General features: G+C 46.7%; 5 protein-coding genes and 3 long non-coding RNA genes across 42 annotated transcripts; 2 read left to right on the top strand and 6 right to left on the bottom strand.

The window, feature by feature from the left end:
- Positions 1-454: 454 nt before the first annotated feature.
- On the bottom strand, positions 455-2,453 carry LOC133161148 (uncharacterized). Its single transcript, XR_009716018.1, has 3 exons — positions 2,167-2,453; positions 1,262-1,876; positions 455-805 (listed from the first exon to the last, which is right to left on the bottom strand). It is a non-coding gene; the product is annotated as an uncharacterized LOC133161148 (long non-coding RNA).
- A 12,886-nt stretch (positions 2,454-15,339) lies between these two features.
- Positions 15,340-18,027, bottom strand: LOC133160964 (gonadotropin-releasing hormone II receptor-like). Its single transcript, XM_061289092.1, has 3 exons — positions 17,539-18,027; positions 16,796-16,994; positions 15,340-15,857 (listed from the first exon to the last, which is right to left on the bottom strand). Exons 1-3 carry the CDS (start codon positions 18,025-18,027, stop codon positions 15,340-15,342), a joined length of 1,206 nt encoding a protein of 401 aa, XP_061145076.1.
- A 722-nt stretch (positions 18,028-18,749) lies between these two features.
- On the bottom strand, positions 18,750-35,098 carry LOC133161308 (uncharacterized). Of its 2 annotated transcripts, none has more exons than XR_009716053.1 (3): positions 34,645-35,098; positions 22,715-23,953; positions 18,750-22,638 (listed from the first exon to the last, which is right to left on the bottom strand). It is a non-coding gene; the product is annotated as an uncharacterized LOC133161308 (long non-coding RNA). The 2 variants fall into 2 exon arrangements; XR_009716054.1 differs by having other exon boundaries at positions 18,750-22,852; positions 23,797-23,953.
- On the top strand, positions 33,124-41,075 carry LOC133161306 (uncharacterized). Its single transcript, XR_009716052.1, has 2 exons — positions 33,124-33,856; positions 40,233-41,075. It is a non-coding gene; the product is annotated as an uncharacterized LOC133161306 (long non-coding RNA).
- A 1,161-nt stretch (positions 41,076-42,236) lies between these two features.
- Positions 42,237-68,926, top strand: LOC133161304 (DNA-directed RNA polymerase III subunit RPC7-like). 20 transcript variants are annotated; one of them, XM_061289722.1, is made up of 10 exons: positions 42,298-42,384; positions 42,466-42,574; positions 42,646-42,842; positions 44,114-44,242; positions 44,312-44,450; positions 44,517-44,588; positions 49,088-49,144; positions 51,464-51,558; positions 51,760-51,861; positions 68,776-68,926. In XM_061289722.1, the coding sequence occupies exons 3-10, from the start codon at positions 42,786-42,788 to the stop codon at positions 68,788-68,790; spliced, it is 666 nt and encodes a 221-aa protein (XP_061145706.1). In that variant the 5' UTR covers positions 42,298-42,384; positions 42,466-42,574; positions 42,646-42,785; the 3' UTR covers positions 68,791-68,926. The 20 variants fall into 20 exon arrangements, 18 of the variants coding, with proteins under 18 accessions (XP_061145696.1, XP_061145700.1, XP_061145706.1 ...); XM_061289723.1 differs by having other exon boundaries at positions 42,303-42,384; positions 51,464-51,555; positions 51,772-51,861; XM_061289720.1 differs by lacking the exon at positions 68,776-68,926 and adding an exon at positions 51,918-52,128 and having other exon boundaries at positions 42,325-42,384.
- Positions 53,112-76,239, bottom strand: prune (prune exopolyphosphatase). 8 transcript variants are annotated; one of them, XM_061289698.1, is made up of 10 exons: positions 75,964-76,237; positions 75,426-75,536; positions 75,151-75,356; positions 57,918-58,102; positions 57,696-57,854; positions 57,534-57,625; positions 55,425-55,583; positions 55,187-55,277; positions 53,460-53,522; positions 53,112-53,394 (listed from the first exon to the last, which is right to left on the bottom strand). In XM_061289698.1, exons 1-10 carry the CDS (start codon positions 76,000-76,002, stop codon positions 53,174-53,176), a joined length of 1,326 nt encoding a protein of 441 aa, XP_061145682.1. In that variant the 5' UTR covers positions 76,003-76,237; the 3' UTR covers positions 53,112-53,173. The 8 variants fall into 8 exon arrangements, with proteins under 8 accessions (XP_061145682.1, XP_061145686.1, XP_061145679.1 ...); XM_061289702.1 differs by lacking the exon at positions 75,964-76,237 and adding an exon at positions 75,627-75,843; XM_061289695.1 differs by having other exon boundaries at positions 75,151-75,536; positions 75,964-76,239.
- Positions 76,240-77,319: 1,080 nt separating this feature from the next.
- myo1eb (myosin IEb) lies at positions 77,320-89,392 on the bottom strand. 7 transcript variants are annotated; one of them, XM_061289687.1, is made up of 28 exons: positions 89,228-89,392; positions 84,611-84,796; positions 83,524-83,661; positions 83,355-83,444; positions 82,874-82,968; positions 82,709-82,796; positions 82,550-82,639; positions 82,346-82,477; positions 82,035-82,169; positions 81,806-81,938; positions 81,550-81,746; positions 81,402-81,482; positions 81,219-81,305; positions 81,058-81,144; positions 80,693-80,860; positions 80,539-80,624; positions 80,381-80,462; positions 80,117-80,322; positions 79,881-80,052; positions 79,685-79,799; positions 79,452-79,621; positions 79,216-79,361; positions 78,890-79,036; positions 78,638-78,795; positions 78,505-78,579; positions 78,247-78,430; positions 77,850-78,025; positions 77,320-77,750 (listed from the first exon to the last, which is right to left on the bottom strand). In XM_061289687.1, exons 1-28 carry the CDS (start codon positions 89,375-89,377, stop codon positions 77,638-77,640), a joined length of 3,687 nt encoding a protein of 1,228 aa, XP_061145671.1. In that variant the 5' UTR covers positions 89,378-89,392; the 3' UTR covers positions 77,320-77,637. The 7 variants fall into 7 exon arrangements, 6 of the variants coding, with proteins under 6 accessions (XP_061145671.1, XP_061145673.1, XP_061145672.1 ...); XM_061289689.1 differs by having other exon boundaries at positions 77,320-77,737; XM_061289688.1 differs by having other exon boundaries at positions 79,908-80,052.
- Positions 89,393-93,944: 4,552 nt separating this feature from the next.
- Positions 93,945-106,800, bottom strand: pi4kb (phosphatidylinositol 4-kinase, catalytic, beta). Of its 2 annotated transcripts, none has more exons than XM_061289693.1 (17): positions 106,674-106,800; positions 103,916-104,500; positions 102,516-102,851; positions 102,147-102,374; positions 99,737-99,964; positions 99,565-99,671; positions 98,927-99,031; positions 98,739-98,862; positions 98,408-98,673; positions 98,047-98,179; positions 97,850-97,970; positions 97,143-97,769; positions 96,875-96,985; positions 96,736-96,800; positions 95,946-96,036; positions 95,159-95,315; positions 93,945-94,798 (listed from the first exon to the last, which is right to left on the bottom strand). In XM_061289693.1, exons 2-12 carry the CDS (start codon positions 104,459-104,461, stop codon positions 97,588-97,590), a joined length of 2,376 nt encoding a protein of 791 aa, XP_061145677.1. In that variant the 5' UTR covers positions 104,462-104,500; positions 106,674-106,800; the 3' UTR covers positions 93,945-94,798; positions 95,159-95,315; positions 95,946-96,036; positions 96,736-96,800; positions 96,875-96,985; positions 97,143-97,587. The 2 variants fall into 2 exon arrangements, with proteins under 2 accessions (XP_061145677.1, XP_061145678.1); XM_061289694.1 differs by having other exon boundaries at positions 99,743-99,964.
- Between the last annotated feature and the right edge of the window lie 24,291 nt (positions 106,801-131,091).

The raw sequence follows: 131,091 nt of genomic DNA, 5'->3' as shown, positions 1-131,091 counted from the left end.
CTCATACCACAAGGCCACTGAGCTGGAGGGGGTGGGGCTAAAAAGTGGGCAGTCCCCTGCTAGGTTAAAATATTTTCTATAACTTAGAACACTAGACAAGGTAGGTTTATTGTTCCTTTGCTGACAATCTATTGATTTTTCGCTCGTTTGGTCAATCGATTGATTTACTTCCCAAGGTGGCACGACAAGTGACTGAAGGCTTATTATGCTTCTACTTCAGCTGAAAAGACGTTTCTTCGGCCAGGCACGTTTTTCGATGCTGACTTGTCTTCGGCATGGGTTTCTATTGATGAGCTTGTCGCCTGAGCGCACATTGGTATTCGCAAGGAGCACACGCGAGTGCCACATGGCCACATGCATGTTGTACTGTCCACACGTGCTTGTCAAAGAACACTTCCATGTTTTGTCTCGCACAGGACAGTTCTTAACAAATGCGAAAGATACAAATATGTACACAGTACAAAAGTGATGGTGGTTATCTGTGGATCAATTGAAAGATGAAAACAAAGTAAGCTCCCCAAGGTTTATTTTTCATTTGTTGAAGAACTTTTTTTTGAGGAGGAATATGAGCAAGTTGACTTTGGCTTTGTCAAACATCTTCATCACCGCCACACCGTCGTACTGCACCTGGAGGGGTCCTTGAGGCACACGAGCAATTGATTGACGGCTGGCTCTGACACACGCGCTTAGTGTTATCTGGTATTTGATGTGGAATTCTTCCATGTCCACGCCAAGGAAGCGAGCTTTGACAAGGAAGCTTCCTTTTTCTGCGCCGTTGGTGATATTGAAGACCACATTCTTGAACCTTCAGCCAAAAGAGAGAAGACAGCGGCGTTATGAGAAGGCTCAACTCTTCTGGTTGGATTTGGCGATGACTCAATTGTGCATATTCACTCAAAAAGCAATCTATTTGTATTTATTTATTTATTTAGAATAGTCATACTATCCAACTCGTGGTGACATTTCAATGTCATTATCTATGAATATGATATTTGAGGAGCGTTACTTGCTGGCGATCGTCTCCAACCAGTAGGGTCCCACATGCTAACGTGTAAGAAAAGTACGATTAGACGCAGCAGCTTTCTTTTTGAAAAGGGGCCAAAGCGCCACCAGGCGTTGCAATTTGGTGGCATCTGGCCGGATGATGAGCACCATCTTTTGAGTCAGTCTTTGATTTTCTTTATGAAAGCTAAGGCCAAATTGCTCCTCTTAGCGCTGACCAGTTTTATTTCTTCAAACCAACCACCGCGTGCACACTCACTGAGTGGGGGGCAGGTCCTGGATCTCCAGCAGAACGCCTTTCTCGTGCAGGCGCGTGGCCGTGTAGCTCACAAGCGGAATTTTCTTTTTGGCTCGCGCGCCATTTTCTTATCACCGGGTCGCCTGCAAGGCGACAAAGGCCAGTGGGTGCCAAGGAGCGGCTGACGAGCGCCTTACCCGACGGCCGTCAGCCGGTCCAAACAGGAATTAATGTAATGTCCATAGTAGTCCACCTGCTGGCCCAGGAAGCCGCTTTTGGTGAGTAGGCAGCACAGAGTCTGGCCCAGTTTCGTGAGCTCCACCCCCCGGCGCCGCACACGCTGGCCGCGGATATCGTGATGGGTGGGAAGCGCCGTCGGCGACAGGAAGCAGGCGGGGCGGCGTCAGGCGCCTTACCTGCACGATCATGTCAAGGATGCCCCCGATGGGCCCGCATGGCGCGAGGACGCCCAACGCCTCGAGACGGCGAATGTTTCGGCCGATCTTGCACTTCTTCTCCTCCAGGCTCAGAGCTGCGGCCACGCTGGACGCCCTTCATCTTGTCCGGCATGTGCGCGTCCTGAATTGCGCGGCGCCACATCAGTTCCCGGTGCAGCAGAGGAGCCTTGCAACACATCTGCCGCACACAGCATGAACAACGACATGCACAAGAGAGGCGCAGGAACGCGCGAGGACACAAGGCAAAAATATGGCGAACTGGGACATGAGAAAGCCCTGCAAAATAATGTGAAGGACAACGCATGAGACTAGACCGATTTGCGGTCAGATGAGGACGACCCGCGACTGCCATCGCACTCCAAGCGACTCCTTTAAAGTTGTTTGGCCCAAGCGAACGAAGATTACATAACACTCAGAGCTGCTGTCCACCGAGTGAGGAGTCGGTAGTAGTGCGAGAACCCGACTGACCTGGTTAGGCGAGGCAGCATGCTCCCAGTAAATCGACGGCTGTGTCCGGATCACGTCTACCACCAGTTGTTTGGTGCTGAACACAAAGCGCAGTGATGCCGCCCGCCGCTAATTTGGGGCGACCCGGTGGGCAGGAGTACGACAGCAGTAGCCCACCCACATCGTCCTGAAAATGGGGGGAGGGGGAACATATTCTCACGGGGCACCCGTGAGGATGTGTTTCCCCCCCCCTGCAACTTGGGCTAGAAATGAGGCTGTCACGTCTCGTCCACACCCGTTCCACTACGTGTCTGTTGTCATGGTTTCTGTCTGTGTGCTCGCTCCTCCCCTCCTGTGTGCCCATGATTAGTTTGATTATTCTCACCTGCCTCTTGTTACCTGTCGTGTATATAAGTCCTGTCTGCCCCTCACGCCCCGTCGGATCATTGTTGTTGTCCTGATGTATTTTTGGTTCTTGTTGTTGTTTAATGTCTTCACGTCCTTTGTGTCACGCCCCTGTCGGTTAGTCCCCTAGTTGTTTTGTTAAGTCATGTCAGTTTGCCGAGTCTGATTTTCTTTTCTCCAATAAACCCTGGTCCAAGCTGCATTTGGTCGCCCTGCTCCATCCGATCCGTGACAGAGATGTTCAAATTTGCCACACCACCTGAACAGACCCCCAGGATGACAGAAAAAAAGCCAGTGTAGGTCCAGGTCTCACCTTTCTCAAAATGGGGGGGTGGACATATTCTCACGAGGCTGCTGTGAGGATCTGTTTCCCCCCCTGTAATTTGGCCTAGGAATGAGGGAACTTATTCAAATTTGCCACACTACCTGAACAGACCCCCAGGAAGACAGAAAAAAAACAGTTGGAGGTCAGGACTCACCGTTCTCAAAATGAGGGGGGGGGGGGGGGAACATTTCCTCACGGGGCCGCCGTGAGGTTAAGTTCCCCCCCCTGTAATTTGGCCTAGGAATGAGGGAACCTGTTCAAATGTATCACACAACCTGAACAGACAGAAGACAGAAAAAGAAACAGTTGGCGTCCAGGACTCACCATTCTCGAAATGAGGGGGGAACTAACCCTAACCCTAACTAACCCTAGTTGGAGTCCAGGACTCACCGTTCTCAAAATGGGTGGTGGGTGGGGGGGTTCATAGCCTCACGGGGCCACCGTGAGGATGTGTTCACCCCCTGTCATTTGGCCTAGGAATGAGGGAATCTGTTCAACTTTGCCACATAACCTGAACAGACCCCCAGAAAGACAGAAAAAAGCCAGTCGATGTCCAGGACTCACCGTTCTCAAAATGGGAGGGGAGCACAAATTCTTACTGGTTGACATTTTTTATAGAGTTCCTGTTACAATTTGTATCCCCCCTCCCCACCACCTGTCACTTTGCTTGGGACAAAAGGAGGCTTCAGAACTGAAATTTCTCATCAATTATTCATTGAAATCAATTCACTCAAATCATTCTCGTTATGAAAGATTTGATCACAAAACGTGTGTGGCTTTTTCTTAAATGAACACGTTAGACATTGCTATAGTGTCATTTTAGTCATTTCAAAGCAAATTGATGAATGCAACAATATTAATTTGGTTTGAAAATACCTGAGTAATAAAATGGATGGATGAATGATGATCACAATTAAGTATAACGTCTCCTTTGTAATACATACTCCTTGTAGCATGTAATGGTACCCAAAAAGAGGAGTTTCTTTGCATCGAGGTTTATGCAAAGAGCTCACGTAATTATATCGTTGCTTTTTGGTGAAGTGTATGAGTGTTCTGTCTGCCCGACTGGTCTTTGAATGCACCCCGCTTCAACAGCAGAACGCGAATGAATTTAAAGACATCAAATGAGAATAATCCTTTCTAAAAATTAAAATTGACTGACGCAAACGTGAGTTCTTCATGTTTTTATTGAAAAAATCTTAGTGCTGACGCCGTACGTTATCGGTTTTTCGCTTTCCAAACGAGGCGTGCGCACTCCCGCGGCAGGGGGAACAAAATCTCACGGGGAACCAAATCGAGCACAACACCTGTTTACCCGTTCGACAGACCAACTGACGGATGAAGTTGCCAACTTCCGCTTTAGGTTTGAAAGCTCGTGCCTGGGTCTAATTGGTGGACAGATTGAAAACGTTAACTATCGGCTGACCGGACCGTGGCGCGTGGAATTACAGTGGAGCCTCGGTTTTCGACCACAATCCGTTCCAGAAGGCTGTTCGAGAAGTGAATCGTTCGAATTCCAAAGCATGTTTTCTCATTACAAATAATGGAAAAAATGTAATCCGTTCCAAGCAAAAAAAAACACGCCTTTTTTAAGCATTTTTTCATTTCATTTCCTGCGGAAACTCAGGCGAGCGTGTGCTCCTCCGGTCGTCATGACTACATTTTACCGTGGCACCATTGAGAGCGTCCTAGCTGCACTGACTACAACATGAAGGCCCTCCAGCGCATAGTGAACACGGCTGGTAAGATTATTGGTGCTTCACTCCCCTCCTCGAAAGACATTTACACCTCCCATCTCACCCGCAAGGCGACCACGATTGTGAGTGATGTGAGTCACCCCGCTCACTCTTTGTTCGATCTTCTGCCCTCTGGGAAAAGGTACAGGAGCCTGCGAGCGCACCACCAGATTCACCAACAGCTTCATACTCCAGGCTGTTAGGGTCCTGAACTCTCTCCCCCCTTCTGCGTAGCGTCCTGTACTTTTGCGCTATATTCTGACTGTCTGCTGTATGCACACTTGCTCCGTTTTGCTCCTCTTATTTATTGTGTTATTGTTTATTTATTATTTATTCATCACTCTTATTATTCATTGTTTGTGCCTTCTTGTTTTTATTTTGTGTTGTTTGCTTGTATGTAGGTCGTGTACTATGTCTTGTCACCGTGGGATAGTGAAAACGTAATTTCGATTTTTTTGTGTGTCTTGGCATGTGAAGAGATTGACAAAAAAGCAGACTTTGACTTTTGACTTTGATTTGCGCATTTTTGTCTCATCACGCAACTGCAGCGCACCACCAACCGTAGGGCGTCGCCGACCGCGCAACTGCACCGGGCTGGTCGCATTATTGTGACAGAGCCGTCGCTAAAATTTAGAAAATATTTTTAAAGTCCTGATGTACTTTCCAAAAATTAAATGGACATCAGTGCACAGGGAGCTTAATTTTGTCCGATCGCTCAACCGCAGCGCACCGCCGAACGCGCAACCGTAGCGCGTCGCCGACCGTGCAACTACACCGCGCTGGTCGCATTATTGTGAAAGAGCCGTCGCTGAAATTTAGAACATAGTTTTAATGTCCTGATGTACTTTCCAAAAGTTAAGTGAACCTCAGTGCGCAGGGAGCTTAATTTGGTCCGATCGCTCAACCGCAGCGCGCCGGGCGCTCACTGTCACATTGCTTCAAGAGCGTCTTTGTGTTTTAGGATTCAAGATTCAAGAGTTTTTATTCACCATGTTTGAGCCAAACAAGGAATTTGACTTCGGTACATCACAGCCTCTGTTCAACATTTAGGTGAAACCATTCAATCATTTAGGAAATGAGAAACCTTGAGAAGAGACCACAGATGGGAGGGTCCCTCTTCCAGGATGACCAGGCTGCAATGGATGCAGAGAGGACACATAGTACAAACAGTGTAGACAATTCAAAAAAGGTGTGGAGAGCAGGATGTAATTGCACAGCAATGACTCTGAGACTCTAACAGTGGTGTGAGTTCATCAGAGCAACAGCCTGGGGGAAGAAGCTGTCTCTGTGTCTGCTGGTTTTGGCGTACAGAGCTCTATAACGCCGTCCGGAGCGAAGTAGTTAGAACAGACTGCAACCTGGGTGAGAAGGGTCTGTAGAGATGTTACTTGCACGTTTCCTGGTCCTGGACAGGTACAAGTCTTGGATAGATTGGAGGTTGATTCCAATTATCTTTTCTGCAGTCCTGATTGTCCGTTGCAGTCTGTGCTTGTCTTGTTTGGAGGCCGATCCAAATCAGACAGTGATGAAGGTGCAGAGGACAGAATGGATGATGGCAGTGTAGAAGGACTTCAGCAGCTCCCGCGGCAGGTTGAACTTCTTGAGCAGTCTCAGGAAGTACAGCCTCTGCTGGGCCTTCTTTCGGACAGAGTCTATGTGGCCGGTCCATTTCAGGTCCCGAGAGATTGTGGTTCCCAGGAACTTGAAGGTGTCTGTGGAGAGAATAGTATTACTGCGGATAGTGAAGGGTGAAAGTGGTGAAGGGTCTCGCCTGAAGTCCACTGTCATTTCATGGTCTTGAGCGGGTTCAGCTCCAGATGGTTTTGGCTGCACCAGTGGACCAGCCGCTCCACCTCCTGTCTGTACGCAGTCTCGTCACCGTCCCGGATCAGTCCGATGAGAGTGGTGTCGTCTGCATACGTCAGGAGCTTCACAGGAGAGTCACCTGAGCAGAAATCGTTGGTGTAGAGAGAGAAGAGCAGTGGGGAGAGGACGCACCGCTGAGGGGCGCCAGTATTGGTGGTTCGGGTGTCAGATGTGATGCTCCCCAGCCTCACACGCTGTCTTCTGTTTGTCAGGAAGCTGGTGATCCACTGACAGGTGGAGGCAGGCACTGCGAGCTAGATGAGTTTCTGTTGGAGGATGTCAAGAGCGATGGTGTTGAACGCCGAGCTGAAGTCCGCAAACAGGATCCTGGCGTACGTTCCTGGGGTGTAGTGCAGTCCCATGTTGACCGCATCATCCACCGACCTGTTTGCCCGGTAGGAAAACTGGAGGGGGTCAAGTAGGTGGCCCGTGACATCCTTCAGGTGGTTCAACACTAACCTCTCGAAAGATTTTATGACCACAGATGTCAGAGCGACAGGTCTATAGTCATTCAAACCTGTGATGGCGGGCTTCTTGGCCACCGGTACGATGGTGGAGCTCTTGAAGCACGAGGGCACCTCACACAGCTCCAGGGAACGGTTGAAGATCCGTGCAAAGGTAGGTGCCAGCTGTTCAGCACAGACTCTCAAGCAGGAAGGTCACACGCCGTCTGGGCCCGGTGCCTTCCTGATCTTTTGTCTCCGGAACATCTGACGCACTTCCTCCTTGCGGATCTGGAGTGCGGGCGCAGCCTCTGCAAGAGAGAGAGTACCGTTTTTTTCCATGTATAATGCGCCCCCATGTATAAGCCTAAAAATGGCATGTTGATGCTGGAAAAAAGCCTGTACCCATGTATAATACGCACCCAAATTTTGACTTCTACTTAAGTCCCTAAACGTAAAATTATTCCAGAAAAAAGATCATCTTTGGGAACAACCGGATGTTATTCTACCGGTCAGTATCACTGCGCATGCGCTAGCAAACTCGATAGCGAAGAAATGTTTCGGATTTGTGTAGGGTACATTGTGACAGCAAACGAGCAGGTGATCGAGCAAGCGTCTGATACAAGAGCATTGTGTTCGTATGGAGCGTGTTTGAAGTGAACAGCAAAGAAAGCGCACCTGTAATGGCGGCCTCCGTATCATATCCGGATTTAAAAAAAAATAAAAAATAAAAATATATATTTTTTTTGTACCCATGTATAATGCGCACCCCAGATTTTAGGACAATAAATTAGTTAGATTTTGCGCATTATACATGGGAAAAAACGGTAGGTGACAACGGTGATGGAGGTGTGGACACAGCGGTTGTGGGGGGAGGTGAGTATGTTGATTGTGCTGCAGGAGGTCCTGTTGTGTGGGAGGACCGATCAAACCTGCAGTAGAACCTGTTTAGCTGGTTTGCAAGCCTTGGGCTCTCCACAGGACGGGGGGTTAGTTTCTTGAAGCCCGTGATGCTCTGCAGACCTTTCCACACTGTCGAGTGATCAGGGTTGGCAGAGAGTTGTCTCTTCAGGCTCTCCCCCGTAACACCTCCTGGCTTTCCTGACCTCTCGGTTCAGTGTGTTTCTGGTCTGCTTGAACAGGTCCCGGTTGCCGCTCCTGTAGGCCTCCTCCTTGACTTTGCACAGCCTCCTGAGGTTCGGTGTAAACCAATGTTTGCTGTTGTTGTACGTGCAGGTCTTAGTCTGCACACACAGATCCTCACAAAAACTATGTATGATGTGACAGTGTCAGTGAGTTCATGCAGGTCTGAAGTTGCAGCTTCAAAAACTCCCCAAAACTCGGTGCAGTCAAAGCAGGCATGGAGGTCCTGGCTTGACTCCACTGTCCACTTCCTCAAAGTCCTCACCACAGGCTTAGAAGTTTTTAGTTTATGCCTGTAGGCCGGGATCAACTACATGAACTAGACAGTGGTCCGAGAGTCCTAAAGCTGCACGAGCCACAGAGTGGTATGCATTCTTAATTATGGTGTAGCAGTGGTCCAGTGTCTGTGCCCCCTGTGGGGAGTTCGTGTGCGAGGTTCGCCCTGTTAAGATCACCCAGAACAATGATTAGTGAATTTGGTAGAAGTTTCTCCATGTCTGTCACCTGGTAAGCCAGCATCTGCGTGGCTTCACTCGCACGTGCGTGTGGTGGTGGAATGTAAACAGCCGCCATGACGATCGAGGAGAACTCCCGTGGTGAATAGAACGGCCGGTGTTAGGGTTTGCAGAATATCTTCATCGTATGATTATGTTGGAATATAACCTGTAATAATTTAACTAGTTTGTCCTGTCTAGACAAAATTAGTTTACCAAAGTGCTAAGATCATTTCAACTTATTGACTAGCTGCAGAGGAAGCAATCAAAGTTGCTTTGTTTACAGAACGTCGTAAAAGGTCTCCTGCTATGCTTTGATCAGCAGGGGACCGTCTTCACCTTATCCTGGGTGTTCACACACCCCCACTTTCAACCCCACTCTGTTTCTCTCAATAAATAAGCGCCTGACGAGGCCTGAGTCAGACTTCATTCGACCATCGCTGTAAGCACAGCGACGAGTGAACTCTCCGCCTGCAGGTGTCTAAAATGACTTGCTTGACTCCAGTGTGGTTCTTGCAAAATAAGTTAGAGTGAGCACCACCCTAACAGCCGGCAGTTTATGAAAAGTGTTTTTAGGAGAGGGCTGCAAGACTCTTTCAACACCGTGACATCAGTACACCAACGTTCATTAATGTAGAAACAGAGACTACCTCCCTTTGATTTTCCGGTGAGCTCCGCGCTGCGATCTGCACGCATTAGCCGAAACTCCACGGCGTGGTGGGGGGTGCGTCCGTTAAGCCACGTTTAAACAAAACACAGAGCGGCGGATCTGCTGAAGTCCGTGTTCCTTGAAGTGAGGAGCAGCAGTTCGGCCATCTTGTTTGCCAGGGAGCGGACATTCGCCAGATAAATTGATGGTAGGGCATAACGGAACCCTCTCTGCCTCAGCTTTACGAGGGTTCCGGCTCGTTTTCTACGTCGTCTTCGTCGTGCTAGCTTGTATAGCACCGCCGCTCTGGCTAAAATCTCCATCAAACAGTCTGGATCAGAGAGAACAGGAGATAAAATACCAGAAGAAGACTGTCCGATGTTTAACAGCGCTTCTCTAGTAAAAGTAAAAGGACTTTTGAATGTCAACATTGTGCAAAGAGTGCTCTGATGTCAAACTTAACAGAACAATAAACCATCCTTGGCTGGGGGGCTACGCAAGTGTACCACCTTTTCAGCGGCAAACCTTTGTACAGGACTGTCTCAGAAAATTAGAATATTGTGATAAAGTTCTTTATTTTCTGTAATGCAACTAAAAAAACCAAAAATGTCATACATTCTGGATTCATTACAAATCAACTGAAATATTGCAACCCTTTTATTATTTTATAATTGCTGAGTATGGTTTACAGCTTAAGAAAACTAAAAAATCCTATTGTTGTGAATTTTTATTCTGGTATCATGCAATGTATATCTCACTAGTAAGCCTAAGTGTGACTGGGTCATGTTCGGGTCAGGTTCGTGTGGATTGTTTGGGGGCTTGGTCCAGGAATGTAGGCTCATTGGCACCAGACACATCTGGTTTCCATTAACAACTGCTAAGATATGCACCGTGTAGAGTTAGGGAGGCGGACTGCGGGGTCATAGGTCACCCAACAGCCCCATGTGCGCGCTCCCGCGTAAAGGGAAGCGCAAGAGTATAAGTTTTACGGCGGTGTAGAATGGGCCTCCCTCTTTTTCCCCGTCATTAGATTGGCGAGGTTTTTTCGACGGCGGTCCGGCAACTTTTTGGGGCTTCTAACGGGCCACAGCAAACCTTTCCTCTCCAAATTGATGGCGTTGGTGATATATTACCGAAGGGGGGGGTGCGGACGGCGTCAATCAGTTAATGGGGTCGGGGGATTCAATCTTGGTCAAATGTGGTTCCTGAGAGGCCTCAGATTGCTGTCAGGGAGGAATTCGATATTAAATTAGGTTGAGCTTTCTTAGTTAATGTAACCTTAAGTAGCATACCCTGAGCATGATTTAGGACGAGACAAATAGGTCCAAATTGTAGACGAAAACCATAAAATGGTTGGGGGAAGGTTTTTGGATGTACCGATGTCATTTCTTGTCGGGTTGTTGCCGGGGCACTTACTGTGCCCCGTGAGGGGGGAATGTTGTGAATTTTTATTCTGGTCTCATGCAATGTATATCTCACTAGTAAGCCTAAGTGTGACCGGGTCATGTTCGGGTCAGGTTCGTGTGGGATTGTTTGGGGGCTTGGTCCAGGAATGTAGGCTTATTGGCACCAGAAACATCTGGTTTCCATTAACAACTGCTAAGATATGCACCGTGTAGAGTTAGGGAGGCGGACTGCGGGGTCATAGGTCACCCAACAGCCCCATGTGCGCGCTCCCGCGTAAAGGGAAGTTTTACGGCGAGAGTAGACAAAGAGGCTCGACATCTTGGCTAGGGCGCGAGACACTTCTCTCTGACATCGGTTGAATAAAATCTTTCCCCAATCAGCCGTGTGTGACTGAAGTTTTCCTTCCCCGAGCCAGCCACTTTTTCACCGTTTTGTTTGGAAGACCAGCTGACCATCGAAGAGAATTCACCACACTATCTCAAAAAATTTGAATCTTTCCTCAGACCAAATAAAAAAAAATATATTTAAAACAGCTAAACAAAATCAAACATTTGAAAATGTCCATTAATGCCCTCAGTACTTGGTTGGGAATCCTTTTGCACGGATTACTGCATCAATGCGGCGTGGCATGGAGGCAATCAGCCTGTGGCATTGCTGAGGTGTTATGGATGCCCAGGATGCTTCAATAACGGCCTTTAGCTCATTTGCATTGTTTGGTCTGGTGTCTTTCAGCTTCTTCTTCACAATACTCCACAAATTGGTTCAGGTCAGGGGAATTGGCAGGCCAATCGAGGACAGTAATGCCATGGTCAGTACACCATTTACTGGTGGTTTTGGCACTGTGGGCAGGTGCCAGATCATGCTGGAAAATGAAATCATCATCTCCATAGAGCTTTTCAGTAGCTTCTCAGTTGTCTTGAGTTCAGAAGTGGCTTGACCATGGGAATAAGGCGATTGTAGCCCTTTTCCCGGACACGTCTGTGAACAGTGGCTTTTGATACCTGGACTCCAGCGTTTTGTGGATGTGCTTTGAAACTGCTCTCTGTGAACAGCTTGCTCTTTGAGAAATTTATTTTTGTGTCTTACCCTCCTGATGGAGGAGGTCAATGATAGTCCTATGGACAGCGGTCTGATCAGCAGTTTTCCCCATACTTGTGGTTTAGTATACTGAACCAAGCTGAGTGTTTTTCAAGGCTCAGGAAACCCTTGCAAGAGTTAATTAGACCATTGTGATTAGTTGAATACCCAACTAGTATACTTTTTCATGATATTCTAATATTTTGAGATAGAATATTTGAGTTTTCTTAAGCAGTATGCCATAATCAGCAATATTAAAATACCATTTTTCTCCATGTATAATGCGCGAAATGTAACTAATTTATTGTCCTAAAATCTGGGGTGTGCATTATACATGGGTACAAAAACAAAAAGATATTATTATTATTTTTTTTTTATCCGGATATGATACGGAGGCCGCCATTACAGATGCGCTTTCTTCTCTGCTGTTCACTTCAAACACGCTCCATACGAACTCAATGCTCTCGTATCAGATGCTTGCTCGATTACCTGCTCGTTTGCTGTCACAATGTACCCTACACAAATCCGAAACATCTCTTTGCTATCGAGTTTGCTAGAGCATGCGCAGTGATACTGACCGGCAGAATAACATCCGGTTGTTCCCAAAGATGATCTTTTTTCTGAAATAATTTCACGTTTACGGACTTAAGTAGGAGTCAAAATTTGGGTGCGTATTATACATGGGTACAGGCTTTTTTCCAGCATCGACATGTCATTTTTAGGGTGCGTATTATACATGGGGGCGCATAGTGAAGTTTGCTGAGGACACGACTCTGGTGGGTCTCATCACCAAGGGAGACGAGACTCAATACAGGCTGGAGGTTGACCTTCTGACCACGTGGTGCAGGGACAACAACCTCCTGCTCAACGTCGACAAGACCAAGGAGATTGTTGTTGACTTCGGGAAGGGTCACACCCAACACCTGCCGCTGACCATCGACGGTGCTGTGGTGGAGAGAGTGAGCAGCGCCAAGTTCCTCGCGGTGCACATCAGTGAGGATCTCTCCTGGTCCACCAACACCGCATCACTGGCAAAGAAGGCCCAGCGCCGCCTGTACTTCCTGCGGAAACTCAGGCGAGCGAGCGCTCCTCCGGCTGTCATGACTACATTTTACCGCGGCACCATTGAGAGCGTCCTCTCCAGCTGTATTGCTGTTTGGGGTGGCGGCTGCACTGACTACAACTTGAAGGCCCTGCAGCGCATAGTGAACACCGCTGGTAAGATTATTGGTGCTTCACTCCCACCTTGAAGGACATTTACACCTCCCATCTCCCCGCAAGGCGACCATGATTGTGAGTGATGTGAGTCTCCCCGCTCACTCCTTGTTTGATCTTCTGCTCTCTGGGAAGAGGTACAGGAGCCTGCGCTCCCGCACCACCAGACTCTCCAACAGCTTCATACGCCAGGCTGTTAGGATCCTGAACTCGCTCCCCCTTTCTGCGGAGCATCCTGTACTTTGCGCTATGCTTACTGTCTGCTGTATGCACACTGGCTCAGTTTTGCTCCTCTTATTTATTGGGTTATTTGTTTATTATTTATTCATCACTCATATTATTTATTTATTATTTATTGTTTGTGCCTTCTTGTTTTTATTTTGTGTCGTCTACTTGTATGTCTATCGTGTACTATGTCTCGTCACCGTGGGATAGAGGAAACGGAATTTCGGTTTCTTTGTGTGTCTTGACATATGAAGGGATTGACAATAAAGCTGACTTTGACTTTATACATGGAAAAAAATGGTAATAAAAGGCTTGCAATATTTCAGTTGGGTTGTAATGAATCCAGAATGTATGACTTTTTTTTTAATTGCATTACAGAAAATAAAGAACTATCAAAATATTTTAATTTTCTGAGACAGTCCTGTATGTCCCACCGCTCACCCTTCGCGCGTCGCATGACAGACAACCATTCGTGAAATTCTGTTCTCTCCACACTCTTATTAATATGCAAAGCCGATCAATATAACATTGGTGACTTTAGTGCTTGGACCCATTCCTTATGTGTCTAGAAAGTTGATCATGTCATACATGCAAAATGCTCTACCGCAAAGTTGGCGTGAAGCCTGGGAATGCGACCATGTCAAGTTGGTTCCGAGGAGCCAGTTAACATGGGTGGGTATACACTAGGCATCAGATCAACTTGTACCCTCACCGTGTCATGATTCGTCCCCGGTCACGTCCATGTTGTCATTGTTTTGTCCGTCTGTGTGCTAATGTCCGTGGATCATGTGTGCTTCTGTCATGTCTTGTCCCCAGTTTTGCTAGGTTGCCATGGTTTCTGTTCGCGTCGTCCCTCCCTTCCTGTGTCACCTCAATCAATGTAACCGCGTTCACCTGCCTCGTGTTTTGTGTTTTGTATTTAAGTCCTGTCTGCCCCTCGTTCACTGTCGGATCATTGCTTGTCGGTTGTTGCATGCAATCGCTGCTGTCACGGTAACATGTCTTTCTGTTTCACGTCTTGTTAGGTCAGTCCTGTTGTTAGTGTGGTAGTTAAGTTATGTCAGTCTACCAAGTTCGTGTTTTGAGTTTGTGCCAATAAACCCTGGTCCAAGCTGCACATGGTCGCCCTACTCCATTCCATTTCCAACTCCTTCCGAAGCCTGACACACCGGGTAATTTGGTTTTGGCTATGTCCAAGATAATTTGCTCTGGTTGCAGTGGGTGTACGATAATGTTAAGCCAATGGCCAGTGAGCTATTCTTTATTACTTTGCGTCATGGGTTCAAATCCCGACGTGACTGTTCTATTTTTTTTATTTTATTTGTGTTTGCTATTTCTTGCGACCAGTCTGAAATTAAACGAGACGTTTCGTTCAACGTTTTTGATGAGAATTTGAACAGTTTTGCAGTCCGCAAGTTCCATGTTGCTTGTGACGAATCTGCAGTCACGAAACACAACATTGCGCAACTCGCTTTACCCTAACACGCGCAACCGGAGACGGGGTGCAAGATAACATGGGAGCAAGTTAACCTGTAACACCGGTGCTGAAGTGATGGAAACTGTTATTCATAATAACAGTGTTGTATTTAATGAGAACTAGTGACAGTAGTTTTTTGGTGAAATATTTTTTTTAATGCTGTTGATAGATGCATTTGTTTTCAAACACCTTTTTTTGAATATCCTTGCTTTACTACCGACTAAAGGCCAAAACTGTTTATGCAATGACCTTTACATGTTTATACATGTCTACACGTTTATATTAGTATATATATATATAACACAAACACTACATCCATCTACTCTTGGTTCGGTCCCCCGGTCAAAATTTAGTACCCAATTCGGCCCGCAAGTCAAAAAGTTTGCCACCCCTGGTTTAGCTTGTCAGGCTAACCACTTGCACTAACTTATCCATTCTGAGTATAGTGGTGCAGACGCGCAAAAGCAAACAAATAAATACAAATAAAGGGTGCTGGCCGGCACAGACAGTTGCAGACAGTTCACAACAATTACCTCAAGAAAAATTACTTTTCTGGAGTAAAAAGAAAAGCCTTTTTTTCCTGGAGTAGATGAATGGCATTTGAGCTAATTTCAGTCAGATGAGATGAATATTATATCTGCGTGTTGTGGCGAGGTCACAGAGCCGAGCCCGGTATATTAAGGCACGGCGCAAATGATGTTCATATTGATGGATGGTTTATGATTGCGCCACCTAGAGGACACTTGCTGGAAGGAAATCGCCAGGCGTATTCCCATCGTTCATTTTGTCACGCACTGGCTTCTTTTCGGATGTGTTCACGCTTGGCGATTTTCGGCAAATTGTCGGTAAAAGGCTAAGACCCATTCCTTCCTGTTGGGCATGGGAACTCGGCAGCCTTACTCGTCCTTCTGACTCGTTCCGGGCACGGGGGACAGGGAGCCCAAAATCGGTGGTGGCCGGTCCCTGCCGGTTGGGGCAGCAGCAAGCGGCCAGGTCAGCCCGGAAGGAGGGTGTGTAGAAACCGTAGATGAGTGGGTCGCAGCAAGTGTTGAGGTTCCCGAAGAGGAAGAGGCCATGGTGGATGTATTCGGGAGTGAAGTGGACCACTTCGGGCTGGAACCAGTACCATACTCCCAGAAGGTAGTACGGCGTCCAGCACACTATGAACGAGAGCACGATGACCACGGTCATCTTCAGAGTCTTCATCCTGGCCTTGGAGATGCCGTCGCTGCTGCTACGACGCAGTTGGCCTGAGGACACACGGTCAGGTGCTGCATTTAAAACCCATCCTTCTTGGCACTTGAAGCTAACCTTCTGCCATGTCGCTTGTCATGTTCTGCCCTAGGAAGTAAGATGGCGGCGCGTGCACACGCAGCGGCCTCTCTCTGTCCCGAACGGTGTTTTGTTTTATCGTTTAACGTGGGTTTGTCCGACAGTTTTGTGTGTTCGTCTCGTCGTACCGGGTTGTGCTACAAGTAGAGCGGGCTGGTTCTGCTCAACATCGGCGAAAGCGAGTTTTGTGGTGATCTGGACTTTGAAGCGGGGACATTAAAGGCGCTCGGTCTGCTCCGTCCTGAAGCGTCGGAAGCGGTGTGCGAGGAGGCTGAAGAGGGGCGAGAGCGGGGGCGTCCTGGCCAGGCTGGCGGCCAACCCAGCTCGCCCGGCCGTGCCTTTCTTTCTTCTGGCGAACGTTCGATTGCTGGGCATCAACATGTCTGCTAAGATCTACGAACCGGACAGTGCGTAACTGCTGTGCATCTGGAGCGGCTAGCGTGCGATCAGGCGGACCGGGCCATTGTACGAGGGGGAACATCGCGAGGAGGTAGAATGCGCGTCTACATCCGTGACAAATGGTGCCGGGACTCTGTGGTGGGATGCAAGCACTGCTCGCCTCTGGCGAAGTTTGTGATCTCCAGGCTGTTGGGGTCCTGAACTCTCTCCCCCGTTGTTTACTTGTATGTTACTCGTGTACTGTGTCTCGTCACCATGGGATGGAGGAAACGTAATTTCGATTTCTTCGTGTGTCTTGGCATGAAGGAATTGACAATAAAGCTGACTCTGACTCTGACTTCACCCAGTCTTGTATACGTACATCGCCCCCCCCCAACAAAAAAAAATCTCGAAGAAGCAAAATGAAAATTGGATGGCGGGCGCATTTCACGGGAGCTGGACGTATTGTTCGGCTTACCTTTATTCCTCAGGTGGGTGTTGTTGATGTGCAGCATAATGCGGCCGTAACAGCAGCTCATCACCAGCAGGGGGAGCGCGAACAAGGTGCTGAAGTGGAACATGTTGTAGAGGGTTTCCTGCCAGTGGACACTGAATGTGGCGTGCGTTGCACACTGCGTAAAGTCGACGCCCGCGTCCACCGTGCCGAACACAAACAGCTACAAGTGATACCAGAGCACGGTGACGTCACCAAAACTTGATACAATGAAAGCGGGACATCACGACATGACGAAAATGTGTCTCGAGTGTTGCTAGCTCTCTGCAGGGAGCCTCTTAGCATTGTAAGCATTGTGAGCATTCCTCGTGGCGTTAGCCCGAGCTAGAAGCAGGTGGTCCTCATCATTAAATTTCCGAAACATTCCAGACGGGATTTACCGCTCACTGCTGCGGCCTCCGCTGAGCACAAACACTCGGATGGGCAACCTTCCAGGCAAGTTGCCAATCTTGTCGTCCACCATTTTAATGACAATCTAGCGTCTTCCATGTTAACTGCTCTTAAAAATTAATTGTTTCACCAACATCGCTATCCGGGGGTCACGATCGCCCAAGAACACCGGCGACCCAATTCCCGCTCGTCCGCTACATGAACCGCAACATTTTCATTTCACGAGAGTGGCGCCGCCGGCGGTGCGCAACAACCACTCATGGCCATCGTAGTGCCTAAGCAACCCCTCACGCCCATCGTGACGCCAAAGCACGCACCTGTGGTCCGGCGAGCAACAGGCTGAGGCTCCAGGCCAGCACCAACATGCGTCTGTTCCTGCGCCGGGCACTCAGAACGCGCAGAGGTCGCACAATGGCGCAATGGCGGTCCAGGCCGATGACAACCAGCGCCGCAGCCGAGGCGTACATGGCCAACAACTTCAGGAAGCTGAGCAACTTGCACAAGGCGTCGCCCCCGTACCACTGCACCGTGGCGTTCCACGCTGCGTCAAGAGGCATCACCACAAAGGTCATCATCAGATCGGCTGACCCCAGGCTGACCATGAGCGGTCGCAGGCGAGAGGCTGAGTGACGTCGGTTGCGCCCGCCCCACACGCTGGCCATCAGTGTCAGGTTGCCGGCGGCTGCTACGGCAAACAGTATCGCCGTGGCCCCCACGCGGAAACGAGCCGCCGCCCCAAACGTGGGAGCCTCCCACCGGGTCGCATTAGCGGTGGGCCATGCCGATAGTGACCACTGACCAGACATCCTTGTAGTCAGCGCCGCTGCACTGGTGAGGTTGGAAGTGGACGGAGGGCAGGAGAGAGAAAGAGAGAAGCCCAGTCCCATTCCTTTCTCTTAACCCCAAATCTTTGTTTCGCCCCTTCCCCTAACTCTTCTTTGGCGTGATGGAGAACAAATGGTATTTGGATTGAGAGTCTCACTCTCTCTCTCTTTCTCTCTTTCTCTCTTTCTCTCTCTCTCTCTCTCTCTCTCTCTCTCTCTCTCTCTCTCTCTCTCTCTCTCTCTCTCTCTCTCTCTCTCTCTCTCTCTCTCTCTCTCTCTCTCTCTCTCTCTCTCTCTCTCTCTCTCTCTCTCTCTCTCTCTCTCTCTCTCTCTCTCTCTCTCTCTCTCTCTCTCTCTCTCTCTCTCTCTCTCTCTCTCTCTCTCATCTCCAGAGTCTCCCTAGCAGTTAGACAAAGACAACAACAATCCATGTTTTACTGCTGATTAATATAATACGGTGTATGTAATTTGGTGTAATAAAATTTAACCTTGGCTGCCAGTCTTGATAATTGGTTCCCAAAGTAGTAAGGAAAGAACGTAAAACGACTTCATAATGGATCGAAACTTCATATTGCACAAATAAGACACTCATGAAAGGTCATTTTTTATTATTTTTTATTAAAAATAGAATATGATTAAACATCGGAATTTAATTTTTTTTTTTAAATTGTAACAATCATTTTCGAAAAGGATTGTGAGTAGAATGTTCCCCCGTTTATCGTTGGGTTACGTAAAAAAAATGCCCGCCATAGGCAAAATCTGTTAAATTAGCCTTTTTTTTAACATTCAAATTCGTTTTTTCGGTTCGGGGTTCACACTAAAAGTTTGAAGTGTTTGCATGACTGCTCGCACGTGCTCAATGAAGGAGGACGACGACAGGTCAAAACGTGCTCAATGAAGGAGGGCGACTACAGATCAAAGCTAGAAATATGAAAAACCTGGCACATCAATTTACCGTTTTTCATTCAGTTTTATTTAAGATAGACACTTAAGTTGTGTATTGAAAGAGGACATAAGAGAGTGGATAACAACAGGGAACGTTGTAGCGTGTTATATTGTTTTCCTCAAGAAAGAAGGAGCATTTGTGACATATGTTGATTTCTTATCATCCACTTATGTTAATATTGGTTTGAAGATCGAGAGCCCAATTCATTTAGTTTTGGGTAAAGTTGACATTTAAAGTTTAATTCATCAGTCAAGTGTAAAAATGTCAGTGTAGATCAGACAGAGCTGCTTTTAGAGGTAGATGGGTCTAAGCAGCTACCACCACGTAGAAGCAAAAGAGGGCGCGCTCTTTTGCAACTGACAGATAAAGAACTTCACAGTGTAAAAATAAACGAGTTTCTACGTCGCTTTCAGAGAAGTTATGAGTGGTAGAAGGCCCTAATCAAGGTGGCCAAAAAATCAGTATTTCAGCAGGATTCTAGTGATACGCTTCAGAGGCACATTAGTAATATTCAACTAGAACTCTCTGAACTGAATCAAGTGTATGATGAATACCAAAAGATTGGCAGCACCACACATGAAGTGCGCCACAAAATGGACAACCTGTATTTGGCCTGATGCACCCTCTGTATTTGCAATTACAGTCAGCGGTAGGTTAAAATATAGTACTAGGGGTGATAGTGTTTGCAGAGGTCAATCAGCAGTTAAAAGACAAGAAGCTGCTGCTGAGTATGCAGCCACACAAGCTGTACTACAGATAATGTCTGAACAAGAACAACAGCAAGAGAGAATGTTAGCACTTGAAACTGAAAATAATCTGATAGTTGCAGCAGAAGAAGAAGACGCAAAAGCCCGTCTTCTGCAAGCCCAAAAGGAAGATGCAGAAGGTAAGATAGAGAAAGAGAACTGTGAGGCGCTCTCAGAAAGAAACAGCAAGAGGAGCACGCTGCAAGGCAGAAGTCGCTTGATGGCTTAAAAAGAGAACTAACACGTTTAGAAGAGCTAAAACGGCTACATGCAGCTAAGACAAGACTTTAAGGCAGAGTTCAACCCAACCTAAGGATTCAAGGGCTTAAACGCTGAAGGGCCTAAACAGAAGCAAGTAGTTAAGTATGAGCCCGCTGTGTATAACACCCAACTTTCAAATGTTCATGTTTAGTCTACCTATTCCACAACTTCCCCCTTACCAAAAATTCAAAATTTTGAAATTCACACCAAACTTTCCCAAATTTCGTTTTTCCCTTTAAATTTCTACATTTTTCAACTAATTCAACCTGTTACGACTTTAAACATCATTCTATAGCAGGGGTCACCAACACGGTGCCCGCGGGCACCAGGTCGCCCGTGAGGACCGCATGAGTCGCCCGCAGAACTCTTCTAAAATAAGCTCAAACAGCGGCACTTGTCAGTGAGCTGCATCTATTTGTTTTACAGTCAAACCTCGGTTTTCGAACGTCCCGGTTCTCGAAATAATTGGAATTCGAACACAAAAGTAGAGATTTTTTTTCTTCGGTTGTTGAACAAAATTCGGAGGTCGAGCCTCGCGAGATGAGCCGGGAGGACCCGAGAAAACCCGACCGCGCGGCCAGGATGCCGACTGACTCCGTTGTTATTGTATTTTTGTTACTTTGAGGATTGTATTAACCCCTAATCATGCCTCCAAAGAAAGCAAGTGGGAGCAGTAAAGCCATCCTAAAACACAAAGACGCTCTTTAAGCAATGCTACAGTGAGTTATCTGAAAAGAATCTCACAGAGGCAGGAGGTGTCTTCGATGGCGAGCGACTTCTTCTGCAGAAGGGCGCAAATCAGACACACAGCAAGTGTGGCTGAGATTCGGGCTCTTCTTCCAGTTTGGTAATGCCTTTTATCGAGGAACAACAATGGGGCAAGTGTACATGAATGCATAGTTTCTTTAGACAGGAAGGACATTCCACAATTATATCTCATGATCACAGAACAACAGGGATACTATTACGGACAGAGCAGTATGGTTGTCTCATGACTTTAGCTTAACAAAGGTGTAGTCTTAGTGCCCCTGGGATGCATACCTCTGTGGCGTACTCATGACTTCTACTTAAATAAGACGTTTGTCTGCTTCAGCCATCCCATAACAACCTCATTATCTGTTCATGTATAGCTAACTATGGGGCTTATTGTATAGCGCGACTCCTGACTCCAGTCATGAGCTCCTTCGCCAGCCATCTGCTCCCAAGTAATTATCACGAGCTCAAACTGTCACATCCTGTGGAAGGTCTTTCACATATAAGTAGATACATAGAATCCAATGATAAAAAATATATTTTTCCCAACATTCCCCCCTGTTTAACATTGGAATTCATGGGAAAACAAAACATCAACTAATAACTACATATGCGTATAAATGAGTATATGCCTACACAATATAGTATAGTAACATCAAAAAGTATGAAAGTTTACATTCCAGAGTTCATCAGAACTACAGTTCTCCATTCGGCTTTGGCCATGTTCGTTATGATGGAATGTATTTTGTTCTGGATCATCAAAAAGAAAAAAACAAACAGGTAGGCGATTTATGCAAGGTGGTCCCACTCATCTTGTTCACGCTGGACCAACATGATATTCTGGACAGCAAACGCTGATGTTGACATCATGTGACGAATACAAGGTATGATGCATGATGTAAAAATACATAGAAATAATAGTATGGCAACTAAAAGAACTGCAACTTTCAAGAGAAGTTGCCTCCAATTGCTGTAAAACAGCCACCAAAAGGGATGGACATCCGTGGCCGGAGTTTCGTCCTGGGACATTGTTAGAAAAATGTATATATATGTTATCATGCGTTCTCTAAACAATGCTTTACCGCAATATTACTGCAATATATGCTTGCTGTTTTTATGATGTACCACAGAAGGACAGTTCCTTTCTAACAAAGACCACTTTGTTAGACAACATGCCTCATTGCTGTCCTGCACCCCAGATGAACCTCCAAGTGACCATTAAAGTCAGGGTTTCCTAACTGTCTTGATCGTAGGATTAGGTTGGAATGTATATAACCAGTAATAAATAACTTAGCTTGTTGCATCCTACACAATGTCGTAAAACTCCCCTTGCTATGTTTTAACTAGAGGTCAAAGGTTTTCTCTTCTGTATCCAGTCCACTCAAACTCCTCTTCCCAGATGTTTTCATTAGTATGTAAACACCTAGTGATTTTTCCTTTCGAGGCAAAGCCCACATGCTTTCCCCCTCCTTCCTTTAGGGGCTTGTCTCACAAATTGTGGGTAGGGCAAATCCAAATAAAAAGAGCGGGAGTGCATACAGAGATTTAGTGTGTGTAGAGATTGTTGTAAGCTATCTGTACTGCACTCCTCGCGAGAAAAGACTTAATATTCTGTCTCACTTGTGGTTTGTTTGCTGTTGCTCTTCTCTTAATAGTTATTCAGTCATCGAAATAAACCTGACAGACATAGCCCTACGGAGGTTCCGAAGTCCTTGTAGAGCATACTCGATGTGGGTGTCATTTTCTCCTGGGATGTAGGTACAACAGGAGGTACCAACAATTTCACACACACCTCCTTTTCGGCTGTCAGAAGGTCCAAAACCATTCGGGACTGTAGTGCCATTAGTCTCAGAGCGTGCAGTTCCGTCTGATAACCTGTAAGGGCCTCTAGAGTAAAATTGGCAAAGGTCTTCAACCTGTAGCCCATAGTTTCTATTCGGAGAATAGTCTTAGCCACACCCACCTGTGGGAAGAGTTTGAGTGCCACCTTTTGTCCTGTGCTCCAAAGCTTGTATTCATCTGGTACGTCTGAGCCCCAGACACTGTTGTAGGGACGGAAGGTGGGAGCAACAGCTGCACGTGTCTTTCGCCGATGATGTTCCTGAAAATGTGTCAGAATGAGGAACACAGTGTGATCTGACACATATACGACGGCACATGTGCCATCCCATTGTCCTGGAAGGACTGCGTAGCCTCGGTGACCACAGAGCTACCATCCCCCTTCGATGATAGAGTGGGGATTTTTGCCTCCTGTTAGGATTTGTCTGATTGCTACTGTGGTATTCATCGAGGTCTCGCTGGAAGGTTCTAGACGTGCGGTGTTGATGCAACGTTTTGTATCTCCCACCTTTATTCCATCAACACGTCTTCATCGGAAGCACAGGGGATGTGAGATGGTTTCACTCACTTCAAGAGTCACTGGTGCGGGTGTGACGACAGAACCTTTTGACACTATTGTGAATGGCCTAGAGATTTTGTAACAGGGATGGGCGGCTAGTTGTGCCTCAGTAATTCCCGACCGTCTCAGTCCTTTGAGGGGATTAAACCCAAAAGCCCTTAGTATTGCGAAACACCATCCATTTTTCTCTGGCATGGGTCGGGCATGTAGGACGGGCTGTTGACTTGATCGTGGCATTATGGAACATACATAACATTCAGTTTGAGTGTATGTTTCGGCCAACATTGACACATACTGGTACCACATGTTGTCTGCATGTGGTATATCTGGGTTTATCTTTATATACTTCGTCAACAGTTCGGTCGTCATTCTCTTGATTCGAGAGGAAGTTCCACTTTCCCGTTGGGGACCCTGGACACTCCATGTCATTGGCAAGCATGCTACAGCCACAGCACAGACAAGCACTCGTCTGAGTGCCATTTTCCGTTCAGTTCCACAGAGCCACCTAAACCCCTAGGGAGCTAAATGGCCAGGGTTCTTAGTTCTTCGCCGGTTTGAGACTGATGCCAAACTATAATTGACACCCTCTTCGTAGCCAGACTTCCTCCTGACCGGGGCCTAGGAGCTAAGCACTCTCTGCAGCTTACAGTGGCTGAGATGTATCCAGCTGGGTCTTTCTGCAATCTTGACAGCTCTGGGTGTGGCGAATAGGACTTGGAATGGTTCCTCCCACCGGGGTGAAGACCACGTCTTTCTTTTGATTACTTTGATGAAGACCTAGTCACCTGGTTTCGCTGAGTCATCCTGTGGAGATAAAGGAGTGGAGGGCAGTAAATTCGCATTTGAGACTTCTTTCGTTTGCATGGTTTTGATCATGTAGTCAGCTAGAGTTAGCTCTTCTGTGGCTTTGTCCAAATCATGTGAGAACAGAGGGAGCCTGTATGCTCTGCCATGAATGATCTCATAAGGGGTTAAACCCTTGCTACAGGGCGTAATCCTCATATAGAGTTTTACCAAATCTAGACATTCGGGCCATGGTCTTCCCGTTTCTGCCATGCATTTGGTTACCGTTTTTTTCCATGTATAATGCGCAAAATTTAACTAATTTATTGTCCTAAAATCTGGGGCGCGCATTATACATGGGTACAAAAACAAATATATATATATATATATATATATACATATATCCGTTTTAAATCCGGATATCATACGGAGGCCGCCATTACAGATGCGCTTCTTCTCTGCTGTTCACTTCAAACACGCTCCATACGAAAACAATGCTCTCGTATCAGACGCTTGCTAGATCACCTGCTCGTTTGCTGTCACAATGTACCCTACACAAATCCGAAACATTTCTTCGCTATCGAGTATGCTAGCGCATGCGCAGTGATACTGACCGGCAGAATAATATCCGGTTGTTCCCAAAGATGATATTTTTTCTGAATTAATTTTATGTTCACGGACTTAAGTAGGAGTCAAAATTTGGGTGCGTATTATACATGGGTAGAGGCTTTTTTCCAGCATCAACATGCCATTTTAAGGGTGCGTATTATACATGGGGGCGCATTATACATGGAAAGAAACGGTAGGAGAAAATTTTGTGTAGGGAGGGTTCCTTTTATAAATTTATATTGTATGGGGTTTTATGTGTGTGTTGTGGGATGACAGTTTGTCTGTAATGGTATATGAATGTCAAGTCTGTGCTTGTGGTGTGGTGTTTGTGTATTGTGAATGGTTGACATGATTCAAAGTTGGGGTGATGTGATCACAGCAGAGGATAACATTCCTCTCACCTGAAAAATATAATGATACTACAGATTTGAAAAAGCACGATTGATCAGGACTAGTTTTGGACTAAATATGGGCTTAGGATTACTCAGGGGCAACATCGACAACAAAACAGTGCGATGGAGAAGGCCCATTTCAGTAATATAGTCAGACAAGACAGAATTAGTATCGAACATCAAGACTCAGGGCCCAGGTGGGAGCTAGAGGTTCCGCGGGCCTGGCTACAATGAGTGTGGTGATGAGAGGGGACGCTTTGCAGGTTCCTTTTGATACATAATGACACATTGGGTGAATGTGTCAAAAGTAGTAAAATAGAAATGGGTGAGTAGGTTTCAATTTGTAATTGTGATATACAAAGTTTTTTTCCAAATTCACTTGTTTTTAAGCTTTAACAGGACATGCCAGAATTCAACTAGCAGTGATGGAAGGAGCAGAGGAAGACCAGTGACATCTGGTTGTGGTGTGGTGACAACAAATTATATGATCGCTTGCCGAACGATGCATCAGGTATCTGTGCCCTCGCGTCTTTGATAATCCCTGTGGTGGTTGTCCGCATTGAAATACAGAATCTCAATTGGAATATGGAGTCCCCACTGGCGGGGCTCCTGAAGCGAGCCAAAAGAGATGTTTTGCCCCCATGGTTGAGCGACAACGATCCAACATATATTGACGCCATAGGAGTGCCCCGGGGTGTCCCAGATAAGTATAAACTCGTTAATCAAGTGTCCTCGGGATTGGAAAGCATTTTCCTATGGATCACCCCCAATAAAAATGTTGACCGTATTAATTACGTTCCGAATGACCCAGGCGTTGGAAGGACTAAGGACACTGAATAAAAAGATGAAAGATCATTCAGGTGTATATTTGGTCTGATTGGATGAAAACGTTCGGAAGCTGGAAAGGCCTCATCATGTCTGTGCTCGTTGCTGTGGCTATTTTTACTGCAGTGATGATTTTATGTGGTTGTTGTTGTATTCCATGTATTAGATCACTCACTGGTTGATCGAGAAAACCGTTGGCCCGTTGTCACCCAATGGCCAATATACCCTGGTGACTCAGCATGAGCCACGGGGGGAAGAAAGGACCGACTGGTCGCTGCTTGCTAGAGTAACGGGTGATGACCTCATAAATGAGGTCATGAGAGGGAATAAAGGGAAATGTACTTTCGGCAGTTTGCAAACATATTTGATTAAGGCTGCGTTAGACATATATAATCATATCAATATAATTTCTAGTAGTAGTGTGGTCGCATATTAAGTGGGAAGGAATGTGGAGGCAACTGCATAAACTTATTTTCTACAAAGTATTGTGGAACAGGATGTCCAGACAGGGAGGACATCTCAAGGCCGGTGAGGAATGCGAATAACAACTCGCCATTGTTGTCCAGACCCAACCGCCCACAACTGAGACCAGACACCTGCGCTGAGCGGAAAACCCAAACGAGGAGGAGATGACCATCAACCAATCACCACACAATATTTTGCATGCTTGAATATTCATATTGTGTTTCTTTTTAAAGAAAACTGGGCAACCCGGAAGAATGTGTTGTCTTTTAGTGGTCACAGAAGGCACACGAGTTTTTGTGTTAAGGACCCGAGACCCAGGCGCCTGTATTAGCTTGCTTTGTCAGGATTAAACAATTGGTAAATTTGGCCTAATTGACCTACTGGTCTTCTCTTTGACAGAACGAACTAGCAAAATTGTTAGGTGCAACAGTGTGTGGATTTGGACATAACAACTCTTGTGTTAAGTGTTGATCACAATTTGGAGTCAGATCAAAAACTAAAATCCGTAGCCTAACACCACTTACCAAAAATTCAAAACTTTCAAATTTAAAATTCAACCAAATTCTCCAAAATTTCGTTTTTCTACTCTAATTTCTACATTTCCCCACCGATTCAACCCATTCTAACTTTCAACTGTTCATCTTTTGCCTACCTATTCCACAACTTCCCACTTACCAAAAATTCCAAACTTTAAAATTTGAAATTCAACCAAATTCTCAAATATTTCGTTTTTTTACTCTAGTTTCTACATTTTTCGACCGATTCAACCCATTCCAAATTTATTCACTTTGTTCACTTTATGCTTACCATATTCACTCCCATTCACCCCCACTTCCACTACACTTACACAATTCAACCCTTGACCCCCAATTCCAGTGTGGCGGCCATCTTGGATTGACCCTGAAGTGCCCCCAATGAACCCAGAATGAATCGGAAGTGCCCCAAATCAAACCGGAAGTGACACCAAATAGACCAGAAGTGACCTCAGGTAAACCGGAAGTGAACCCATATCAAACCGGAAGTGACCTCACGTAAACCGTAAGTGCCCGAATCAAACCGGAAGTGACCTCTGCTAAACCGGAAGTGACCACAAATAAACCGGAAGTGATCGCTGCTAAACCGGACGGGACCTCTGCTAAACCGGAAGTGACCTAAATTAGACCAGAAGTGCCCCAAATAAACCGGAAATCACCTTATTTCAACAATAAGTGCCTTAAATGGAACCAAAAGTGGCCTAACTATAACGTTTACTCTCTTTTACAATTTTTGCCCAATTTTACCCGTTTCAACTTTTGAACTCCAAATTGAACCTCTTGAACCTGTAGTTTTCGTTTTGTTACAAGTTTAAAAAAAATATGGCGCAATTTTTTTTACAATTCCCATTCATGGTCTTCGCCTTCACACGCAATTTCTCCAGAAATTGCATTTTCTAGTTGTCAAATATTGTTTGTTTTTTAATCTCCATCGCAGACCGGATATCATACGGAGGCAGTATCACTGCGCATGCGCACTATAGATCCGATGCGCAGAACGGATGCGCAAGACACGTCAGCTATATAAAGAGCGAGAGCTCAGTTCTCTACCTATGTTTGTTGTCAATCGCGCATCGCATTCAGCCATCCTGCCCAACACAGTCAGTAGAATTCATAATTTATGACACATCGTTTAATGCGATGGTGCAATCCTTGATGGTGTGTTATTGTCAAATATTGTTTGGTTTTTTATCTCCATCACAGACCGGATATCATACGGAGGCCGCCATGACAGTATGCGCAGAACGGATGCGCAAGACACGTCAGCTATATAAAGAGCGAGAGTTCAGTTCTCTACCTATTAGTTTCAATTCACAGTTTAATTAGCAGTTTCAATCAGCAAATAACAATGCGTATTACAGGTAATATTTTATTTCACAACACTTTGCCTTGTTCCTTTCTTCTCTGCTGTTCGCTTCAAACACGCTCCATACGAACACAATGCTCTCGTATCAGACGCTTGCTCGATCACCTGCTCGTTTGCTGTCACAATGTACCCTACACAAATCCGAAACATTTCTTCGCTATCGAGTTTGCTAGCGCATGCTCAGTGATACTGACCGGCAGAATAACATCCGGTTATTCCCAAAGATGATCTTTTTTCTGAAATAATTTTATGTTTACGGACTTAAGTAAGAGTCAAAATTTGGGTGCGTATTATACATAGGTACAGGCTTTTTTCCAGCATCAACATACCAGTTTTAGGGTGCGTATTATGCACGGGGGTGTATTTTACATGGAAAATCACGGTATGTAATGATGTAAAAATGGGTTGTGGCTCCGGGTGCTTTCTTTTCATTGGGGGGCGGTCCCAAATGGCTCTGAGTAAAAAAGGTTGCCGACCCCTGGTCTAGAAGGTCCGTCGCTTCCTTGACAATCATCCCTGTCACTACTTCACAGGTGTCAGCTGTACGACGTGTTTCATTGTCAGGAACATCAATGCGTCTCCACTCATAATACACATCATTCAGCCTCTTAGATGCATTGCATACTTGAGTGATATATTCATTCAGCTGCTCATCTACCATCAGACATTAATTTACACGCTAGAAACAAAGAGGAGAAGACAACCAGTATTCCCTTTGCTCGCGAGGAGAATTAGGTAGAAGGCCCAGTTACAGTCCTCCACCAATTCTGGACTCCTCTTCCGCTATCTCCTCTTTTTATTTTGGGTTGCCCTGGTTACAAGAGGCGTTGCTACACTAAAGGGGGGGGAGATTATGGCAGTAGCAATGCTGATTAGCTAGCTAACAATGTTGTGTGGTGCGAGGCCGCATGGCCTTGGCCGATTCATGACCCCAGCCATGCAGAGTCTGTTCTTAGGTGGTTGGCAGCCTCGTCCTTGGCTGCGATCGCCAAATGTGCTGGATCCTGTGTCCCTGTAAAACAATGCTCTAGACCAGGGGTCCTCAAACTTTTTCCTGTGAGGGCCACATAACTTTTCCCTTCTCTGATGGGGGGCCGGTGTCAGTTTGTAACAGAAAAAGTGTGACGATCGTAGGGGAGCTTAAATTTTTTATTGATTTCCAGAAAGCCACACATAACCAAATAACGGTTATTTAATAACCCTTTCCAGGTTCTTTACAGAAAAAGTCAGGAAACAAATAATAACACTATTAATGAAATAAATAATAACTGAATAACCCTCTCTGAGTTCTTCACAGAAAAAACAGGAAATAAATAATAACTAAATAACTCTCTCTGGGTTCTTCATAGAAACAAAAGCCATAGAACATTAACTTTCTGTTGTGCCATGCAACAGATAAAAGTTCAGCTCAGTTGTCAGAGCAGAATCTCTATGAAACATATGAGCAGTCTCTTAAAGTTCTTGTGTTCCTTCTTTATAATCCTTTTGTAGGTTCCAGTAGGCTTGTAGACACCACTGTCTTTTTTGTTAAAGTTTGCTAGTGCGTCATAGTCTGGAGTAAAATTTGTTGTGGCAATTCTTAGGCGAGATCCGAGGTGTTGGTCCGTTTACCTCGATCTGTGACGGGTTGATGTTGACGTTCATGTGGCTGAACGTCACGTCGCGTACGTCGAGCCAAATTGGCCACTCTCTTTTAAACGCTGGCACTGTGTCCACCTTGCTTTTCCTTGGGCGACTCATTTTAATGGAAGGATTCCAGGGGAAGGTTTGTGGGTGGCTTTAGCGCAAAACTGCATCTGAAAGCTCAGCGCGCGAATTACAAGAATGCTGTCGTCACAGCCCACGCTCTAAATTCGGGACTGATACAAATAAAGCGCGAGTGCGCCATGTCCCTACTACTGAGTACGTACACGCACTTGTGAGTGTGCACCGAGCTTTCTGACAAGGCTTCCGGTAGTAAATGCGCAGGCGAGCGCTTCCCCATCTACTGGGGAAACGCAGTCATTGCAGGCAAAATGACCCAAAAAAAAAAGTTTAATAATACAATTTGTTCAGGGTTGGCGGGCCGGATTAAACGGTCCCGTGGGCCGTATCTGGCCCGCGGGCCGTAGTTTGGTGACCACTGCTCTAGACTTTCTTGCAACATTTCACACAATAATTATAATGAGTAAATAATCAGATACCTCTCGTGCATACACTCCAACAAACGTTAAGTAAATGTGAGATAACTTGCATGAAGTTCACTTCAACAAACATTGAGTAAATATGGGCTAACTTATGTACAACTACTTCAATATATACGTATGTGTGTCTTCTCTATAACACTTTATCTCAAAGAAAACTATAATCGGTCAACAACTATTTATGAATAAAAACTACAAGGTTTATAAAGAGAAAGAACTTCTCTTGAACTAAACAGAGAACAAAGGTGTTCTGTTCATAACTAGTGAGGGCCTCTCACAGGTAGGAAAAGGAAGGGAGTATAAGAACTCCCTAGAGCTAGACAGATATGTTGGCTTGAGCGAAGATATGAGACCTCCGATTCAGGCCGACCAGCGCTTCAGCAAAACTACCGGGTTTTTTCCATGTATAATGCGCCCCGTGTATAATACGCACCCTAAAAATGGCATGTCGATGCTGGAAAAAAGCCTGTACCCATGTATAATACGCACCCAAATTTTGACTTTTTAAATTTTTATTTATTTATTTATTTAAAGTCCCAATGATCGTCACACACGCATCTGAGTGTGGTGAAATTTGTCCTCTGCATTTGACCCATCCCTGTGTGATTTTGATTCATCCCCTGGGGGAGAGGGGAGCAGTGAGCAGCAGCGGTGCCGCGCTCGGGAATCATTTGGTGATCTAACCCCCCAATTCCAACCCTTAATGCTGAGTGCCAAGCAGGGAGGCAATGGGTCCCATTTTTATAGTCTTTGGTATGACCCGGCCGGGTTACTTAAGTCCGTAAACGTAAAATTATTTCAGAAAAAAAATCATCTTTGGGAAAAAACAGATGTTATTTTGCCGGTCAGTATCACTGCGCATGCAGTAGCAAACTCGATAACGAAGAAATATGTGAGACTCTCAACGGGATCACCAATATTTGAGTGGTGTTCCAGTTATTTATCACAATTATTTATTATTATAATAATAATAATATATATAATATATATAATACTTATCTTATTCCATATTTATATAGTAATGTCACTATTTATTCAGCCGAAATATCATTTCATTGTTGAGAGCCGTGTGCAACGAAATTTTGTTTGTGTGCACCAAGTGTCAAGTCTGTCTAAGTCTAAGTCTAATAATTATTTATTTATTATTCACAATTGTCATGGTGATCTTTCTGGTGATTTCTTAACTAGGCTGGATGTATTTTCTTTTAACAAATAAACTTGACTTTTGTTGGCGTTGATTTCTCCGACTGCCCAGAAAGGCACCTGTCAAGTGACATGGTGGTACGAGATGGTGTAAAATTAGGTATTGAATTTGGCCCAGGCACATTGGCTCTCCCAAAACATGTAGCAGTTCAAAGTTTCACCAGGAGATGGTGTTAAAGCTTGACATAGGGGTGACCTGATGGAAATTAACAACTCTAATACCGTTTTTTTCCGTGTATAATGCGCCCCCATGTATAATACGCACCCTAAGAATGGCATGTTGATGCTGGAAAAAAGCCTGTACCCATGTACAATACGCACCCAATTTTTGTTTTTGTTTTTTTAAGTCCCAATGATCGTCACACACGCAGGGAGGCAATGGGTCCCATTTTTATAGTCTTTGGTATGGTCTTAACTAGGCTGGATGTATTTTTTTTTGTTGGCGTTGATTTCTCCAACTGCCCGTAAAGGCACCACCGCGATCAGTGCGGACATGTGAAAAAGGCGTGCGGACATGTGAAAAAGGCGGCTCTGTTTGGGAGAGAAGTTGAAGAGGAATAGAAACACCCTTGGAAACCAAAACTTGCCCCTCGTCGTGACTCGGAGCCGCAACAAATGTTTCGGATTTGTGTAGGGTACATTGTGACAGCAAACGAGCAGGTCATCGAGCAAGCGTCTGATACGAGAGCATTGCGTTCGTATGGAGCGTGTTTGAAGTGAACAGCAGAGACGAAAGGAACAAGGCAAAGTGTTGTGAAATAAAATATTACCTGTAATACGCATTTAGGTAGAGAACTGAACTCTCGCTCTTTATATAGCTGACGTGTCTTGCGCATCCGCACATCTGTAATGGCGGCCTCCGTATGATCTCCGGTTTGCGATGGAGATTAAAAAACAAACAATATTTGACAATAACACACCATCAAGGATTGCACCATTGCATCAAACGATGTGTCGTCAATTATGAATTTTACTGACTAAGTGTGTTGGGCAGGATGGCTGAATGCGATGCGCGATTGACAACAAACAAGAAGAAAGGTGATTTCAAGTTTTATTTCGAGGGAGATTTGTCATGTCTCGTCCCCAGTTTTGCTATGTGTCTAGGTTGCCATAGTTTCTGTTCGCGTCACCCCTCCCTTCCTGTGTCACCTCAATCAATGTAACGTGTTTTGTATTTAAGTCCTGTCTGCCCCTCGCTCAACGTCGGATCATTGCATGTGTTACTGTCATGATGTCTGTTTGGTTTCTGTTCCTGTCTTTGGTAATGTCACCCTGTCTTTTTGTTCCACGACTTTGTCGGTCAGTCCTGTTGTTGGTTTTGTTGTACCATGATTTTCTTAAAAAAAAAGAATTAAAACTTTTTTTTTTTTTTTAATTTGTACCCATGTATAATGCGCACCCCAGATTTTAGGACAATAAATTAGTTAAATTTTGCGCATTATACACGGAAAAAAACGGTAAATTAAACTGTTAGCAATTGGGAGGATACGACCTGCTCAAACACGTAGCAACGCACAATTTTGGAATATGAGTTTGCTATGCCATAATTTTAAGATGCAACAGCTTGAGCAAAATCAATATATGTGTTTAAGTTGGAGGAACCCATTATTGTAAGTACTATTATGTGTTGAGAGATTGATCTTTGTTAGACAAGATATATGTGATTCATGTTGCAATGCTTTGTCCAACCTGTATTTAACATTGGTGTTCCATCCATACCTGAATGTATTAAGTTGAGAGGAGACATTAAGGGCTAATACAAAAAAACAACAACGAACGAGCAAAACAGGAAACATCGGCATCCGGTGATTGCAGGTGTTTCCTGCTTGAAGCAAGGTTGCCAAGACAACCAGTGGTTTCCAGCTGGCCTGGCCAGGGATCAGCTAAGGAACATTCTCGAAGCTTCCAGAAACTTCCAGAAAGGCCACCTCACGTGCCGGTGAGGTAATTACGATAAGGTAATGCCAGAAGCAAATATGTTGCCCGGACACAGAGCGGGCGCGCTTCTTCCTAGTCAGGGCGATGGCCGTGACGCTGCCCGGAGTAAAAGAACGAAGATGGATTTTGCATTATTTTTGAGATTGAACCAAAATCTACTAAGATGAATTCCCAGAGTCTTCGAATTGGACTTTGTCAAATTTTAAGCTTCGAGGAAGGCAGAGGAGCAAGCCGCCACCGGGCAGAAAGGAGAAGTCGCCACTTTTACTTTTTTGGCTACGCTCCTCACGGCCAGACCTTTCCTCTTTTTTAAACAGAATTCGGATTTTGGAACAAAGGAGAGCCGATCACTCGACCTGTTCAACCAAATAGGATTTTAGACCTTTAGTCTCCTCTCTTGTTCTGTGTGGGTGAGTCTTGTTATTTTGGTTTTTCGACCTGTAATTCTTTTTCTGGCTTATTCATTAAATCTCTTAAACCTTAATTCGTTATCGATTATTTCGTATTAACTATGTCGAGCATGGTTTTATATGCGGTAATTACAACTTTAAAATGTCTTTATTTCCCTATTATAGTCATGCTTTAAATCCGTTCAATTCTTTTTAAAGTGAAGACAGTTTTAATCCTTAACATCAGGAATTGTCAGATCTGGTTCGAAGTAGTTATCTTGAGCTCAGCTAGGGCGAGGGCGCTCTAGTAAATTAACGTAACGTAATACCAGCATCAAACAGCCGAAGGGAGCCATCATTATGGCGCGGTCATTTCGACGACTCGCCTCGAATTGAGTTACTCGGCTCGTCCGTCGGATGACTTGAAAGGGGTTGCCGTCATATAGAAATTAGATTGATTCTAGTAGAATTCATTTAACTCGGGTGGTCAGCTACGGACGAGTCCCTTCGCCCCGGCTTATTGAACCCGTTACTGGGGAGCCGGAGGCACTTCGATAAAAAGTGCCCGTTTGACACACCACCGCGATCAGTTAGGTTAAAATGAAAAGAGAGGAAAGTGACGTTGTAAAGAACCATCCGTGACAGGATTTTCTTCAAAAATGGTTGTACCATGACTTTCTTAAAACAAAAAAAAACAAAACAAATTTTTTTGTACCCATGTATAATGCGCGCCCCAGATTTTAGGACAATAAATTAGTTACATTTTGCGCATTATACATGGGAAAAAACGGTAATTATTCTAACAGTACCTTCCAGTGTCTCCACGAAGCGCTTGTTTGGCCACTTTAATACCATCCTTCCACTTGTCATAGCACACACTGAAACGATGTGCAACTCTTCTTAATTGCTCACCGTGCAGTTCTTGACCATTTTCTGTCCTATTGCGGACTCTTCGGCCTAGTTGCGGCTCTGCTGAGGTAGTCGGGTTGCTGACCATTGTGCCATCAGTCACTTGTGGCTGCATGGTTGTACTGCACTGCAGCAGCTCCTCTTCAACTGCTTCCTTGTCAGACACTTGTGATTGTGAGTCTGTGCCCTGCACACTTTTGTGCTTTCTGCCACTCTCAGACATCTTACTTGGTTTATGTTGCTCACTGCTGTCTTCTGAAGCAGTGAGTTCTCACTATAACTCCTTCTCATATATAGAAGACAGCTTCAAGTTCTTCTTGTTACTGATCTGTTTTATTTTGACTTGACAGACCATACAGACCATCCTTTACAGACCGTGAGAACTTATTAGCTGCACATGCAGGCGTGAGGGGTGGTTAGTAAGGCTTTGTTTCTTCATTATAAAGAAAACTTACCGTTTTTTTCCGTGTATAGTGCGCAATATTTTACTAATTTATTGTCCTAAAATCTGGGGTGCGTATTATACATGGGTACAAAGAAAAAAAAAATTTTTTTTTTTTTTTTTTAAATAAAGTCATGGTACAACAAAACCAACAACAGGACTGACCGACAAAGTCGTGGAACAAAAAGACAGGGTGACATTACCAAAGACAGGAACAGAATGACAGTAACACATGCAATGATCCAACGGTGAGCGAGGGGCAGACAGGACTTAAATACAAAACACGTTACATCGATTGAGGTGACACAGGAAGAGCGGGGTGACACGAACAGAAACTATGGCAACCTAGACACATAGCAAAACTGGGGACGAGACATGACAAATCTCCCCCGAAATAAAACTCACCTTTCTTCTTGTTTGTTGTCAATCGCGCATCGCATTCAGCCATCCTGCCCAACACACTTAGTAAAATTCATAATTGACGACACATCGTTTGATGCGATGGTGCAATCCTCGATGGTGTGTTATTGTCAAATATTGTTTGTTTTTTAATCTCCATCGCGGACCGGACGTCATACGGAGGCCGCCATTACAGATGCGCAGAACGGTTGCGCAAGACACGTCAGCTATATAAAGAGCGAGAGTTCAGTTCTCCACCTATTAGTTTCAATTCACAGTTTAATTAGCAGTTTCAATCAGCAAATAACAAAATGCGTATTACAGGTAATATTTTATTTCACAACACTTTGCCTTGTTCCTTTCGTCTCTGCTGTTCATTTCAAACACGCTCCATACGACCGCAATGCTCTTGTATCAGACGCTCGCTCGATCACCTGCTAGTTTGCCGTCTGTCACAATGTACCCTACACAAATCCGAAACATTTGTTGCGGCTCCGAGTCACGACGAGGGGCAAGTTTTGGTTTCCAAGGGTGGTTTTATTCCTCTTCAACGTCTCTCCCATACAGAGCCGCCGTGTGCGCACGGAGCGCGGTGGTGCGTTTAGGGGCAGTCGGAGAAATCAACGCCAACAAAAAAAATGACATCCAGCCTAGTTAAGACCATACCAAAGACTTTAAAAATGGGACCCATTGCCTCCCTGCGTGTGTGACGATCTTTGGGACTTAAAAAAAAAAAAAAAAAAATTAAAAAAATTTTTAAAAAAAATTCATAAAAATTGGGTGCGTATTATACATGGGTACAAGCTTTTTTCCAGCATCAGCATGCCATTGTTAGGGGTGCGTACTATACATGGGGGCGCACTATACACGGAAAAAAACGGTAACTATAACTTGGCTCGTCAACAGTTTAGCAAAACAAACTGGATTTTCCTCGCGGAGATTTTCGCCGGTGGTCCGTCACTAAAACGGGTCCGTGTGAGACGACACAAAGTTATGAACCAAAATTCTTAATGTATAAACCAAAATACTTAGAGCTATAATACTGCCTCAGATGCAGTTACAACTGTTGACTAAATGTATAAAAAACATTGTACCGTATTTTTCACACCAAAAGGCGCACTAGATTATAAGGCGCACCCTCATTGATTTTTTTTATTTTAGAAATTATTTCAGATATAGGGCTCACCGGAGTAAAAGGCGCAATAAATAGAAGTTATACTGCAACAAACTGAGGTTGACTAGGATTGCGGTATGCATCCACTAGCCAATAACCAATGAGCCCTCTGTAAACAATTGCGTTTCTCAAACTATCTCCTATAAAATGATCAGAACTGACTAAAGTTCGATCTAACGCATTGGTACTGCTTACCTATGTTGCCCTTCCATATCGATCCGTAAATTTACACGAAACATTAACAGAGCAGCCTATTTCGACATGAAATAGCATCGTGCGTATAGCAGCTATTATTATAGCATTAGCCACCCACAAACTCCCATGAGCCTCAGCTGGCAGACTCCCATGAGCCTCAGCAAAGTGTAAACAATCGTGTTTCTCAAATGATCTCCTATAAAATGATCGGAACTGACTAAAGTTCGATCTAACACATTGGTACTGCTTACCTGTGTTTCCCTTCCATATCAATCCGTAAATTTACTCGAAACATTAACAGAGCAGCCTATTTTGATATGAAATAGCCTCGTGCGTATGGCAGCTATCATTATAGCATTAGCCACCCACAAACTCCCATGAGCTTCAGCTCGCGTCGGGAGTCTTCCCATGAGCCTCAGCAAAGTGTAGACAATCGCGTTTCTCAAGCGATCTCCTATAAAATGATCGGAACTGACTTAAGTTCGATGTAGCACATTGGTACTGCTTACCTATGTTTCCCTTCCATATCAATCCGTAAATTTACTCGAACATTAACAGAGCAGCCTATTTTGACATGAAATAGCCTCATGCGTATAGCAGCTATCATTATTAGGTGGCGGGCCGAAGCTCGCTAGAGGCTTTTGTTAGTGAAATGATTGATATGGTTGTAGGGAGGATGTGATATTTTAATATGACCTACATAAATCTTATATGAACACATTTCTGATTTTTGGGAGCTGTTTTTTGGTCATCGTTTTATGAAAATCAATGTTTGATTGCGAAACGCAACAGGCACTGTTGTAAAGGGGTCCTTGCTGCAGAACCAATCAAAACTCGTAACGTCACGTGACTTGATGTCTCCCAATGGCATTCCCCCAACTCAGGAACTAGGAAGTAAATATTGCTTCGGATCTATTGACAACAATGGACTTTGTTCGCACTTGTTAAGTTCTTATTTGATATGAATTCATATTGAGAATGGCTAAGGATATCCCTGAGGCTAAGAACATGCAGTGTGAAAAGCCCTAAAATGGGATAGATGTTAGGAGTCATCAGCAGTTTATATGCAGTCAATTATGGCTTCAGAGATTACACATGACTAAATTACGTGAAATACCATTAAACAAGACCAAAGAGAGGATCATAGTGGTAGAGAACATTTATATTTGTAACACAATAACAACATTACCATTGATTATTAACAGTGTTAAGACGGTGCTGTGGTGGAGAGAGTGAGCAGCACCAAGTTCCTGGGGGTGCACATCAGTGAGGATCTCTCCTGGTCTACCAACACCGCATCACTGACAGAGAAAGCCCAGCGCCGCCTGTACTTCCTGCGGAAACTCAGGCGAGCGAGCGCCCCTCCGGCCGTCATGACTACATTTTACCGCGGCACCATTGAGAGCGTCCTCTCCAGCTGTATTGCTGTTTGGGGTGGCGGCTGCACTGACCACAACTTGAAGGCCCTGCAGCGCATAGTGAACACGGCTGGTAAGATTATTGGTGCTTCGCTCCCCTCCTTGAAGGACATTTACGCCTCCCATCTCACCCGCAAGGCGACCACGATTGTGAGTGATGTGAGTCACCCCGCTCACTCTTTGTTCGAGCTTCTGCCCTCTGGGAAGAGGTACAGAAGCCTGCGCTCCCGCACCACCAGACTCTCAAACAGCTTCATACTCCAGGCTGTCAGGATCCTGAACTCACTTCCCCGTTCTGCGTAGCGTCCTGTACTTTTACTGTCTGTATGCACACTGGCTTTTATTGGTTGTGTTATCTATTTATTTATTATTTATTGTTACTCTTATTATTTATTGTTTGTGCCTTCTTGTTCAAAGTCAAAGTCAAAGTCAGCTTTATTGTCAATCTCTCCACATGTCACAACACACAAAGAGACCGAAATTACGTTTTTCTCTATCCCACGGTGACGAGACACATAACACGATAGACATACAAGTACGCGACACAATATAAAAACAAAAAGGCAAAAATTCAAACAATCAATAGTAAGAGTGATGAATAAATAATAAACAGATAACACAATAAATAAGAGGAGCAAAACAGAGCCAGCAAGCATAGCGCAAAAGTAAAAAACATCATAAACAAAAAGGCACAAACAATAAATAATAAGAGTAATAATAAATAATAAATAAACAGATAACACAACAAATAAGAGCCAGTGTGCATACAGACAGTACAGACAGTAGAAGTACAGGACGCTACGCAGAACGGGGGAGCGAGTTCAGGATCCTAACAGCCTGGAGTATGAAGCTGTTTGAGAGTCTGGTGGTGCGGGAGCGCAGGCTTCTGTACCTCTTCCCAGAGGGCAGAAGCTCGAACAAAGAGTGAGCGGGGTGACTCACATCACTCACAATCGTGGTCGCCTTGCGGGTGAGATGGGAGGTGTAAATGTCCTTCAAGGAGGGGAGCGAAGCACCAGCAATCTTACCAGCCGTGTTCACTATGCGCTGCAGGGCCTTCAAGTTGTAGTCAGTGCAGCCGCCACCCCAAACAGCAATACAGCTGGAGAGGACGCTCTCAATGGTGCCGCGGTAAAATGCAGTCATGACGGCCGGAGGAGCGCTCGCTCGCCTGAGTTTCCGCAGGAAGTACAGGCGGCGCTGGGCTTTCTTTGCCAGTGATGCGGTGTTGGTGGACCAGGAGAGATCCTCACTGATGTGCACCGCCAGGAACTTGGCGCTGCTCACTCTCTCCACCACAGCACCGTCGATGGTCAGCGGCAGGTGTTGGGTGTGACCCTTCCGGAAGTCCACAACAATCTCCTTGGTCTTGTCGACGTTCAGCAGGAGGTTGTTGTCCCTGCACCACGTGGTCAGAAGGTCAACCTCCAGCCTGTATTGAGTCTCGTCTCCCTTGTTTTTTATATTGCGTCGTTTACTTGTATGTCTATCGTGTAATATGTCTTGTCACCGTGGGATAGGGAAAACGTAATTTCGATCTCTTTGTGTGTATCGGCATGTGAAGATGTTGACAATAAAGCAGACTTTGACTTTGACTTTGACAGTCCAAACACACACACGTCTGTACAAGGTAGGTGTTTCACAGAACTGCTTGTATTTTCTTTGGTACTGTGTGTTCCCTGTGCTCTTGTCTTCGTCATTTCTCTCTCTGTTACGTGTGCCTCTGCGTCTTCTACATTTGAAAGGGAAACAAAGTGGGATGGGGGAGGGGGGGTTTAGATAGAAAGATGATGTGATGACTAACTTTGTTTTGTAGTAGCAATGTTCCAAAATGTATTGGTTGTTTTTCTGTTTCCCCAGATGCTCAACCTTGGACGACACTACAGATATCTTCTAGGCCTAATCTAACCTATCCTGAGGGGTCTATTGTAATCTTGCAAGATCAAAGATTGAGCTGGACAGCCCTGCACTGTAGTTACACATCACAAAATCATTCTGTTAATTCCTGTCTCTTCCAGACTAGATCTGACCTTGACTCGTACATGCTGTGCCCATGTTACAGGATTAATACACATCACTCACACCCATATTCATAGCTTTCTCCTTAAGAGAAAAACCAGAGCAAATTTCACAGCCAGTCCAGTAAAATAAAATACAGCAATCATGTGTCATATGTTTAAAGTAGGGGTGTAACGATTCATGGATACACATCGATTAATCGATATAATGCTCTACGATTTATTGGCATCGATGCTAAACGTAAACATCGATTTATATCGCCGTGTTTGACCTCGGACATTAGACGCGACTTTATTTTGAAATCCAGTTCATTGTTGCTTGCTTCCTCTTCCCGGGAGCAGTGCGCGGAGTTGTTGTGAGCAGAGCAGGCACGTGAAAGGGGAGTCGACAACTAGTACGCGGCTCCTGGGCTGGTGCTATGGCTAGTGTCCAAAAAGACGAGGAAATTTGCTCCCCTTTAGGCTTCAAGTCATTCGTTTGGAAGCACTTGGGATTCCAAAGAAAAGATGGCTCAACGGACAAGACACGTGCAGTTTGTAAATCCTGCCATGCGGTGATCAAATATTCAGGGAGCACAAATCTCGCCGCACATTTAAAGAAAAAACACATCAAAGTTCAGTGTTAAAATAAGCACTTTGTATACTACAATACTCTTGTAATTTCCTAAATAAAGAGTTTGCAGTACCTTGTTGATTTTGCGTATGAATTGTTATAAATCAGGATATTGTTCTATATTTTTTATTTAAAAAAAATATATTTATTTGTATATTTGCTTTAATACAAAGAAAAAAGAGTGGACTTGCTGTTAGTTCTATGTAATGAGTTTACTGGTCTGCCCACCTTGAGATCAGATTAAGCTGTATGCGGCCCCCAGACCAAAATTAGTTTGACACCTCTGTGTTAAATTGTATTCCAATCGGAGTTCTCCATCATGAGTGTGTGTGGGCGCGCGTGTGTATTCAAATGCCTATAAGGACTTTTGAATGTCAACATTGTTAACAAAACAATAAACCATCCTTGGCTGGGGGCCTGTGCAACTGTACCACCTTTTCAGCTGTAAACCTTTGAATATCGCGCGTCACATGACAGACAACCATTCATGAAATTCTGTTCTCTCCACACTCTTATTAATACGCAAAGCCAATCAATATCAGAGTCAGCTTTATTGTCAATTCCTTCATGCCAAGACACACAAAGAAATCGAAATTACGTTTCCCCTAACCCACGGTGACGAGACACAGTACACGATAAACATACAAGTAAACAACGCAAAATAAAAACAAGAAGGCACGAACAATGAACAATAAGAGTGATGAATAAATAATAAATAAACAAATAACACAGTAAATAAGAGGAGCAAAACGGAGCAAGAGCACACAGCAGACAGTCAGAACAAAGCGCAAAAGTACAGGACGCCACGCAGAAGGGGGTAACATTGTTTTAGTGCTGCTTGGACCCATTCCTTATGTGTCTAGAAAGTTGATCATGTATAAATGCCCGGCTGCGAGGTTGGCGTGAAGCCTGGAAACGCGACCATGTCAAGTTGGTTCCGAGGAGCCAGTTAACATGGGCGGGTATACACTAGGCATCAGATCAACACGTACCCTCACCGGGTAATTTGGTTTTATTTATATGCAAGATAATTTGCCATGGTAGCATGGGTGTACGATAACATAGCGGTTAAGCCGATGGCCCATGAGCTATTCTTTATTACTTCGCGTCATGGGTTCAAATCCTGGTTATAACTGTTCTATTTTTTTTTTATTTTTGTGTTTGCTATTTCTTGCAGCCAGTCGGAAATGTAAACGAGACGTTTCGTTCAACGTTTTCATTGAGAATTTGAACAGTTTTGCAGTCAGGCAAGTTTCATGTCGCTTGTGACGAATCTGCAGTCACGAAACACAAGATTGTGCAACTTGCTTTACCCTTACGAGCGCAACTGGAGACGGGGAGCAAGATAACATGGGAGCAAGTTAGCCTGTAACACCTGCAGGTCAGTTTTATGAAAGATGTTTAGCTTATCAGGCGAAATCACATCAAACGGCAAACATTCTGATCAAATATATCATTGTAGACGAATCAGTGAAAGAATACATCTAAATAAAGAAATCAAAACGGCAACACGGTGACGGATATCTGAAAATCAGAGCAGAGCTTTAACTCACAAACACCTGGTGACAGAGGTGAGGAAACGGGAAACACTTCCTTAAAGTCGGCCTTAAAAACTTTAAAAGTTAAGATTAGTCGAAAATAGGTGTCTTGCCAGGCTCGGAAGTTGTGAGTTTGCTGCAGTGCTTCGGCGAGCCGCCAGGAGGCGGCGTGCTGACGTCAGATTGGCTGAAGGATCCAAACAGCCGAAAGTAGAAACAATGGGAAGATGGCGGCTGGCGCGTAATGACTCGCGGAACTACGAAAGGCTTCATTTTTCAGCCGACTGACGACTCAGCCGAAGTAAGACTTTGGATGGAAAGGAGAAAGCTTTGTGCGAAAGATTTGACTTTAGTGCATTGCGATGACTGCTGAGTGGAACTTCACTCAACGCTTGAGTGGAGCTTTACGCTTGAGTGGAGCTTCAAGTAAGGTTTATTGTCGTGTCTGCTTGGAGAACTTGCTTCATTTGTTTCACACTGTGGCCAGTAAGACGGACAACAACTGGGACAAAATATGTCCGCTCTCCAATTGTGCTTGACGTCGCGCTTTTTCTGTCGCTGACAACGTCACGGTCACCATCCTATCGACGTTCTACAGTGCACGCTGAAAGGAGAACAGACTTCATCGCTAGTCTCCCATGACATTACGTCCAAGTTGGATATGAGATAGAGTAAAGTAAACCAACAATCGAATTTTTGATGGCTGAACAAAGTATGGCTTGGTGGCGATTTAAACGCAACATTCTCATAGTCATTCGTCGTCGCCCCAACTAAAACAAACACAAACCTCTACATACAAATTTAATTCGTTCCGGTTTCACCAGCAATCTCCTTGTCCTTTATCCATATAAGCAAAAGGCATGTACTCCAGGGTAGGGCTCTAACTTTTAGAGATGACGGGGATCCCCTTGGATCGCTTGACCGCTCTGAGGGCTCCCTTCTGCTTAATGATTGTTGGCACAATCATCAACTTCTTTTTTCACCGCGACTACCATTTGCGTTAGCATTCTTGGGACGCTAACTGATGTCACCCCGACGTGCCGCTGTCTAGCGGGCTAAACATGATGACGTCTATGTTTGGAATTACTTTGGATATTGTGTCAAATATTTGATCTAATTTCACATGGTATGATGAAATTATTTTGTTTTATATTGATATTGTGTCAAATATCTGATCTAATTTCCCATCATATGTTGAAAATTTTATGTTTAAGCAATTGTATGGAGAGGTTTGATAAAATAGTGATTTAATTAAAAAATCATAAGTGTTGTTGATTTGATCAAACATTTGGTCAAATATATTGTACTGAACATTAATGATTTTATTTGAACTTTTTCTTTTCTGCCTCTCATCTGTGGTTGATTTGACCTGTTATTTATTTTCGCAGTGCTACTTTTGGATGATATATGGTGCACTCTTGAACTTTTTTATTTTGTGCCATCTTCAGGAGGGAAATACTTTTTGAAGGCACTGTAGTTCATAACCGGCTTCCAAAGGTCGCTACCGTGGCATCTTACATGAACACATTAGTGACCACCTTCCATGCAAAAACAGTCACGCTTTTACTGTTGTCGTTGCACAAACGGCTCGTAGGCGGGATGTCGGGGCGTGGTCGTGGCCGGCGCGGTGCAGAGGGCGCAAGCGTCACCAGAGGCGAACCGCTCCTGCCGTCTGTCCAGCAGCCCAGTCCTCTGTTTCCCGTAAGTGACCGACATCGGAATCGGCCCGACTCGACCTGTCACCTTTGACCTTTTTCCTGTGCGGGGCAGGCAATGGAGCACAAGCCCCTCCCACTGACGTGCGGCGAAGAGGCAGAGTACCTGTTGGCCCTCAAGCAGGAGCTCAGAGGCGCCATGGGCGCGCGACCAGGTTTCATCCAGCCGCACGCGGGTCACAGGTCACATGCAGGTCAGAGACCTTGCGCTGCTGCTGCACATATGTAGATCCATTGTTTGATTTTGATCTGATATTCAGATGTGGAAAGATATTCAGACAAATACCACAACTCCAGCGAGCAAACGGACGCGCTGACCAACTGGATCACAGGTACATTTACGGACTTGGACTCCCTTTGTTTTCCCGTCCATCCATCCATCTTCTTCCGCTTATCCGGGGTCGGGTCGCGGGGGCAGCAGCTTTAGGAGGGACCCAGACTTCCCCTCCCCAGCCACTTCATCCAGCTCATCCCAAGGCTTTCCCAGGCCAGCTGAGAGACATAGTTTCTCCAGCACGTCCTGGGTCGTCCCCGGGGTCTCCTACCGGTGGGACATGCAGGGAGGCGTCCAGAAAGCATCTTGATGAGATGGCCGAGCCACCTCATCTGGTTCCTCTCAACGTGGAGGAGCAGCGACTCTACTCTAAGTCTCTCCCGGATGACCAAGCTTCTCACCCTATCTCTAAGGGAGAGCCTGGACACCCTGCGAAGGAAAGTCATTTCGGCTGTTTGTATCCGGGATCTCGTTCTTTCGGTCACGACCCATAGCTCGTGACCATAGGTGAGGGTAGGAGCGTAGATCGACCGGTGAATTGACAGCTTTGCCTTTCGGCTCAGCTCTCTTTTCACCACGACAAACCGGTACAGAATCCGCATTACTGCCGACGCGGCTGTCGATGCCACACTCCATCCTGCCCTCACTCGTGAACAAGACTCCAAGATACTTGAACTCCTCCACTTGGGGCAGGATCTCATCCCTGATCTGAAGAGAACATTACCACCTTTACCGACCAAGAACCATGGACTCAAATTTGGAGTTGCTGACCCTCATCCCGACCGCTTCACACTCGGCTGCGATCTGCTCTAGCAAGAGCTGGAGATCACGGTTTGAAGAAGCCAACAGCACCACAACGTCTTATGAACAGAATCGGTGACAAAGAGCAGTCTTGTCGGAGTTCAACCCTCACTGGGAACGAATCCGACTTACTGCTGGAAATGCAGACCAAACTCTGCCATCGATGATACAGGGACGGAACCACCCTTATCAGTTGGTTCAGCACCCGATACTCCCGAAGCACCCTCCACAGAACCCCCGAGGGACACGGTCGAACGCCTTCTCCAAGTCCACAAAACACGTCGACTGGTTGACCCGAGGGTATAGAGCTGGTCCAATGTTCCACGGCCAGGACAAAAACCACACTGCTCCTCCTGAATCCGAGGTTCGACGTTCCAACAGACCCTCCTCTCCAGGACCCCTGAATAGACCTTACCAGGGAGGCTGAGGAGTGTAATTCCTCTGTTGGAACACACCCTTTGGTCCCCCTTCTTAAAGAGGGGAACCACCACCCCTGTCTGCCAATCCAGAGGCACCGTCCCCGATGTCCACGCAATGCTGTAGAGGCGTGTCAGCCAGCACAGCTCCACAACATCCAGAGCCTTTAAAAAGGGAGGGAGGCTACCCTGTCGTTCACAATGTGCCGGTGCCCAGTCAACAAGTACCGTTTTTTTCCGTGTATAGTGCGCAATATTTTACTAATTTATTGTCCTAAAATCTGGGGTGCGTATTATACATGGGTACAAAGAAAAAAAAAAGTATTTTTTATTTTTTTTTTTATTTTTATTTATTTATTTTTTTAAATAAAGTCATGGTACAACAAAACCAACAACAGGACTGACCGACAAAGTCGTGGAACAAAAAGACAGGGTGACATTACCAAAGACAGGAACAGAATGACAGTAACACATGCAATGATCCAACGGTGAGCGAGGGGCAGACAGGACTTAAATACAAAACACGTTACATCGATTGAGGTGACACAGGAAGAGCGGGGTGACACGAACAGAAACTATGGCAACCTAGACACATAGCAAAACTGGGGACGAGACATGACAAATCTCCCCCGAAATAAAACTCACCTTTCTTCTTGTTTGTTGTCAATCGCGCATCGCATTCAGCCATCCTGCCCAACACACTTAGTAAAATTCGTAATTGACGACACATCGTTTGATGCGATGGTGCAATCCTCGATGGTGTGTTATTGTCAAATATTGTTTGTTTTTTAATCTCCATCGCGGACCGGACGTCATACGGAGGCCGCCATTACAGATGCGCAGAACGGTTGCGCAAGACACGTCAGCTATATAAAGAGCGAGAGTTCAGTTCTCCACCTATTAGTTTCAATTCACAGTTTAATTAGCAGTTTCAATCAGCAAATAACAAAATGCGTATTACAGGTAATATTTTATTTCACAACACTTTGCCTTGTTCATTTCGTCTCTGCTGTTCATTTCAAACACGCTCCATACGACCGCAATGCTCTTGTATCAGACGCTCGCTCGATCACCTGCTAGTTTGCCGTCTGTCACAATGTACCCTACACAAATCCGAAACATTTGTTGCGGCTCCGAGTCACGACGAGGGGCAAGTTTTGGTTTCCAAGGGTGGTTTTATTCCTCTTCAACGTCTCTCCCATACAGAGCCGCCGTGTGCGCACGGAGCGCGGTGGTGCGTTTAGGGGCAGTCGGAGAAATCAACGCCAACAAAAAAAATGACATCCAGCCTAGTTAAGACCATACCAAAGACTTTAAAAATGGGACCCATTGCCTCCCTGCGTGTGTGACGATCTTTGGGACTTAAAAAAAAAAAAAATTAAAAAAAATTCATAAAAATTGGGTGCGTATTATACATGGGTACAAGCTTTTTTCCAGCATCAGCATGCCATTGTTAGGGGTGCGTACTATACATGGGGGCGCACTATACACGGAAAAAAACGGTATGCCCACACCTGCTCGACGCCTCTCACCGTGGACAACTCCAGACTGGAAGAGAGTCCAGCCCCTCCCAAGAGTGCTTGTACCAGAGCCCAAACTGTGTGGAGGCAAGTCCGACAATGTCTAATCGGAACTTTTCGGCCTCGCATACCAGCTCGGGCTCTTTTCCAACCAGAGAGGTGACATTCCATGTCCCAAGAGCCAGCTTCTACAGCCGGGGATCGGACCACCAAGGTACCCTCTTTTGGCCACCCCCCAGCTCACTTAGCACCTGACCCCTTTGGCCCCTCCTACAGGTGATGAGCCCATGGAAAGGGGGACCCCCGTCTCATTTTCGGGCTCTGTCTGGCCGGCCCCCATGGGCGAAGGCCCGGCCACCAGATGCTTGCCTTCGAGCCCCACCTCCAGGCCTGGCTCCAGAGGGGAGCCCCGGTGACCCACGTCCGGGCGATGGAAAATGAAGTCCATTTATGTTTTTCTTCATAAGGGGCTTCTGTGAGCTGTGCTTTGTCTGGCCCCTCACCTAGGATCCTTTTGCCATGGGTGACCCTACCAGGGGCATGAGTCCCCAGACAATATGGCTCCTAGGATCATTGGGACACGCAAACCCCTGCACCACGATAAGGTGGCTTTGTTTTCCCAGGACAGTCAAAATGGGGGAGACCACTTCCTGCTCGCGCACAAGTGCAGGAGACAAATTATGTGTGAGGCAAAGCTTCACGACCATGGAGTACTCCAGTCGCGATTATTATCCATTGGCTTTAGACAGTCACCACGGCTGCCCCGTGCAGGCAGGCCGACAGACGGAGGCGTCGCTGCTGATGCGCACCAAGGACCCTCCGACTGCCACCAAACGAGCGGCAAGCTCAGTGGGATTTGAATGGCCGACCCTCTGCTTATTGCTACCGCCTGAGTCCCAAATGGCAAGACGTAGGTTTAAACTAGCGGGGTCCATCCCGAGGCTCGTGAACCAACACAGTTTGCTCTCAAAGCAGTCAGAAGCGGGGGGTTGAGGGTCAACGACATTTGCCATGATGTGTGTGGACAATCTTACTCAGCATCCCGCCACTAGGGAGCGCTATCGGTTTCCACGTCAAGGAGATCTGCTCAACAACTAGGAGTACAATTGCTGCCAAGAGATGGAGCCATTCAATTGCGACCAGCTTTTTTTGCGTCTCTACTGGGCCATTGTCTTTTGGTTCACCAACGACTACATTTGATATGCAAAGGCTCGATTGTCATTTTTTATGTACTCAAGAGTTGTCAAACGATACGCCATGTTCCAAAGTCACCGGGTATAAAGCAAAGCAAATTTAAGCTTCAATGTAATCCACCGCGGACACAACGGAACGTCTTGTTTCTTTGTTTCTCATAAGGTTTTGTCTTCAAAACAAGTTGAACACACAGAAGAGCCATGGAAAAAAAATACAAGAGCCCAGTCGACCTGTGTCTTCCAAGGAGGTTCAACATGGTTGAAGTTAGATTTGAATTTCAGTCATGAAAAGAAAACTGTTTACTCTTGCCATGAAATGAAATCAATCCAAGACTCAACTAAGCAGGGCAGCACAGCAGCAGTGTTTAAGTCCCGAGTGCAAATATTACAAGCCTGAGCAACATTGACGCACAAACCAAGAGCATCTGCAAGCTTTTTTACCTCCACCATTCCTTTTCCATAAGTCGAGCTGGTCGCCCCGTTTCCCAGCTTCCTTTTGAGTCTTGAGAACTCAGGTGTTCGCTAGCATTGGCCAGCTCGCCGCTGCCGTTTTCAGTCACATAGGTGTCTTTTGCAGATTTGCCTCAACGGGTTCACTTTTATTTTCTGTTTTTTCTTGTTGTCCAGACTGGAAGAGGTTCCCAAAAGAAATACAACTTTGTGTTAGAAGATCACTAAAAACAGGTGAGTGCATAGAAACACGCGCACGCACAGCAGCGAGTAGAAGTGGGCTAATCATTGTTGACTGCTGAGAACAGGAGTGTCCAGAGGGCCAGATTTGGTGAGGTGGAAATGTGTGAGGGCTGACCATTCAACCTGACATTCTTGACATGGAACACAAATCTAAACGAATTTGACTAAGCAACTCAATTTAAATGGGCCTTTCTTATTTATATTTCTAGAAGCTTAAACATGTCCGTTTTTTTGAAAACACTGTAAACACGACAAGATATTGGAACTTTAAATTCAAAACTGAGAAATAGCTAATCTTATTCAGGAGTACAAACACATAAATGTGGATTTGATAGTCACAAAACAAAATTAATTATCTGAACTGCAGTACACCGTCTGGCTCAAAGGCAGTGGTTTTGATGTGCAAGATGTCACGCAAAGGAGGATTAATTAGTAGTGTTCTCATGCGGCTCTGTTTTATAACCGAAAAGGTCCTCTCACACAAATACGTCGAGCCAAACAAGCTCAGCATTTTCTTAGCAAATGTTCGAATCTCATGGAACCTGATGGCAGTAAAAGTCCGCAAGAGAGAGCTGTAGTTGTCGACTGCGGCAATCTGCGTCACACTGCAGCTTAATGTTTCAGTTTGTTGCAGTTTCAAGTGGTCTGGAGCAACTGGATGTTGATAAGAAACTGTTGAAACTGATGGTAGCACACGGCTTTAGAGTGGATATAATTAATAGCCTTTATTAACAGTTTCATAACATGATCATATTTTAGATGTTTGGCAGAGAACTTGCTGGTGATTGATACAATGACGTTTTACAGCTTTACCACCTCCACAGACTGCTACAGATTAGGGTTGATAATCCTCTCCGGTCGCCAGCCATAGTAGGTGCGCCATTCGTAAAAATCCCTTTATCCCACGGGAGTTTCATGTAATCTACGGCGGAGCAAACAGAAGTGAATAAATCCATCCCATTTGTTTGGCTTGTAAAGGCTCTTGAGGTCAAGTAGCTCTTCAGTCACATTCATTTCACTGTCCACTCCTTTCAAAAAATAAGTAACTGAACGGTTCCGATGCGTCCCTACTTTTGTCGCAAGCTAAGGAAAACAAGTCAAACTCCTCTCCTTTGGCCCCCAACTGCCTCTTAATATCTGATGAAAAATATGTGATGAAATATCTTCAATTCTTCACACCAGGCAAACATTGGCAAATTCTTGCTTCTTCTCAGAGCGTGATTTTCTCTACCATTGACATCACGCAGTCTTTGATAAATTCACCCTTGGTAAAAGGTTTGCAGTGCTTCGCAATCAGCACTACCACCTCGTAGCTCACCTTTGTGGCATTTTCATTTGACTTTCGGGCTCTTGTGAAAAATCGCTGCTAAACCAGCTTCCAGATGCTGCAGTTTTTCGCTGCGTTCCTTCCCCGTTACCTTGTTGTATAGTATGTCACCATGTTTCGTCTGGTAGTGTCTATGGACATTGTATTGCTTTAAAACTCTTGGCAAATTAGGCGGACACAGTTGTTTCGTATTTCAATTAAAAAATAATCATATTTCCACTTGTTTTGGAAGCGCCGACTCTCCCTGTCAACTTTCCTATTTTTATTTGTGTTCTCCATTTCAGTAATTGGCCGTAAGGAGTCACAGGTTCATGCAGCCAGAGTGCTTTAGAATGGTGCTGCTATCTGCTGGGTAAATATAAAATAGCTTTTGTAGCCTGCGTGTGTGTTTTATACTTCAAGACTGCGGACCTGATGAAAATTTATGTCCAATGATTTGATGTCCACAATACAGCCCGCGGGCAAATTGCGGTCCGCGGGCCAGACTTTGGATATCTCTGGCCGAGAATGTTTTTCTTGAGCCACGTTGAAGCCAAGCGTTGCCCTTCAGGCGCCAGCCACTAATCCATCGGTCAGATTACGTCCACTTAACAGACACTAGGAGATGGTAGCATGCATCACTTTGGATTTGAAGGAAGCGCAACATTTTGGTCAGTTAAACATTCGGCGGTGATTTTCAGCTTGTCACCTAGATTAATGAAGGGCGAGAGAAACGTCGACGTGTCGCATGTTTTGTCACTGACAATTCAACACAGGATGTGTGTGTCTGGCGTGGCAGTCAATGACTTGGCCAAATTTACAATGATTGTCAGCTTGTCACCTAAATTAATAAAGAAGGAGAGAAATGCTCACCAGTTTTGGCACTGACAATCCAACGCAGGATGTGTGTGTCTGGCGTGGCACTCAACAACTTGGCCAAATTTAGCCACTAGCAAATAAATCCAGAACCCAATGCAGTGTCCTTGCTCAAACCCAAACGTTAGGTGTGTCTGGAGCGGCGCAGCGATCCAAGAGAGGTCGGGCTGATGAGCAGAAGGCAAGCGTGAAAGAAAAACAAGTCCTCCTCAAACTGGAGGTGAGCCAACCACAAATACGCCAACATCAAGTCCACTTCACCGCCGTCAACACCCCTCATTCTGCCTTCAATACACGCTGCCACCCTCAATGCTGCCCTCCACTCTCTTCACCACCTTCAACACGTTTCGCTCGCTACCTTCGGTTGCGCTGTAGACACGTGGCTGCTGTCCGTCACTTCTCTTTTAATCATCTGCCGCATGTGGTCGTCACGGAGACGCTGGCAAACGAGGAACAGCGGGGCTCCGAGGAGGAGAAGGAGGACAATCACGAGGTGGACGAGGAGTACGAAGAAGAGCTGGAGGAGGTGAGCCCGTGGACGAACGGCTTTTATTTTGAAAGATCACGCTGCGTTTGTGACAGGACACGGATTACATCATGTCCTACTTTGACAACGGCGAAGATTTTGGCACTGAAAGCGACGACGACATGGACGAAGCCGTTTACTGAAACCTTCAGGCCATTGCTGTGGCAACACTCAGACGAAATGACCACTTTGCGAGGTTTCTTTTTTTAATTCCTTTTCATGTTAGATGTTCACTTTTTACTGAAATACAGTGAGTTTTACGCCAAACCCTTGTTTTTGTTTGACGAAGTAGCATAGGAGTGGTCTGACTTGAGATTTTCAGCTTAGGCATCATTAAATTGGCCTGTTGGGTTGCTTTGTGTGAGAGCCAAAAGCTGAGACAGGAGCGGGCTTCAGCGCGAAAATGATGTACGAAAATGATGCCGGTGTGCGTACGTGGGCAAAGACAGCCACAAAGTTCGACAGCTCACCAAACAGATCAATTAGCCCTGGATAGCTTAATGCTAAGACAGAATTGGGAAGCCCATAGATAGGAGCATCAAGAGTGTTGTGAAAAGTATTTGCCCCAATTTGAGGAGAGCAACTCCTTTTTGATTGCTGCAAGGCGAGAAGTTGAGCGCTCCTTGGGATCTTGCGAGACGTTGAGCGCCCCTTGGCACACGAGTTAAGTTGTGGCTGTAAGCCATCTTTGCTGCAACAGGCGGTATCAAGCCCACCTTCCTAGAACGTGGCATAAATTGTCGATGTGTAGTTGCCTACTGGCAGGCCAGGTACCGGTTGTCGTGGCGCCGCTCGCATCGCGTATTATTCTCGTATCTGTAAATTCACACACGTGTCCTGTGGGAAGGACACTGTCATCAACAGTGTTTCATGTAGCACACACACTTAGCTGTCAGTGGTAGAAAGTCAGACCATGGAGCGTCCCACAACATCTTGCGCAACTGAGAAGTGCCAGAGGACGGCCATCCTGCATGCTTGGCAACAGGATGGAGTCGGGAGCCAATCCCGCCATCCAGACCACGTCAGTTTAGTGTGGTGAAATCTGCTGGCAAGCTCGAGATTTGCCAGCCGATTCATTTCCCGATGGGCAGAGCAGTCAAGTGGCACTGGCAGATGTACCTTGACTTTAGAATGCCAGCGCAAGCCACAACATGCACAAAGCGCTTCTCTGAAGCGCTCCTCTCACACACACCGAGGCCCTTTCACCCAACTTGACATTGCCTGCTGCGATGCGCAAGAAAAGCGACCCATTTGAGGTTGTTACCTTTATTTGCACATAAATGACAGTTGGAGAAGAGCACATCTTGCGGGCTCAACGAGCGTCGATCTGGCCAAACTTGTCGTGCAGAGCGTGGACGCTGACGGGGGGTGGTCCGGCGTCCAGGGGGCAGCCCTCCACCAGGCTGTTGGCGGGCGTGGGCGGCACCCGGCGCTCCCCGTCCTCGTCCTCGTCGTCCTTGTCCTGGCCGCGGCGCACCCTCACAAAGTCTTTGAGCAGCGGCAGAAGCTTCTTTCGCGACGCCGACGAATTACCTGAAGAACAGAGGGACCAAAGTCAACCCCATTGGCGGTGACCTTCCACGCTGGTTTCCCCTCACATGGCCTCGATGAGTAGAAGGAGGCCCAAAGTTTGCAGGTGGTGACGCATTCCAATAACCTGTCTGAGGAAGTTGACAAACGACAGCGGAGAGAGCGACAGCAACCAATGAGAGTGAAAGGCTGAGGAATCAGTAGTGGCTTGTCCTTGAGAGGAAAAGCTGCTTGGTCCGAGTTGTCACATAGTGTCGTCAGTCTCATCGGGGCAGCTTGCTCATGGGTGCGCGCAACTCATTGTGGGGTGAAAGCTGCAGCTCAACAATTTGTTGTCTTCACACCTTCTCACAATTTCATCCTAACGCCAACCACATGTACAGTATCTCACAAAAGTGAGTAGACCCCTCTCATTTCCATTATTTTCTAGCACCACCGTAACCCTTTTAGTTTTTGGTTGTCGCCACACACGCTGGACACCATTCATGGTTCCAGTAACCCATATCCTTAGTCTGCTTGTCTGCAGGATATGGATGAGTTACTGGAACCATGTCCTGTGGTCTGATGAGACCAAGATAAACATATTTGGTTCAGATGGTGTCCAACGTGTGTGGCGGCAACCAGAAAAAGAGTACAAAGACAAGTGTGCTGGAAAATAATGGTGGCCACACAAAATATTGACATTTGGGTCCAATTTTGACATATTCAGTTGGGGTGTACTCACTTTTGTTGCCAGCATTTTAGACATTCATTGTTGTATTTTGAGTTACTTTGAAGTAACACTACATTTACTTTGCTATCCAAGCTCTACAGTAACTACTTAACATTGTCTCAAAGTGTAATTTCTTCAGTGTTGTCCCATAACAAGATATAACATTGCAGAAATGAGAGGGGTGTACTCACTTTTGTGAGATACTGTATGTCACTAAGTGACCTATTTCCCACAAGAGAAAAAAAATAAATGATGAGACCAAGATAAACATATTTGGTTCAGATGGTGTCCGGCGTGTGTGGCGGCAACCAGGAAAAGAGTACAAAGACAAGTGTGCTAGAAAATAATGGTGGCCACACAAAATATTGACATTTGGGTCCAATTTTGACATTTTCAGTTGGGGTGTACTCACTTTTGTTGCCAGCATTTTAGAAATTCATTGTTATATTTTGAGTTACTTTGAAGTAACACTAAATTTACTTTGCTATCCAAGCTCTACAGTAACTACTTAACATTGTCTCAAAGTGTCATTTCTTCAGTGTTGTCCCATAACAAGATATAATTAAAACATTGCAGAAATGAGAGGAGTGTACTCACTTTTGTGAGATACTGTATGTCACTAAGTGACCTATTTTCCACAAGAGAAAAAAAATAAAGCCATATGAGGACAAATGGAACAAGTTTGAATTTGGATGCAGGGCACGCAATTAGGGATCTTCCACTCAACTTTTGCGCCTGATCAAAACACAACAAATTGCTGAGAATTAACAGCCGAGACGGTTCCAAAAAGCTCGGCCAGGCTGGGCGCATCACCAAGCGGTGGAGGCAAAGGCGGGCTCGCCTCGCTGAGCGTTTGCCCGCAGCGGTGCATTCGCAGGGATTAATGGCTTTGTTTTTCTTAGATGAGAAGGCTTTTAAAATGACGTGTAGCCAAAATTCAAACCACAATTCCATTTTACCCGATTGGCCATGCCGAATCAGATTGTGACTTTCCAATGGCTGAGATCCAACTCTAACTGCGGCATGGTGTTTGTTTTTCACCGGCAGCTCATGGTGCTCATTTTTAACGTTGGAGGGTGTTACCTTGGTGAAAGGCCACCACGTGGTCATGAGGGCAGCTGATAGCATGCAGGTCCAGGGCGGGGTCGCCGGCCCGCTCCAGGAAGTGGCTTACCTGTCAGGAGCGGGCGGGGGAGTGGTCGTAAGAGGTCATTTCAACACAACATATGCACCACTTTCATCGCGGCTCCTTACAGATAAAGAGACAGGGCACACGGGGCTTCCAGAGCCAGCATCGTGCGCGCACACACGCGCAGCTTACCTGTTCCCTGCAGGTGGCGCTGTGACTAAAGAGTGCCAGCTCTCGGATGGGCTGCTTGGCCTCTGTGAAGGATATGCTCATCAAAACCAGCACATCCAAAGCCAACTTGCGGCAGAATCCAGAAAGCTCCTCCTCTAGCTCCGCCCTCTGCAGGAACACCTGACACACACACGCACATGCAAGCTAACACTCTCACACACACACTCACAATGACCCACGAAGACATATCATGGGAAAGCCACTTTTTTTGCTTTTATATTCATTTTATTGTGCACTTGGTGTCTCCAAGATTGTAGAAAAGGGTAATCTATCCCTCCAGGTGTTGCAGAGATACTTTTATGATCTGTTTGGGGGCTATTTTTACTCCGTTCATTTTTCTCCATTATCCATTACGTATTTTTATCTGTTACGTCACATTTGTTGGGGCGGAACTACCAAACAAGATGGGTGCGGCCAAACGGTTTCGCAAATCCGCCATCTATATTACTGTGAGAGACCTTTGTAGTCCAAACAACTCAAGGATGGAGAAGTGGAGGGATCAAAATGTTTCATTGTTGGATGCATCACACAACTTATTGCCCTGTCCCCCGGCATCAGAACATCATAGAAGTGCCTGGTCAAATGTTATTTTTCAAGCTTGGTTCCCACATCTGTGGGCAGAGTCCTGATAGTTCAAGGACGATGTTTCAGAAAATATTTGTCTGTATAGAGAAGGATTTGCCAACTTTGTTTCGTTGATGGTTCAGTTCCTTCAATCTATGGAAACGACGAACAAAGTAAAGCGGTAAACTTGAGATGACATAAAAATAAACTGTATTTCACTTTAATAATATTGCGTTTCTATGCACTTGTTTTCATAGCATTAGCCTTTCTGCTGATTTTAGAGCTGTGCGCTCTATATTTTCACTTCTTGTGAGTGTATTTTGAGTAGTTGTATCAGATGAATTGCATTGAAGGTGCTGTTTTATTCTTAAGAACACAATGTGTTAAATGCATTCTTTAACTTCTCACTAACGCTAGCATTAGCTTACTTCGTAGCTTGACTGCAGTGCTTGTTTACAAGACGTGTTCATAAATATTGTGAGGGGATTTATTTAGTTACGTGTTATGTATGTATTAACAAGTCTTCTGTCATTGCCATCTTTTAATCAATCAAAAAGTTTGCGGTGCAAGTAAACGCCACCTCAGCTAAAAAAAACTACAAATATGTCCGACCAGAGGGGGCCTGGAAGGAGTGGGGTGTATCTCATTTGCATTTGAAGCGACCGCAACAAAACACCATGCGCTGTTCCACTTTACGTAGACCACAACTGAATGCGTAAAATGGAAGAATTTATACATAATAAATTGATAGTGATATGTAAGCTTTAACACAATTTATATAGTGATATGTACCGTTTTTTTCCATGTATAATGCGCCCCCATGTATAATACGCACCCTAAAAATGGCATATTGATGCTGGAAAAAAGCCTGTACCCATGTATAATACGCACCCAAATTTTGACTCTTACTTAAGTCCGTAAACGTAAAATTATTTCAGAAAAAAGATCAACTTTGGGAACAACCGGATGTTATTCTGCTGGTCAGTATCCTGCGCATGCGCTAGCAAACTTAATAGCGAAGAAATGTTTCGGATTTGTGTAGGGTACATTGTGACAGCAAACGAGCAGGTGATCGAGCAAGCGTCTGATACGAGAGCATTGTGTTCGTATGGAGCGTGTTTGAAGTGAACAGCAGAGAAGAAAGCGCATCTGTGATGGCGGCCTCCGTATCATATCCAGATAAAATAAAATAAAAATCAAAACTTTTTTTTTTTGTACCCATGTATAATGCGCACCCCAGATTTTAGGACAATTAGTTAAATTTTGCGCATTATACATGGAAAAAACGGTAAGCTTTAACACACAATTTATATTTTCCTGACCTCGAGTTACACACACACACACACACACAAAGGGCTGAGAGAGAGAGAGAGAGAGAGAGAGAGAGAGAGAGAGAGAGAGAGAGAGAGAGAGAGAGAGAGAGAGAGAGAGAGAGAGAGAACGAGAGAGAGAACGAGAGAGAGAACGAGAGAGAGAGAACGAGAGAGAGAGCGAGAGAGAGAGAACCTCAATGGGCAGGTAGAGTACGGAGATGGCCATGGACAAACTTCCTTTGAGCATCTTCATGTCCTTCATCAACATCTGTTCCGTGTTGAGGCCTGAAGACCATGACATCATCACATGTGACCTCACGCATGACATAAAAGGCCTCGAGAAGGGCGGACTCACCTGACACATCAAACTTGGCATTGTGCAGAGCCTGGAAAAGAGCGGCACGCGGTGGCAGGGAGGGGAAACGTGCTTCTAGGGCGGTAGCGAACAGGCTATCTTTAGCCGTCACCTTCCCCGCTGCGGGTGCCATGTTGACGCAGTCCGCCAGGATGGTCGCTAAACAACGCACCCAATGCTCGTCAGTCATGGGCGACCAGGCGGCTCTAAATCCTCGCTTACCATAGAGAAGCTGCGCCAGCTGCTGGTCCAGGATGTGTGGTGCCTTCTGGAGGAGGCGCTCAGTCACCAGGGTGGCGCAGGAGCCAACAGTCTCCACGGTAGCGTGATACGAGGGGCTGGGCTCTCGCTCCAGCATGTGATGGTCGATCACCTCCACCACCGCCCCCTCAAGGCTGGCATCTGAACTGCAGGGACAAACACCTGACAGGTCACCTCACTTCGCCCAAGCCCCCATTGCCAGTGGTTGGACACAGGACCGGTTTTTGCTATGGGCAATATGGGCGACCGCCCAAGACGCAATCCACGTGGGGGCGCATGAGCGAGCTCAAGAAAAAAAAAAAATCGCCAGCTTTCTAGCTCACTCAGTTCCATCTCAATTCTGTTCAGCGGGCACTGGGGTGATGTCAATTTGCTGCTGAGAGTCGGGGTTCTTTCGTTCTTTGTGCGTGTGTGTCAGAAGAGCAGCCCTCGCCTCTCGCTTTGCCTCTCCCTCCCTGCCTCTCTTGCCTGCTCCGAGCAGGCACAAGGGCAGCGGCCGGCGCGGAAAAGCAAAGGAAGGAGGGATTCCAAGGCCACACACTGACCTCAAAAGCTGCTCCGTTTGCATTTTGAGAATTGGATGTGAGTGAACGCTGGCGCGACTTGCTGCCGCTGCTCTCCGGTCATTTTTAACGTTTTGCTCTGATTTCTTGCAAGGTCTGCAGCAGACCACCAAACCTTGATGAATGTGGTACTGTTGGCTTCATTCTGGGTCAACTCTCAAGCGGACTTGTCTGTCTGAAGCGTGTCTTTGACCGCCCAGGTGCTACCTGTGTCCTAGTGTGTTTGCTTTCCATTTGCTGTCCATCTCCTTTCTTCCCCCATCCTACCCTCTCTTTCCTGCTTCCAACTTCCCTCTGCTGCTGACCTATCTGAACTCATCCGAAAGTCAAAGCCATCTACATGTGAACTTGACCCCCTGCCTTCTTCCCTGGTCATAGCCTCTCTCCCCTCTCTGCTGCCCCTGATTACTGCCATCATCCATTCTTTCCTCACCTCTGGCTCTGTCCCTCTTTCTTTCAAATCTGCTGCAGTTACACCAACTCTTAAGAAACCTGGCTCAGACCCCAATATCCTCGATAACTTCAGCCCCGAAAAAGCTGTTGCATTGCAGGTCCACACTCACCTCTCTAGTAATAATTTATATGAACAGTTCCAGTCCTGTTTTCGCCCTCGACACAGTACAGAAACAGCCCTCATTAAATTCACAAATTATTTCCTTATTGCAGCGGTCTAATATCCACACTCATTCTCCTTGATTTAAGCGCAGCTTTTGACACCATCTCCCACTCCATCCTCCTTGACCGACGAGCCTCTATTGGACTGTCTGACACACCCCTGCACTGGTTCCACTCATATTTCTCTAACCGCTCTCTATTTATCCAGTTAAAATCATTCACATCTCTCCCCTCCCCCCTGTCCTCTGGTGTATCTCAGGGCTCTGTCCTTGGTCCCATCTTCTTTATCATTTACCTCCTCCTACTTGGCCTGATTTTCTGGAAACATACCATTAATTTTCACTGCTACGCGGACAACACCCAGCTCTACGTCTCCTCCAAACCCCCTTCCACCTGACCACCCTCCTCCCTCTGTGCAGGCCTTCAAGAAATCAAGTCTTGGTTCACCTCAAATTTCAGTGACAAAACTGAGGTAGTCTTCAACTGTGTAGTGATTCACTCAGTGAGTGATTCACTCAGTGAGTGATTCATTCTGTGAGTGATTCGTTCACTCACAGATTCGTTCGTTGGTGAACGGCAAATGCAATTCACGACTCGTTCGTGAACGGGAAGTTACGTCATTTTCTTCTTTGTTTTGTTTTACGGCGAGGTGGCAGCAGCTTCAATGGGGATTACTGACACCTACTGGTTGAAGTTATATGAAAGGAAAAAAAGGAGGAATCACTTTAGGAAGTGTTTGTTGTACTAAGTTCATTTTGGTTTTACTTGTTAATCACTTCACTGGTTCTTTTATCTCAAACAAAATATTTTAGGTTGCATTACCTGACATGTCCCGGCTTGTACTTCCACCTACCTGCGTGAAGCTGGCCCCCCACGCAAATTTTGAGTGGGGTGGGGGGCCAGCTTCACGCAGGTCTTCCACCGCCTTCATCAGAAGTGACTTTAGGAAGTGATTCGTTCACTCTCGTTCACTGAAAAGATTCGTTCTTTTTGAACGAATAGTTCACTTACGAGCCAACACTAATGTGGCTGTTATCATACGGTAGATATCTATGGTCGTGATCGTCACACACACATACAGTATCTCACAAAAGTGAGTACACCCTTCTAATTTCTGCAATGTTTTAATTATATCTTGTCATGGGACAACACTGAAGAAATGACACTTTGACCCATCGTTAAGTACCGTGTTTTTCCATGGATAATGCACCCCCGTGCATAATACGCACCCTAAAAATGGCATGTCGATGCTGGAAAAAAGCCTGTACCCATGTATAATACGCACCCAAATTTCGACTCTTACTTAAGTCCGTAAACGTAAAATTATTTCAGAAAAAAGATCATCTTTGAGAACAACCGGATGTTATTCTGCCGGTGAGTATCACTGCGCATGCGCTAGCAAACTCAATAGCGAATAAATATGTGAGACTCTCAACGGGATCACCAGTATTTGAGTGATGTTCCAGTTATTTACCACAATTATTTATTATTATAATAATAATATATATAATATATATCAGGGCTGGGGACTCGGTTCGGACTCGGGGACTCAGACTCGGTCGGACTCGGTCATTTTTGCCGGACTCGGACTCTGTGCTGATTTTGACCGAGTCCACCGAGTCCGACAATAAAAAAAAGACGCAGCCAGAGAGTGTCAGGTTACAGTCAGCGCGGTAGGAGTTGGAGGAAGCAGTAAAAACTCCACCAAACTCGTCGTAATGATCCGTGATATATGTTATATCCTTACTATTTTCCAGGTTCTTAGATAGCAAGAATAGGTCGGACAACGACGTGAATGATAACTGCTTTATTCCTTACTCACAGTGCGTTCACAAGGCGTACCACAACAACACAGAATGCCCATCCCACCTCCGGGGGTTTTCTACTACGGAATTTGAGTTAGCCCAAAAAACACAACATCTCTTCCCCTCTTACAATGAACGTGCTATATGCATGAACAACATAGTCTTATGCACCTATAACTTGACATCTTCAAGATCTATCAATAACTACCATTAAACAATTATCATATACGGTGCAGACAATTATGACAATAATATTCCCATGAAACCTTAACTTTGGGTGAGGGTGGACTACCTCGAATTATACCGAATTATAGCGAAAAACCGATGTCGTACGGCGTCGTACGGCGTCAGCACTATGTTGTTTTCAATAAAAACATGAAGAACTCACGTTTGCGTCAGTCCATTTTAATTTTTATAAAGGATTATTCTCATTTGATGTCTTTAAATTCATCCGCGTTCTGCCATTGAAGCGGGGTGCATTGAAAGACCAGTCGTACAGTTTTGGAAACGTTTTGTGATCAAATCTTTCATAACCAGAATGATGAGTGAATTGATTTGAATGAATAATTGAGAAGAAATTTCAGTTCTGAAGGCTCCTTTTGTCCCAAGCAAAGTGACAGATGGTGGGGAGGGGGGATAAAAATTGTAAAATCAATTCACTCAAATTATTCTCGTTATGAAAGATTTGATCACAAAACGTGTGTGGCTTTTTCTTAAATGAACACGTTTGACATTGCTATTGTGTCAGCTTTTTTTTATATTGCGCTGTCATCCATCCATCCAGCTTCTTCCGCTTATCCGGGGTCGGGTCGCGGGGGCAGCAGCTTCAGGAGGGACTCCCAGACTTCCCTCTCCCCAGCCACTTCATCTAGCTCATCCCGGGGGATCCCAAAGCGTTCCCAGGCCAGCTGAGAGACATAGTCTCTCCAGCGCGTCCTGGGTCGTCCCCGGGGTCTCCTACCGGTGGGACATGCCCGGAACACCTCCCCAGGGAGGCGTCCAGGAGGCATTCTGATGAGATGCCCGAGCCACCTCATCTGGCTCCTCAACGTGGAGGAGTAGCGACTCTACTCCGAGTCTCTCCCGGATGACCGAACTTCTCACCCTATCTCTAAGGGAGAGCTCGGACATCCTGCGGAGAAAACTCATTTCGGCCGCTTGTATCCGGGATCTCGTTCTTTCAGTCACGACCCATAGCTCATGACCATAGGTGAGGGTAGGAGCGTAAATCGACCGGTAAATTGAGAGCTTTGCCTTTTGGCTCAGCTCTCTCTTTACCACGACGGACCGGTACAGAGTCTGCATTACTGCCGACGCTGCACCGATCCGCCTGTCGATCTCGCTCGTGAACAAGACCCCAAGATACTTAAACTCATCCACTTGGGGCAGGATCTCATCCCCGATCTGGAGAGGGCATTCCACCCTTTTCCGATCGAGGACCATGGACTCGGATTTGGAGGTGCAGACCCTCATCCCAACCGCTTCACACTCGGCTGCGAACCGCTCCAGTGAGAGCTGGAGATCACGGCCTGAAGAAGCCAACAGCACCACGTCGTCTGCAAAAAGCAGAGACGCGATGCTGAGGTCCCCAAACCGGACACCCTCAACGCCTCGGCTGCGCCTAGAAATTCTGTCCATAAAAATTATAAACAGAATCGGTGACAAAGGGCAGCCTTGGCGGAGTCCAACCCTCACTGGGAACGAATCCGATTTACTGCCGGAATTGCGGACCAAACTCTGGCATCGGTGATACAGGGACCGAACCGCCCTTATCAGTTGGCTCGGTACCCCGTACTCCCGAAGCACAAACTTCTTGTCAGGACCTCCCGAGGGACACGGTCGAACGCCTTCTCCAAGTCCACAAAACACATGTGGACTGGTTGGGCGAACTCCCATGCACCCTCGAGGATCCTGCTGAGGGTGAAGAGCTGGTCCACTGTTCCACGGCCAGGACGAAAGCCACACTGTTTCTCCTGAATCCGAGGTTCGACCTCCCGACGCACCCTCCTCTCCAGCACCCCTGAATAGACCTTACCAGGGAGGCTGAGTTTAATTCCCCTGTAATTGGTCCTTCTTCTTAAAGAGGGGAACCACCACCCCAGTCTGCCAATCCAGAGGCACTGTCCCCGATGTCCACGCGATGCTGTAGAGATGTGTCAGCCATGACAGCCCCACAACATCCAGAGCCCTTAAGAAATCCGGGCCGATCTCATCCACCCCCGGGGCCTTGCCACCGAGGAGTTTTTTTAACTACCTCAGTGACTTCAACCCCAGAGATTGGAGAGTCCGCCTCAGAGTCCCCAGGCCCAGCCTCCACAATGGAAGGCGTGTCGGTGGAATTGAGGAGGTCTTCGAAGTATTCTCCCCACCGACACACGACGTCCCGAGTTGAGGTCAGCAGCACGCCATCTCCACTGTAAACAGTGTTGACGTAGCACTGCTTCCCCCTCCTGAGACGCCGGATGGTGGACCAGAATTTCCTCGAAGCCGTCTGGAAGTCATTCTCCATGGCCTCGCCAAACTCCTCCCACGCCCGGGTTTTTGCCTCAGCAACCGCCGAAGCCGCGTGACGCTTGGCCATCCGGTACCTGTCAGCTGCTTCGGGAGTCCCGCAGGCCAAAACGGCCCGATAGGACTCCTTCTTCAGCTTGACGGCATCCCTTACCGCCGGTGTCCACCAGCGGGTTCGGGGATTGCCGCCACGACCGGCACCAATTACCGTTTTTTTCCGTGTATAGTGCGCAATATTTTACTAATTTATTGTCCTAAAATCTGGGGTGCGTATTATACATGTTCCTCCCAATCACGCCCTTCCAGGTCTCACTATCATTGCCCACGTGAGCATTGAAGTCACCCAGTAGAACGATGGAGTCCCCAGAAGGAGCGCTCTCCAGCACTTCCTCCAGGGACTCCAAAAAGGGTGGGTACTCTGAACTGCCGTTTGGTGCATAGACACAAACAACAGTCAGGACCCGTCCCCCCCACCCGAAGGCCGAGGGAGGCTACCCTCTCGTTCACCGGGGTGAACCCCAATGTGCAGGCGCCCAGCCGGGGGGCAATAAGTATACCCACACCTGCTCGACGCCTCTCACCGTGGGCAACTCCGGAGTGGAAGAGAGTCCAGCCCCTCTAGAGAGGGCTTGTACCGGAACCCAAACTGTGCGTGGAGGCAAGTCCGACTATATCTAGTCAGAACTTTTCTTCCTCACACACCAGCTTGGGTTCCTTTCCAGCCAGAGAGGTGACATTCCATGTCCCAAGATCCAGCTTCTGCAGCCGGGGATCAGACCGCCAAGGTCCCTGCCTTTGGCCGCCGCCCAGCTTGCAATGCACCCGACCCCTTTGGCCCCTCCCACAGGTGGTGAGCCCATGGGAAGGGGAACCCACGTTTCCTTTTCGGCCACCAGACGCTCGCCTTCGAGCCCCGCCTCCAGGCCTGGCTCCAGAGGGGGGCCCCGGTTACCCGCGTCCGGGCGAGGGAAAACGTGATTCAATAATTGTTTTCATCATAAGGGGTAATGTGTAATTGCACTGTCATGTTAAAGCAAATTAATAAATGCAACAATATTAATTTGCTTATACCTGAGTAATAAAATAAAATGGATGGATGGATGAATGATGATTACAATTAAGTATAAAGTCTCCTTTGTAATATATACTCCTTGTAGCCTGTACCCAAAAAGAGGAGTTTCTTTGCATCGAGGTTTATGCAAAGAGCTCACGTAATTATATTGTTGCGTTTTGGTGAAGTGAATGAGTGTTCCGTCTGTACGACTGGTCTTTGAATGCACCCCCGCTTCAATGGAAGAACGCGGATGAATTTAAAGACATCAAATGAGAATAATCCTTTATAAAAATTAAAATTGACTGACGCAAACGTGTGTTCTTCATGTTTTTATTGAAAACAACATAGTGCTGACGCCGTACGACTTGGGTTTTTCGCTATCCAAATAAGGGGTCGTCACTAATTATTTGTGTTTAGATAAATGTCTGAGCTATAATGGTGTAATTAATGATTAAAACTTGAAAGTAGCTGTTTATTGTATTCGTTTATATGTTTAATAGAGACAAAGCCATCACAAAACTGTTGTAATTATTTAGCCTTGAATAAAGACTAAGCAGTCACATGAATTAACAGAAAAAATGGACAGCCTGACTCGGACTCATGGTCAAGGGGCCGGACTCGGTGCAAAAATCCGACCGAGTCTACAGCCCTGATATATATAATTATTTATCTATTATTCACAATTGTCATGGTGATCTTTCTGGTGATTTCTTAACTAGGATAGATGTATTTTTTTTTGTTGGCGTTGATTTCTCCGACTGCTCAGAAAGGCACCACCGCGAGTTGGGTTAAAATGAAAACAGAGGAAAATGACGTGCAGACTTGTGAAAAAGGCGGCTCTGTATGGGAGAGAAGTTGAAGAGAAATAAAAACACCCTTGGAAACCAAAACTTGCCCCTCGTCGTGATTCGGAGCAGCAACAAATGTTTCGGATTTGTCTAGAGTACATTGTGACAGCAAATGAGCAGGTGATCGAGCAAGCGTCTGATACGAGAGCATTGTGTTCGTATGGAGCGTGTTTGAAGTGAACAGCAGAGAAGAAAGGAACAAGGCAAAGTGTTGTGAAATAAAATATTACCTGTAATACGCATTTTGTCATTTGCTGATTGAAACTGCTAATTAAACTGTGAATTGAAACTAATAGGGAGAGAACTGAAGTCTTGCTCTTTATATAGCTGACGTGTCTTGCGCATCCGTTCTGCGCATCTGTAATGGCGGCCTCCGTATGATATCCGGTTTGCGATGGAGATTAAAAAACAAACAATATTTGACAATAACACACCATCAAGGATTGCACCATCGCATCAAACGATGTGTCGTCAATTATGAATTTTACTGACTAAGTGTGTTGGGCAGGATGGCTGAATGCGATGCGCGATTGAAAACAAACAAGAAGAAAGGTGATTTCAAGTTTTATTCCGAGGGAGATTTTCTTCAAAAATTGTTGTACCCATGCATAATGCGCACCCCAGATTTTAGGACAATAAATTACCGTTTTTTTTCCATGTATAATGCACCCCCATGTATAATACGCACCCTAAAAACGGCATGTCGATGCTGGAAAAAAGCCTGTACCCATGTATAATACGCACCCCAATTTTTTTTTTTTTTTTTTTTTTTAAGTCCCAATGATCGTCACACACGCATCTGGGTGTGGTGAAATTTGTCCTCTGCATTTGACCCATCCCCGTGTGATTTTGATCCATCCCCTGTGGGAGAGGGGAGCAGTGAGCAGCAGCGGCGCCGCGCTCGGGAATCATTTGGTGATCTAACCCCCCGATTCCAACCCTTAATGCTGACTGCCAAGCAGGGAGGCAATGGGTCCCATTTTTATAGTCTTTGGTATGGTCTTAAGTTAAGACGTGTTTTTTTTTTGTTGGCGTTGATTTCTCCGACTGCCCGTAAAGGCACCACCGCGATCAGTTCGTTTAAAATGAAAAGAGGAAAGTGACGTGCGGACATGTGAAAAAGATGGCTCTGTATGGGAGAGAAGTTGAAGAGGAATAGAAACACCCTTGGAAAACAAAACTTGCCCCTCGTCGTAAGCGGACTCTGACTTGGAGCCGCAACAAATGTTTCAGATTTGTGTAGGGTACATTGTGACAGCAAACGAGCAGGTGATCGAGCAAGCGTTTGAAATGAGAGCATTGCGTTCGTATGGAGCGTGTTTGAAGTGAACAGCAGAGACAAAAGGAACAAGGCAAAGTGTTGTGAAATAAAATATTACCGTTTTTTTCCGTGTATAGTGCGCAAAATTTAACTAATTTATTGTCCTAAAATCTGGGGTGCGCATTATACATGGGTACAAAATTTTTTTAAATTTTTTTTTAAATTTTTTTTAAATTTTTTTATTTTTTATTTTTTTAAGTCCCAATGATCGTCACACACGCAGGGAAGCAATGGGTCCCATTTTTATAGTCTTTGGTATGGTCTTAACGAGGCTGGATGTAATTTTTTTTGTTGGCGTTGATTTCTCCGACTGCCCGTAAACGCACCACCGCGCACGGGAAAGAGGCGGCTCTGTATGGGAGAGACGTTGAAGAGGAATAAAAACACCCTTGGAAACCAAAACTTGCCCCTCGTCGTGACTCGGAGCCGCAACAAATGTTTCGGATTTGTGTAGGGTACATTGTGAGACAGCAAACGAGCAGGTGATCGAGCAAGCCTTGTCTGATACGAGAGCATTGCGGTCGCATGGAGCGTGTTTGAAGTGAACAGCAGAGAAGAAAGGAACAAGGCAAAGTGTTGTGAAATAAAATATTACCTGTAATACGGATTTAGGTAGAAAACTGAACTCTCGCTCTTTATATAGCTGACGTGTCTTGCGCATCCGTTCTGCGCATCTGTAATGGCGGCCTCCGTATGATATCCGGTTTGCGTGTGTGCGAGAGCGAGAGAGAGCGAGGGAGAGAGCGCGAGAGAGAACGCTCAACCGTAGCGCGCCGCCGACCGCCCAACTGCACCGCGCTGGTCGATTAGTGTGACAGAGCCGTCGCTGAAATTTAGAAGATATTTTTAAAGTCCTGATGTACTTTCTAAAATTTAAGTGGACCTCAGTGCGCACTGCGCAGGGAGCTTAATTTGGTGCGGTCGCGCAACCGCAGCGCGCCGGGCGCTCACTGTCGCATTGCTTAACGAGCGCCTTTGTGTTTTAGTCTTAACACCAAAGGAACAAGGCAAAGTGTTGTGAAATAAAATATTACCTGTAATACGCATTTTTTTATTTGCTGATTGAAACTGCTAATTAAACTGTGAATTGAAACTAATAGGAAGAAAACAACTCTCGCTCTTTATATAGCTGACGTGTCTTGCGCATCCGTTCTGTGCATTTTATTTCACAACACTTTGCCTTGTTCCTTTCTTCTCTGCTGTTCACTTCAAACACGCTCCATGCGACCGCAATGCTCTCGTATCAGACAAGGCTTGCTCGATCACCTGCTCGTTTGCTGTCTCACAATGTACCCTACACAAATCCGAAACATTTGTTGCGGCTCCGAGTCACGACGAGGGGCAAGTTTTGGTTTCCAAGGGTGTTTTTACTCCTCTTCAACGTCTCTCCCATACAGAGCCGCCTCTTTCCCGTGCGCGGTGGTGCGTTTACGGGCCGTCGGAGAAATCAACGCCAACAAAAAAAATTACATCCAGCCTAGTTAAGACCATACCAAAGACTATAAAAATGGGACCCATTGCCTCCCTGCGTGTGACGATCATTGGGACTTTAAAAAAAATAAAATAAAAATTTAAAAATTCATAAAAATTGGGTGCGTATTATACATGGGTACAAGCTTTTTCCCAGCATCAGCATGCCATTTTTAGGGGTGCGTACTATACATGGGGGCGCACTATACACGGAAAAAAACGGTACCTGTAATACGGATTTTGTTTTTTGCTGATTGTTGGAATAATTTAAGTAAAGCCTTGTCATTTATGAGTTTATGGCTTTCCTTTCATCTAGGTTCTTTCTCTTTAGTGACAGGGATTTCTTTTGATCCCTGTGGATTGTATCCTTCCTGTCCTTATGTTATCTGTGTGGTTTTGTTCCTGTAAGAGACCTTCACTAACAATGAGCAGAGCTTATTTGCATAGGCGAAATGTTCTTATTTGGTTGAAAGAAACTTCATTCCTTTTAGTTAACTGTAGGTTTGGTTCATAGATTGTTGTTGATCAGAACTGTTTTTCTTTGTTAAGTGTTAAACACAGTTTGAAGTGGTTGCGTACAAGTTATCCCATATTTACTCAAGTCTTGTTCAAGTGTTTGCATTGTTCCACAGGAAAGCGGCAATTGAAGTTCTCTGATCTCGCTCGCGGACGACTCGGCCAACAACTGGAGAAGAACAGATGGACAAACTCTGCGGGGGTCACGGGCCGACAATGAAGTGCTAATTCACACCACACTACATTCTTTTGCTAATCAGCGTTGCTACAGACCCCTTTAGTGTAGCAACGCCTCTGTAACCAGGGCAACCAAAACATTAACTAGAGGAGCACGTGGAGGGAGGACTCAGAATTGATGGAGATTGTAACTGAGTTTCCTCTCTCTATCGTTCTCCTCGCGAGTAAACCTGTTCTGGTTCTTTTCTCCTCTTCCTTCCAGCGTGTGGTTAAATGTCTGATGGTATTTAGACCTGACATTTATTTGGTCCTTCGAGCCGGATGCCAATACACCTGAGGATTCCAGCGGGCGGCAGCGGAGATCCAGAAAGACTGCGCGTGGCAGGACCTCCCTAGGTGGGGTCCTAGAATCCTTTTCAAGGGCTGGCTGTCTGCTCCGCCAGCTGGGATCCAAAGGTTGAAGGCAATCCAAGGTGCAGAGGTGAAGAGAACCAGAGGGTGAGTTTGTTTTGTTTTTTAAAAGAATGAGCGGCCGAGGGCTCGTCGTGCCCTATAAAAGTCCTAGGACAGAACGGAAAGGTCCGTTCTAAAGGTACCAAAACGGAAAGGTCCGTTTAAATAAAAGTTACTCAACGGAGAAGTAACTAAACGGAAAGGTCCGTTTAAATAAAAGGACAAAGGTGTCCGGCGGAGAAGTCCGTTTAAAAGGGTTAGCGTAGTCCGCGGGAAACAGGAAGTTAAACCGAAAGTCACGCAATACTGTATGATTGAGAGTGTGAATGGGAATACGTATCACTAGATATAGTATTCCATATTAAAGCAGTGGGGAACACATAACGTGGTTCTGTGGATGCAATAGGCAAGGATTCTCCACCAGAACGCTGGTAGAAGTGAGAATCACCACAGGATCTTTTCGTTATCCCACTGGAAACACCCGACTTTAGAAACCCCTATGGTTTTACAGTTGGGACCAAATTGATTAAAATGGGAAACGGGAAGAGTAAAACTAATATCTGAGATACTCTAAAATGTAAAGATTGGAAAATAATTGAAAGGCAGGATCCCGACCGACTTAAAAAATGTTCGATAAAGGGGTTAAAAAATATAAATTTGAGGGACAATTAAAAACAACCGAATTATTAGGACTTAGAGGTGCCATAAAAGAAACAACAAAAAGAAATTAAAGGCATCTGATGATGTGGGGGGGGGGGGGGGGAGGGGAAGAGAGAGAGAGAGAGAGAGAGAGAGAGAGAGAGAGAGAGAGAGAGAGAGAGAGAGAGAGAGAGAGAGAGAGAGAGAGAGAGAGAGAGAGAGAGAGAGAGAGAGAGAGAGAGAGAGAGAGAGAGAGAGAGAGAGAGAGAGAGAGAGAGAGAGAGAGAGAGAGAGAGAGAGAGAGAGAGAGAGAGAGAGAGAGAGAGAGAGAGAGAGAGAGAGAGCTCAGAAAGCACTGTATTGTAGGTAGGAAGATGATGAGACTGGGCCTAACAGTAGAGAAAACCAAAAGTTACAGAGAGCTAGAGAAGAAGGGGGAGGTCTAGAGAAAGTAGAGAAGCATGTAGAGAAAACACATGCTACAAATTCAAAACTAAAGATCATAGCGGGAGGTATACATAAATCACACCCTCCATGCGGAAAGAGTAGTAATAGACAAACAAAAACAAATGAAAGCTTCAAAAGACACTTTTCCGGTAGACCAATAGAATGCTGGAGTTGCAGGGAAAACGGTCACATGGCACGCGACTGCACAAATGAACAAAGACAGTTATGACTAGGCCAAAATCAAATCAGATTTCCATGTTATGAAGTGGGAACCTGGCTGCCAAAATCAAAGAGAAATTTGCTTAACTATACAGGAGATATTTGTGTTAAAAGGATAAGGTAATATAAAGTAACACTTAAGTTAAAATTTGCAAAATAAATGGAAAGGAATTACAAATAGCTTTTAAAAGTAAAATAGAGAATAAATCTGACAAGTAATACGAGCAAAAAGGTGTTCTTAGTGCTTCTATGTGTGTTCTTATATGTTGTGCGTCATGCTTTTGTGCTGGTGTGTGTGTGCGTGTGCGCGCAGAGGATCCTCATGAATGGGTGTGTGTATGAGTGCGAGTGAGATGTGTGTTCTATGGAAGAAATCAGTAATGGAGAATGTTCTGGAGACTGTTGAGCAATACTAGGAAAATTGAGGAGTGGATGATGGTGTGTTTAAGTTGGTTGGAGAAACTAAGATGAGCAAGGTGTGTGCAATAGAGAAAATAAGGCGTGTGTGGCAGAGAGTTACAAGAACGGTGGCTTGATAGGATGGGAATAAGAGACAGCAAATGTTGTGTAGAAGACTGAAAGATGTTGAAGGTGAACATGATGGGGGAGGGCAACAGCAAAGTTGGCCTGCCCTTTGAGAAGGTGAAACTGCTAAGCGTGCCTGCGCTTGCGCGTAGCCGCGGGGCGGGGCTGTCCGCATGGGCCTGTGCTATTCTCGTGTGGGCGGTGGGCCGGCATCATGATTGTTGCAGGAAATGGCCAGCCTGTGACCAATCAACATTGATGCTGCGCCCCCCCCCCCCCTCGCACGAGGGGTGCTATGGCTGCGGACGAAGCAGAGAAAGTGTGAGTTTCTCAGAGAATGTTTGAATATTTGGAGCAGGGTGATGCTTAAGGAAGACATGACAATGTTTGCATTAAGGATGAAAGGCACTGATGAAAAAAAAAAAAAAAAAAAAAAAAAAAGAGTATAACCAAAACGTCAGAGGAGGATGACGTTTGCGCAGCGTTGTCTGTTGGTATTGTTTGTGAGCTGTGTCTCTACTGTTTTTGTGTTGTCTGTGTGCTGTAGGTGTTATGTGTTAAAAGGGGGAAATTGGCTAATATAGGTGCAAAAAAGAATTTCCTGTAGTCTATCTGATTTGCACCGCAAAACAAAAACGACTTTGTAAAAATAGGAAGTAAAAAAAAAAAGCAAGCAATTAGTTTATGGGCAGAAACTATATTAATGAAACTTAATTAGAAACTAGCATTAAGGCTAGGAATTAATGCCTAGCCTTGATGAAACAAAATTTGAGAGATGGAAAGAACTTGCTTTCTGGAATTGGATGAAGAAAAATTATAAAATAATGACAATTTGAAGCTAAATTTAAAGGGTATAGTCAATTGGTTGTGTCAAGACTTTTAAGTTTTTACATTTGAGAATAAGAGAGCGATCGAGTTGAAGTTAAGAAACAACAACAATTAACTATTATACTAATTTACTGACGGTTATTTTGTTGATTTTTATCTTTTCCAATTAGTGGATTGGTTTGACACCTTGAGGAAGGAAAGATTAGGATGTGGAACACGGGTTGAGACAACCAGTTACACACGCAAAACATGTGTGCACTGGGACACTGAGAAGCATTTTGAAAGGTGTGTCAAATTGAATGGAGATGAAATCATATGTAGTAATACAACACTTTACTACATATGGATTCCCTAAATTGTACTATTGAGTTACATAAAACATACATTTTGATTTTTATTCAAATTGCTAAGATTCTTGTGATAAACGATGAGAAAATGATTGAAAAGAAACTACAACTAAGCTAGTAGCAGTCCAATTGCCACGAAAAATAGCTATATGCACGTGTGTAGGGCACACACGAGACTGATAAGGTGCCAAGACGTAACAAGCTTGCAGACGGAACTGCATAGCTGTAGTGCAAAAGACGCTTCAGATTTTACACACAGAAGAAGCAGATTAAATTACTGAAATATTTTTAAAGATGTGCAGCGACAAAATCCATCGACTGAAATTCAATTATGGACAAAAACAGGAGCAAGAGTGGAGAATGGTATCTATAAATGACCAGAAGACTGACCTATCCTCCAAAAAACCTATACAAGCGGGCAGCAATATTGAGCCATGGTTGTGTGTCGCATGGCTCAAGAGGAGGGATAATGGGGCAGTTCAGTCAGCTTTATACATCATGTGAATTTGATTCATATTCAAAACAGTTATAAAAATTTTTTTTGTAGAGCTTGTTTAACATGTGCTTAACACAATCCACAGGGTTATAATGCCTGGTCATAATAGATGCATTCTCAAAATTGATTGAATTGGCTTCAAAATATACACTGAAGGCCTTAACAGTGGCAAAAACGTTATGTAAAGAAATAATTGTTTGTCAACAACTGCTGTAGGTGTTAAAGAATGGAATCAATATCTCGAAAATGAATGTGGATAGTTTGTTTACTGATTGTGAAATGTGCGACAGAGTGTTCTATATAATATCCGTTGAATGGAAGAAAAAGAAAAGAAACCATTGCTTTTAGAGACTGTAGTCAACCAAAATTATATATGTACCGACATGCCAAGATCTGGGAAAAAGCTGGAAAAACCAAAAACATAATGTCTTTAAATTTGAGAGGCGACGATGATCTGACTGAAATTGATGCAATTAGAGTCCCCAGAGGAGTTTCTGATTAATAAGAATTAATTGACCAAATTGAAGCGGGATGGGAGTCCTCCATTTGCTGCTGGTGGACGATGAACAAGAACGTTGACAGGATAAATTACATCCATTGCAACATGCAGAAATTGGGCAAACGGACACAAGCGGGACTTGAGGCAGTGCACGAACAGCTAGCCATGCCTTCCCTAATGTCAATCCAGAACCACAATGCTCTTGTTATGTTGTTGTCTGGGAAAGGAAGGATCTGCGCAATATTCAGGGAACAATGCTGCACCTTCATCCAGAATGACACCGCCCCTGATGGGAGCCTGACGAAGATGATTGCAAACTTGCAATCCCTCAACAGGAGGATGAAAGAGCACAACAAGTGGATGACTGCTTTTGGGAAGTATAAAGCCCTTGTGTCCTCAATTACTGCTATACTCACCTTGTGTGGATGTTGTTGTATTCCATGTCTCCGTGCTCTGTTTAATCGTCTTATCACTACAGCAATCTCGCCCATGGACGACAAGATGGCCCGGCTATGCCTAATGTCTGAACGGCAGCATGTTAAGGATAACGATGATGATGATGCAGTTTTTGCACTTGAGTTTACAGACTTTTTCCCAGATCTGTGTGTTTCCGAATAATGATGTCGCAACATTTATCCTCTTTGGTGGAAATATTTGTGCGCATACTTGTGATCCGACAACTGAAGATCAAGAGAAGTGGTTGTTTTTGGTGATGTAAATATTGAGCAAATATGTGATAAACAGGAGGGAAATGTTGGAATAATTTAAGTAAAGCCTTGTCATTTATGAGTTTATGGCTTTCCTTTCATCTAGGTTCTTTCTCTTTAGTGACAGGGATTTCTTTTGATCCCTGTGGATTGTATCCTTCCTGTCCTTATGTTATCTGTGTGTTTTTGTTCCTGTAAGAGACCTTCACTAACAATGAGCAGAGCTTATTTGCATAGGCGAAATGTTCTTATTTGGTTGAAAGAAACTTCATTCCTTTTAGTTAACTGTAGGTTTGATTCATAGATTGTTGTTGATCAGAACTGTTTTTCTTTGTTAAGTGTTAAACACAGTTTGAAGTGGTTGCGTACAAGTTATCCCATATTTACTCAAGTCTTGTTCAAGTGTTTAGGACAAGTCACTCATTCTTATTGCGTGTTAATTCCCTAAGTAGATAAAGTCTAGCCAAGGTTTAGTTGCATTGTTCCACATGCATCGGATCCATAGTGCGCATGCGCAGTGATACTGCCTCCGTATGACGTCCAGTCCGCGATGGAGATTAAAAAACAAACAATATTTGACAATAACACAGGTTTCTGTTCCTGTCTTTGGTAATGTCACCCTGTCTTTTTGTTCCACGTCTTTGTCGGTCAGTCCTGTTGTTGGTTTTGTTAGAGTTATGTTAGTTTACCAAGTCTGTGTTTTGAGTTCCTCCAATGAACCCTGGTCTAAGCTGCACTTGGTCGCCCTGCTCCATTCCAGACTCCATCCGTGACAAGATTTTCTTCAAAAATTGTTGTACCATGATTTTCTTACAAAAAAAAAAAAATTGTACCCATGTATAATGCGCACCCCAGATTTTAGGACAATAAATTAGTTAAATTTTGCGCATTATACATGGAAAAAAACGGTAGTTAGATTTTGCGTATTATACATGGAAAAAAACGGTATTATTATTACGTATTATATGAAAAAATGGACAGTGTACGCATTACCCGCATTACCTGATGCATGCATGCATGACGTGATCAATGTTAAGTTAAGGATGTTTGACGGACCAGATGGTGTTTGCAAAACATTTTTTGGGGGGGGGGGGGTAAGCAGGGTGGGGGGGCCGTGATGGATGGTTCCCCCTGAGCGCAAAATTTGTTTTTACCTGGGAAGGACGTTGTGGTCGACGAGCGTGAGGCGCAGGCGATCCGACCGCTGCAGCGCCACCAAGTCAAGCTGGTCCCGGAAGAGCAGGAGATCCGGAGACAGGCCTATCTGGCGCAGCAGGAACACGTTGTCGGAGCGGAGCGGTAGCTCTTCCTGCTGGATGTTGAGCAGCGGCACAACGAACGCCTCTTCGATGCCACAGGTCTGCCCAGAAAAGGTGGCCGCTTGCACAGCACATTGGACGAGGCGAGGCGCTACGGGACATGGGCTCACCTTGGACAGGAAGTAAGCGTACGCCAATGAGGACACCATGGAGTCCAGGTCGCAGGCCTCGTTTCCCAGAACCACGTGGAACGGACAGCCCGACGGCAAGCCGGCACTTGTCTGAGCCAAGGGGAGCCCACAAAAAACATATGACATGCAGCATCCGTCTCACTAGCTACAACAGCCCTCCCGACACGTGACATTCCACACCCAATATGTGACAATCGACACCGGGCAGTCAACATCCCACAGGCGACATTCGACGTCTAGCAGCCTACATAACTGGCAACACAAGGCAAATCTCCAACCGCGAAAACTGTTCTCTTTAAAGTTTGATTGGCAGAAGCCACGTGTGACTGCCTGGCATTCTCTTGCGCTTGACGCAGCTCCATGTCTCGCGGGATTGAGGCAAGCTCACGTTTGCGTTGCTCCAGGGAGAACATGTCAAAATATATGTCAAACGGCCCCACCTTCGATGACTGTCATCCCCGTCGTGGATGCACGCCTGTCATGTGTGCGTGTGTGTGCGTGTGTGTGCGTGCGCTACCTGGACGGCTGCATGGCAAGCGTAGAGAAATTCGTCCATGGGTCATGCACGGTTCCGGTGTCCAGTGATCGAATGTTTGTGTTGTTGTGTGGCGATGAGCGTGTGAGAGGTTAAGTTGCCTTCACGGTCTTCTCCCAATGGGAGTATTTTGCTTCGTCTACTGTTGTGTCATCGAGGCTCCATATTTGACATCCATCCAAGCTCCAGTCCGAGCGTTGGCTGTGAGGGAAGCCTGGTCGTTGTTCGGCGCGATGATTACGTCATCAAAAAAGCGACCATCTCGTACGATTATCGCAATTGTAAAAAAAGTGTTTCTGAGTTTTGTTTATGAAGAGACGCTTTAGAAACCTCTCCAATTAACAGAATAAACAACACGCACACATTGTGTCGCACGTGCCCTATTTCCAGCGAAATACGTGTACGTTGCTCTTTTTCAAATACCCCTCACCACCACCCTTTATCATTTCCTTTAATGTATGCAGTGACGCCATTAACGGGCAAATACATATCACGCCAGCACGATTTGGTGGCTTTTACGAAGTCTTCCCGCGTGCGCCAAGCGCCAAGCAACATCGCTGCGTTCAGTCACGTTCAAACATAACAGGACGGGACTCGTGTTCGAGGCACGTACGTTTCCCACCAGCAACTGGAAGCAACATGACCGAACTAAAAAAGGCAAATCTTGAATTTATGTCTTTCGAGAACTGTTTCTCATATTTAAGCATTTTCAAATCTTTTATTTGCACGCTAGCTATGTTATTTTAGTCATTTCAATAAGCTTTATTTTTAAAATGTCTTTAGGTCAATCATGTAGAGCACAACAAGTTGCTCATTCTGAATGAAATCCATCCATCCATTTTCTGTACCGCTTAGTCCCCACAGGGGTCGCGGGCGTGCTGGAGCCTATCCCGGCCGTCATCGGGAAGTAGGCGGGGGACACCCTGCACCGGTTGCCAGCCAATCACAGGGCACACAGAGACAAACAACCATTTGCACTCGCACTCACACCTAAGGACAATTTGGAGTGTTCGATTGGCCTACCAAGCATGTTTTTGGGATGTGGGAGGAAACCGGAGTGCCCGGAGAAAACCCACGCAGGCCCGGGGAGAACATGCAGACTCCACACAGGGAGGGCCGGAGGTGGAATCAAACCCGCACCCTCCTAACTGTGAGGCGGACGTGCTACCCAAGTGATCCGCCGAGCCGCCTGTGTATGAAATGCGCTACAGAAATAATGGTGCCTTGCCTTTTCGAATCCAGACAACAGATGTCACTTTTTCTTGGCGTCGTTGACCTCCGGCTGACGTCACACGAGACACGCTACACTTGGAAGGCTTAAAAGAACAAAAGTATGCATACCGACTCGTTCATTTTATTCAAGATGAGTGACTTAGTTGATTTCAGACGAACGGAACCCTCAGTAACATCGATTGGCTTCAAATGAATAAAGGTGAATGAACAAATCTCAGCCGTCAATTTGACTCTCTCCCCGTTTTCCATGGCAACAAGCCACTTTGATGACAGCTAGCAGCACATTGACCCGTGACCCCTGGGGTGAAGACTGACATGTCAGTCTGTAAAAAGAAGTTTTTTTTTTTCTGAAATAGTAAAAGAACTTCATCCATCCATCCATCCATCCATCCATCCATCCATGGATGGAGTAAAAAATAATGGTCAGTTTTCTATGACCTCCACATCTAGATCTTCTCCACGTAGTTTCCGGGGAACATTCCCTCTCGTCCGCGAAGGCGTCCAAACCACCAGCCCGACGGATCTAAATGACAAGCCTATGATGGTTAGAAGAAAGAGAAAACGAAGGAAGAGGAAGAAGGGGAATATGAAGAGGAGGAGGCGAAGAAGACAAGTGCGGCAGCTGCACTGGTTACCCTCAGTGAGAATCTCAATGACATCATCCATGTTGAAACTGAGCTCATCTGTGTCTTGGGCATCGTAAGCGTAGAGGGCGCGACACTGTGGGGAACGAGGCTTCGGCTTGGGCGCCGGTTTTGGTCGACCCGCTCCAGGGACCGGCTTCAGCTCCTTGGAACGCCGACGCTGCAGCCTAAAGGCAAGCACAAGGCGAGTGGGTGGAGCTGTTGGTGTGACACGTTCCCCGCCAGCTCGCCTAACTTCATGTCCCGGACTTTGCATGCGGCTATCACTAAGGTCACTAAGTATACGTGTCAGGTCGGTTTATGAGCACGTCAGATAGCGATTGGCCTTGACTCGCCTGCTCCCGGCTCAAAATCCCTTGGCATGAGAATGAGCACTGAGCGTTCTCACCCGGCGGCGCCCTGGTCCGGGACGCTCATAAAGCCCATGTCCACGTGCTGAGCATGGCCGCTGTCGCGCCGATGCCGGTTCTGGAGTCGGGGAAGGCTGGGCTGCTCCATGCTGGACTGCTGCCTCAGCGATGCGCCTCTGGAAGGGCTTCCTCGGCGTGTCCTGACAGCTCCGTTGTGAGGATCTGAGGAAGTCACAGAGGTGCAAAATCAGCCCCACACTCCCCGTCCTTAAAATGGCGGGATGTTCAACTGGTACCCGAGTCGTTCTGGGCAGTGGGTGCGGCCCGATTCCCTCGGTAGAAACTCTTACGGTTGTCCCTCCTGGTGGGTCCTGAGAAAAGACAGTGACAGAAAGCCTGCTTGCGCTCACCAGAGCGTTTGGTGCTTACGCGAGCTTTTGGGAAGACCCGGTCCAATGGAGACACGCAGAACCTTGCCACTGGGTTTCAGGACTGCCTCGTCCCCCTGACCCAGCTGGAACTGGATCTGTCTGGAACCCGATGAGCTGAACGGGCCCCAGCCTCCCTTCTTGACCTTGAACTCCAAACTGAAAGTGGAGGGGAAGGTGAAGCCCAATCCATCTGAACCGGGAGCCCGACTCGGCTGGCGCGAGGACGCCCGATGGACTTGTGGGTACTAACAGGTTGTTGAACTTAAGCGGAAGATTACTCTTAGTTTTCTCGTGATGACGTTTGACAAGTAGACTGAGGAACTCTGTCTTGAAAACACTCTGGAGAACACTGTCGTAGTCTTGTTGGTGGATGATGAAGATGTCGTCTTGAAGGGCGCTACATGCAATACGCAAAGATTGCCACATTTCAGCAAGCTTGCAGCTTTGTCACCAAACGGTGAGCTCCTCAAATTGTTGTCGTGCCATTTGCTCAATGTTTATTGCGCTTGGTTTTCCAAGACCGGCCCAAGTCTGCCTTTGGGTTCCCGTGATACGGTTCTGACCGTACTGTCGTACCTTAAGGAGACAGACTGGATATTGGCGAGTTCCACCTTCCTCTTGAGAACCTCCTGTATTTGACCCTTGTCCGGCCCCTGTTTCACCTTCTCACGACCGATCAGGTACAAGAATTTGGGGGTGAGTATGAGGTCACGCTTCACCATCTGCTCCAAAGGAGAAGAGCAAAGTGTGAGGTGTGAAGCCGAGCAGCTTTCTCCTTCATGGTGCCTCCAGTTCAGTGTCCCTCTTCTTACCCTGAACCTGCGGTCAAATTTGATGACCACGTCGGCAAAGTCGATCCTCTCCCTGCGACCGACAAACTGCCGGATCTCCGGATGAACGTCGGTGCCGATGTAATCGCCCACAAAGTTGCGGTTCAAGCTGTTCTGGCGCCGTTCCTTGTTGTTCAGCAGGATGTCGGATGCTGGAAGACAAAGAAAGTAAACCGCGAGGACGATGACGGTGTCGAGCGGAGATGAGGTCTCACCTTCCTCCCTCATCTTGACGTACTTGCGGACGGCGACGTGCTTCCGCCAGGCCTTTTGGATGAGCCGGGCATAACCGTTGTACTTCCTCTCCCTCATCTCTTCCAGCAGGAAGAGCTGCAGGAGAGACAGCGGATTTTTGCTTTTGAAGGAAAAAAACACCTGCACCTGCACCAGCCTCGGCACCTGCTCCGGCACCTGCGTTGTCGCCGCATGCCTTCGTACCGACTCTGGAGCCTTGACAAAGACTTTCGTCGTCCCCAGCTGGAATTGGTCCTGGTCCATGTTGACAGAGTTCAGGAGGTGCAGGACACCCTGACGCTCATCACCTTGCCAGGTGGGCCAGGTCTCTTTGGTCAGGACGGCATACCTGAGCAGCCGAGATGTCAGAGAAGGCGGGCGATGCCATTGCTGTGTCATCTCTCGACGCTGACCTCTGCAAGAACTTGCTGAAAAGGCGCCGGTACGCATATCCGGCTCGGCGGACACGGATGTTCTCGCGGAGGCCCAGGTACTCCACCTGGTGCCGTACTCTGCTCTCCTCCCAGTCCCGAGAGCGTTTGGTCTCGTTGGGTTTGATGCAGCGAACGTAGTGAGGCGTACACCTCATGAGTGTCTGGACCAGCGTGTTGGCTTGTTTCTACGCAGAGGAGGGAGGATCAGAAGGAGGCGAGCGAGGGCGAGAGCGAGCCGCCCACCTTGATCTTGCTGCCGGCCGTGGTGGGCCGTCCTCTCTTGTCCGCCTCCAGGTTCTCAGGAAAAAGCGCTCGAATGAAAGGACTGACATAAAAGCGTGGCGCGCAGCCATCAGCTCACGACTACAAGGTTGTGGCGTAGCACGCTGCCGGGGACTTACAACTCGCTGCCTTGCATCAGCTCAATGATGTCGTTGAACAGCACATCTCTGTTCCTCTCGCAGAAGCCGCTGACGTCATAGGACACCTGAACGACACGCGCGCCGTCAGACGGGGTCGCCGAGCAGGGGCCACACAAGCTCCGCCTGCCCACACCTTTCCAGCGTAGTGGTGCACCACAAAGCCTTTGTTCCAGCTGCTGAAGTGTTGGTGTGAGCCCACTTGACCTTGGAGTTTCTGCAGCAGAGTCTGGTCAGCGCCATCGCCTTTGGCGTGCATGGTGGCGCACACGTCGTCCAACACGCTCATGATGCCAGGAGGATTCTGGGACGATGTAGGGTGGTCAACTCAGACATTGCATCCAAAAGACTCGTTCACATTGTTCAAGAACTTTGGGATTAAAAGGTCCTCAGCAGCTGCCAAAATGGCGGATTGCAAAGAACCTGAGCCAAAATTAACCAAGAGTGAATTTGAAATGAAGACGACGCAATGTCGAAAGGCTGTGCCATTGGACAACTCACCAGCTTGGATTCAATGAGGTCACACACAACTTTGTTGTTGAAATACTCGATGGGCGTCCACTTGATGCCCTCCTGAACGTACTCCTCCTACACACGCATAGAGACAGAAGTCTGAGAGGGAGGTTCTTGGATGGCAGGAGTGGCTGGGGTAATCATAACACCTGCTCCGCCTTCAATGTGAGTTCAATGAAAATCTGCTGCAGCTTCTCGTTGACAAAGTTGATGCAGAACTGTTCAAACCCGTTTTGCTGAAGTCACAAAGCAAACGCAGGGCTAGCGAGGAGTGTGTGTGTGTGTATGTGTGTGTGTGAGTGTGCGTGCGTGCGTGCACATGGTGGTCGCACTTGGAAGATCTCAAAGCCGTAGATGTCCAGGACTCCGATGTTGAACTCCTCCCGGTCCTTCTGTATGGCTCTATTGACACACTGACACGCATAAACGCACACAATCAGCGAAAGGCGATGGACCAGGACAGTGCGGATGCAGACTCACGTCCACCAGGAAGTCAAAGAGGCGGCTGTAGAGGGCTTTGGCCAGGGCGTCGCGAGTGAAGCAGGCCTGCTCCGTGTTGAGGGTGACCGAGATGGACTCACTCTTGCCTCCCCACTTGCTGTCCATGATCCTGCTGGTCAGTTTGCTGCATAGAGCGTCCTGGGGGATCCCCAGCAGGAAGGACGGGAAGGCCAGAACTGAAGCAAGCGCACGGCGTTACATGAGCTCACCCGCCACCCCGTCATGCGTAACTTACAGTCAGCGCTCTCCACCACCGCAAAGTTGTTCTCCTCGCGAAAGTTTATGTTGCCCAGGTGGAGGATGCCCGCGACCAGCTGAACGACCGAATCTTGGTCTTCCATGGACAGGCCTACCACCGACATGGCGCCCTGACACATAAACACACATTCATACAAACGTACAGAAGGGGACGGAGACATCGAAGGAGCGACGAACGGGGAGGGAGGGGTAATGTGCGGACCCACCAAGGTGTCAGAGAACTCCTTCTTGTCGTTGACGTCTTCGACTGTGAAAGTTCCCGATTGGTTAAGGTAGTTGTAGTAGTCGGGGATTGTGACCCCAAGATTTTCCCTCTGCTCCCCGCTCGCTCCCTCTAGCAGCTGAGGGCCAGAGAGGTCAAAGGTGAGCAGACTGAGTTTAAAGCGCTGGCCGAGCGCTGCTTGCTGCAGTGGGAACAGCTTGCTGCAGTGGGAACAGCTCGTGCCTGGCAAAATCCGGGATGCTATCCGGCAGTCCTGACTCATATCTGCTGCTGCTCGCTGGGACCTGCTAGTACCTGGTAGTAGATGTGGAAATTCCTCTCTCCTGGATTTTGCGAAACCACTCGGCTCTTCTCCAATAGGAAGTTGGAGATCTTTCCTCCGTCGGGAGCGCCGCCACGGCCAAACTGGATCTCAAAGTACTTTCCCTGTCAGGGGAGTGCACTTGTCATGCGCATTTGGGTTGGGGTGTATATCTGCGTGCTCATTCCAGTACTCACAAAGCGGCTGGAATTATTGTTCCGGACCGTCTTGGCATTCCCGAAGGCCTCCAGCAGGGGGTTGGACTGCAGGATGATGTCCTTCACGTGCTGCACCAGCACCAGCACGCACACTACTTAGGGCCCCGCCTCCGCTGGAGCCCCACCACCTCCACTCACCTGCACCTTGTCACCACCCCCTGACACCTTGGATACGTAGCTCATGATGTATTTGGCCGCCACCGTCTTTCCCGCGCCACTCTCACCGCTGAGGATGGGCCACAAAGTCAGATGGGAAGTCAGAGGGGAGGCCCTCTCTGCTTTAGGAAACAAAGTCCTGCCCACCTGATGATGACACACTGGTTCTCGCAGTCAATCATCATGTTGCGGTAAACGTTGTCAGCCAACGCGTAGACGTGAGGCGGGTTCTCGTATTGAGCCTGCGACACAGGACATCATCAAGAGACACATGGTGGTGGTGTTGGTGGTGGTGGGGGCTCAGGACTCAAAACAAGTGGGTGGAGCCACCTTAGGGTGGTTACGACAACTAGTAGTAAAAAAAGAAAAAAAAAAAACACGGTTGTGCATTTCTGACCGTCTATGTCTTGCGCATTGCTACACCCCGCAAGCAACCTCGTGGCTTCAGAGACTTTCCTAAAATAAAACATGATGACTGAGGACTAGATTGACTTTAAAGAGCTTTCAAAGGCACTTTTGGACTCAACGCCAGCCTCATATGCGACAGCTTCAAAATCTACCAGCAAGCCAAAGCTGACGTTGCAGCTTGACGATTAGAAATGCTGATGTGCAAGCGTGAGTATGCTACCGCGCCCTGATAGAGGTCCACTTCTCGGTCCGTGAAATAGGGAAGTTGTTTAAACGGATTGACGGAGATCAGAACTGGTCCAATGTAGGTCTGACAAAAATGGGTCAAGGGTTACACGAGCAGCGGCTGTGATGGACTGAAAACAGTGCGCGCGTGTGTTTGAGGATACAAAGATGTAGTCATCCATATATCTCTTCTTGAGGTTCTCCGTGATGGCGTCCTCGTTGATTTTGGACAGGAGCACCATGTCGTCCACGCCGCTCACCTTCACGTCCTGAGCCAGCCAGTGATAGCGCTCTTTGCTGCCCTGTGTGGGTGGGGCAATCACTTACTTAATTTTTTGCACCCCAAAAACACGCACGCACGCGCACACACGCGCACGCACGGACACGCATGCACACGCACGCACACACACACGCGCGCACGCACGCACGGACACGCACGCACGCACGCGCGCGCGCACGCACGGGCACGCACGCACGCACACACACACACACACACACACACACACACACACACACACACACACACACACACACACACACACGCATCTATCAATCACACACCTCCAGTGCATGGCTGAGGACATTGAGTGAACCCACTCTGTTTAACACATTTGAAGACAGATTTGAGGGCAAAGGTAAAAATGGTGCTTTACACTTGAACTGGCTTCAGGCTTGACTATTGCACAATCTCAGAGAACATCCTGATAATGTGAGCTGCGGGTGTGTCTCCTGAATTTCCAGCATTCCAAAGTCCTGTTGGCTCATGTTAGTGGACACACATACACACTCAGCCTGTGCCTGGAGTTAGGGTGGTGTGCGTGTGTGTGTGTGTGTGTGTGTGTGTGTGCGTGTGTGTGTGTGTGTGTGTGTGTGTGTGTGTGTGTCTGTCTGTGTCTGTGCGCGCGTGCGTGCTGATGCCCAGAGCTGATATGGCAATGTACTTTTGGGTTACAATAATTTTTTGGCATTGTCTCTTTTTTTAAAAAATTGTTTTAACCATTTTGCCTGAAAAACGTTTGACACACTGATCTTCTGATCTGCTAAACAAACCAGAAACCAGGACCACCAGGAAAAAGAAACAAGTCAAGATAAACGTCACAGAACAGAAGCAAGCGTTCACAGCCCCAAGTACAAGGATCGGAGGCAAGATGTGGATTAGAACCAGCACCAAGACAAGGAGAAGAACCACGATCACACACACACATGGAGCAGAACCAGGATAAAGGTGTGTCACCAAGACGTTGGCCTCACCATGTCTGCTGCTGTCCTTTCCTGGAAAGTTGACCCGCAATGTATCCAGATCAGACGAGTCCACTTGAGTCCACTTCGGAGGCAGACAGAGTCAAGGCAAGTCGTGTCCGTGCAGGTGTGGACAGGTACGGCCGCGCCTCCTACTTCGTGGAATCCCGGGGAAAACCCACACGTGCCCGTCCCCTGCTGTCGGGAAACAAAACAACAGGTCTTTATGTTTTTTTTTTCTTTTTTTACGCTAAACTCGATAACACGACAAGCTGATCAAAACCTCCCGACTGAGCCATATACGTGTAGTCTACGTTTTATTTCCGTCAATGCGTTTTATTTAAGATTTAGGGTACTCTCCCCGATCGCCCTTCGTGCAAGTTGGTATTTTATTTTACTCTGATCCAGTTGTGGAGTTATACTTTGGGTGAATATACACTGTTTAATGTATTTAATTCAATCGTACATGGTCTAAAGACATTTAGACGTCTAAATGTGGTTAAAATAATAACCACACTTTACACGGATTAATGGTTGTTTAAAACGAAGCAGTACAACTTCTGTACATTATTTATACAACTTACAGCGGGTTTAGAGTTTAATATTTCGAAATATGATCATATTTGATGGGTTTAATTACCGTTTTTTTCATGTATAATGCTCCCCCATGTATATTACGCACCCTAAAAATGGCATGTTGATGCTGGAAAAAAGCCTGTACCCATGTATAATACGCACCCAAATTTTGACCCCTACTTAAGTCCGTGAACGTAAAATTATTTCAGAAAAAAGATCATCTTTGGGAACAACCGGATGTTATTCTGCCGGTCAGTATCACTGCGCATGCGCTAGCATACTCAATGGCGAAGAAATGTTTCGGATTTGTGTAGAACGTAAAATTATTTCAGAAAAAAGATCATCTTTGGGAACAACCGGATGTTATTCTGCCGGTCAGTATCACTGCGCATGGGCTAGCATACTCAATGGCGAAGAAATGTTTCGGATTTGTGTAGGGTACATTGTGACAGCAAACGAGCAGGTGATCTAGCAAGCGTCTGATACGAGAGCATTGTGTTCGTATGGAGCGTGTTTGAAGTGAACAGCAGAGAAGAAAGGAACAAGGCAAAGTGTTGTGAAACAAAATATTACCTGTAATACGCATTTAAGTAGTTTTGTAGTAGTTTTTGTAGTTAAAAAAATATCATGCAAATACACACTGTTATAAAATAAATGTCATTGTCACAATTGTCTTTATTTTTCAAATGACAAACAGCAGAAATAACCTCCAGACACAAGAAATCTATGGTCTTTCGAGACTGTGATGCCGATGATGATGATGATAAAATAAATTTCATTGTCACAATTGTCTTTATTTTTCAAATGACAAAATAACCAAAATAAAATAACCAAATGACTGGTTCAATGCCAATTTAACAACACTGGCACCAATTCTTGAAGAAAAACGCGTCGCACTCACAAATTACAAGCGCACTCCAAACACCAAAACTCTACAGATCTTCTAGGGGGAAACTCCAACAAGCCGCTAGACGTTGTGCCAATGACTATTGGCTACAGCTCTGCAGCAACATTCAAGCAGCTGCTGACAGAGGCAACATCAGACTCATGTTTGATGGCATCAAAAAGGCACTTGGACCATCACCCCGCAAAATTGTCCCATTGAAATCAGCTTCGGGAGAAACCATCGCTGAACGCTCTAAGCAGGTGGACCGCTGGGTGGAACACTACTCAGAGCTCTATGCCAGGGACAACAGTGTCTCTGATGCAGCCCTCAGGCATGTAGGGCACCTACCTGTTATGGAAGAGCTCGACATGGAACCAACAACTGAGGAGCTAAGCAAAGCAATTAACAGCCTGCCCAGCGGAAAAGCTCCAGGCACCGATGGGATAACAGCCGAAGTCCTCAAGTGTGGGAAGCCTGCTCTTCTGCATAGACTGCACAAGCTTTTATGCCTGTGCTGGAAAGAAGGCTCTGTCCCTCAGGACATGAGAAATGCTAACATCGTCACCTTGTACAAAAACAAGGGAGACAGGAGTGACTGTAACAACTACCGTGGCATCTCCCTACTCAGCATTACCGGTAAGCTCTTTGCTCGAGTTGTACTAAACAGACTCCAAGTCCTCGCAGAGATGCTCTACCCAGAGTCACAGGCAGGGTTCAGAGCAGGAAGATCAACTCTGGACATGATCTTCACCCTGAGACAGCTGCAGGAGAAGTGCAGAGAACAAGATAAACCTCTCTACATGGCCTTCGTTGACCTTACCAAGGCTTTTGACCTGGTGAGCAGGAGCGGCCTTTTCCAAATGGTGGAACGGATAGGTTGCCCGCCAAAACTCCTCAGCATCCTCCAGTCCTTCCACACTGACATGGAAGGTACTGTTCAGTACGATGGGTGCACTTCTGAGTCCTTTAACATCCGCTGTGGTGTCAAACAGGGATGCGTTTTGGCACCCACTCTGTTTGGGATATTCTTCTCTCTCCTCCTGCGCCAAGCCTTTGGAACATCAACTGAAGGAGTTTACTTACACACCAGGACAGACGGCAAGCTATTCAACCTATCCCGACTGAGAGCAAAAACCAAGGTCAGACCACTCACCATTCGGGACATGTTGTTTGCTGATGATGCAGTATTGGCAACACACACTAGGGAACACCTGCAGACTCTTCTAGACCGGTTCAGCCAAGCATGTCAGGACTTCAACCTGACCATCAGCCTAAACAAAACCAAGACAATGGGCCAGGGGACTACTGTCCCACCTTCCATCACCATCAACAACTACACACTGGAAGCTGTAAGCAGCTTTATCTATCTTGGGTCTACCATCACCTGCAATTTGTCACTCGATGCCGAGGTCAGCAGCCGGATTGGGAAAGCAGCTTCTACCTTTGGAAAACTGACACCCAGAGTATGGCAGAACAGCAAGCTCACCATCCATGCAAAGGTGAAAGTGTACAGGGCCTGTGTCGTCAGTACACTCTTGTATGGCAGCGAAGCCTGGACTCTTTATGCACATCAAGAGAGAAGGCTAAACTCTTTCCATCTGCGTTGCCTGAGACGCATACTGGGCATCACCTGGCGGGACAGGATCACAGACAGTGCAGTCCTGGAGAGTGCACAGCTCCCCACTATGCTCTCCCTGCTGAAGCAGCGGCGTCTCCGTTGGCTGGGCCATGTCCGTCGGATGGAAGATGGTCGTATGCCAAAGGACATCTTATATGCAGAGCTAAAATCAGGCAAAAGGCAAGTAGGCCGCCCACTGCTCCGCTACAAGGATGTCTGCACACAAGACCTCAAATCCTTCAACATCAACCCAGCCATCTGGGAAGACGTCGCCCAGGATCGTCACAAATGGCAACAGGCTCTCCAAAACGGGCTGCAGACCTACGAAATCACCCTGGCTCAACACTGAGAAACGAAAAGGAAATTGAGGAGGCAGCAAGCCACCATGCCCCCACCTCCACCGGGTCTGGCCCACATCTGTAACATCTGTGGCCGTGTCTGCCTCTCACGGGTAGGACTCACCAGCCACAGCAGACGCTGTGCAAAGAACATCTAACCTCCAGACACAAGAAATCTATGGTCTTTTGAGACTGTGATGCCGATGATGATGATGATAAAATAAATTTCATTGTCACAATTGTCTTTATTTTTCAAATGACAAAATAACCAAATATGAGTCACTCAGTCAGATGTGAACAACTCTAAAAACACAATTTCTGCCTTTCATTCATATTTGAAGAGTCAGATAACATTGAACAAAGTGTATGAAATACCTTAAATTTACATGAGTTTAAAATTACTTTTGCTTCATGAACATTTTAAACGGGAGTTATAAGTAATGCAAAGTTGTCTGTTATTATTAAAACGCAGTTGGCCCGCGGGCCGTAGTTTGGACACCCCTGCCCTACACCATAGGTCGGCAACCCATAGCTCCGGAGCCACATGTGGCTCTTTCATCCTTCTGTTGTGGCTCCCTGTGACTTTGGAAAATAATGAGTATTTTATAAAAAAAAATATTTTAGTTTGTTTATTTTAAAATATAATTCTGAATTTGACGATTATGGTAAACTTGTAACATTAAAATTAAACGTTTTTAATATTTTTACCGCCCAAAATATGCGTCACATCCGCCGATGTGCGACATTCGAATTCCTGGCGTCCCTCACGTCTGGCAGCTGGCGTTTTTCCAGCACACTACCAGCGTGATAATCAGGGCTGTGGACTCGGTCGGATTTTTGCACCAAGTCCGGCCTCTTGACCACGAGTCCGAGTCCGGCTGTCCATTTTTCCTGTTAATTTATGTGACTGCTTAGTCTTTATTCAAGACTAATTTAGATCAAAATCTAAATAATTACAACAGTTTTGTGATGGCTTTGTCTTTATTAAACATATTAACGAATACAATAAACAGATACTTTCAAGTTTTAATCATTAATTACACCATTATAGCTCAGACATTTATCTAAACCCAAATAATTAGAGACGACCCCACAACTATCGAAACACATCAATGATATAAGCTGGGTGACATAATCGTCCTTGACATTGGTACATAATGTAAACATTAGCCTAAGTGCAACTCAACGTGGCCGCATTGATCGTAACTTACGCTCCGTTTCCCTCCCAAATCTAGAGGCAAAACATTGTTCTCTCGCTGCTCCCGGGTTCTTCCATCTTGGCTGCGCGCGGGGCATTGTGGGTCTTGTACGTGCACGCAGGCAGGCGCGGGCGCGCACGCAACAACTAAATTTGTCTTCATAACAAGCTAGCAGGGCTGTGGACAGTATTCCTACGCGCATTCACAGCAGCATGATGAAAATAAAATTGAAGGTATTTTTTTTATTATTATTTATTATCTATTATACTCGGTGGACTCGGTCAAAATCAGCACCGAGTCCGGCAAAAATGACAGAGTCCGACGAGTCCGAGTCCACAGCCCTGGACTGATAACTTTATATTTAGTGAAGTAGTCGGGTTTTTTTTATTCAGGAGGACAAGTACCAGTACACGCAATGGGACAGAAGCAGACTGGGCATTTTTTTGGTTTGCATTGTTCGTTCAGTGCTGGTGGATAATGTTTGGATAAGTTTGGATTTTTATCTCATAAATAAGAGGACAGGTGACTGCAGGCTGTTTGCATTTTTTGTTCAGTGGATTGGGTAAGTTTGGATTTTTATTTCTTAAATACGAGGACTCAAATAGACACCGGGTATTTTATTCGAAATTAAGCATCAACCAAGTGTAAAATGCTTTTTGTTACATGCTGAAATAAATTTGTGTTCTCTGCAGCAGTTCGTTGATTTCATTTTCATAAATGCAATAGTTTTTTGTACATAGCATAATATATACATGCATAATATATATAATGATGTCAAAATGGGTTGTGGCTCCGGGTGCTTTCTTTTCATTGGGGGGCAAATGTCCCAAATGGCTCTTTGAGTAAAAAAGGTTGCCGACCCCTGCCCTACACCATCAGCGACAGCCTCCACACACATGCAGCGTGCATGTGCACATTTAGGATTTGTTTTTGAGAAGTGGCGTGGAGGATCGCATGACTTTTTCAGTGAGCGTGTGCGATGGCGGCGGCCCTGCACCTATTGTTGCGCGTGCTGGCCCCGCTCGGGAAGACGAGTCGCCGGCGTGCCGAGAGGTCAAAGGTAATTTCCCTTTATCGCCTTGTTGGTCATCATCCAAGCAGGAAGTCCAGAAGCGAACCAGTGGGAGAACGACCTCGTGACCCCTACGCCCGACGATTACACGGCCACCTTTGACTACAACTACGGCAGTGCTTCTCAAATAGTGGGGCGCGCCCCCCTTGGGGGGTGCGGTGCTATTCCTGGGGGGGCGCGTGTGACCCTGGGGAACAGGCTTTTTTTTTGGCAGTACTAGAATAAAGTGTAATTGCGCGTTTACGACAGCAGGGGGCAGTGGCGCTCTCATTGTTACTTCTGTCACGTTTGCGACAGTGCAACATTTTACGACTTACAAGACAAGTTAGGATAGTCACGGTGGGGAGGGGGGGCGCGAATAGTTTTCTTCTTGCTAGGGGGGGGGCGTAACAGAAAATAATTGAGAAGCACTGAACTACGGTAAGGACACACACAACGCACGCCGGTCGCCAAGTTTCTACTTGCATGGCGAAATCCATCCATCCATCCATCCATCTTCTTCCGCTTATCCGGAGTCGGGTCGCGGGGGCAGCAGCTTCAGGAGGGACTACCAGACTTCCCTCTCCCCAGCCACTTCATCTAGCTCATCCCGGGGGATCCTAAGGCGTTCCCAGGCCACCTGATAGACATAGTCTCTCCAGCCGTCCTGGGTCGTCCCCGGGGTCTCCTACCGGTGGGACATGCCTGGAACACCTCCCCAGGGAGGCGTCCAGGAGGCATCCTAATGAGATGCCCGAGCCACCTCATCCGGCTCCTCTCAACGTGGAGGGGTAGCGACTCTACTCCGAGTCTCTCCCGGATGACCGAACTTCTTACCCTATCTCTAAGGGAGAGCCCGGACATCCTGCGGAGAAAACTCATTTCGGCCGCTTGTATCCGGGATCTCGTTCTTTCGGTCACGACCCATAGCTCGTGACCATAGGTGAGGGTAGGAGCGTAAATCGACCGGTAAATTGAGAGCTTTGCCTTTTGGCTCAGCTTTCTTTACCACGACAGATCGGTACAGAGTCCGCATTACTGCCGACGCTGCACCGATCCGCCTGTCAATCTCGCGCTCCATCCTCCCCTCACTCGTGAACAAGACCCCAAGATACTTAAACTCCTCCACTTGGGCCAGGATCTTATCCCCGATCCGGAGAGTGCATTCCACCGTTTTCCGATCGAGGACCATGGACTTGGATTTGGAGGTGCTGACCCTCATCCCGACCGCTTCACACTCGGCTGCGAACCGCTCCAGTGAGAGCCTGAGATCACGGCCTGAAGAAGCCAACAGCACCACATCGTCTGCAAAAAGCAGAGACGCGATGCTGAGGTCCCCAAACCAGACACCCTCAACGCCTCGGCTGCGCCTAGAAATTCTGTCCATAAACATTATGACAGAATCGGTGACAAAGGGCAGCCTAGGCGGAATCCAACCCTCACTGGGAACGAATCCGACTTACTGCCGGAAACTCTGGCATCGGTGATACAGGGACCGAACTGCCCTTATCAGTTGGCTCGGTACCCCGTACTCCCGAAACACCCACCACAGAACCTCCCGAGGGACACGGTCGAACGCCTTCTCCAAGTCCACAAAACACATGTGGACTGGTTGGGCGAACTCCCATGCACCCTCGAGGATCCTGCTGAGGGTGAAGAGCTGGTCCACTGTTCCACGGCCAGGACGAAAGCCACACTGTTCCTCCTGAATCCGAGGTTCGACCTCCCGACGGACCCTCCTCTCCAGCACCCCTGGATAGACCTTACCAGGGAGGCTGAGGAGTGTAATTCCCCTGTAATTGGAACAGTGGAAAAGGCACTGTCCCCGATGTCCACGCGATGTTGTAGAGACGTCAGCCATGACAGCCTCACAACATCCAGAGCCCTTAAGAAATCTGGGCGGATCTCACCCACCCTTGCCACCGAGGAGTTTTTTAACTACCTCAGTGACTTCGACCCCAGAGATTGGAGAGTCCGCTTCAGAGTCCCCAGGCCCTGCTTCCGCAATGGAGGCGTGTAGGTGGAATTGAGGAGGTCTTCGAAGTATTCTCCCCACCGACACACGACGTCCCGAGTCGAGGTCAGCAGCACGCCATCTCCACTGTAAACAGTGTTGACGTTGCACTGCTTCCCCCTCCTGAGACGCCGGATGGTGGACCAGAATTTCCTCGAAGCCGTCCAGAAGTCATTCTCCATGGCCTCGCCAAACTCCTCCCACGCCCGGGTTTTTGCCTCAGCAACCGCCGAAGCCGCGTTCCCCTTGGCCATCCGGTACCTGTCAGCTACCTCCGGAGTCCCGCAGGCCAAAACGGCCCGATAGGGCTTCTTCTTCAGCTTGACGGCATCCCTTACCGCCGGTGTCCACCAGTGGGTTCGGGGATTGCCGCCACGACAGGCACCAATGACCTTACGGCCACAGCTCCGGTCGGCCGCCTCAACAATGGAGGCGCGGAACAAGGTCCACTCGGACTCAATGTCCCCCGCCTCCCCCGGGATGTGGGAAAAGCTCTGCCGGAGGTGGGAGTTGAAGCTCTTCCTGACAGGGGATTCCAGACGTTCCCAGCAGACCCTCACAGAGCATTTGGGTCTGCCAGGTCGGACCGGCATCTTCCCCCACCATCGGAGCCAACCCACCACCAGGTGGTGATCAGTTGACAGCTCCACCCCTTTCTTCGCCCGAGTGTCCAAAACATGCGGCCGCAAATCCGATGAGATGACTACAAAGTCGATCATCGAACTGCGGCCTAGGGTGTCCTGGTGCCAAGTGCACACATGGACACCCTTATGTTTGAACATGGTGTTCATTATAGAAAATCCGTGTCGAGCACAGAAGTCCAATAATAGAACACCGCTCGGGTTCAGATCGGGAGGGCCGTTCCTCCCAATCACGCCCTTCCAGGTCTCACTGTCATTGCCCACGTGAGCATTGAAGTCACCTAGTAGAACGATGGAGTCCCCAGAAGGAGCGCTCTCCAGCACTTCCTCCAGGGACTCCAAGAAGGGTGGGTACTCTGAGCTGCCGTTTGGTGCATCGACACAAACAACAGTCAGGACCTGTCTCCCCACCCAAAGGCGGAGGGAGGCTACCCTCTCGTTCACCGGAGTGAACCCCAATGTGCAGGCGCCCAGCCGGGGGGCAATAAGTATACCCACACCTGCTCGGCGCCTCTCACCGTGGGCAACTCCAGAGTGGAAGAGAGTCCAGAATTGAATTCTATCAATGCTAATGTTATCAGCTAATTCTACCAATGCTAATGGCGGCTCGGTGGAGCACTGGGTAGAACGTCCGGCTCACAGTTAGGAGGGTGCGGGTTCGATTCCACCTCCGGCCCTCCCTGTGTGGAGTTTGCATGTTCTCCCCGGGCCCGCGTGGGTTTTCTCCGGGCACTCCGGTTTCCTCCCACAACCCAAAAACATGCTTGGTAGGCCGATTGAGCACTCCAAATTGTCCCTAGGTGTGAGTGCGAGTGCGTATGTTTGTTTGTCTCTGTGTGCCCTGCAATTGGCTGGCAACCGGTTCAGGGTGTCCCCCGCCTACTGCCCGATGATGGCTGGGATAGGCTCCAGCACGCCCGCGACCCCCGTGGGGACTAAGCGGTACAGAAAATGGATGGATGGATGAATTCTATCAACATGAGATGCAAGTGTTTCGAGTTACATACGCAGTCACAGAACAAATTTAGCTCAAATGCCAAGGCACCAAATGATTCTTTAATCAAAGAACAGGTCACACACCCAAACCCACTAAAAAGCTTTACACAAAGTTATTTTGAGATCGAGATCGAGATTCATTTGTTGTCATCACTGACTGCCACAAAGCGTGGAGACCAATTTTCTACTTGTTTTCACAATCAAGCCATGATTGGAATCTAAGGGACCAACACAGCCACAAATGCCTGTTTAGCGCTGTTGTGCCTTTGTGTCTAGTTACAGCAACATCTCCAAAGGCCAGAAACAAGGTGAGCAAAGGTCTGAATGTCAAACTCTGCCGAGGAAGTGTGTACACATGTGACCTTTGACCTGTTCAGGCTTCAGGGGCAGGACCCAGTTTGGTGCTCTTGCTGATGTTGGCGACCGTTCAGCTGAGGGTATGAAGAAAAACCTCCGAGCCTTCATTCCAGAATGCAAAGTAAAACATGTGCACCCGTTGGTCCCTCTCACCTCTCTATCTCACCTATCTAACAGGCCCGCAAGCTAAATAAGTCTATGCGAACGCTAGGCAAAACGAAAAAAAAAAAAAAAGCTTAGAGGTGGCAAAGCGCGCAGCGCTCATTCCCACCATGTTGGCGACTGTCCGGCGAGCGCCATGTAGGCGTCCAGATCGGCGTCCAGTTGCTTCTTGGACTTGGCCATATACGCGTCTAGGTCGGCATCCAGTCGCTTCCTGGACATGGCCATGTAGCCATCCAGCTGCGCGTCCAGCTCTCTTTTAGTGGGCACTTTGATGCTCCGCCTCCTCGAACAAACAGAGGACTCCAGGGCTCCACGAGCCACTTTTTGGCAGCGACGTCCAGCCAGCCTTCCAGCTAACCCTGTGGAGGGACAGCCACATGTGACTCAGTGTGTGAAGGCTTGGCTCGTCAAGAAGCCTTCACGGACTGCTGTCGTTCATCGACACGCGAGAGACAAAAGGCAGAACAAAAATCTGCCGTGCGAATTGTCGTCTTGGACCTTGGTCAGTTTTTAGGTGAGCTTCAAGCAATTTCCCTCTCAGGCAACAAACAAGCCAATGAAATTGGGTAGTACGAGTTCAAATTGGAGAACACGGGGAGAAAATTGCCCAAAAAAAACAAACAAGCCATGCTGTGAATATCGACAATGGAACTTTTGTCCAGGTGTGTGTGGGGGCGGGGATTAAGATTTTAGTTGCAGAGGCGACACCTATCACTCACTTGGTTTGGCGAGGGCGGCGCGGCACCTGGCTCTCCATCCGTACTTGTTCCGGAAGGTCCAAAAGCCGACCCGCCGCCAGCCCAGCCGAGTCCACACGCCCGCTCGTCTGGCGGGGGGTGAAGTCGCGGGCACTGGCGAGAAGCACGTTTGCCTCTTCTGGAAGACGCAAACATAGACATAGCTGCTAGCACGGCGTGTCAGCCGGGCCCTCGCTACGACCACACGTCTCTAGTTGACATCCCGAGCTGACCGCCACTTGTTTCAAGCAAACGGAAGCCGTAAGAGCGGCGAAAACAGCTGCTGGTACTCTGTCAATTGCTTTGGTAGACAAACGCTAACAGAATCCCATAATCCAAAACTGACAGCGAGCAGGTAATGCTAGCACCAGGAAAGAGCTGGCCCAGATTGGCCTCTTGGATAACTGCGCGCTTGAGATCCGCCTGGATGCATGGATGGATGAACAGCAGATCACTGCGCTTGCCATTGTCAAATTGCCTTGTTTTCTGGCCATGTCGACCGCCCGGTAATGGCTTGGCTTCCATTACCACGACAACAAGGCGACAACCGGAACCCCCCCCCCCCCTCTCGTGGAGCTGAGCTGTGAAATAATTGGCTGTCATTTTCTGGATGGTTAATTACACTGAAAGACTCACTCAGGCACATGTCACAAAGAGACACATTTCACTTGTTTTGGTGCAAACTTGATGTGTGGGCGAAATTATTTGGTCGCAACACATTCAAATGTCACCCTGAGGAAAAAAGTGGCAGAGAACTCATCGGACTCACTGAAGATGAGGATGCCACCAATAGAAGCACAGACTTGGGAACGGTTGCCACGTGGGGCCGCATCAGTTGCCCACCCAGCACCTGAGAGAAGCTAAATGCAAATATCATGAATTACAGAGACAATTAGGGGGAAGAAAAAAATTATAATAATTCAAGAAGTTAATACTTCAAAATACACGTGTAACTCAGTATTTTTAAATACATTTATACAATTTATTGTCATTATTGCAATATTTTTCTTATTTTTTTTCAGTGTATTCTCCAGGACGTATGGGAACCAATTCATTCATGTCTTCTCTTTTCGGACCGATTAGTTTGTTTGCTACGTCAAGTTGCCTTTCATCCCTGCCTAGTTCCTCGACTTGTGAAATCACTGCATGCCGTTCCAGGGCGGGTCGACAAACTATTCGCAAACAAACGCTGCCCTCGCCAAAGCCAGTTTGACATTAACTACCATGCTACACATCCAAGCTCTTACGTACTTTTATTTGCTGAGAGAATTGGGGATCAGATATCAATTACAAAAACAGTATTTACAAATAGAGCGGTGTTGCTCAACCCCGTCCCCCCCGGGTAATCTCTTAAAGACTGTCTAATATTTCAAACAAATTATAAAGTTACATCATTCAAAATAACCCTAAACCCATTAAAAACGGGTAGTTCACACCAAGCTTCCAAGAGGACAGAAAACCGGGATTAATTCGTTCAGCAACAGAATTAATTTACACTACAAATGAAATTGAGATTAAATGGTTAGTAAATATGAGCACTTTTCTCAGTTTCTGCTCACCGCTGATGAAGGGATACGTCCGAAGAACGTTTCAGGTGAACGCGGGTTGGCATTCGTCTCTTCGTCTTGACGAAAAAGATGAGGACAACATTGACGCACACCCCCAAGGGTTGAACGCAGCGCCGACGGTTGTGCCTACCTGTCCCGGTGGCCCACAAGCAAGCGCGCTGCAACTCCTGCTGGCTTGGAAGCTCCCGGCCATCGAGTCCTATAGCGTCAACCAAACTGACAGGACGCCGTGAGCTCATGGCTATTTCATAGGAACGGCGCACGTTGGCTAACAGCTAGCATTAGCCCGCACGCACCTGATTCCTTTCTACTTCAAACGTCATTTCAGCGAGCTAACCTGAGCCTTTAAAGTATTTTGGCGTAATCTTTGTCGGTTCCTTGGTATTTAGTTCACCTACCTGAGCAGTTGCAGGGGGCTCTTTGGCAGCTTGTCCTTTTCTTTCTTTCCTTCTTTCTTTCTTTCTCCAGCTTAATGTTTTGCTTAATGACCAGCCTCTTGTTTTAGGAGCAGAAAGAGTTTATAGTGACAATTTATAGTGAAACTTTGTCACACTTTTATTTCGGTGCGTCCATGAAGCAGTACACCGTCAAATAAATCACCGCTGCCATTAAATGTGAATTGACATTTCCAAGCGACGCTGTACAATGTGGACGGGGGCCTTGTTAGGAGTGGCAATGTTGACAGGTCAGGGTGTTTCCGTCACACCCAACTAAAATAACTAAATGGAGCAAAACATGTCAGGAATGTCACACCGACTTTTCTCCACGGAAGAATGACCAAGACACCAGTGACCCAAAACACCTGAGAATCCAATAGTCATCACGGCGGTTGCGCTCCAGCGGTCACATGATGCCGTTGGTGATGTACTGGAAGCCGTCGTAAAGTTTGGTGGTGAGCGAGCGCATGGAGCCCACAACCATTTGTTCAACTAGAAGTTGCAGCTGCTCCTCAGTCAGGCTCATGTGGAAGCGCTCCTTCAGGCCTCGCATGGTGCTTGAGCCGTGGAAGCAGGGTAGCTGCGAACCTGTGGCACGCCAAATGCACGCCTGCCGTCAGCTCACAGCCTCGCATGTTCTTAGCATGTTCTTGGCATGCGCTGCTGACCTTGTTGCATGATCTCCACAATTTGCAGCACACGCTCCATGTGCTTGCGGGCGGCGATCAGGCCCTGGAGCATCAACATCTTGTAGTAATTGAACATGTCGCCGTCGGGACCGCCCATCACCTGACATGCGCACACAGACGCGATGAGGGTGGGGCTTCGGCGAGCCTTGCGGTCGATGGATGGAACAAGGCAAGACCTCAACAAACTCGGCGGTGAGTTTGAAAGCGGACGTCTCGAAGCCGAGGTTCTTGGGCGAGCTGGACAGGATGAAGCCGAAGTCGATGTGGATGATGTGGCCGCATGCGTCCAGCAAGATGTTGCCATTGTGCCTGGGGGGGACAAAATCCCCTTTTCAGACTCACACTAAGTAGGGCCCCCAGTTGAGCTTGGGGGGAAATTTTATATATTAATTTATTTATATATTAGATATGACTATAAATCACAGGGTCGGGCATGACTGGGCAACAGAATCAACAGAATAGAATAGTCTCTGGTTTTATAGTAGGCGAATTGCGGGGTGAACTAAAAACGGGCCCAAACTTTGGCTTTGCGCTGACCTGTCCTTGACCTGCAGCAGGTAGCAGATGAGGCTGTAGCCAGCACAGCTTTGCACAAAGTTCCTCTGCGCTGTCAGGAAGGCTTCGGTGGTGGGCGCACCGTGCTCCTGCAGGAAGTAGTCCAGCAGAGACAGCTGGCTGTGCTTCTTGACCTGATGCAGCGACACTGCGTTGACCACCGGCTCGATCATGCCGCTGTCCGACGACAGAACCAGGATCTTGTAGGGCTTGATCCACAGCGGCACCCGCTCCGTCTCCCAGATAGTCTGACAGACACATCGACTTAGGGAGGGAGAGAAAGGGGGAGGTCCCGGGCGCGGCGGCGACTTACCTTCAGCTGCCGCAGCACCTGGAAGGCCAGCAACTCCTGACGGAGGTCATCGCCGCACTTGACGATGACGGATAGCAGGCGCCAGGTTGGCATGTGCCCGTAAGGGGAGCCTTCACGGATCCTCCTGAACAATGCAGTCACGGTTATGGGATGCGCGGCGGGAGGTGGCTAAAGCGAGGTACGCCTACCGGACTTTCTCCTCCCACGGTTCTTTGAGAGCCACGGCCGACGGGTCCTCGGGGTCGCGCTTGAAAGCGGTGGGGGTCTGCGCCAGCTGCTCAGACAGCCGACGCCTACACATGCACGTTCCAATGTGTTGGCGGAAATGGCAACGACTCGACGGCCACGCCCGCGAGTCTTGACTGACACGCTGAACGAGGCGCTAGAGTCAAGACAGCGTCGAGCGGGAACAAGACATTCGAGACCAAGACAGACCGAGATGGTATTTATCCAAGACAAAACAAAAGACCACAGTCTTGTTTTTGTGGCCTTTGCAACTAGCCCACTTTCTACTCGGTTGTTTTGGAAAGCTAAGCAAATTTGTGCAAGGCACGTGGCATTTCAGGCGACACTTGGAATTCTCTTTCTGACAGCAGTACCGGGCTGGCGGTCTTGAGCAAAAGTCTGGAATTTGACCCGTCAGAGTAAAAATGCCTTTTAACAAGACACTCAACGGTTCAAAGGCAAGACCAATTTCGAGAACACTTTGACGGATGCGCCATCATCTGGAACCCTGCAACGCGGCAGCGCTATGGCAACCTCAAAGCGCTCCCGATGGACACGGCCAAATGCAGACAGCCGCTTAACTGAGCGTCAGGGGACCAACCTGATGTCCCCCGCGGCGATGAAGACGGGTTCTTTGCTGTCAAGACTGCCTACGCTGTCCACGGAAAACTGACTGATGTTGTCGCAGCTGGTGTGAACCTCCGGAAGCTGCCGGAAAAGAGCAGTCATGCGTCCGACAACTTGGGTCGGAGAGCGCCCGGCCGGACACGCACCTCTACCTGCAGCTCGCCGATGTCGTCCACCGACCAGGCCTCGTCATCGTTGTCGTAGTTGGGGACGGTGGAGAAGCTTCCGGCGCGTTGCTCAGCGCTCATGCCGCAGTCAGGCAGGTGCTCCACTGAGCGTGTGCTCCTGATACGGTTCTCCGGGATTCGAGCCGGCACCTTGGCCGTCTCAAAGTTGTCCACCTCCAGAACCTCCACATAGATAAGGTAAGGCGCCTGTGGGATCAAAAAGACCTTGACATTTTGTGCATCACGACTCAATGCGCCCTCTCATTCCTTGTGCCACTCCTTCCGGCGTGCCCGCCTTGGCCATCAGGTGGGGGCACAGTCATGCAGGCAAGCGGACGGGGCTCCTTAGCGACGACCACATATACATACACATATATATATTAAAAAAAAATTATCGATCGTAGAGCACTATGTCGTGATATATCGTGAATGAATCGCAGCAGGCTTTAAGATATCGGCAAATATCGTATCGTAGTTCTTTGTATCGATATTATATCGTATCGTGACAAAACCCGCGATTTACACCCCTAATAAATACATATACACACACATACATATATATATATACATATATATACACACGTACATATATATACATACATATATATTAGGGGTGTAAATCGCGGGTTTTGTCACGATACGATATATCGATACAAAGAACTACGATACGAAATTTGCCGATATCTTAAAGCCTGCTGCGATTCATTCACGATATATCGCGATATAGTGCTCTACGATCGATTATATATTTTTTTATAAAAAATATAGAACAATATCCTGATTTATAACAATTCATACGCAAAATCAACAAGGTACTACAAACTCTTTATTTAGGAAATTACAAGAGTATTGCAGTATACAAAGTGCTTATTTTAACACTGAACTTTGATGTCGTGTTTTTTCCACTGCTATTGTTGGCTGTATTAGAGATGGACAGGAGGAGGACTACAGGGGCCTGGTTCAGTGGTTCATCGGTTGGTGTGGCTTCAACTACATGCACCTAAACACCGCCAGGTCTAAGGAAATGGTGGTGGACTTCAGGAGGCCCAGGCCTCGTCCTGAGCCAGTGACTATCAATAGAGACTGTGTGCAGACCTGTAAGGATCTTGGAGTGTTGCTGGATGACAAACTCGACTACTCTGCGCATGTGGACGCTTTGTGTAAGAAAGGACAATGTACTTCCTGTTGTGGGAACAGAGCTGCCTGATCTGGCATCTGTAGCAGAACAGCAGGTGTTGGCCAGGCTGCTGTCCATCAAAGACAACCCTGTCCACCTACTCTACAGCACCGCCACTGGGCGGAGGAGTAGCTTCAGTAGCTTCCGATTTTATATTGTATATCTGTTATTTATAGGGGTGTAACGATACATCGATACACATCGATTAATCGATATAATGCTCTACGATTTATTGGCATCGATGCTAAACGTAAACATTGATTTATATCGCCGTGTTTGACCTCGGACATTAGACGCGACTTTATTTTGAAATCCAGTTCATTGTTGCTTGCTTCCTCTTTCCGGGAGCAGTGCGCCCGGCGTTGTGTTGTGAGCAGAGCAGGCACGTGAAAGGGGAGTCGACAACTAGTACGCTGCTCCTGGGCTGGTGCTATGGCTAGTGTCCAAAAAGACGAGGAAATTTGCTCTCCTTTAGGCTTCAAGTCATTTGTTTGGAAGCACTTTGGATTCCAAAGAAAAGATGGCTCAACCGACAAGACACGTGCAGTTTGTAAATCCTGCCATGCGGTGATCAAATATTCAGGGAGCACAAATCTCGCCGCACATTTACAGAAAATACACGACATCAAAGTTCAGTGTTAAAATAAGCACTTTGTATACTGCAATACTCTTGTAATTTCCTAAATAAAGAGTTTGCAGTACCTTGTTGATTTTGCGTATGAATTGTTATAAATCAGGATATTGTTCTATATTTTTTATTAAAAAAAAAAATAAAAAATAAAAAAAAATCAATCGTAGAGCATTATATCGCGATATATCGTGAATGAATCACAGCAGGCTTTAAGATATCGGCAAATATCGTATCGTAGTTCTTTGTATCGATATTATATCGTATTGTGACAAAACCCGCGATTTACACCCCTAGTTATTTATGTACTTAACTGCTGGCAACTGAATTTCCCCCCGGGATCAATAACATATGTATCTATCTACCTACCAACCTACCTACCTACCAGTTAGTTAGTTAGTTAGTTAGTTAATGTCCGTCCGTCACTCTCTAAAACTCAGTGCTGCTTTCTATATGCTAAGCCCGGGACAGCGATGGCGTTGTCAATCAGTTCCACATCTGCCAAGTGACTTTGCCGCCACCACGCTCGTGCTCCAACGTGAAAGATCAAGAGGTGATACGTGCAAAGAGAAGGCGGGCATCACCTTGTCCTTGGAGTTGAGCACGACGGCCTGCGTATGCGGCACGCGCACCACGTGGTGCTCGAAGGCGGCGGTGGGCAGCCAGACGCGGGCGGGCAGCTTGTGGTTGAGCAGCGATAGCTCCGAGATGAGCCGCTGCGTCTTCTGCTCTTTGGTGGGCAGAGTGGCCAAACGCTTACCGATGCCCATCAAAGACTTGATGAAGTCGCGCTGCGGCGCCAGGCGCAGCGGCTGCTGGCCCGTGGGCCAAAACAACACAAGGCGGCGGGCGTTAGGTTTGGCCCCATTGCCCTTTGACCCAGCAGCAGGTGGGACTTGCCCAAGCCAGCTAATGGGCGGCCTTTCCTCAATCGATTAAGGGTGCCCGCGTACCTCGTCATGGCTGTTCTCCACTTTGGGGTTGCTGGCCGTCCTCTTGAGGTCGCCACTGAGGCTGACGGCCACGGCGGCGTCCGACTTGGACCGCTGGTGTGTGCGTTTGGAGGGCGACAGGCCTGTCTCGGTGGGCATGGCACAGAAGGGCGCCAGCGTCAGGGGGTCCCGGCGGGCCCGGCTGGTGGCCGGCTTGAGCTGGTCGGACAGGATGAGCTTGCGCAACTTGGCACCTCGCGAGTGGCGCTGCGTTGAGATGTGCATATCGGAGGAGTACGCCGCCAGCAGCCACGCGCACTGCAGGCTGAACGAGATGCTCTGCCTGCAGCGATGCACCTGAGGGAGGGACACAGACAGGCGCGCACGCACGCACGCACGCACGCACACACACACACGCACACACACACACGCACACACACGCACGCACACACACACACACACACCTTTGGCAGCCAAGAAAACACTGCTGGTTCGGCAGCCAAGAAAACACTGCTGGTTCCTAGGGGTGTAAATCGCGGGTTTTGTCACGATACGATATAATATCGATACAAAGAACTACGATACGATATTTGTCGATATCTTAAAGCCTGCTGCGATTCATTCACGATATATCGCGATATAGTGCTCTACGATCGATTTTTTTTTTTTCAATAAAAAATATAGAACAATATCCTGATTTATAACAATTCATACGCAAAATCAACAAGCTACTGCAAACTCTTTATTTAGGAAATTACAAGAGTATTGCAGTATACAAAGTGCTTATTTTAATACTGAACTTTGCGGTCGTGTTTTTTCTTTAAATGTGCGGCGAGATTTGTGCTCCCTGAATATTTTATCACCGCATGGCAGGATTTACAAACTGCACGTGTCTTGTCGGTTGAGCCATCTTTTCTTTGGAATCCAAAGTGCTTCCAAACGAATGACTTGAAGCCTAAAGGGGAGCAAATTTCCTCGTCTTTTTGGACACTAGCCATAGCACCAGCCCAGGAGCAGCGTACTAGTTGTCGACTCCCCTTTCACGTGCCTGCTCTGCTCACAACACAACAACGCCGGGCGCACTGCTCCCGGAAAGAGGAAGCGAGCAACAATGAACTGGATTTCAAAATAAAGTCGCGTCTAATGTCCGAGGTCAAACACGGCGATATAAATCGATGTTTGAGTTTAGCATCAATGCCAATAAATCGTAGAGCATTATATCGATTAATCGATGTGTATCGATGTATCGTTACACCCCTACTGGTTCCTGATGGCATATGCCGGCATTTGCTAAGCTTCCCCCACAACTTCACACAAATATAAAACCCAACCCAACTGCCCTGTGCGTGTTTGCATCGACCGCGTGTGTGTGTATACGTTGTGTATACGTGTGTGTTTGCCATGTGCGCGCCCGCACCCACCACGTAAAGCTTGATGGCGTCGCCGACGTGCTCATCCATGTGCACGTACATGTTGAGGAGCTGCGGCAGGAAGAAATCAACGTCGTCGTGTGGAAAGCTGAAGAGTCGGTTGCCGATATAGGCCTGCACGCCGGGCTCCTTGGAGTTATGCAGGTAAGAGATGGCCATGGACACATCAAAGAGTTTGGACTCAAACAGGCGCAGGAGCCATGACTGCTTGGACGGGTTGGGCCGCCGCCGCCGCCGGCCACCCTCCGCCCGCCCGTCCTCATCCCCGTCCTGGTCCCTGTCTGACCCGGTCGACCTGTCCCCGTCGCAGGCGGGGTCGATGTGTCTCAGCTTGAGCTTGTGCAGGACTTCCCGACACGCCCTCTCTGCCGCCGCCGCGTCGATCAGCGGCCCCGCTCCTTCGCTGCCCGCCCCCTCGCCCGTCCCCTCACTGATGACGCCCAGTGGGGGAGTGATGGCGGCAGCGGGAACCGGGCGCGGGGAGGGGGCGTCGTGTTCCAATTGGACGGGAGAGGGCTCTGCATACTTTTCCTCCATTGAGACCACCAGGAGGGAAGGAGGCTCCGCCCACCTTCACTGCAGCAGACACATACACACAGATGAGAATGCTTGTTGTCACTACGTACTCCGTGGCCCCATTTGGGGTTGGAAACTATGTTCTAACTAGTACAACTGGTGGTTTTGTTTTGGGACCGAAATTGCACATCATGCCAACAGGGCAGCGCTACAGATGCGGGTGGCTCCAAAACCCACAAAGGAGAAGGAACGTCGCACAGCTAACGTGTCGACTACACAAGTGTCAGATCGCAGATGTTCAACAATAGACAATCCAAGAACAAGAACTGGCTGCAGTTCTGATTCCAAACTTGAAAAGCGGGACGAATGGCGAGGGCTCTGTGACAGAATAATGGATAATGAATAATCACAAGGTAGCCAAATTGACGGCAAGTTTTCAAGCCTAACTTTGGCTTGAGGCTTTTTGCGATTCAACGTTTTATCCTCTACAGATTTCCGCCCGAGGCCGAGCCATCGGTGACCGAGTGGAGGCGGGCTGCCTGCATCAAAGAGAGCCGTCAAGAAAAGCTTCCTTCTCAAAATTTACTGCGCATCTAAACACGCTGTTGACCAATATTGTGTTTGTGAAGTGAAAGCCGCCTGTTTTTCATCCACCTCGGCAGGGGGTGGGGGGCAGCCATTTTGACGCTCACTGTCAACTAAAAAAGACATCACGGCTGCTCACGGCCAATCGCAGCTCTGCTTGCCACGTGACCAAACTCAGAACACAGCTGAGCAACCGCTATGTCATTTTCAGTCAACAGCAAGCGACAAAACAGACACTGCATTTTGCCGCTTGACTCGTCCTCCACCACAAACGCAATATCCACCCCAAGTCATGTTCTGATGCTCTACAGTCCCAACCGTTCTGAGGGGTTAAACGCTGCTTTCTCGCTGCTCAAATTTTCGGCCGCAACTTGCATCTGATGGAAAATGTCTTCCACGGGTAGCAGAGCAAACCGACGCTCCATCGGACATGCTGGGAAATAACCGCGGTATGGCATTTTTTTCACCAGCTTGTCCAAAAGTGATTTTTCCCAAAGCAAAAACTCAATTTCTGCAGAAGATGTGCTCCACTTTTCAACTTTCTTGATGCTATTGCAGCCACACCCCTGACACTTTGGGGAACTCGAAATGAGTGCCTTCACGTTTTGCACTTCATCCAAACACACTGCAAAGCAAACCTGCAAACGTGCGTGCATGTGGCACAGTTTTGGCGCTTGCGTTCGCAACACGCATATCTCATTTCTCTATTTGCAAAGTTACAAAACAGATGGGCTTTTTTGGGGCGAACATCTTGGCTGTCGAGAGCTGAAACATCTTTGCTCTTGGGGCCACTCTAACTTTTGGAGAGACATCACTTTGACATCGGTTGAATAAATCTTTTCCCAATCAGCCATGTGTCACCGAAGTGCTTCCTTACCCGGACCAGCCATCGTCCACCGAGTGTTTTTTTTCTTTGACCAGCGAAACAACAAAGACCATTCACCACACCGTCACAGTGCAGTAACAGGATTTCATTGTTTAACAAAAGCCTTGCTCCTGCTGATCCCTCCATGAACAAAAACATCCAGCTACCCCACTCCTCAGGACGTTATTTAGAGCCTTGCACGTTACTGATTCACGTGATGAGGGAAGAACGAAAGCTTGGGAACGCGGTTGCTTAATCATTATATTTCGTATCTTTGGGAACTCGCTAGTTTACCAATTTCAGAAGGCCGATTAATTTAATTGCATCTCAAAATCCTGGCATTTGAATACGGGTTCTGCAGGCTTTACTCTCCACCCAAGCAAGACAAACAACAACAGACTGGTCCCCTCCGTGGGCGAGCCCTTTATCCAAACAATTTGCGCATCAACTCAGCAAATTGTTGAAAATAACCTCGACGCGAACCCGTCTTTGTGGGCTTGCAACTGACATCGGCACACTCTGGACTAGGCTCATGCATTTCGCGGAGTAGCACTCGAGTGTGTTAGTGGCTAACAATCGGCTAGCAGTAGCAGTTCTGTAGATTAGCCAAGTGTCTGGCCGGCTCCGAGACCGTCTGAGCTCACTCGGAGGCTTTTTAGCTTCGTTAGCAGTAGCCAACTGTTGCTAGGGTCTGCTGAGAAATGCCTGAACTCACTGGGAAGCTAAAGGCCAAGCTAACGTCGAACGAAGTGCGTGACGTGTTTGCTGACGGCTCGTCCGTACCTTGTTGAGCTCTGGTGACTGTCAATCGTGTCGTCGAGTCAATTTTGTCCTCCCATTGATGCTGTCGACTGGCCGCCCGCAGCCGTAGAGGATGATGCTTATTGGCCGCTAGGGGGAGACATGCAACTTTATTTGCCTCTTGTCTACCTCGCTGCCATTTTGGTCGAGTCAAACCGTCCGCTCGTGTCGAAAATAGTCGGCAGATGCGCTTTACTCCCTTTGAGCGGAGCTTCTCAAACGTTCGACACAACCTAGCAGCTAAAAAAAATATTTAGCACTCCAACCAGCACCATTACGACCAATTTTAAACTGCAGAAATGCAGTAGGCCTTAGTGTTCATTAGAAACGAGACAACGTCCATTAACGGTCACATTTTCCATTCAGCAGTGTTTCTCAATTTTTGACTGGCCCACTTCACTTGAAACCAAGCAGACATGTGTTGATAACTTGTGATGGTGATGATTCACACATAGATGACTCATTGCGTTGCCTATGCACTAAAATGTATAGCAAGGAGATTGTAAATCATTGACTTCTTACCATGCCTAGCGACAATTTTAAATCCTCAAAGATGATGTCAGGGTTTTCCAAACTATCTTGATCGTATGATTATGTTGGAATGTATGTAACCAGTAATAAATAACCTAGCTAGATTAGTTTTATGCTTATGTTGGTGTGTGAACCTAGCTTGTCCCATCTTACACAATGTCGTAAAACATCCCTGTTAGGATACGGATTTTATCTATTGATCTGACTCCAAACTATGATCAACACTTAACACAAGAATTGCTATGTTCTAATCCACACACTGGCGCACCTAACAATTTTGCGAGTTCATTCTGTCAAAGAGAAGACCAGTAGATCAATCAGACCGAATTTACCAATTGTTTAATCCTGACAAAGCAAGCTAATACAGGCGCCTGGGCCTTGGGTCCTTAACACAAAAACTCGTGTGCCTTCGTGACCAGAAAGACAAGACATTCTTCCGGGTTGCCCAGTTTTAAAGAAACACAATATGAATATTCAAGCATGCAAATTATTGTGTGGTGATTGGTCGATGGTCATCTCCTCCTCGTTTGGGTTTTCCCCTGCTCAGCACAGGTGTCTGGACCACAAAGACGAGTTGTTTTTCGCGTTTCCCATCGGCCTTGAGATATCCTCCCTTTCTGGACATCCTGTTCCACAATACTTTGAAGAAAACAAATTCATGTAGTCTGCACATTCCTTTCCACTTATTAAGCGACCACACTACTACTAAAAATTATATTGATATGATTATATGTGTCTAACGCAGCCTTAATCAAATGTGTTTGCAAACTGCCAAAAGTACATTTCCCTTTATTCCCTCTCATGACCTCATTTATGAGGTCATCACCCGTTACTCTAGCAAGCAGCGGCCAGCACACTGTCGGTCCTTTCTCCCCCCCGCGGCTCATGTTGAGTCACCAGGGTATATTGGCCGTTCGGTGACAACGGGCCAACGGTTTTCTCGATCAACCGGACAGTGAGTGACCTAATACATGGAATACAACAACAAAATCATCACTGCAGTAAAGCCACAGCAACGAGCACAGACATGATGAGGCCTTTCCAGCTTCCGAACGTTTTCATCCAATCAGACCAAATATCGGTGCGTACACCTGAATGATCTTTCATCTTTTTATTCAGTGTCCTTAGTCCTTCCAACGCCTGGGTCAGTCGGCCCCCTGGTGCTGTGTTGTTGGGGATGAAAGTACAACATGCATCACCAAACATTCCGCACACACCATGTTCCTTAGCCAATAGCATGTCCAACGCAATTCTATTTTGGAACGACATCAATGCCAATTGTTCATGGACCGCTGCAAATGATACATTTTTATTGGGGGTGATCCATAGGAAAATGCTTTTGAATCCCGAGGACACTTGATTAACGAGTTCATACTTATATGGCACACCTATGGCGTCAATATATGTTGGATCGTTGTCGCTCAACCATGGGGGCAAAACGTCTCTTTTGGCTCACTTCAGGAGCCCCGCCAGTGGGGACTCCATGTTCCAATTGAGATTCTGTGTTTCAATGGGGACAACCACTACAGGCATTATCAAAGACACGAGGGCACAGATACCCTATGCATCCTTTGGCAAGCGATGGTATAATTTGTTGTCACCACACCACAACCAGATGTCACTGGTCTTCCTCTGCTCCTTCCATCACTGCTAGTTGAATTCTGGCATGTCCTGTTAAAGCTTAAAAACAAGTGGATTTGGAAAAAAACTTTGGATATCAAAATTACAAATTGAAACCTACTCACCCATTTCTATTTTACAACCTACTCACCAAATTCTATTTTACCACATACTCACCCATTTCTATTTTACCACTCCCCCTTTTGACACATTCACCCAAAAGGAACCTGCTAAGCATCCCCTCTCATCACCACACTCATTGTAGCCAGGCCTGCGGAACCTCTAGCTCGTCCACCACACGCTCGGCAACACAAACAAAAATCATCGCACTCCTGTCAGTGAGCTTATAGCCCTGCTGATAGCGGACATTTGTACACACAAAACCAGACATCAAGTATCAAAATAAAAACAGTCATAAAATGAATCCTAGCGCCCGCGGATCATGTCCTGAAAACCATGTCATCAACAAGTTCATCATAAAAACCAAAAGGGCAAAAGTTAACATATTCTTGTAAATTCAATACAAATTTTCCACGAACGCAATTGACAACCTGCAAGAACGAAAACAAGTTACGCAAGCAGCGCGCAATCCGCTCCTTGGCTGGTGGCTGTTACTGCTGCAAAAAAAAATTAAGTCACACAGAAAAACAAAGCAGAGCGTGCACTTGTCGCAAGCAAGCTCAAGCGTCAAACATTTGGTCACTGTCCACCTAGTCCGTCACCCCGTCGGGTGAGCTCAAAGTCGTCACACATCAAATCGTCCAAAGTCTTAATGTTCGATACCAGTTATGTCTTGTCTAACCATATTACTGAAATGGGCCTTCTCCATCGCACTGTTTTGTTGTCGATGGTGCCCCTGAGTAATCCTAAACCCATATTTAGTCCAAAATTAGTCCTGATCAATCGTGCTTTTTCAAATCTGTAGTATCTTTATATTTTTCAGGTGAGAGGAATGTTATCCTCTGCTGTGATCACATCACCCCAACTTTAATCAACCATTCACAATACACAAACACCACACCACAAGCACAGACTTGACATTCATACACCATTACAAACAAACTGTCATCCCACAACACACACATAAAACATACAATATTAAATTGTAAAAAGGAACCGTCCCTACGCAAAATTTTCTCCTCAATTAAAATTTCCCTTTTTTTTTATTTTAAATCCAAAATTAATATCTAATTGTCTGGTCTCCTGTCATCTCATCGTTTGCCAATATGCATAATGCTGGAACATGATTTAACTCCCCATTTAGTTTGCTCACATCTCACACTTAGACTATTTGACACTTTGTGATGAGCTGTAACTTCAATATTTCCACATTCCCATATTTCTTCCACTAAACAGTTCCATTTGGCTTTCAGTTTAAATTCATCCCTCCAAATAACTACCTCTGGCAAAGAACCAACAATTTATAGAGCACTCCCTTTTACTGTTACCTTGTTCCCTCAGTCATCTTCTCACAAGCATAACTGACCCTCCTAAAAAAAAGAATGATACCAAAAATAATGTTTAAAAACAATATACACAGCTTCCTCCTACCACTTACGCTATCATCTTGAAGATTATTGTTCTCATTTTTGTTGATGCCAATTCTTAAAATTAAATGCTTACTTTTGATAATGGAGTCACGCTATATCCCAAATTTTGAAAACCTTCTTCCACGTTCCCCCTCTGTACCTATCAAAACCAATTAGAAATACTTTTGCTGTCATGATCATCATTGTGGCCCTCACACTTATTGTTCCTGTACTTTAAATTGTCAATTTTTGTACATTTGAAGCCCTTTGAGACTTGCTTGTGGGCTATATAAATAAACTTGCCTTGCCTTGACTTTATCATTATTCAACTTCTTCTGCATTCTTCTGCCTCTTTTTTATTTATTCATTTTTTAACTTAACTACTTCTAGGAATTGATCTGATTCACTTCATTCCACTTTTAACACATTCCAAATATTCATGCCAAATATTCTAAATATTTACGATTTTCGAGAAATTTACAGATTTTAAGCCAATATTTCACCATTCATTCTTCATAGCACATTCAATATTTCTCATTTTCTTCCACATAATTCCTCCAATTAACCTTCTTTCACTTTCCAATTCACCTTCTCTCACTTTCTAGCTTAAAATTTCACATTTTCACTTCCAACATTGCGGTAACATTTTGCAAAATTTCCTTTTTCCCTTCTAATTTCTAATTATTTTTCACTGACTCAACCCGTTTCAATTTTTTTTTAACTATTCATCTTATGCCTACCTATTCCAAAACTTCCCACTTGTGAAAGATTTCAAATTTTCAACTTTAAAATTCACGCCCAATTTTACAAAATTCTTTCGATATTTTCATCGATTTTCTGACCAATTCAACACGTTCTAAATTTAAACATAATCTTGTAGCATTCCCCGAATTTATATTCAGCCTCTTCGCCTTCACACACAATTTCTCCAGAAATTACAAATTCTAATTATTATTGTTAATCCTCCGTGACCCTCGTAAGGACAAGCCGCACCAGTAATGGATGGATGGATGGATGGATGGATGGATTGTTAACCCTAACCATAAATGCCTATCATAAAGTGTCATTTAAATCAATTGTCGCAAGGGTCATGTTACTGTATTTGTTATTTAAAACCCAACTGTATCCTTTTTAGTTAAGTAGTGCCCTGTATTACTATTTTGCTGACTATCCAAAATTCCAACTTTCTTATGGCCCCTCACCCCTTCAAGCAAAAATATGCATCCTATAAATCAGAAGCAATTGATGTATAATTAAATTCTGTCATTTTGATCAATTTAATTTCTATCGATCAATATCCACTTTGCAAAGTTTCTGATCACGCTGTCGTATGATTTGTTATTATTAGTGCATCTTCGCTGTCCATATCTATGTATTTTGTTGTTATCCCCGTTTCAGTGTCAATAAGCAGCCTTATTATTCCCTCTTTTATCAAAACTCCTCAGATATGTCCGCCCCAGCACCCAAACACACTTCCATCCCTTTTGTCCCACACTCCACCAACTTTGTAATGCTTCAGCAGTCTTTAGCAATGTGTCCAGTTTGACTTCATGTGACTCATGCAAGTCTTTAGCAGCCTCTCCTCTTAGATTCTCATGATGATGATTCAGGGCTGGATCGTCCGCCACTCTCAAATGCGTCCATCTTGTCTTTGTTCTTTCAGTCCATTTTCTTTTTGATCTGCAACTGTGTGTATTCCACCAACTGTATGGTTCTTGTCCTGTGAAAAGCTGTGCTTGCCCCCTTCAAGCATGATAGCAGTTTCTGTTGTTCTCCCAAAGGTCAAAGGTGTCTCATGACCAGGGACAGTCCTCTGTTGATTTTGAGACAGCCAGTGGAGTAAGAGGACTCAGTTCAGGAATCGTGCCACGCGCTAGGGAAGAACACACTGGGACACAAATTTAACAAAACTATCTTTGTGTTATCAGTCTTCCTGTGTAGTATTTGTTTCTTACACCCCAAATCTTCCTATTAACATTTTGTATCCTATCAGTTGCGCACACTCATCATCTTACTATCAAGCCGCCCTTATCAAATGCTTTTTTTCTTCTGAGCAATCCATCCACCCTACCCATTAACACGGCTAAAATCCTCGTTCCAGTGTTTATCATCAAATAAAGTTCCGAAATCTTTTGTAATAAACTGTAATATAATTTAACAATCTACCAACATATGCGATGAATGTTATTGTTCAATCTATAGGTCATACAGCGCCTGTGACACTCCTCCTTGATTTACCATCTCATAAGTTATTGTTGTCAGCAGCGCTAAATGATAGTGCTCGAAAGTGAATGTCTTATCGCCCAATTTAAAACACATGCCACATTTGAGCTAGTATTTATTCATTTATTTATTTGCCATCCTCATATTAGCTGGCATATGTCAGAATTAAAATGTAATTTTGCTTTTAATTTTGCCTTACTGCACTGAAATAAACTGTTAAATATATCTTTAAAAACAACCAAAAACAATCTATGCTCCTACACAGACTCTTAAAAATGGCACCCAAATGCCAGATTACAAATCACACCTCCTCCTTCACTCTAACATTTTTTGATAAAACAGTCTACTTATCTAAACACTGTCATCACCTACTAAATTAATGGCCTGCAAATACAATGTTGTTGCTGTGGTCTCTCAAAACATGTGACTAAAATTTGGATAATTATTAACCCCCATCAATTGAGCAATTATCTCATCACTATTTACAAGTTAGCCCCCCTCTCTTCTCTCACTTCTCCTCAACATTGTATCAATGTTGACGTCACAATCTGGCCAGGCCCGCACGTCCCGCTGGCCCCCACCCTTGCCGGTATGAGCCGAACGGGCCCCCTCCTTTCTTGAACATTCTCTGATCCATCCCATCTTCCTCCTCACACGCCCGCACCCACACATGTGCACATAAACGCACACACAACCGCACTTACACACACACGCATCCGCACGGCACGCCCGCCAATACACAAAGTGCTCGCACAGAGCTCAGACAAACGACGACAGACTGACACAAACCTTTACAGAGATTACGTACATACACAGAACACACAAACAAAGGGATTTGAATCCATCTCTCATGTAGCTCACGATTTGCACTTCCACATCCGCATACATTCCTCTCAATCTCACTCCATTCATTCTTCTCATCACACACACACTCCCCCCAATTTGGTTGCACATTTTGGATATTTTAGCGGTCTGGTCTCTCACAGGAGGAACTGTTACCACCGGATACTTTTTGAGGAGGCCTCACTTCTCCTCGGGGATCTCACAAGCACCCCAGCTATTTGAATGCGATCGTCACCGCACCTTTGTCCGCCACGACGAAGCACTAGGTCCCTGACCTATCCTTAGTACGCGCAAGTCCCTGACTTTACCGTACACGTTACACATGTAAGTTCCAAACTTATTCACCGTATATGTAACTTAATACACACGTAACTTCCAAACTTATTTACCGTATATGTAACTTAACTTCTTGCACACCTTATTTGATCTGAACGACAGTCTCCTCTTAAATTTCCTCTTTCAATTTGCAGAATTTCGACATATAGTAACAGGTATTCTGCTTACCTCATCGGTTTAGGAGACGTCGTACCAGCTCAACGTTGTGCGCTTACCGTTTTTTTCCGTGTATAGTGCGCCCCCATGTATAGTACGCACCCCTAAAAATGGCATGCTGATGCTGGAAAAAAGCTTGTACCCATGTATAATACGCACCCAATTTTTATGAATTTTTTTAAAAAAAAAATTTAATTTTTTTTTTTTTTTTTTAAGTCCCAATGATCGTCACACACGCAGGGAGGCAATGGGTCCCATTTTTATAGTCTTTGGTATGGTCTTAACTAGGCTGGATGTAATTTTTTTTGTTGGCGTTGATTTCTCCGACTGCCCGTAAACGCACCACCGCGCTCCGTGCGCATGGAGCGTGTTTGAAGTGAACAGCAGAGAAGAAAGGAACAAGTCAAAGTGTTGTGAAATAAAATATTACCTGTAATACGGATTTAGGTAGAGAACTGAACTCTCGCTCTTTATATAGCTGACGTGTCTTGCTCATCCGTTCTGCGCATCTGTAATGGCGGCCTCCGTATGATATCCGGTTTGCGTGTGTACGAGAGCGAGAGAGAGCGAGAGAGAGAGCGCGCGAGAGAACGCTCAATCGTAGCGCGCCGCCGACCGCCCAACTGCACCGGGCTGGTCGATTATTGTGACAGAGCCGTCGCTGAAATTTAGAAGATATTTTTAAAGTCCTGATGTACTTTCTAAAATTTAAGTGGACCTGAGTGCGCACTGCGCAGGGAGCTTAATTTGGTGCAGCGCGCCGGGCGCTCACTGTCGCATTGCTTAAAGAACGCCTTTGTGTTTTAGGATGAACAGCAGAGACCAAAGGAACAAGGCAAAGTGTTGTGAAATAAAATATTACCTGTAATACGCATTTTGTTATTTGCTGATTGAAACTGCTAATTAAACTGTGAATTGAAACTAATAGGAAGAAAACAACTCTCGCTCTTTATATAGCTGACGTGTCTTGCGCATCCGTTCTGTGCATTTTATTTCACAACACTTTGCCTTTCTTCTCTGCTGTTCACTTCAAACACGCTCCATGCGACCGCAATGCTCTCGTATCAGACGCTTGCTCGATCACCTGCTCGTTTGCTGTCCCGTGCGCGCACGAAGCGCGGTGGTGCGTTTATGGGCAGTCGGAGAAATCAACGCCAACAAAAAAAATTACATCCAGCCTAGTTAAGACCATACCAAAGACTATAAAAATGGGACCCATTGCCTCCCTGCGTGTGTGACGATCATTGGGACTTAAAAAAAAAAAAAAAAAAAAAATTAAAAAAAAATCTTTTTTTTTTTTTGTACCCATGTATAATGCGCACCCCGGATTTTAGGACAATAAATTAGTAAAATTTTGCGCACTATACACGGAAAAAAACGGTATTCCTTATTCCAACGGTACGCCGACCGGGAGACAGCTGTCTCAGACTAACTGTCCGATGACTTGGACACAGACCACGAGTTAGTCAATTACCCTTCTCTTGACATCACGTGCGGGGTCACCAAGAAATTGTTAGGATACGGGTTTTATCTATTGATCTGACTCCAAACTATGATCAACACTTAACACAGTGCTTCTCAAATAGTGGGGCGCGCCCCCCTTGGGGGGCGCGGTGCTATTCCTGGGGGGGCGCGTGTGACCCTGGGGAACAGGCTTTTTTTTTGGCAGTACTAGAATAAAGTGTAATTGCGAATCTTCACAGCAGGGGGCAGTGGCGCTCTCATTGTTACTTCTGTGACGTTTGCGACAGTGCAACTTTTTACGACTTACAAGACAAGTTAGGATAGTCACGGTGGGGAAGGGGGGGCGCGAATAGTTTTCTTCTTGCTAGGGGGGGGCGTAACAGAAAATAATTGAGAAGCACTGACTTAACACAAGAATTCAATCCACACACTGGCGCACCTAACAATTTTGCGAGTTCGTTCTGTCAAAGAGAAGACCAGTAGATCAATCAGACCGAATTGACCAATTGTTTAATCCTGACAAAGCAAGCTAATACAGGCGCCTGGGCCTTGGGTCCTTAACACAAAAACTCATGTACCTTCGTGACCAGAAAGACAAGACATTCTTCCGTGTTGCCCAGTTTTAAAGAAACACAATATGAATATTCAAGCATGCAAATTATTGTGTGGTGATTGGTCGATGGTCATCTCCTCCTCGTTTGGGTTTTCCCCTGCTCAGCACAGGTGTCTGGACCACAAAGACGAGTTGTTTTTCGCGTTCCCCATCGGCCTTGAGATATCCTCCCTTTCTGGACATCCTGTTCCACAATACTTTGAAGAAAACAAATTCATGTAGTCTGCACATTCCTTTCCACTTATTAAGCGACCACACTACTACTAAAAATTTTATTGATATGATTATATGTGTCTAACGCAGCCTTAATCAAATGTGTTTGCAAACTGCCAAAAGTACATTTCCCTTTAATCCCCTGCTATGTTTTGACTAGAGGTCAAGGGCTTTCTCTCCATCCAGTCCACTCTCACCCCCACCCTGTTTCTCTTAATAAAAATGCTCTTGCGGGAGGCAAGAGTCAGACGCCATTTGATCATTGCTGTACGCAGAGTGACGAATGAACTCTCCGCCTGCAGGTGCCCAAGAAGACTTAATTGTCTCCCGTGTGGTTGTTGCAAAATAAGTTGGAGTGAGCACCACTCTAACAGATGATGCCATCTTATCATTAGTTGAGTTTCCAGTGTGGTGCCATAGTCGTTACCTGTACAATCATTTCATTGTAGTGCCCCAAGTTACTGGTTCATGGAGTGACAGCCACTGACAACCCCTTTTATATATATATATATATATATATATATATATATATATTCTATACAATGAATTTGTGGCAGGCTCATTTTTGCTTGTTGGTTTTAAAACGTGTGAATCTCAACACAAACTTTCCTGTGTGAAGTTTGCATGTTCTTTATGTGTCTGCATCGCTTTCCTCCCACCTTCCCAAAACATGCACGGTAGGCTGATTGAGCGCTCCAAATTGCCCTTAGGTGTGAGTGAGTGTGCGAATGGTTGTTCATTTCTGTGTGCCTTGCGATTGGCTGGCGACCGGTTCAGATTGTCCCCCGCATTAGGCTCCAGCACACCTGTGACCCTTATTAAGAGAAGATAATAGATGGATGGAATGTTATGTTAATGGTTACCATTAGCAACAAAAGTAGTGAGCACAATCTGGACTCATTTTTACTTCACAATGCCATAACATGGACCTCAATTTAGAAATATTTTTCCAGTGAACGCGTTTCAGTTTTAATGTGAAGCGTAAATCAAGATGAATGGCTTGATCCAGTAAAAGGCCAAGGATTTTGAAGATGGCACAGTCACCCGAAACAGGTGCCAACAATCGAGTTGGCCTTTTGGTAAGAAAAACTCTCCTAAACAGGCCTTTTGGGGCGACACACATTTATTGTACCAAGTACAACCGTGGGCCCCAGTGCTGCTGCTCTCTTAGTAAGATCACGATAATCATCATCAAGTCTTTTGAATTTGCATTTACAATTACGCATGGGTTGTTAACATTCAGACAGAACAATGTGATGAGCTTCAAATTGGAAGCACAGATCAAATTTGACTGGCAGGCACCCTTTACAAGAAGCAGCGAATGTTTGGGGTCACGGCCAGATGTCAGATGTGCAGTCTCCTCCCGGGTACCTCAGCTCATGAGCCAGTGCCGGACCACCGGGCTCCTTGCCGAAGTCCACAAGGAAGTTCTCGTTGAGAGTTAGACCCCCCTTGAGGGAGTCCACGTGGATTTGCATCATTACCGACCCCTCCCTGCAAATGGCATTAGCAACGTTAGCATCATTGCTGCCCAAAGACAGTCTTCTTGTGTGTGTGTGTGTGTGTGTGTGTGTGTGTGTGTGTGTGCGCGCGTGTGAAAGACACTAACCGGACCATTTCAGGGTAGAACTGTTTGTCCCAGCCACTGTAGAGTGACGTAGTTGCATATAGCCTTCGACCATCCAAACTTAACTGTAACATCTGGGGACCACCAGAGACGCGCTTCCCCTAGACACATGTGCAGGCAGGTAAGTAGACAACTAGAGGAAAGCTTGCTAGCAAGCTAGACAGACCGGTGATAAGACAGCTACTTCACAAAGACAGAGGGATAGATAGCTGGACGGCTTGAATAGGTATGGTTGTAGGTAGCAAAATAAACAAGGGATAACTAGACAGACGGACGATATATTCGCCTGCTTAAACCAAATAAAAAAGCCTAGAGCAGCATAGCTCAAAATTTCAATATGAAATTGAAATTTTAATTCCTTGTCAAAGACAAGAGAGCAATCAGAATTATAGCAGCCGTTATTTTAACTCCATGACTGCAACTGCGCTATCTGAGTTACTGTCGCCGGCAACTGCCATATTTACCGCATACATCGGCTCGATTGATAATCTTACAAATGAATTCAATGCGACATTGTTAAATGCCATCGACTCTGTGGCGCCGCTACGTCTGAAAACTCGCCGTAGAGTGCCTACTTCGTGGTTCACAGATGAAACACGTACACTTTAGCAATTATGTAGAAAGCATGAGCGCAGATGGCGTTTAACCAAACTTGAGGTTTTCTATCAGGCATGGCAGGACAGCCTCCTGAAATATAAAGATGCGCTTATCTTAGCAAAAATTCGTTATTTTTTGCAAGTCATTAATCTCAATAAAACCAATCCTAAATACCTATTTGATACAGTGGCAAAGCTAACACTACGCCAGCCGACTCCCGATAGCTCCTTCCACTCAGCTGACGAGTTCATGAAATGTTTTGCTCAAAAGATTGAATCCATTAGGAACATCAAGAATACCATTCCAATCGCTCAGTCGAGACTGCCGTTTACCAGCGCTGATGATCATGCAATAACCCTCTCAAATTTTAAAAGCGTGTCCCTTGAAAGGCTTACACAATTGGTTAGTGCGGCTAAACCAGTGCTTCTCAATTATTTTCTGTTACGCCCCCCCCTAGCAAGAAGAAAACTATTCGCGCCCCCCCCCTCCCCACCGTGACTATCCTAACTTGTCTTGTAAGTCGTAAAATGTTGCACTGTCGCAAACGTCACAGAAGTAACAATGAGAGCGCCACTGCCCCCTGCTGTGAAAATGCGCAATTACACTTTATTCTAGTACTGCCAAAAAAAAAGCCTGTTCCCCAGGGTCACACGCGCCAAGGGGGGCGCGCCCCACTATTTGAGAAGCACTGGGCTAAACAAACAACATGTTTACTCGACCCACTTCCAGCCAAACCACTTACAGAATTATTTCAAATTTTAGGACCGTCTGTCTTAAATATAATTAATCTGTCTGTCTGTCTCCTCTTGGATAGTGCCAACAGCCTTTAAAACCGCTATCATTAAACCGTTACTTAAGCGACCAAATCTTGACCCGGACTGTCTCAGTAATTATAGGCCAGTTTCAAACCTCCCATTCATAGCAAAACCTCTTAAAAAAAGTAGTAGCGCAGCAGCTTATTGATTACATGGTCGCCAATAATCGATATGACTCTTTTTAGTCTGGTTTTAGAGCTAATCATTCCACTGAGACAGCACTTGCTAAAGTGACTAATGATCTCCTCATAGCTATGGATTCAAACTAGAGATGCACCGATCCGACTTTTTCAGTTCCGATACCGATACCGATGCCGTGGCTTTGCGTATCGGTCGATACCCGATACCGATCCGATATTATGGTTGACTTGATTGATTGTATATTTATTGATCCCCAGGGGTGGGGAAATTCAGGCCCCAGCCGTATTCATACCACAGAGTGGGTATACAAAAGACACACAGATGGCATGAGCGCAACTCAATAGGCTCTCATAAGGCTGCCACACAACGGTGCCACAAAGAAAGGCAGAAAGTGCTCAAGATAAAAGCCATCAAAGCAAAACAAAGCTAAAAGACAAAGGAAAAAAAGTAACAGCGGCCAACCAGCACCCCTCAATACAAGAGAACACCCCAAACCACACAAAATAGCCTCCACGGGGTCCATAGACAGGTGTAGGGGCAGTCCAGTTCAAATTTAACAAGCTACATAACTCTACATGTGGAACAGAAAAGACCAAAGGCAATGGCATCAGGCAGACTACACAGTTCTTTGCTCTAAATTAGGGGTGTCCAAACTAACGGTCCAGTTTTTATTGGCCCACAGCAAATTCTGAAAACATAATTGAATATGGCCCGCACAAGAAGCTTGAGCTCAGCTTCTCAGTTTCCACACTAGATGGAGCCCGCCACACAAAGCGTTTGACGTCCCATTAACACCCCCCCCGGAAGAGAAGCGAACACGCAGCGTTTCACATTCGATTAGCCCCCCCCCATTCGGGAGAGAAGCGAACGCGCAGCCTTTGACGTCCCATTAGCAACCCGAAGAGAAGCGAACGCGCAGGGTTTGACGTCCGCTTAGCAACCCGGGGAAGAGAAGCGAACGTTCGCTCCATGTTTGCGTTTGTTTAGAAAACTCTCGTGGCATGCGGCACACGTGCTGCTGATGTATGACGTAGCCCGCGTCCCAATAGATTAAGGAAAGTATCGGCTCACAGATCGGCTGTATTTTCCGATACCCGATCCATCTATTTTGTTGATATCGGGGCCGATATCCGATCCAGATATCGGATCGGTGCATCTCTAATTCAAACACTTCATCTGTATTGTTACTACTCGATCTTAGTGCTGCCTTCGACACTGTAGACTTCGATATTTTATTAAGGCGTCTTAAAAGTTGTGTTGGTATTTCAGGGTCAGCACTAGGCTGGTTCTATTTCTATCTATCAGACAGGACGCACCGAGTTGTCCATGGCAATACATCCTCTGAGCTCTATAATGTTACGTGTGGTGTCCCACAGGGATCGGTACTCGGACCAATTCTATTTAATATTTATATGATTCCACTTGGGGACATAATACGTACCGTAATTTTTGGACTAAAAGTCGCACCGGAGTATAAGTCGCAGCAGCCATAAAATGCCCAAAAAAGCAAAGTTCAAGGAAAGACGTGGGTTTGGTAAACGGCTCTTTATTTAACAAAACAAACTTACAGGCGTGTGGCGGCATGGACTTCCAGCCACGGAAGTGAAAGAGAGCTCCATAGAATAGGACCGGGCGTGTGTAAAAGCCATGACCGAGCCCCAGCCACTGTCCTTGGACAGCCACCCGGCTGAGCCCCGGCCCTCGACTTCCATCCACGGAGGTGAAAGACAGCTCGGTAGAGTAGGACCGGGCGTGCGTAAAAGCATTGTCCGAGTCCCATCCACCGTACCTGGACGAGTCGATCTTTGTCCTTTATGTAAACAACCGCCGCGCTGCTGACGCGCGACCGCGACGTTGCGCTGTTGACATCTAGTGTTTCTATGTATCTCTATGAAGCCAAATCCCAAAGTAGTAGTAGAAGAAGCATATGTGATTGGCGCTTTGCTGAAGGACTGCTCGCGCGTCACTCGACGGAGCTCTCTTTCACTTCCGTGGATTGAAGTCGGGCGCCGGCGCTCGGCCGGGTAGCTGTCCGAGGACGGTGGCTGGGGCTCGGTAATCGCTTTTGCGCACGCCCGGTCCTATTCTATGGAGCTCTCTTTCACTTCCGTGGCTGGAAGTCCACGCCGCCACACCCACGTCTTTCCTTGAACTTTGTTAACGCTACAATATAGTTATATAGTAGATCTGTGGAATAACGACGAGGCTGACGTCAGGGTGCACGTGCGGCGATGTTGACAAAGGACGAGGAATTTGATCGATGGATTTAATGATTTAGAGTGCACAGATGGTTTGATAACATTATTGCTTCTATAATAGTTGTTTGATATATAATTTATATATCGTTATATGGGCCTGTGGAATATTTTGAAGTGCAAGAGCCGTCAGCGGTGCGCACGCATTGTTGACAAAGGACGATTGATGGATTTAATGAATTGGAGTGGTGCAGATGATTTTATTAACATGTTATTTATGTAATAGTTTTTTGAATAACTCAGAATTTTACGTCAGGGCCGTTCTCAGCTCTTAGTTTGTCTTAATGTCACGTTAGCATACCTATCGTTTAGCCTGTTGTTGCTCACGTGTTGTTGCGACGCTGCGACAGCAGCGCGGCGGTTGTTTACATAAAGGGCAAAGATTGACTTGACGAGCTGCTGCTGACGCGATGTTGCGCTGCTGTCGTCACTTGAAATTCAAATTACAGTAATCCCTTGCTACATTGCGGTTCGTTTATCGCGATTTCACTTTTTTTTTTGAAAATGTTTGAAAAAAAAACCATATATGAGTCGCTCCTGAATATAAGTCGCCCCCCCACCCAAACTATGAAAAAAACCGCGACTTATAGTCCGAAAATTACGGTAAATATAATATTAGTTTTCAATGCTACGCGGATGACACACAATTATATATGCCGTTATCGATGACAGATCCGCGGGATTGTTGTAATCTAGAGGCGTGCCTTGCAGAGATCAAGCAATGGATGTCTCTCAACTTCCTTCGTCTTAACCCAGACAAAACTGAGATGTTGATAATTGGTCCAACTCGTTATCAACATTTATTTAAGGAAACCACTACAACTATAGATAACCGCACTATCACTCAGAGCGATATTGTAACTAATCTCGGGGTAATATTTGACCAAACGCTCTCCTTTCAAAAGCACATTAAGAATATAACCAGAATTGCGTTTTTTCACCTTCGTAATATTGCTAAGATTCCTCCGATCCTCTCGACCAGTGATGCGGAAACTATTATACATGCGTTCGTCACGTCTGGACGACTGTAATGTATTATTCTCCGGTCTTCCTAAATCCCGCATCAAAAGTCTACAGTTAGTACAAAATGCGAGGCTGCTCTCACGGACGAGAAAATTCGATCACATTACCCCAATATTAGCCAACTTACATTGGCTCCCGGTCCATTTAAGATGTGACTTCCAGGTTCTTCTATTAACCTATAAATCACTGCATGGCTTTGCGCCTTCTCGTCGACCTAGTTGTTCCTTATGTTCCGTCTCGTAACCTTCGTTCGCAAAACGGTAGTCTTTTAGTGACACAGAGGGACAAGAAAATGTCTGCAGGGCTAGAGCATTTTCTATTTGGGCTCCAGAGCTTTGGAATGCGCTACCAATGGATATTAGAACTACTACCTCAGTAGAAACATTTAAGACACATTTAAAGACACATTTCTATGATATGGCCTTTAATTAACCTGTAGTGGCTGTTAGGGTTTACAGATTATCTTGATCGTATGATTATGTTTGAATGTAACCTGTAATAATTTACCTAGCTTGTCCTGTCTTAACAAAAGTAGTAGAACAAAGTGCTAAGATCTTTTGAACTGATTGACTAGCTGCAGAGGAAGCAACCAGTGTTGTTTTGTCTACGCGTCGTAAAAGACCCCCTGCTATGCTTTGATCAGCAGGCCAGGGGCTTCAACCCCATCCTCCCCACTCTCACCCCCACTCTCACCCCCACTTTGTTTCTCTCAATAAAAATGCTCCTGCATGACGCCAGAGTCAGACGTCATTCGATCATCGCTGTATGCACAGCGACAAATGGACTCTCTACCTGCAGGTGTCTAAAAGGACTTCCTTGTCTCCCGTGTGGTTCTTGCAAAATCAGTTAGAGTGAGCACCACCCTAACAGTGGCCGATTCGGCCGGAGTTTGTTTTCGCTCCCTCTCCCCCCCCCCCCTCCCCAGCTGGGGAGGTGGTTAGGTGGCACCCAAACTGACAGCGGCTATCTGGATTCTCTTGGACCAATTCAGGATGGGGGAACTGCAGCTCAACCTCCTCGAAGACTGCCAGGACAATTGAGGGCACCGCCGGCAGCTCTTTGCTTTGACTTGGACATCCACTTTTTCATTGATTTTCATATTATGTATTATTTGTGCCCTCTCTGCATCCATTGCAGCCTGCATCTGTGGTCCCTTCTCAAGGTTTCTCATTTTCCCCTGGTAGGTGGTTTTTTTAGTTTTTCCTTGTCCTTTTGGGAGCTTAAGATCAGGGGATGCTTTGAGAATAATTGTCCATTTTTTTCTATGTGAAGCCTTTTGAGACTGCTTGTGATTTAGGGCTATACAAATAAACTTGACTTGACATACTTTTGTTGTGTTTTGCTGCTGATTTGCAAAAGCAGCCAAGTCCGGAGCAGTTGGCTCGGGTCACTGGCGAACCTGCTCAACTCACTGAGTCAAAGCTGTGCCATAAGACATGAACTCCTGTTGTTGCTCCGGTGCGAGCTGGTGACACCAGCAATTACCCAGTAATACAGCGCCCCAGTAACAGGCTGGCTCAGTTCAGTTCACAGAGGGGGTTGTGGAGAACACAACAAAAACATACTGGTCGCTGTTGTTGTTTTTGTATTGGAAGCAGGCTTGACAAGGAAGTCAAGCAGACAGATGACTACTAAGCGCAAACTAGCTAAATGGACAACCCAGTAGACGACATAGACGAAAGTCAGGCAGGTATCCTGTCTGAGAGACCTGAATAAAACGGGGGCGGGGCTGCAGCTGGTTATCTGGGTCCTCTAGGACTCGGACCGGTCCATCACTGGCGATACTGCCTCCCAAAAACACCTGGGGACACACAGATGCAAAGTAAATGCCTCTCTCTTGCAGGGCTCCACCTGTGGACGTGCAGTCATGTGACATCTGACCTGTCCAACCAGTCGAGGGTTCCTGGTGTCGCTGATGTCGTACTGTCTGACGTCACCATGTAGCCAATTGCTGAAGTAAAGGAAGCGGTCATCCAAAGAGATCAGGATGTCAGTGATCAGGCCTACAGACATGCAGACAGGTGTTAGACAGACAGGCAGGCAGGCAGACAGACGGGCAACTCAGGCGGTGTTGCCGCACACCTGGCATGTCAGGCAGAATCCATCCTTCGACTTTCTTACTGGGAACACCTATGACCTTTTCTGCAGCCCACTTTCCTGTCTGAGGGACAAAATGTGACATGAAACGGAACGATGCAAAAGAGGACAATTGTGGACAAAGGTGACAGTAGAAGGCGGCCAGTAGTTTCCAAAGCGGAAGCGTTCTGGCATGTTGGGCCTTGCAAGTAGTCACCCACTGGTTCTCTGTAAAACCGGAAGACGTTCCCTCTTAGGGCACAGCCCACAAAACCTTCTGTGGCATCTGGGTCATGGAGAAACCGGACCTCAAGGGGAATGGCACCCTCTTCTCCCAGATCCAGTGTCTGCACCCTCTTACGGGTGCTCCAATCCCACACGTGGAGGGAAGTACCATAATGGCCTGGAACAACAAGGAACCTGCATTGGCTGTTGGGTTCGAGATTCCGATGCTGAATTGGTGCCGACCAGAACCTCGACCCCGATCTGGCTTTGGGATACTTTAACCCGATAATCAATCTATGAGGTCCGACGGGTAAGAACAAAAAAGGCCAGCTTCAAAAACAAGGAATGTTTGATCAATGTCTTTAGTCAGGCGCCTTTTGAGGAGGGAAAGAAGAAAGACCTTGTTTTTGTTCTCACCTTCTGCGACATGAGCAGGATTAAAACCCTCTGCAAGGACTTTGGGGGCTCCCCACTCACTGCTGATCATCACGTTGTGGCGAGGCTGGTACCAAAAGTCGTAGCCGAAGGGGGCCGCCTCGCCAGGTTGCTCCCAGTTGCCAATCACCTCAAAGGTCTCAGCATCCAGCAGCACAAAGCCACCTGAGAATTCAACAGTCTTGATCGTAACCTTGGAGTTGACAGGCTGTGGTGGCGGTCTGACCTTTGCCGCCCCCAGAGGGGTCCCCCATGCAACTGATCAGGATCTGACCACTGCCCAGACAGTGGCTGGTGTGGGGGTTGGCCAGGCCGCATTTCCAGTACAGATCCGCAGGCTCCACGATCTGAGAAGACGAGACAAGGGCCACGTGACTCACCGTCACCTTTGAGGAGCCAAGCGCCGCCTCACTCGGCAACCGAAAGCAGAGAAGGGGACACGAGCCACTGGCTCTGAGAACTCAGAAGTTAAAGGCTCAGGACTTGACTCGGAACCTGAAGACTTTCTGCAGAAAACATGATCCTTGTCTAATTTCAAGATGACAACACGCAAGTGTGTGTTGGCAATGTGTGTGATCATGAGTTTGTCAATCTTATCTGCGCTGTACAGAAGCTCGCAGCAGCGACAGCATCATGTCCTCGGTCGGAGCAGCACGTGTGCGCACTTTCAGGCAGTGTTCGGCAAAAGGGATCACCGTGCATCATCCAACTTGAGCCTCTCTGCCCGCTGTAATATGGCATATCTTTCTTAGCCGCCTGCTTGATGGGACGCAGAGTTCAGAGTGCTCGACGACATCAAGTCGTTTGGAAGGTTAAAAATGGCTGAGAAGAAAATTGGATTCCCGAAGGAAATTGTGGCAAGCCTGAAAGGATTGACACTTTCCTCTGAGCCGACACGCAAGACTGACAGGACGGACCTTGTGGAGTCTGGGCTTTCGGGGGTCGGCGCCGACGTCCACCACATAGATCCGAGAGGAGATGAGAGCAGGCAGGATGAGGCGGTTGCGCTTCTTGGAGGCGTCGCCGAAGCAGCTGCTGCACGCATTCCAGCCGCTGTGGTGGAGCTCATCGTTGACGTTGGGCATGGGAAGGCGGTGCACCACCTGCAATATAAGCCGCAGCGTCCAACCAGCTCACTTTCAAACTTGCTGCTGAATTTCACTCAACAGCAATAGATGAGGAACTGGTTCTGCTGAAGGCGCAACTACCGACCAGCTGCCTCAAGTCTATAAAACCTAAAAAAAGAAGGACCAAAACAAGCGCATGTCCCGCAGAGGCAAGAAGCCGCTTGTTGGCATGAAGGAGGGGCAGGGTGAAGATAATGGTAACATACCTGGCAGTAGGACGAAGAGTCCGGGTCCACGTCCACGGTGGCCAAGTAGTCCGCCTGGCAGGTGGCCGTGTTGCGGTAGATGCACGGAAGATACACAATCTTCTCGCGATCGCCTTCAACATGCATGTACGCTAAGTGATGTGCGCACACACGCAAACATGCGCAGACACACCCACACACACAAACTCACCCTTCATGGCGTTGAGCGGGCTTGCGTATCCCGGTCCACATCCTGAGCAGCCAGCTGCGCACAAGCGAGGTTAAAGGTCACAATCTAGGATGTGGCAGCCCCGCCCAGTCTGACCGCCCCCAAGCCCCCCCATGGGCAAAGGTCACAAGACGGGATGTGGCAGCCCCACCCAGTCTGATCCCCCCACGCCCTCCCATTGTTGACGGAAAGAGGAATGCGGTGAGGTGAGCAAATGTGAGAAAAGGCAGGAGGCGCGTGTACAAGAGTTGCTCGCACTCATCCAGGTCACAGAACCACTGGATCAGGCCGTTCCAGGCCCCAACAATCAATGAGCGTTACGCAAGTTGGGGTTGAACATTAACCAGCTGTCCCCGTGTTGCAGCTCCAGTCAAGTTGATCAGTGCAAGACTTGGGTTGGACTTTTGCAGCTGCAGCGGCCTCTTACCAGGCCAAATGTCAAAAGATTTGGAGAAAAACAAGTGCATTCACAAGTGAGGGCAACATTTCCACTCTCAAGTAAGCTCATACAACTCTGGCCCACGTTGGAACCAGTTATGACCATAAAGTAGTCAGGTGGGCCACGCACAGGGGCGCCTGGTAGACCGTCAACCTGTGCCAACGAATTCCCTGTGAGGCAGAAAAAGGTCGCGCCTCCAGCCGAGTCTCTGTCTTCCAGCCGTTCGTGAAAGTGAGAATGGTTCTGTCGCACACCTGTTCCTGCTAGCAGCACTCAATTGCAATCTTTTGCGCCACCAGAATGTTTTCCGAGGAGGAAGAAAGCAACTTGTTGCCTCTTTTGTTGTCGCTGAGCTGTGGTAAACAGCCCCGGTTTTGTTTGGCGGCCTAGGGGAGGTCACCTTAGGACTCGGTTGCCCCCGTGGAACCCACTTCCGGGTCAAGCTGCACCAGTACCAACAACAACATTTTGCTGAGCGTACAAAATGAGGGCCAGTCTTTGACTGAATGTCGCCTCCTGTCGACTTTTGGGATGAACAAACACGCCAGGTGCATTGACGTTACGCATGTTGTTGCTTGGTCTGCATTCACCGTTTTGAAAGCTTGCCAGTGTGTGGGGTCAAGGTCATCTGGTTCAACAAAAAAAGTGCAGCAGACTTAAAGAAAAACAGGAAGTGAATCCCAGTATAGGATTGCACACAGCGATATCAGATCTCCCATACCTTGTAGCTGCGTGCACGGTGCAATGACAAGCATTTTACACAAAAGCAACGAAAGCATGTTTGTCGTGCGAGTGGGCTATTACGTTTGCAGAAGCTCACTCACCCATGTCGATGCTCGCTGGTGTTTAGCAGTCAGAATGCACACACACTCGGACACACACGCACACACTTTTATGGGTTTAGCTTACCAACGAGGGGGGAGAGGAGAGCACAGGGGGTGGCAGGCGGAGCTTCTGGCGAGAAGGCCAATAAACTCTGCCAAAGCTAACTGGCTGGGAAGTGGCTCTTCCCTTTGCTTTGTATGTCACATGACAAAGCAAAGGAGCAAATAGATCTTTGGCTGTTTGGGGCCAAGGGCGGCTCACTTGCGCGAGCAGGGCTGTCACCTCCAAAGCGAGCCAGGCAAAATCCGCTCCAATTGTGGACAACATGTTTTCTATTTGAAGTTATCTTCTGTTTAAATCCTACACAATAAAAGCCCCATGTGACCATAAAAATACTTTTATAGTGAAAAAATTGGAAAATGACTTTAGCTTTCCCAGCAGAACCATGTGGCTTGGGACAAAGCCATAGACAGGACAGAAGAGACAGACTGAACCAAAAGAAAAGGACAACATCATGTATGAGGAGCTTCTCATTCCAATCACTGTGGAATGCAGGCTACATGCTGTGGTTAGCGCTAGCATATAGAAATAAGTCAATGCTAACATTCAGTCACAATCAGTTTTGCATTCCAATTGGCCCTCTGCTCTGGAGTGGCTGAGCTCACTTTGGAGGCTGGACGCTAGCAGCTAGCTTGGGGGGGCTGGACGCTAGCAGCTAGCTTTGGAGGTGAGCACAAGTTGAAAATCGCAATGGACAATGCCGCATCATTGTCTGACGCCAGCCATACTGGGTCCTCTAAAGATCTGGAAGGACTTTCAGCTCAGGTCCATCGTCTTGGTTGCTCCGAGCTGTCTCTGTCCTGATCTCCGTCCTCGTCTTCATGGTTATCTTCCATTCATCCCCAACTTCCTCTCCGATCATGATTCTGGTCTCCCTGCGCTCCTTGGTGGCCTTCCTATTCTCGTTCTCTTGCTCCTTCTCTTCTTTTGCTTCTTCTTCGCTGTCCTCTTCCATTATCTCAAGCTGCTTTCCTTGGACCATTTTGATGTTTTCCATTGGCTCCTGGCCATTTGCCTCTTTGTTCTCTTCCCAGTTTCTGTTGGTGTCCACTTGTTGCTCTTCTTCCTCCTGGAGTTCTGTGTTTTTGTTCTCGTCCCTTATCTCTAGCAGCTTAATTTCAGTGTGTGCCCCGGGTGTGTCTTGCTCCTGAGGGTCCTCCTCTGCGGACATCTGGTCGTCATCAGAGTCCTCTTCATCTTCCACTAGCAGGAGGTCCAAACTGTCTTCAGAAGGCAGCAGTATCTTTTCAAGACTCTTCAGGAGGTTCTGCCACTCTGCCTTTCGGTCGGGACCTTCCCAGCTGGTGTCTGTCTTCGGCAGGATTCCCGTAATCTCAAAAGAGGTACGCCATGGCTGCCGGAGGTCTTTCAGGCACGTCAAGGCTTCGGCCGTCCACCGGATCAGCATTTGAGCGGCAGTGTCTTGCAGTTTTCTTGGTGCCGCCGCTTCTTCGGGCTCCTCTTGGCCACCAGCACTGAACTTGTCCCACCGTGCTCGGAGGAAGCGCTGCAGAGCCGGTTTGACACAGAAGTCCAGAGGCTGCAGGAGGAAGGAACATCCTTCAGGGATGACGGCCGGAAGAGTGCCCCAGTTGCTCAGGTTGCCGAGAGAAAGGTCTTCCACGTGGTCTTGGTGCTGGTCAAATACCAACATGGATTTCCTGTGGCAAACTGGCCCAGAAAGATATGGCAGCCAAATTCGTTGAATCCAGAGCTTGAAGGCCTCCCGCGCGGTTGGGTTCTGTGAAGTGACTTGGAGAAGCACAAAGTCCGGCAGCGGCTCGTTGGCCGGCCGTCTGTTGGTCAGCACCAAAGCAGGCAGCATGGTTCCGTCAGCCAGTGCCGACAGACACACGGTGACCAGCGGCACCGAGCCCGTGAACTGCAAAGCCTCAGCGCGGTGCTGAACGCTCCCAGCATCCACAAAGAAGCACAGCTCGTCCATCACGCCGACCGAACTTTGAGGAAGCCGGTTGGCCAAGATGGCTCTGTGGGTGAACTCCTTGAATGACTGGACACGAGCCTGCAGGGGCAGCGGCAGCCGGTAGGCTGGCGCTCGCTTGCTGCCGGCGGGCGTCGGGCCCAGCCGGTGGCGGACCATAAAGAGCACAGCCCAGTCGTAGGACATGCGGAAGGTGTCGTCCAAGGCGCCGTTCTTGTTGAGTGTGGCCGCTTTGTGGAAGAAGACGCTCTCGCTGACAGGAAGCTGCTGCTCACGCTGGCTCAGCACCCAGGCCACTAGATGGGCCTCGCCGTCTCCCTGGACCTGCATCTCGTCTCTGTCCCGGTTCTTTTGCTTGAGGTGTTTCCTGGCCTCCTTCAGCCAGACCCGGATGAGGCACGGCTCAATGGAAAAGACGGCGGACGCCTGGTGTAGGCCGCCGCACAGAGCCAGCAGCGCCACTCTTAGTTGGTGGGCTGACAGGAAGTCTGCTGGCTCCGTTTGGCTGCTGACGTCGGCCGGATGAGGCGAGGGAGGCGGAGAAGTACCCTCCTTTTTTATAGGTGGCCTTTGCTTGGGGCTGTCGGCAGCCTCGTCTTCAGAGAAGTCTTCCAGGGGGGCCAGATGATCTTGGACTCTGTCAGATTCCGCCTCGTCACTGTCACACAAAACCGACGCACTAGTCAGACACCCAAGATGATTCAATTTATCGCTACCTCAATCTGACACGAGTGCAGTGTATTCATGTGAGCCTGTCTGGGCATATATGTATTTGCTGTGAAAGAGCAGGACACCCAACAACAGAAAGAAGCTACTTGACAAAAACACAGTCACAGTTCATAAGACGACTGATGACAAAATGATTGTGTGG

This window comes from Syngnathus typhle, linkage group LG10 (assembly GCF_033458585.1).
Source record: "Syngnathus typhle isolate RoL2023-S1 ecotype Sweden linkage group LG10, RoL_Styp_1.0, whole genome shotgun sequence".
NCBI classification, from domain to species: domain Eukaryota; kingdom Metazoa; phylum Chordata; class Actinopteri; order Syngnathiformes; family Syngnathidae; genus Syngnathus; species Syngnathus typhle.
This window is presented reverse-complemented; position numbering and strand designations above follow the sequence as displayed.

Coding starts and splice junctions, on each gene's coding strand:
- LOC133160964 (XM_061289092.1), bottom strand. CDS start 18,027: ATGTCTGGTCAGTGGTCACTATCGGCATGGCCCACCGCTAATGCGACC. Junction 16,995..17,538: donor TGTTGCTCGCCGGACCACAG/GTGCGTGCTTTG, acceptor TATCACTTGTAG/CTGTTTGTGTTCGGCACGGT. Junction 15,858..16,795: donor CACCCACCTGAGGAATAAAG/GTAAGCCGAACA, acceptor GTGTGTCCTCAG/GCCAACTGCGTCGTAGCAGC.
- pi4kb (XM_061289693.1), bottom strand. CDS start 104,461: ATGGAGGAAAAGTATGCAGAGCCCTCTCCCGTCCAATTGGAACACGAC. Junction 99,672..99,736: donor TCGGCGAGCTGCAGGTAGAG/GTGCGTGTCCGG, acceptor CTTTTCCGGCAG/CTTCCGGAGGTTCACACCAG. Junction 97,971..98,046: donor TCACCGCCGAGTTTGTTGAG/GTCTTGCCTTGT, acceptor TGCGCATGTCAG/GTGATGGGCGGTCCCGACGG.
- LOC133161304 (XM_061289704.1), top strand. CDS start 42,786: ATGACTCGCGGAACTACGAAAGGCTTCATTTTTCAGCCGACTGACGAC. Junction 44,243..44,311: donor AGCCCAGTCCTCTGTTTCCC/GTAAGTGACCGA, acceptor TGTGCGGGGCAG/GCAATGGAGCACAAGCCCCT. Junction 49,145..51,463: donor TAGAAGATCACTAAAAACAG/GTGAGTGCATAG, acceptor CCCAAACGTTAG/GTGTGTCTGGAGCGGCGCAG.
- myo1eb (XM_061289687.1), bottom strand. CDS start 89,377: ATGAAGACAAATTTAGTTGTTGCGTGCGCGCCCGCGCCTGCCTGCGTG. Junction 83,445..83,523: donor ATATGGATGACTACATCTTT/GTATCCTCAAAC, acceptor CATTTTTGTCAG/ACCTACATTGGACCAGTTCT. Junction 79,800..79,880: donor GGCATGCGGCGACAACGCAG/GTGCCGGAGCAG, acceptor TCTCTCCTGCAG/CTCTTCCTGCTGGAAGAGAT.
- prune (XM_061289695.1), bottom strand. CDS start 76,002: ATGGACGAATTTCTCTACGCTTGCCATGCAGCCGTCCAG. Junction 75,537..75,963: donor CTTGCCATGCAGCCGTCCAG/GTAGCGCACGCA, acceptor CCCTTGGCTCAG/ACAAGTGCCGGCTTGCCGTC. Junction 53,395..53,459: donor CTTCTACTCATCGAGGCCAT/GTGAGGGGAAAC, acceptor TCTGTTCTTCAG/GTAATTCGTCGGCGTCGCGA.